This window comes from Mastigoproctus giganteus, chromosome 8 (assembly GCF_048544385.1).
Source record: "Mastigoproctus giganteus isolate SK-2022 chromosome 8, ASM4854438v1, whole genome shotgun sequence".
NCBI lineage: Eukaryota > Metazoa > Arthropoda > Arachnida > Uropygi > Thelyphonidae > Mastigoproctus > Mastigoproctus giganteus.
This window is the reverse complement of record NC_143582.1, coordinates 199126649-199258722: the sequence shown is the minus strand read 5'-3', so window position 1 is coordinate 199258722 and position 132074 is coordinate 199126649. Positions and strand designations below refer to the sequence as shown.

The following is a 132074-nucleotide window of genomic DNA, read 5'->3' as shown; positions in this document are numbered from 1 at the left end:
TAAACTTATTTTATGTGCTCTGACTTCCGTCCAGATAGCTACGAAAAGGCGAACGAGAAGTGCTGGATTTCCCACCCCGACTGCGAAGCGAACACCCCTTCCCCATTTGTCACGGTCATGATTTAGGATCGCAATCTGTTGTTTTGTGCGTGTCAGGGTTTCTGGAATGCGAAAGACCCTATGGGGCGATGTAGGCAATGATCACGTGCGTTTTAGTGAGGCGATAACTGTAAAAGTGAGGTAAATCATAAAACTATCTCTTGAGAACCAACTGGGTTTGTAAGCAGGGATTCGTGGTGTGGGGAGAAAGGGAATTATGTTGTAGAATCCTTTTCATGAATCAAATATGTAATATTACATTTCATCATTATTTATTTATTTATTTATGAGTGTCCTTGGATTCAGGGGAGGTCCCTGTTCCTTGCAGATGTGCGAATGTATCCCCAATTTACAAAGAAGGATCAAAAGGTGATGTGAGTGTTTACAGACCTGCTAGCTTAACTTCTGGTCCAGGGAAAATGATCGAGTTACTGGTTAAAGAAGTAATGTAGGGCTATCTAGACAGGAATGCAATTATACTGAAGTCACTGCTTGGATTTATTAAGGGGAGATCTTGTCTGGTCAAACTGGTTGGATACTATGATGAAGTAACAAAGGAACTGGATGCAAAAAAATAATTCTGATATCATATATTTGGATTTCAGAAAGGCTTTTGATGTTGCGCATAAAAGACTGCTGTACAAACTGGAGCAATGTGGCATTAAGGGAGTTTCCTCTGTTTAAAGGGATGGTTTAATAGGCGCAGATAGAGGGAGTGGTTATTAATGGCACTGCTCTTTTTTAAATAATGTTATTAGTGGAGTCCTCCAGGGTCCAATGCTGGGCTCATTGTCGTTTTCTATATTTATTAACGATATTTATGAAGGTATATCACGTTTCATGTCTAAGTTTGCAGATGACGAAGGTTGACAGGGTGGTTAATGACAGTAATCAGAGTACGCTACTGCAGCGAGATCTAAAAACATTAGGCAGATGGGCTGAGAAATAGCAAATGAAGTCGAACATTGACAAATGCGAAGTACTGCATATCGGTAGCAGTAATCACAGATTAACATACCAACTTTCTGGTATTACACTCAGCCTAGTGGAAGAAAAATGAGCTGGGGGTAATTATGCAGTCAGACAGGAAGTTCTATGAGCTGTGCAGACAGGCTTCTACAACAGCTCATGGTGATTTTTGGACGATATACAGGAAGTTTGCAAGCGCGAATTGTGCGAGGGGTCACGTGGAACACAACAACGATTCTGATTTAGCAGAAGTGGCTGACCTTTTGGCCAACAATATCTGTCAGATACACCGATCCTGTCTTTCGTCGGTGATTCTGGCAGGTCCTGTGCCTGGTCTTCGAACACGCGTGCCTTCCGCTTCCCACCGTGTCCAACATGAATCAATGTACAGTGGTCCAATAATAACTTACGATATGTACCCTTGTAGGTCGACAACCAGTCCTCTCTAGTATTCGTCAGTTGGACATACGGAGTAATTTGTCTTTTGCGCATTGTTCTAAGTACATAAAATGAATTTTAATCCCACCTTCGAATTGTAAGTGTTAAGCGCAAAAGAAATTAAGGCTGCGAGGCATCAGTGTGTTGTGTCTGTTATTTGGTAAAAAATAAAACGGTAATTTCAACTATAGAATTCCTCTACCCACAACGGGTAGAGAAGACCCGAGTTCGAGTCCCGTTTATGACGTGAGGAATTTTTATGGGTATTTTTCACAACGTAGCTGAGTTAGTCGGTCTCAGGCGAGGTAGCGTGGTTTTTACTCCTGGAAACTTATGATTTTCGTCCAGCAAACAGAAAATCGACCGCAAAAAAATACATAAACAACAGGTTTCCGTTTCCTTTAGTGTTTATTGAAGTAAATTATACTACGAATCGATTCATAAAGCACGATTTTTGTTGTTTTCCCACTTTGGTGGAGCTCTCCTTCTCACCCGAGTCTCTGACTGAAAAGAGGTACCAAATCCAAGCAAAAGGAAACTCCTCAGTCCTGGAAAAGACTTCTGATTAGCCTGAATATTAACTCTTGCATCTGGATTCCCTGAACTTTTGGTGTGGCCCTGTCCCTCTCTCCCCTTTACAATATGAAATACTCTAATTCGTCAGTTTTTTTATGTGCCCGCAGGTAGAGGAGTAGTTTCCTGACCTCAGAAAACTACTTCCCCTCTCTAGTAGTGAAATCAAAATACCTCCTCCAGGGCCTTAGTCAAAAAGTAGAGTTCCTTCCATGCATAACCGATCAAGGGACACTCCTCTCCATGTTAAGAATAACATGGAGAGGAGTCCCCCGTAGATGTGCAGGATGTGTAGATGCATTATTAATAAACTTTTCTTTTTGTTCCAAAATAAAAGTCATTGCCAAGAATGTAATCTTAGAATAAATGTTCGTGTCAACAGGAACGTCTCTGTTAACGTCAAGGAAGAAGTTAATGCTTCTTCCACTGTCTACAACTACTAAGATTTCTCATAAATATAACGAACTGCTTGGCGTTCAGTTTTATTTACATAAGAGAGAAAAATAATTCTATCCAAATGTCGTGAGGAGAAAAAAAAATAGATAATGAATCTTTGGTTGGTTTCTAAGAAACTCCAGAGAGATTAAAACCAAAACACCATCGAGTGCCAAAAATCTATTGAGTCTTTTCATTTCAAAATACCTTATGGTCATCATAAAAAATCTTGTTCTTGTGAACGCAAAGAATAGTCCGCCTCCTTTTAGAAAACAAAGCAATAAATACCGTACGAAGTTTTGAATTAAATTAAATTTATTTATTGTGATAATTATTAAACGAAAGCTGGATTGCAATTTTTTTAAATGAAACCCTTAAATACGAAAGATATTAGAACTTATAGTATGTAGTATGCGTGGGTTGAAAGTTGAGAAGACGAAAGGATATACGTTTTGACAATAGACTTGAATTTCTGTAGATTGTAAAGCGGGAATTATAGAAGCCAATTCAGAAGTGTCCATGGAAGTATCTATAGAAAAGGCATGCAGCTAAAGCAGAATGTCTATGAGACAGAGATTGGAGAGACTTCGTAAGAGACTCGTCATTAATTAACCCGAATGCTCTAATTTGAATGGAGTTTAGAAGCCTGAGAGAGATTATGGGGGCGTCGCCCCAGATGTGGAAACAATATTCCATGGTAAAGCGGATTTCCGGTTTCAACAGTAGCTGTGTGGAAGTAAAGTAACGTCGAAAGCGAAAGAGAAAACCCAGATTTTTAGATGCACTGGAGACATTTATTTCTAATGTGCCTATGCCAAGAGAGAGTAGAAGTCAGGATAATCCCTAATAGAGTTATGTAATATTGTCTAGAAATCCTAGAATCGTCCAATATAAGCATAGAAGCAGGAGAAATTTAATGCGAGTTTTAAGACGGAAATGAGTTTTAGAAGGATTGAAATCAGCCAAGTTATTTCTGCCCCACTGGAGAATTACCTGGAGATCAGCATTTAAAGAATTAGTAGTGGATATTCGAGAAATTGAAGCTGTTTGTGTAGGGCAAAGTTTCTCAAACTGGAAGGTGGAATGCAATGTGCTATCATCAGCAGAACTATGGATAGCATTTCCAGTTAATGGAAGAAGGTCATTAATATGTAAGAGGAAAAGAGTGGGAGAAACAACTGAACCTTGACGAAACCTGTATTAATGGAGAAATTAGAAGACAGACCCGTCTACCATCACCGACAGTGAGCGGTCAGAAAGAAAACTGGATACTCAATTAAAAAAATGTTGCCAAATCATAAGGTAGAAGCTAATTTAGAAGATCTTTATGCCAAACATGATCAAAAGGCTTTGACATGTAACGGGCAACTGCTTGAGTTCCGCCAAAAGTTTTCTTTGAATTTGTCTATAAATGGGTAATATCAGCCAGAATAATACCAGTGGATCGACAACGACGGAATCCATACTGGTGATCTTTGATGGAAGATTTCTGGATAGTTTAAGACTTGGCGATTAATTGATTTCTCCATTACTTTAGAAGGTCTGGAAATAGTAATAGTAACAATAATCGAGGCATGTGATGCAAAAAAGCAAGCGTATGAGCTTATGTAGCATCAGCCAAAAAAAAAAAAAAGAAATCACACAACCATTCCCTGCAAATGTTTATCCAGTTCCTCCTTGAATTTATTTAAGCTATCAATTTCCACAACAACAGATGGAAGTTTCTTCCAGCAATTAACCACTCGATGGCTAAAGGCAAATTTCCGTACATCTATTCTACAACTGTCTTTCCTCCATTTGAATTTGTGCCCCCTTAGGTTCGTAATCTGAGCAAGTGGAAGAATCCCATCATTATTCAGCGTGCTCAACCCATTCAAGGCCCTATACACCTCAATCAGGCCACCTCACAGGTGCCTAGTCTCCAGCCGCTGCAATTTGCAGAACTTAAGCTTCTCTTGGTAAGAGGATCCCTTCATTCCCCTCACCAATCTTGTTGCCCTTCTCTGTACACGCTCAAGCAAATCTACATCCTTCCTAAAATGAGGCCTCCAGACCTGTACGCAGTACTCAAGGCGTGGCCTGACCATTGCCTTATACAAAGGCATAATCACATTCTTTTCCCTGCAAGCAAAATTCCTGTATTTCACTGACAAAACCCCATGACCTGCTATTGCAGCCTGTTTGTATTGCTCAGAAAACTTCATATCTGACTGCACAATTACTCCCAGTCCCTTTCATTTTCCACCACCCTAAGTGTAGTACTACACATTTGGTACGTTCCTCCGGGGTTACTTCCACCCATATGCAGTACTTTATATTTGTCAATGTTAAACTTCAGTTGCCACTTCTCAGCCCATCTGCCCAAATTTTCTAGATCCTGTGCAATGGGATGATAAATCTATGGGAGGAACTTGTCACCCTTTTTTCGGAACTGGCTGATATGAGCAAATTTCCATACAGAAAGGAAAACGCCAGTGGAATAGGAAAGTGTAAAAAGGCGATAGAGAACAGGAGCACTGGATTTCAGAACAAGTGGTGAAATAACATTAAGACCAGAAGATTTGTTGGTATCAAAATTGGTCAAAATCCTTATGACATCATTTTGATGGAAGACCACGGGAAGCATTGAGTGAAGTGTACTGGGAATGGTAGATAGTTTACCAAGATCGTCAATGCCAGAGTTAGAAGAAAAGTGCGATGCTAGCAGGTCAGTTTCATCTTTGGCTGAAGTGGCAATAGAACCAATCGGTTTTAACAGAGGTGGGAGCACAGATGGGCAAAAGTTGCAGCCAATAGCATTGGAAAGAGACCACAATGCTTGACTACCGGTTGGGCAAGATACAAATAATTTCTACTCTTAGCTTGCTCAAAATCTAGTTTGGATTGATCAATAACTGCTTTACAGTTGTTGCGAGCTTCGTGTAAGCAGAAAATGAAGCTGGAGATTTTGCTGCAAGCCAATTACGATATTCAGCATTCTTATCTTGAACAACCTTAGCACATTTATTGGAAAACTAAGGTTTAGATAAAGGATGTGATCGAGCAAACCTTAACATCAGAATATTTAAAACAGTATCCAAACAAGGAAAAGAAGAATATAAATCTTGAAGATTATCTCAGTTTGCATTCTTGCAATGCCAAACAACGCGAGGACGGAACGGCTATGGGAGAAAGGCGCCACTAGTGAAGAGGCCGTCATTAAGTTGTGACCTGAGGTGTCTAGAGGGCCACTCACCTCGACCGTAAACTTAGAAGATTGTTTATGAGAAAAAAATCAACAGCGAAGTAAGTTGGGCTAGGCAGAATGTAAGTGGAAATGGACATCATTGAGATCCGAACTGAGACCAGTACATTTGAGAAACGAACGAAGAAGTGAAGTTTGCGATTTAGATCTTTTCGGAGATAAATTTTTTTCTATTAGTTTGATTATTCATGATGTTTTCAGTAGTAAGAAACGGTGGGGAGTGGGAGATGTATGAAGTAATGAAATATTTGGATATGGCATACACATAGCGCGAATATACCCAGCTCCATAACATAACATGACCTCGACAATGCCTCGCACATACGCGCTACTCGTACTTCCTCTAGTCACTATCTGGGAAAGTAGAGGCAAGGAGATTATACACTAGTTGATCCGGATGTCTCCTATAGAGTCACCACTCGGTTCGGTCAGTCTTTAAACGCCGTTTTAGAGCTGTACCCTCGAAATGTAAGGAAGATTGGATCTCGCCATGATATCCATCATAATCTCTGAAGACATCAGTTATACTGCACGATGGAAGAGATGGGGGAGGGTTGCCGGAACTTTGCTGTGGAGACCATGGTTCCACCACCTTAAGTCTCCAGTTAGCAATGTGGTGATATTGCACTGGTTGATGAAAGTCATATACCACCTAGTTTTGACTGGTAACACGAGGGATGGAATTCCTCTGCGTGGTGTATACAAGGTGCCGTATTTCAGGACTTGCACATAGGGGTATACACCCGATGTTACCACCAATCCCAACATTGTGAAGATGCAAGCAGACGATTTGGTTGTCGCAGAACAACCGGACTGAAATTCAGTCTACTTGACTGAAGTGTCACCTGAATGTCCGTTCCAGGTGTCCAGGTAGCAAGCCTTAGCTTGTCATACATGAGGGAATGTCTACAACAGCCTCAAGAAACAATAGCTTACGTTCATCAGTATTTTATGACGGTAAGCCGTATATAACATCAAGATGTGAAATAAGCGAGTGGTCAAGTGGAGAATGACCATAGCCCAAGTCCACATTACTAGTACACACGGTGATATTCTGGTATTCTCTTGTAAACTCCTTTGACCTTACTCTATTACATACGGCTTTCTGGGTAGCAAAGTTGGTATAATCACTGTCCTCCCTACACCAGGTGGACAATACAGAGATAAACAGTCCATTTATATTTAAAAAACTATTAATGTAATTTTACTGTAATGAAAACAGTTTCAAAGTTTGAAAATAATCGCTCTAACTTTAAACTGAAACAAAAATGTGCTATAATCTTTTACGTTTAACTTTCGATGCATTTTGTTTCAAAAAAAGTATGTCTGAGAGATTATAAAAAAAAAAAGGGACAAATTAAAAAAAAAAAAAAGGACACCATATGGGTTACATCACTTATTAGAATTCGCACTATTTCCCGTGTAGTGTTTAAATACACATATCTGGAAGGAGGCCAGAAGGCTTTTAACGCTACAGCTCTATTACATAGAGCTGTGGCTTTGCTAACTTAGCGTTTAGAAAATTTTAGAGCCGAAGAAATTCATTATCGAAGTTGCGGTGTCACAGTCCTTGCATGCCTTGACAGATTTAGAAGTGGCCCTTTATCCCGTTTGGCGTTCGTTCTGTGCTGTCAAAAGAATACGGCGGGTTGCACCAACGGGTCTGGAATCCTATAACGTGCGCATTTCGAAAGGAATGATAAAATTTTCATCATAAGAATGTGACAACAGAGTTCCGACTGTTGGGAAAGAGAATTGGTGCTGGTTGTGCTTGCTTTCATATTGTCCTAAGGAATCTTCCTGTCATTTGCTGGCTCTTGGAATCGTACGAAAGACGGAATGCCTTTTGCATGATTGACAGCTCTCGTTCACTAAATAAGTCTTAGATTACTGCAAAAATTCCACATGTTCGCGTTACGGGCAGGATTCATGTCTTCTCTTGGTGTTTGCAATTTGTTTCTCACGAAATTTCGATTAGTGAAATTCAAATTACTACAGCTGTCCTAATTTCATTGGAGAGAAAAAAATTAGTCTTTCAGTAATCTCCAAACGTGAAATGGTCCGATTACCACGTTATCTCCTATATAGGAGGTCGAAGAACAATGGTTCCCAATATCTGTTTTAGGATGCGATCCATGCTCATATCTCATCAGCAATTGCCACGCAATATTACCGAAATACTGTCCTCTAAAATATTAATCAAAAATGCTGTTTTGATGACTCGCATTACGATATAATTGATTACATATTGTTTTTAATTATCTTTATTTTTATTTTTTGAACTTCACATAGAATTTCACGCAACTCATATTTCAGAGATGACTGAGAGATTGTTTAATTAAGATAGACGGTTAACTTTACAGTTCATTGCTGAAACGTTACACTTAGCTAAAGAACAACCTAATTGATTTGATGGAAAATGAACCAGATTGGATTCTTCTCCATGAAAATGTGAAAGCTCACAACTGTGCGACAATTAATTTACATAAATTCGCAATTAAGAAATCCTTGTTTCTCAATTGGCGATTTAATTAGAGTGAGCTTCTGTATTTCTAGTCTTTCTCTTAAAATTATTATCATTTTTTTATCAGGTCTTTTGGAATGATTCTTCACATCAATTTTTTTAAAACTTTGTCACCATAACTAAGCCTTTTTTGTTCCTTTCTAGTAGAAATCAAGCAAAGTACATCCGTTTCCTGAAATCGATAGATAGATAGACAGACAGAAAGAGAAAGAAATCCTCCTAAATTTTCTGATAAGATTTCAAGAAACAAGAGTTCACAATATGATCACATTTTTATCAATTTTAAATCGTTTCAGTCACAAAATCCTAGTAGCCTCGGTTATAAACAAGCGGTCTGTGTTGCAACTTTGTTTCTAACTTAGAGCGGAAATTAAATCCATCTTGAAACGAGATCTTGAACATATCTTCTGGAAATAATTGTTTCCGACAAGATAAATAGATAGAATTGCACAGAACTTTGCCAGCTGTTCTTGAGAAGAGGAGCCTTAAAGAACAGTGGGAGTTTATCACTTACGATGTCTCCAATTGGGCCAAATATTATAAAATAAAAATAGTCTTAACAATGTAGGTAAAGTTCCTTTTGAAGTTTTGTCTATATAGGTGTAAGAGAGGGAAAGGCTTGATTAAGACATAAAATTTGAAAAAATCTGATAACACAATGTTTTTTAGCTTTTAGGCTCAAGATCACACATTATTATACACTGGGTGCCCAGAAGTACAGCCACCTTTTGCTCGAATTACAGCCGTACACCTCTTCGCATGAATTCAAGTATATGCCTGAGGGAGTCAAGTTCCATACTTGACCATTCTTTCACCAGGATATTTGTCAGCTGCTATATTGCAGTCGGCAAAGAACTGCGAAGCCGAACTGAGTTTTCCTAATAAGTCCTAGATATTCTCAATTGGATTCAGATCTGAGGAATCAAGCGGCCAGGACAGATGTCATAAATCTTGAGAATGTTTCTTGGGAATGTTTTCGAACCATACAGATTCTTGCATTGTGGATAGTTGCGTTGTCGTCATGAAAGAATCTATTACAATACGTGTTAATACATGTGCTGTGTTAGGTAACTAAGGAAAAATCATATACATGGATACTTGCATCTACATTAATGCAATAACTTAGTAAATAAATTTGAAAAAGGATATCGGAGACATGTGTCACTCAGACTTAAGGGAAGCAAAATTTTCTTTGCTCATGGGTAGCTCATGGATAGCCGGAATCAGTTTAGAACGACAAAAATATTGGAAAAACAAAATAAGAGTAGGAGCGTGTTATAGGCTAAATGTGATGAGTATAACAAACAACTATATGGAGAAATAGAGTGGACCAATAAATCAGAATGTCTTATAATGGGGGATTTTAACTTTTCCGATATTGACTGGAACTTGTGGGTTGGTTACTCACGCGCTAGTAAGACTAGTACAAAATCTATCATATTTTATTAAAGAGGCAGCAAAAGAGGTAAGCAAACTTTTGCCCATGATTATGAGATCATTCCTGGATTCAAAATTCAAAGTAACCATTACAGAAATCATCCGCGAATCCCCTGGGAACTGTTCGTGGATCCCTTGGGATCTGCAGAGCACAGTTTGAGAACCACTGCTTTTGTAGGATATTAGCATGCAAATATACATGCAAAGGTATGTAGCATGCAAATGTATGTGGCAATGATAAGTGAGAGTGTACTTCAGATTAGTATTATAGTTGTGAAAGAAAGAGAAAAATGACAAAATATATGGATAGAAATAAAAGCGAAAGGCTTAACTAAGTAATTGGTAAAGAGTGAAGACAAAATAATTTAATAAAGGCAGTGGTGGCTTGTGACTCTGATGTTTGGGGCTGCTGCGTCTTAAAGTTACATTAAATTGCCTTGGTTATAAGACATGTACACATGCCCAGTAATAATAATAAGCAAGTTAAAAATACTACAAAACATTAACTAGACATTTACCATTAACAGACTTGAACTTTTATTTAAAAACAAAATCCATTCTTCGGTTTTTATTTGTTGAAAATAGATTAATAACTTTTTCATTCAAGTTTGGTGCACTGTTGACCAAGCTTTTCTCTATTGAAAGCATTGCTTGAGCATTTAGCCTTTCCTGATTCATAGGGCTCCTTAAAAACGTTTTTATTCTTTTTAATGTCGAATGGCAGCGTTCGGGCTCTGAAGTAGTCATCGGAGTGGTCAAAAGAACTTTTATGAGTTTTGTAAGTTCACCAAGAACTTCAGCTAGATTATTTTCTGAGATAAATTTCAGCAGGTCAGTTAATTTGCAATAATTGTGTAGATCAAGTCTACTATAGAAAACTTGTAATTCCTTAAGAAGTTTTTCTCTTTCAATCATGGAATATGCCTCAGTAGTCTCCCGTACCTCTTCCATGGGCATATTCGTACGAAAAATAACAAAATTCTCCTTGTTAAACAATTTAGCAGCAATTAATTGCTTTGTAAAAGAATATCTCTTACCTATGTCAACATACTTCTTTCGCTTCAATCATGAGCTAGAATGCACTTCGATATTCCGTCTACTGTTTGGTTTTTCGGAGTGAACAAACCCCGAAAACGCTCAAAAATGTCTCAATTTCATATCTCAGAACAATTACCATTTGTATATATTCTGAAACATTTGTTGTGTTATCAGCCATGACAGCTACCAATGAAGCTTCTTTAATTTCTCTTTTTATTTCATCCCGGCATATTTGCAGCAAACAGTCAAGAATATCATTCTGAATAGTTTTTGAAATGCCTTTAAATTCTGCATTACTTTCCAAATGGTTCTTTAAATTGGAATGTAATGTACAGACGAAATTTATTAATCCTCTGAATACTCCTGGATTTTAAGAATCGTCTTTTTCGTCATATCCACGTAAAGGAATTTCAAACTGTCCACAGAATTTAATGCAATTTATTCTTTTAGATAATACCTCACGATTCTTGGTAACTTTTCTGTTATGTTTGTAGATCGAAAGTCTGTAGGCCTCACTAAGCTGTTCTTTAATGTTTACGCTTCCTAACAACGATAGTGAAATCACATTATTAATATGTTTCTTCGAACCCTCATGTTTTAGAGTTTTTTCTTTCATTCTCTTTATGTTTGTAAAGCCACTTTTCGTTTACGTTAAGTAACCTCCGAACAGTAAACATGGAAAACAAAACAATGCATTTTTAACTTCATAACCACAAAGCCAACTTTTCCTTTGGTACCATTCAGTTTTAACACTGCGAATGTATTTCTTATTATTACTTATTTTCCGCTGAGAAATTTGAATCTTTGGTGTGTGGCAGCCTTCTTTTTAATTGTGAAAAACTAATTTGCTGAGGTTTATTCACGGTCACGCGATTTACTTCATGGGGAAGCATGGAGGCCATGGTCGAATCGAATTTCACAAAATCGTGTGACACATCACCTCATAATATAACTTCAACTTACCAAATCCAAGTTCAATTCGCAATTAAGCTGTAATCACATAATTACACTGTTGATTAACACTGATATTATTCAGTTACTTAATGGGAATTCGGGCGAATAACAAAAAGACACCGACATTGTGTATACACCCATCGTGGTCAACGATGAAATCTGCACTGCACGCTTTCAGTGACTTTGATTCGCTTGGCTGTTCGTATGGAATCTATAGATCCATTCATTGCTGTATGCGAGGTTGCTAATAGCGTTGTCTAATGATGTAACCAAAAAGTTCTGAAACCGGTCACAGCAGTGCCTCGAGTTCTTATTGGATAACGGATTCATCTGATATTATCCGATTAAAAACGATATTAGTTACTTTAGGTCGATTACTTGGACGTCGTTTCTAAATGAGAATAAGCTCAAACACTCATCGTCACGGATTTTCTCAGTCAATGCAAATCTGTAACCTTTTAAGGGGACTTATGCTTGGGGGTTGGGAGAAATCACAGAGAGCTTTTTCCGGCCGGGTTCTCCAAAAACAATCGCGAAATCGTTGTAGAACTGTTTAACCCTGCGGGAAAAATTCATAACGAACAATGCTTTGAGAGTCAAAATTACGATAAGCATGACCTTCACATTTGATCGAGATTGTTTTGCTTTTTTTGGCTGTAAGACAAGATGGAGGCTGCTTTTGGACTAAGCCTTCGCTTTTTGGGTGATAGCTAGCTATACAATCGTGATTCTTCACTAGTAATATTAGAAAGAACAATGTGTGGACCAGAAGCACGCTGACAGAAATTTTGACATAATTATTAGTGAGAGAATGCGAGGCACAAACTTGGCTCAAATGCGTCGCATTTTCTAACGTTGTTAAAATTGACAAGCCACATAAGAAACACCAGTTTCGCTATTCACTTCACGGATAAGTAAATGTCGATTACTCCTGATCAGATCGCGAAAAGGAGGGATAGAATCATTCTTTTTGAAGTTGAAGGATGGCCAGAGCGAAAATCGCTTTCGATGGACAAGCGGTCCTCTAAACTCGAACCATTGTTTTCGACGACACATGGCATCCTCTCTGAAAGTTATTTTTAACATTTCGTGGGTTTCTGTTGCACTTTTCCTTAATTTGAAACAAAGTCTGATGCAGATTCGCCACTTAGGACCATCATTCATTTTAAAATGCGAAGCATATATGAGTTAAACACCTGTTCAACGTGCACTAATTGAGATTCATGCGTTACTGTCTAGATCGGTTAATTCATTGGAGTGTAGAGATAGACAGACAGAGAGAGAATCAACCGAAATTATTTTAACAGAGATGAGTCTTTTATTTCTTATTTCACACTAAAAGTGTTGTGATGAGGAAACTTTATTCTTATTCAATTAAATAAAAGATGTCATCCCTACACGAATAATTTCGGTATTGAGAGATATTGAACTTCTACGATGCTATCATCTTCAAGGAGGTCAAGGATTAACAATAAAAAGGTAGCCCAATAAGAAAATAAAGTAAAACAATTAAGAAATATATTCGCTGGCCAGAAAATTAGAAACCTTTTGAAATTTGTTTTAACAGATAACGCTTTGCTGGGGATTCTTAGCGGAAAGAACGAAGCAGCAGGAATTTAAACTGAATTGTGCATCAGAATAAAAGTTGTATAGCAAATGATTAACTGAAGTTAAATGCAAGATAAGCAAAGAAACACCTATTTCCAACCGAACTATGTAGTGGCAGTTGTAGAATCTGGAATTTGGTAGTGTGCCTATACGAAAGCCACTGCTTTCTGTTAAAGACATCGAAACATTCGACTGAAAAGGTGCCACCAAAACCAAGACTCGACTGTGGAACGGTGGAAAAAGATCATGTGGTCTGACGAGTCTCCATTTACGTTTTTTTAAAACTAATGCATGCTAAGGTAGAAGTGTGGCGTGAACCACATTAAGCCATGCATCCAGACTGTCTCTTGTCCACTACTCAAACGGCTGGAAGTGGTGTACCACATAGAGTACTGGGTTCACTTATACGTTAGGAAGTTGTGTTACCTCCAATGAACATCTTTGTCGTATCGGACCAACATCCCCTGCAGTGCTTCATTTTTACCTGGATTGCGAAGGATTCTTTCAAAACGACACCGCAACTATGCACAGTGAAAAAATTGGATCCGAATTGTTCGGAGGAATATTCTCAAGATTTTTATCATTTACCCTGGCTACCAGTTTATCTAGATTTGAATCCTATTGAGAATGTCTGGGATATGTTGTAAAGGGCAGTTCTGTACCGATTCCAATACAGCTGACAAATATTCCGATGAAGGATTGTCAACTGTAGAACTAGACTTCCTCAGACTCCTAATGGAATCCGACCATGACGTGTACGGGCAGTAATTCGGGCTAAAGGGGCTTTATTAAATATTGAATTAACGTTTCTAATTTTGTTTTGGCCGGTGAATGTGGTATCAAACCATTTCCTGCCAAAGACGGTGGCTGCTTCTGTACATCCATACCTCCTCCCGCTCCTGTTACCTCCATCCTTATGTAATGAACAGAGTGCTGACACCACCTGATGTGGGATGCTGACGCTGTCACAGCGTGGGATGTCTGCCAGGATATCCTGGCAGCACTGATTTGATGGGATCGCAGGGAAACTCACAGTATTTCAGGATGCAGATAACTCCCACTTAATTGGTGTTCTGGGTTTAGACCGTCAGGGACGTCATGTCATGCTCTCATCTGGAATGAATTATTTAGTTTTTCTGTGCATCTTACTGGCGTGACCCCTGCCTTATCATATATGAGATAACTGGGGCACTGCAGGCAGAAGTTGTAGAATACTCTTTAGGCCTGGGGATCTCCCTTGCTGGCCCATGTATTCCTAGGACCAGAATATTAGTTCTTCCGTGTCTGGATGCTGCTGACGCCAGACTGGGAGTGGGATGCTGACACTCCTTGAGGGTGTGGGATATCGACGTCCACGCAGCAACCTCGTGAGCTTTACCCATGACTTTTCTTTCTCTCTCCCCTGGGGAGATGGCCTTCCAGAAAACCTCATCCCTATCTACTCTCCTTTTCAAATCCCTAAGTTTGATGCTTACACCTACCTCCACCTCTTTACTTCTATTTATCTCCCCCACCCCTTCCCCTCACCTTTGCACTACTATAGGGATTCCTTTCCCTATATCTTTATCTCCCACGGGCGGAGTCCCAAATTCCATTTTCGCCTGGTGGTTTATTATTATTAGCTATATGGTGCAAGGAAGCCTGAGGCTTATGCTGCACCAGCCAAAAATAAATAAAATAATAATTGTTGAAGATAAACACAAGAAAGGCACCTGGGGTGGATGGAATCTATCCAGTTATATTAAAGGAGGTGGCAAAGGAAGTAAGCAAACCCTTAGCCATAATTATGAGAACTTCCCTGGATTCAGGGGAGGTACTCATGGACTGCAGATGTGCAAATGTGACCCCAATCCACAAAGGAGGATCAAACGGAGACACAGTAATTACAGACCTGTTAGTTTAACTTCTGTTCAAGGGAAATTAATGGAGGCACTGGTTAAAGGAGCATTGCAGAATCATCTAGACAAGACTTCAGTTATAGCTCGGACACAGAATGGGTTTGTTAAGAGGAAGTCCTGTCTGACTAATTTGATTGGTTACTATGATGTAGTCACAAAGGAACTGGATGCAAAGAATAACTTTGATATCATATATTTGGATCTTAGAAAAGGCTTTGATACTGTTGCACATGGAAGACTGCTGCACAAATTGAAGCAGTGTGGCATTGGAGACAAATTGCTCTGCTATGGATAAAGGGATGGTTGAGTGGAAGAAGACAGAAAGTGGTAATCAATGGACACTGCTCATCGTGGACTAATGTTATTAGTGGAGTCCCTCAGGGTTCAGTGTTGAGTCCATCGTTGCTTTCTGTATTTATAAATGATACTGATGATGGTATATCAGGCTTAATGTCCAAGTTTGCAGACGATACGAAGGTTGGCAGGGTTGTTAATGACACTAATGGCAGTACATTGCTGCAACAGGATCTAGAAAAGTTGAGCTAATGGGCTGAGAGGTGGCAAATGAAGTTTAACATTGAAAAATGTAAAGTACTACATATGGGAAGCAGTAATCCCAAAGTAACGTATCAACTCTGTCGTACCACACTGACAGTGGTAGAGAATGAAAAGGACCTGGGGGTGATCGTGCAGGCAGATATGAAATTTTCTGAGCAGTGCAGACGGTCTGCAACAGTAGCTCATGGCGTCTTGTCAATGATATGCAGGAATTTTTCTAGCAGGGATATGGAAGTTATTATCCCCTTGTATAAGGCAATGGTCAGACCACACCTTGAGTACTGTATACAGGTCTGGAGGCCTCATTTTAGAAGGATGTAGGGCTGTTGGAACGAGTACAGAGAAGGGCAACAAGATTAGTGAATGGAACAAAAGGTTGCTCTTACGAAGAAGGGCTTAAGTTTTGCAAATTACAGTGTCTGGAGACTAGGCACCTGCAAGGTGATCTGATTGAGGTGTATAAAGCCTTGAATGGTTTGAGCATGCTCAATGCGGATGACATTCTTCCTCTTGCTCAGAATAATTGCCTGAGAGGGCATAAATTCAAATTGAGGAGACGGTTGTAGGATAGATGTGCGGAAGTTTGCCTTTAGCTAGCGGGTGGTTGATTGGTGGAACAAACTTCCATCTGTCGTCGTAGAAGTTGATAGCCTAAATAGATTCAAGGCAGAACTTGATAAACACTTGGAGCGAGTGGGTGGGTGAAATAAGGGTTTTCTTTTCTTTTTGGCTGATAATATATCATTAGGTAACAGAGGTGGAATCTTCATTTAAAGATAAAGTCGACTTATTTTTTATTTGTCACGCCTTGATTATCTTGATAAATCTCTTCCTACCATACACATTCATTTAATGCCTGCTTTTGTTTTCCAAAAGAAAGATTACGATTAAACCGAATCTTGCTGTTAAGAAATCTTCAAGTTGTGACATCTCTCTACATCTGTCCTTAAAATCTGTGCTACAGTGCTCCTGTTTTGAATCACCTATTTAACCTCACTTATTCCACTGGCTATTTTTCTTCTACATGGAAACCTGCTCACATCTAGCAAATTCCTAAAAAGGATATCACCCCATTACAATTACCTCATCTCTTTAAAAAGAAATGGAGAAAGCTACCACCTACCATCTCTTACACTATATCAAAACCTTCCATTGGATTAATGATTGCCATTATTGAATCCAATGCTGTAAATCAATGTTACATATTGGATTATGCTACTATCTCGGAACAAATTCCACGAAAAGAAGCTAAAGCAGTACCTTTACTATTGTGCTTGCCATTTATAACTTAGCCTCCATTTTATGATTTCTGCAAGTGGTCATATTCCAACTTCTCAACTAATGCTGGTGTTACTCTTGGGCACCGTTCTTTCATCAGCCATCTTCTGTAAATTAATGACCCTTTGATTGGAATCCTATTTATAATTTTGTTACAATTTTAGCATTCCACTTTGCAGTGCTCTGCACTGAAAAGGTGCAGAGCACTGCAAAGTGGAATGCAAAACCAAGACCCAGACCAGACTGTGGAACAGCTATATCTTCCTCAATATCCACCAGTTCTTTGAATCTCCTCTGAGAAGATAATTTGATTGTCACTTCGTTCCTTCTGAAACCCAGTTATTTTTCACAAAAAGTGCTGCTTCCATGCACATCCTTAATAGTCAGGTGCCTACAGATCACCTATCTACTCAGACTATCAACTGTTATTGACATAGCATAGTCATCCATTAAATGCTGTGTCCCCAAAATTGGGGAATGTTGCCCAAAACCATTTACTAATCTTTATCCAATAGATGGCACTTGGATTAATCAATGATCCCTCACTTGCAAATTCACTTCTTTCATAATTGTTTTCTGCTGCATCCTTTTGCAAATATTTTTACAGACACTTCACCTGAATTAGCATCTAATTCCACATCTCTTCCAATCAATCTGAACACATTCAGATAATAGAAACATCCCATCAAAGTTTAACTCTAAACTCACCAAAATAATTTTTATTTATCCTTTCTACCACTGCTCTTTTTGAAGCTAAATCTTTCTTTATATATATTTCTTGTAAATTACAATCTACAGAAATTCAAGTGCAACATCTAGAAGCGCCTTCATTCTTCTCGACTTTCTACCCACTCCTGGAAATAAAGTACCATATTTCGACGTCCTTCACGTTTGAGATAATAATAAAAAGTAGGTAACTTATGAAATAAGTTCTGAAAAACAGCTGCAATTTCCATTATTTTCACAATATCATAACCATCATCCTCCCTTACTGGGTAGAAAAAGCCCAGAAAAGGAAGTGAATCGATATCATAACTAAACTCATTTCCTTGTATAAATTTTTTTGATAATTATTAGTATTTCGAAATATTAAAATATGTGACCATGGATTTGTGGTTGAAAAAGGGACTTTAAAACGAGAAGCAAGTACTTGTAGTATTGCAACTATGGTCAATGTAAACGAACACAATATTGTCACATTTCAAAGTGAGGATGAACAATCGCAGCCTTTGGTTCTCTAAAACTCCAAAGTGAAAAAAACAGGAACCGACTAATAACAGACCAAAACGAAAGTATGATTACAGTTATTTGTATTTCGGCTTTACATGTGTTGGAAATAAAGATGCTCCTGATGCACAGTGTATCATATGTAATAAAATATTAGCAAACAGTTCTTTGGCTCCCACTACACTTGTTTCGTAAGTGTTCAGTGAATATGTTGTGAGATGAAAAGTGTTCCGTGACTAAAAAAAAATTGGGACACACTGCTATAGATACTTCCAAGGGAACTGTCCTTCTCAAATATCTGTAATTTCTCCATTTTTCTAAACAGCCCAAGGATGTAACCCAACCAATCCGCATCCATCCACTGTCAAACTCCATAACTCACAAAACCAACTTTTCCTCTTCTTCATACTTCTGTTTTGTGGAACCTTTCTTCATGCACATTTCCCGAAATTTGCAATCAATAGATATTGAAGTCGAATGTCAACAAGTAGTATTTGTCTTCTCAACTTACACCCCACACACACATAGTAGCAAGTTGTATCGGTTCAAACACCTTTTGTGTTTTGGATTTTCATTAAGGAGAAAAATGAATAGTTTGGTTGTTTAGAACAAATACCACAGCTATCAAAGAACCTACATTTACTGTGGTTGGTTTCCTGTATTGTTTGATTATAAACCAGAGTCTAGAAAGAAAAAAAACCATGCAAACTTTTGTGTGCAAGCAAGTCACTAACCGCAATATGAAAAAAAAAAAAAAAAAAAACTGTAAAAAGTTTTCCTTATGAAGACAGGGATCTGATCAAGGCCTTTACCTTGTGCATATTAATAATCGATATCACTGATATTCAAAGGGAAGACAAGAGTTGTATAACCTATCATTTTGTGATGCAGAATGATATATTACAGAAGTAAAAGCCAGAAGATAGAACACATACTAGTATTTTACTTCTGCTAGAACACTGGTATGTGTAGCAACAAAAGCAAAACATGTTAAGCATTTCAAAACGCTGTAGATACTCAGGTAGAAGTCAGTTGAGTATAATGCAACCCTAGTTTTGGGCCTTTAAGTCAGCAAATGTATAAGATATTAGAAAACATGCTTTGAAGGTATAGCTGACACTAGACAATTTTGTGCATTTCAGCATATGAGAATTGGGAAAGTGTGAAAAACTACAAAGCTGGCTTTAAACTTCAGTTTAAAGCCAGCTTCATATGATTATGGTTTTCAACTTATTTCAGCTATACTTTGGTTTTTATGAAAGAATTAACAAACTGGTTTTTTAAGTAAAATTTCCAGTTGATACAACTGGAAAATAAACTAGGATACTACAATGATCCCATTTTCACCAATTTGGTGATTCATTTACATAAAAACATGATGCTATGGCACTAACCTTAGCATTAAGTGAATTTCTAGTAGGTTGAGGCTATAGCCCTTTCAAATACTTTCAGTTTACACTGTTATATAACATCTGGCATCTCTCATATTGATACTTCATAACTGGGTTGTCACTTATTGCAACACCAGGGTACCTACCCACACACCAACAATAGGCTAAACAGCCTTGAAACGATCGTCATGGTGACAATATCCACTGAGAATAAGTAACAATAGTCTTCTCCACTGGTGAAATTTTGCTTATTCGAGGTAGTGCAATATCAGGCAACTCATTCTGAAGGTATTCACAATATGAGATGATAAAGACAATATCATTTTCACCAATTCAGTGATTCATTTATGTAAAAACATGATGCTATTGCGCTAACCTTTGAGTTAAATTAAGTTAACAAATTTTTCTCCATATGCAGAAACCTAGCATGACTCACATAAGGTTTGTTTGTTTGTTTGTTATTTGGTTTTTAGGAGCATTAGCAACTAAGGCCATATTGCTCCGGGATATGCGGTGGTCATTCCCTGACCTTTCCGCATACTCCGTATTTGGTGGTGACGGGCTCGAACCCCGGTCTAATCAAGAAGCGTGTGCTAAGCACTGCTGCTCCTTCCCACCTGGCTATGGAGGTGCCCACATATAAGGTGACACCATACTTTTTTGATTTGAAAATGAAAAAATTTCTATTTATATCTGAGCAGCTATGGGGTAATTAACACTTAACACAATTTTCTTGTATTGTAGAGTGGATATTTGTAGAAAATGTGGAATTTATGTATAATTTAAAAACACAAAACAAGTACTGGTATATACTTTGTATATTAGAGTCAAAAGACATACAGATTAGACAGAGACAGAATTCACAGTGAGCATAGTTCAACCAGCAGCACAACAATTGAAGGAACTTAAATGTTTATGAATTATTTACATGAATTTAAACTTTAATACCTGGGATATTTTTAAATCAGCACTGCTTATGACAATTGAATCTACAAGAAAGATTTTCTAAACAGTAAATATTCATTATCCAATTAAATATTAGTTGCTTTTCTTCCAAACTGTTACAATACAGCAGATATTACTAGTAACGTTGACAGTACACTTGTGGCTTTCTCTAGTGTTAACAGAAATTTTCAATGCCATCAAATCCTACAAGTAGCAAAATGCATATAGTGCCATGTGACAACAGTCACTCCTTTACTATATAAATATATAAGGAATGTGTTAAAATGCATCAAAAAGTGCTATCAATACCTTAGTATATATACTTTAGTACATATAGAGATTGAAGCTTAAAAGGACTCATCACTATATGAAAATTTTACATCTAACCTGTGTAAATAAATATAAATGACATACATGATTACTTTTGTGGCTAACATCTCTTTCTTAGCATCATATTAAATTAAATTGCCTGGTGCACTCTCCTTTTGACACCCAATTTTCAACTCTCAAGTTCAACAAAAAAATGTCACAAAAAAAAAATTTAAATAATTCTTATTTAATTAGAGTACAAAGTTACAAATGCTGGAAAATTGCTGTAATATTTTCCGTTGGCCAGTTTTTTTGTGCTGCCAAACAAAAATGGGCTGTTCTTTTCAAATTCCAAATAAAAAATAAAATAATAAAATAAAATAAAAAAAATTTATAAAATTCTACCACAACTTCTAAACAAGCATTCGGAATTTGTTTCTAAGTAATGCAACATTTGAGACTAGATTGCACAGAATTCCATTTATCAGTATACTAAAACAACTGGGCTTCCTAAAATGACAACCTAATTGAAGATTTGCAAAGGAAAATATCAATTATAAATCCATTTCATTATAAATTATTTTTCAGTTTTCTAGTGATTATTTAAATAATTCTATAAATTTACATCTTTTTGAAATTTCTAGCTGGTGATTCAAAAAGGACTTTGCAACTTCATAACTGTATAGAAATTTATTCAGGAGACAATTTATTGAACTGTCATATTGTAGCAAAAAACATCAAATTTTACTCATGTAGTGCTGTAGTACCGAATTCCATCACTATGAGCATCAGCGGCTTGCATTTCAAAAATTTCTACTTTCCAATAACCCTTTCCCAGGTCAGCAGGTGGTAGATGACTCATCAACCGGTGCAATACCACCACTTTGCTTATTGGAGGCTTAAAGTGGTGAAACCCATGTTTAGTCTCTAGAGCAAAGTTTCTGGCTTCCCCCCCCCCCCCCATACTTCTCCCTCAATCCATGCACAGTACTAAGTATTATAGGTTTTGATACCTTTCGTGTTTGGGGATTTCATTAAAAAAAAAAAAAAAAAAAAGTGGATTGGTCGAGAAGGGTCGTTAACATGGCCACCTCATTCCCCAGATTTTATATCTCTAGACTTTTCTATAGGGTTTCAATAAAGATCAAGTGTTTGATCCATCCTTACCTAGCAATCGTGGAGCTCAAAACTAAAATCACTGTCGCAGTTACGGCAGATATGTTACGTCGCGTTAGAGAGGAAATCGAGTTTAGATGGGATGTCTGCCTTAAAACCAACGGCAGTCACATCGAACCAAAATTACTGTTCTAGGTAAAACTTGATGTTTTTTGCTACAATATGACAGTTCAATAAATTATACAAGTCTTCTGAATAAATTTCTATACACTTACAAAGTCATAAATTCCTTTTTGAGTCACCCTATATAGTGTCCATAATTTTGATGATGAAAAACACACTAATATTCCCCTTTTATATCAGTAATTTGAACAATAAATCCACCCCCTCCCCAGTGTTGTCCATTAAAGCAGTGGCTACCCCTCCCCAGCGTTGTCCATTAAAGCAGTGGCTACCTCTAACCCACCAAGAGGGTTAATCATTTGTCAAAACCACAAAGATTAAGGTTGTCTTAACTTCTGCACTGGAAAAATTAAAGCAAATAACTGGTTACACAGAAATAGTTAGCAGTAAATTATTTTGTATTAAGCATCAATTGGCTGTAAATTTTGCTGGCCAAAAACAACCTTTAAATTTTTAGATATAATATAGCTCGTACAACACATGCCTTAATTTCATAGGTGTTTTTCATATAAGCATTCAATTTTTAAGTGCATTTATCTTTAATGCGCAAAACAGATCTAATCTTAACTAATCCCATAAAATAAATATACACAACTGAAAATGCCTACTCCAGTTTCTCATTACTAAAAATAACCAAATGACAGCATTTTGCAGCCAATAAAGATTTCTAATCAATTAGAAAGAATCTCCAGCATTTGCCATTTTGTACAAAAGGCATTTTTTTTTAACAATCTTTACATATTAATCTACATTCTTCTGTATTTCAGCAAGAAAAATAGATGATCAAGTAAACAATGAAGGAATTTTTAAATTTATGACCTAAAAAAAAAACCAACCCAATACCAAGTAGTATAAAAAGTGATATACTAAATAAAAGATAGTCAGAAACATACTTATGGCAGCAAACACCTCCATTTAGTAAAGAAATCTAATTATTCTGTAACTAAAACTTACAGAAAATAAGTATGGAATATATGGCAGATACTTTGGTCTAACTACATTGTAGATCCTTTTGTGTTGACACTGTGCCTGGTGCATAAATGGACAGGCCAGGATAAAAATTCTGTTTTTTTTTTTTTTTTTTTATATATACAATCTACAGAATGTTAGTAGTGTAAACAAGAATGATCCACAGTAGCCCAACCAAAACCATGTTCTTTTTATTCCAGGCTATATGTATATTTTCAGATACAGAATAAATAACAATTTTCTACATAAAGCAAGTGGGCAGCATTAAAGATTATAAACTTAGTTAAAATAAACTTTTAAATTTCATAGTTATTCAAATTCTAGAATTATCAATTCAAAGTACCACAGATAAGAAAAGCAAGCACCAAATGCTTCCTGATTTGACAACCCTTTCACACTACATGGGTTTTAGTTTAGTTATTAAATTTTAATTTTTTCCAAAGATAGTTTTTGAAATGTAAAACTTATTCTCACAAATATAGTGTTTCTAAATTATACCAACAAAATTATATTGGGAGTTCTACATACCAAAACAAGTAAAAAAAGGTCAAAAAGACATGTCAGACCAGATTCCGAATAGCTACAAAAATACAGCTGTTTGAATATTAAAAAAATGCCTGTAGAGTTATATTTAAATATTTTTTACTTCTGGTGTGTAGAACCAAATCAAATTTAGTCAATGTAATTTAGGAACACCCTATATATGAAAAAGGACTTCTAACCCAGTGTATTCTAATGCAACAGTTAATATGCTTCATAAGTTTTAATCATGTGATCCTCCCACATTTTTGCTGCTGAAATACAGGTGAATGTGGATGACAAAAATACCATTAAGTTATTTCATCTGCATAAAGATTTAATATTCATTCACACGTCAGGCTAAACAGAACACATTTTATTAACCGGATGACATAATTATGAGTATAATAATATCAAATGGCTCAGTTAACACTTTATAAAATGAAAATTAAATTAGTTCTTTGGTACCATTAAAAGCAATTAACTGGAACTTTGAGGAAGCAGCAGTTTACATCTTCAGATACGATACATCATATATAAAAAATAAAAAATAAATGCTAGTCTCAATAAGACCAATTATTTGTACCTAAAGATGAACCTGCCATTCCTGATTTTAAAGAGCACATTAAATTATTAATTCTTAAAAAGAATTATGTCATTTTATTACAACCTAGTTAACTGTTCTTATTCGAGCAGCCTGCAGAACTGAAGAGAATAATAAAAACAAGAATATACATAAGTAAATATCAATTAAAGTGATATTTAGACCAATAAATTAAAAAGTCCATTATCTTAATTAGACATACTAATTTAAAAAAAAAACTATTTTCATTATAATTCAAGATGAAAAAAAAAAAAAAAAAAACTTGCCATACTACCTGCAACCTAACTAGAAGCAAACATCTAATATGCAAAAAAGAACATTACAGCTGATAACAGCTATAAACTACTCCTAAAAGAGCATAAAGGAATATGATTGAGAATTTGTACCTTGTTACAAGGTAATAAACAAAGATCAGATAAAGTAAACTCAAGAAAGATCTCATTAGATTTCTCTTTTATATCAAAACATGCTAAAATTTGCATTGGCCTTCCAAGATATATAAACAAAAATTAATTATGAATGGATGGAGGGGTGGCAGCATAACAATACAACAGCAGCCATATAAACAATATGAATAACTAACCAGTATTTTAAAAAACATCACATCACCCATATGAAGTTTGTAAATAATGTCATGTATGGATCAGTTCTTTTACAAGGCTAATTGAATAGCCAAAATGATTTTTCCCCCCTTATCCTGAGGTACAGATTTATTTTCTAAAAATTTAATTTGTGCTACATTTTCAATGAAAAGACCAGAGATCTTCCATCTGGTATCAGAATTCAAAATATTTAACTCCTCCTCCCTAGAAATGCCAGTGAGAATTAAGAGGAAGTACTCCTAACCTTGACAAGTATGAAAGACTAAAATTGATAAACCCTGGTTAAGTATACCATAGGGTCTTCCCTCCTCATCAAACATATACGCACAAATGAATAAGAAATATTATTTCTATTATTTAGGATGTTGCAAAAGCTCAGCATAACTACTAACAGTACTTTGGTTACTATCAACATAAGGAGAAAGGCTTTCTTGAGAAGAAGTCGGCTCATAAGGTGACAATGGTTTCTGCTCCACTGGTGACATAGGTGGGTCTTGCTGCTCTTTTTCCACTGCTCCAGTTATTCCACATTCTTTAGAAACCTCAGAATTGGCAACTACATTATCTGCTCTTTTAATAACATCTTCAATATTAACAGGAGTTGCTGGTGTATTATTGCAAAGGGTGCTATAATCTGGTGGATTACTTTCCACTTGGAATTCAAACATTAAAGACTGGCGATCATCTGCAAGAATATCACCCTTATCTTGTTGTGAGACCACAACTTCTTGAAGGAGATGTTCATCTTCTTTCCTTCCTTCCAAAGCATGGTTGTTAAGACTTTCTGTGATAGAACTTGTACGTGACCTGCGGTTAGGGGTCTTTAGAATAAATGTAGGAAGAAAGTTTGTATCCTTCTTTGGAGTACAAGCGACGTTTTCAGAACTTGATCCAATAATCATATTAAGTAGTTTTGTACCAGGAAACTCTGAAAATAATTTTAAGCCAGATTGTGAAGTTGTTTCATGCCCTTCACTGCCTAAATTGGTCTTACTTCCACTAACAGATCTAGGAAAGCCTGGTGAAAGCAGATCATTAGTTGGACTGGTAGGGGGACTATTGTAATTATTATCATCGTTATCTTCTTCCATAATAGTTTCCATTGGTACAAATTCAGATTCTTCAGGATCAATACTAAAAAAAAAAAATAAATAATAATAAATAAAATGCTAATCTCCAATAATGTGTCCATATAACTTCAATTATCAAACAGTCACTTTAATAATAAATTGTTAATTAATTGCTACACAAATGCTGAACTACTTTATTATCTGCAAGTTTCATAACTTTTCTGAAACTGGTAAACAGGAAATCTATCAATTGCTTGTACTGCTGAGATTAAATTTAAATGAGTAGAGCATAGTTCTTAAATGACAACTATACTCTATTCACATTTATTGACTGCAAGCCTCCCATACCCATATTTTTACTGACAAAATGCATGCAGCCAACTACCAACAGAGCAGGCTACAGATATGGTCTGCTTACTTCTGCATGGATCCTGTCGAGCTACTGAGAGAAAAATGGCTGCTTAGCCCCACGATACTATACTGGTTTTAGAAATAAACCCAGTATAGTATCAGTGGGTTGATATTATTAGTACATGCTGATATAGATGAATAAAGAAGTGCCTATTAACTGAGGCAGTGAAAAAACTAGTTATCTGAACTGTTTATAATTTATTTCTGATGTATAATCATTTGGTTATTAAGAATAAAAAAATTTAATTAATGTTAACTTGCCATATCTCATTATTATGCACAAATATGTAATTAAAGCACAAGATAGAACAAAAATTCAGCAAATGGAATATATTTTTGGCAACAAATGGGAGGACTCAGATATCGGCAGGCACAACTGCCCATGATGTTACATTTCATCAAAAAAAATACTATATAATAAACTCCTCCTATTATAACTCTCATTTTGGAGATTATAGTGTCTCCAGCTTCTAGCGTTCTTTTCTTCGGGCCCATGGTCAATTCTGCAAAGTGCCACACATTTTTTTTTTTTAACACCTATAGCATTCCCAATTAAAATGCTTTTCTGCTTATATCACTTTTGTTTAAGGTTCCAATAAAAAATAAAGCTGGATGTAACCCCCCTTCTCTTGATTTCTGCTTTTGCAAAAAGGTATTAGAGACTAAATTCTAGGAATTAAGGGGACAGTTTACTTCAAAATAATCATCTCTGTGCAGGGAACATTTATTTTGTACTTAACTTGATACTCTGAAGGTAGTAAAGGTAGCTCTTTACAACTCAGTGTGTCTAGCCATTTATCACTGCATTGCACGCTCTCTTCACCATTTTTAAATTCATCATTATCTATCCACTTTTTTTTTGCTGGTACAGTAATCAAATTCATTCTTTAATAGTATTAAAAAAAAAAAAAAAGAAGCATAATACATTTAAGTAAATTTTCAACTTACATATAAACCACTGCTTTGTAGACATTATGAGGGAAAAGAAACTGAATTATATTACTAAAATATTGATGAAATATGAAAAAGTCCCCAAAAAAAAAAAAAGGGTTCTGTTTATATAAAGCTAGTCCTGTAAAGGAAGTTTACTATATATATAATTTTATAAACAAACAGAAGAAATGGATGCGAAGTGGGACTGTAAACTAGATGCGATATAGGTTTAATTATACAAAGCAGCAATAACTATTTAAGCAACAGTGAAGTAATGACATGCACAGATAAGATGCCAAAAGAAAAAACAATCATTGACAAGTTGTTCTATTAATTAGAGAGGTGAGAGAACACAATAGTTGCAATGAGATGGCAACATTCTATAAAAGGACTCAGAAGTGGATCATGTTCTTGATCTGCTGACTAGGCACTTGTCCACCAACCTGAAACAACAGTAGATTTGGATTACCTGAGAAGCAGAATGCTCCAGACTCCAGGAATGAGTGTTTATTGGGTACTGTAGGTAACTGATTAGCTGGCAGCAAGCAGTCAACATGGAAAAGTGAGTGCACAACAAATGTGCCATATAGTAGAATCACCAGCAGTACAATGCATAAGATTCGTGGATTGTTCTTCATTTGTACCCCTATAAAAGCCAATGGCTGCATTAATTACCATCGCCAGATTTCCAGAAACAGTGAAAGTTTGTTGATTGGATGCTCTCAAAAGCTGCTAACAATGAGGACTGGGCCATCAACACTCATACCTGCTGTATACAAGCCTTTTAAAGCTTTGCACCTAAGTTCAGGTTCCCTTCTATGGCCCAAAGGTAATAACTACAGAACAGCTTCACCAGTTCATTTGTAGGTTCATATTTTATTTTATTTTTTGAATAAAACACCAGCTAAGGATACAACATGCATATAACAGGTGCATGGTATCTGCATTTTCTACAGGTCTTTTCTATAATAAAACAATAATGTCCTAAATGAAGTGATCAGCATGTATGGTGGTGCACTTTCTTACACTGTAATGCTTCTCAGGATTTTCTTCTCTCCATGTTTAGTCACACCGAATTATCAACTATGGTTATCTGTGGCCTCTTGGTTCACTGGACATTATGCCATGACGTTTTTGCTTTGAAGGTACCTGAAAGCAAGGATGTGCATTGCAACAGTCTACTTACCCTTGAAGATTTGAAAGAAGACATGCAATGAAGTTTCATGGATTATAGATAAAATTCTACACTGCATAATGCAGTGCATCACTTAAATAGATGATCCCAAATATTAAAAGATCAAATTAGACAATATGGAGTAAACACAATTTAGATTGGGAACTTCCCAACCCCTACCAATAGATGCCAAAGTATGTGAAATATCACTGAATACAGATATTCCGATACAACTTTGTCAATATAAATAATAATAAGTAAAAACAAAATTAAATTGGCCACTTAGTTTAATTTTTCAGAAGGCCAATATATACACACTGAGTTAACTTTACATTAGCAACACCTACCTAATACCTCATGGGCCACCTTTTCCCATAATACAGCCTGCAAACATTTTGGTATGGACTCCACAAGATGTTGCAGGGTGTCCTGGGTAGTGCTACCCATGCATTGCACTGTATCCAGTAATGCCTACACTGTCAGGTAGATGGCCATAGCTTCGAATGTCCTTTTCCACAAACATGATAATGAATTCTGTGAGAAAAAAAAAATTCGCTATCACATTCCTGAAACTGGTTAGCAACCTGCTAAATGCCAGAGTTGTCTGAATACACTATCATTGTGAATGGGTGTACTTGGTCACCGATGATAGAAAGGTAAGTGTTTCTGTCAAGTCACTGATTAATGGTGATCAGCAGACACATGGCATGTCACAAAAACAGTCCCCAAACCACAACACCACCACCTCCAGCCTGCCGAACACCAAACAGCACATCCAGGTGTCATGTGGGTATACTCATCAGCATGCCCCAGGGACCAATTGTATTGATCATTTGAGCTTCTGGGTCACAAACTTGTGCTGTCTATCTTGAACTGTTCTATACTGAATTGTTCTTAAAGTTATTTATTGTATTTTAAATTTGTGTTGAGTTAGAAGTTTTAAGTTTGGCTGAAAAGTCAGTTGCTCTCACCTCTGAGGTCTGGGGTTGGCACTTCTCTGGGTGGCAAAGCAGAGCATTTTGAATTTGTGGTTTGGTATTTGTTTTTTTTTTAAGGAGCATTAGCAACTAAGGCCATATTTCTCCGGGAATATGCGGTGGTCATTCCCTGACCTTTCCGCATCTTCCGTATTTGGTGGTGACGGGCTCGAACCCCGGTCGGTCTAATCAAGAAGCATGTGCTACGCACTGCTGCTCCTTCCCACCTGGCTATGGAGGCGCCCTGAATTTGTGGATTAAGAAGAGGAAATATTGTAATTTTGTGCCCTGGACCTTGAAAGTTAGACTTGTACCAGTTTCTTAATTTGTTTGTGAGAGGGCCACACTGACCTCATTTGGATTTGAATTTTGTTTGTATTTGTGATTTGTAGGTGTTTGGATTTGAGTTTTTTGAATAAGTTAAGTCTAAATTATAATAAAGTGAAGGTCAAATATTTTCAGTTGTGTATATGTGGAGAGGTCATCCCTTGCTAGACATAAGAGGAGCAAGGTTAAGTTAGTTCAAGGTACAGCTGAGGAGGATAAAGTTAGGTGATTCAAGTTGTGGATCCTCAGACACACCTCCTCAAATTAAAAGCTCTCTGTTAAAGTAGAGACTAGAGGAAATGGGAAGTGAGGGCTCATGATAAAATAATGAGTCAACAGATGAAACAGTGATTCCAGGTTTTGAAGACATACAGGAGGTAAGAATACATCATTCCTTATGTTTTGTTATGTGAATGAGCTCCATCCTCAAGATATGGGAAGTGAGGACTATAAGAAGTTTTATTGAAAAAAAAGTCTTAAGGGCCAGAATGAAAGATTGTCAGGTAGCAGCTGAAATGGAGTTGAAGAAGTGATAAAAGAGGAAACAAAGATATATTCTGTATTGATGAAGTCAGATTTGGATCATTTTATAACAAATGAAGCAGTTCCAACAGGAACTTAAAAAAGAAAGTAAAATCTGTTTTACAAAATGTTAAGATAAGATCTAAGAGATGAATTAAAGATGCAGGTGTGGTGACTGAAATGGACTCACTAAACGATTTGGACACTATTAGAAACTGGGAAAATATTTCTGAGATTGGTCTTAAAATAGAAATGCTAAGAAGACTTGGAAGAAAGCTCATAGTATATAGAGTATAGCCTGAGATTGATAGACATTCACAGAGCAGTTACATGAGTGGAATTTAAAAGAATAATGGTTATTCTTATGAGGACATTAAGGAGCAAATTGCTGTTTGTGTGGTGAATAAGGCCATGGGAAAAACAGTTAAATTGGATAGTGGAAGTGTCTTCTGGAATTGGAAAGTTGCTCACACAGAGAGAGCAGGTATATTTGAATTGGTTTGGTACCAAAACCATGATATTATCATAGTTTAAGTCAGTGGTTCCCAATCTTTTTTCACTCAAGTTACACTTTAAGTAAAAGACGAATATTAACGGCACATTAAAATAGTAATTGCCATTGAACTCAATGGAATTTTTCCTAATTTCGCAGCACACTTGAAAAGGGCAGTGGCACACTGGTTGGGAACCACTTAAGTGTCTAGGTTATGGGAATGTATCAAAGTACTGCAGGGCTCAACTCATGTGTGGTCACTGTGACAGGGCAGTACATTATTGAAAAAAGGGAATATAATAAAATGATGAGGTGTAAGCAAGAATCATAAAAGAATTTTGTAAGGGGAGTAAGAAATAAGGATGTCTGGGGACTTTCCGATAAGACAATTACAGACAAGTTAAAATTAGATAAGGTGTTTTATACTGTTAGATCATCTGATATGGTATGGAGGTGCTTAGGACTGGAAAAACTAAGTGTGATTTTGAGTGCTCTCTTTCCACAAGACAATGAAAAGTGATTATGTATATCAAAGAGAAGTGAAAAAACTGAATCAAAATGTATACTAGAGATGAAGTGGTAAATTTGGTCTGGCAGAGATAAAGGCAGCTGTTAAACATTTTGCTGAAAATGTGCCAGATATACCTCTGGATCTACATAATTCCTGCATACAAGGAGTGTTTCCCCCCCCCCCCCAAAAAAAAAGGAAGGTTGCAGAATCAAAATTTTGAAGAGCCATGATTGAGATGCTAAAGAAGTACACATAGGCCAATTTCTTACATATCTATAGTAGGTAAGTCATATGAGAAATTAGTTGTAAAGAAGATACTGGACATATGTAAGTAAGGGTATGTTATCTATCAGGCACTATCTGGAAGAGTAGATCAGCAGAGGATACCATTAAGGATATGACAGCTGGCACAAAGTATGCCTCAGAAAAATATGCGACAGAGATACTTTTTGAACTTTAAGTAAGCTTCTGATAGGATCTGGTGGGAGAGTGTCCTGTGGAGGCTTTGAACAATGGAATTACTGTAACATTATATGAAGCAATATGAAGTTATCTAAGTGAGAGAGAGTGGTGGTAGTTCAAACTCTCCATAACAAAATAAGGAAGCAGACAACTAGAAGGTCTCTGCAGGGTTCTATTGCTGGTCCCTTCCTGTAGTACACTATAATGGATGAATTGTTGGAAAAAGATTGGGGTGACTGAGCTTTATGCATATGCTGATGATCAGGCTATTGTGGTAAAGGGCAACTCTAGAAAGGAAATAGAAGAAAAAGCAAACATATAATGGAGATTGTAAGTGGACTGTAGAAAATAAACTAGAGTTGTCAATAGCAAAGTCATGGAAGAGAGACTGACCTTTCTGATGACAGACTAACTTTCTGCTCCATCTATTGTATAAATGCATCTTTGTGTTGATTATGTCTTATGCTGCTGGAGCATGGTGCTTCGGAGCTGAGTTCAGTATAATACAGAAACAATTTATCTCTGCGCAGCAATTTGCACTTCTGGTTGTGACCTGACTTTTTGGATCATTTCAAATGATGTTTAAATGTATTAGCAGGAAGAAAAACCTGCAGACTTTGTTATTATTAAGAAATACTTGGTGAATATGCAACGTGATGAAATAATGGGTATAGAGACATATCAAGATCAAAATAGTGTGTAACAAGCAAGATGTTAAACAAGACAGAAAAAGGTTCCAAGTTGAGATAGACCAGGTTTGGCAAGAGAAGTGGAGTGGCTCTGATTAGGGAAGAGTTATGGCTATCTGAGTGATGTAACAATAATGAGGAGTGTGCTAATTGACTGGAACTAGGTTTAAATGTAACTGGTTGTAACTGAACACTGATTCGGCGATAGATTAGTAGAATTCAGAATAATTATGTCAAGATTTGTTCTAGTAGAAGTGTTGAGATCTCAGATCATATTACAGGGCACTGTGTGCTATATGAGGATATATGGAAAAATGTATAATGAAATTACACATATTTCTGGAATAAAATGTAAGAAATTGGAATTAGTGTATTTCAGCCAAGTAAGGTATTTCAATCTGTTGAAATTATTTTGTGTTTTAAGGAATTTGTTAGACATATTTTTATATGAAGGCAAACCACTTTGACAACATAAGTAGTCAATCAATGAGTCATTAAAATCCCCAGGAGTGGTGAGGGGCTCCTGTAACCCAGTGACAAAGAAGTCACTATGTTTGATGTACTTTACATGTATTGTTAAGTGTTGTGCTGTGTTGTTTGATAGTAACGCACACTCCCCAATGATAGGTGTAGTAACCTAGTTATCAAATTCTTAAGTTTCTTAGATAACTGCTGGGGCTAAAGGCCAAAATAAGATTAATTTTAAATTTAGTGCAAGATGTGTTAATTTTGTTAGTCTAACGCGAATGAGCTTTTGGCTCGGGAAACACGAGAGGTAGCAACCGAAAATGAAATATTCATCAGCATAACAGAGTTGTAAACAGGATTCATCAGACCAAGTGACAGATTTCCACATGTCGCCAGTCCAATGTTGGTGCTGACATATGCATGCAAGGCACAATTCCTTGTCTTGCAGTGAGCAGGGGTAACAGTTATAGCCATTGACTGCCATAGCCTATATAAACTAAAGTTTGGTGCATAGTTCATGTGGATATTGGTCTTGTTATCCCTATGTTGTATTAGGTGGTTAGCTGGGCTACTGCATTATGAGAAAATATAAACAATGTTCACCATGGATGTCAACCACATGTGGCTACCCCACTTGTGACATTTGGCTGTTTGTTCAGCTGCTGTTGAGCCAGTAATGGTAGACTTGTGACACCACAATACAGGAGCACTTAACCACATTGATTGTCAGTTAGGTACTGGTGCCTGCACACCTTGCCCCCACAATTTTATCTTGTGGCAACCTAGATAAAACCTAGGTTGTCAGAAAAATCTTGACATCAACCCTACATCCTCACAGATACCAAAATTGATTGTGACTTGTGCAAACTACAATCTTATACTAACTGTTTTCAACTTTGAGACTTCACTAGGGTCATGTAACAGACTTCCATCCCTTGTCGTGGAAGCTGATAGCCTAAATAAGTTTAAGGCTCAGCTGGACAGGTATTTCGAACGAATAGAGGGGTGAAGTGGAAGTGGTTATTTTTTATTTATTTATTTATTTTTTGGCTGATGCTGCATAAGCTTGCTTTCTTGCATCAAATGCCTCTACTAATGCTAATGCACTAGTCCATTCATACATGGGGGGTAGGGGTTTTAATGAAAGTCAACTCAGTGTATATACTTTACATATGAATATACTTTTTGTATATAATTTATTAAACAAAAATATGTGAATAGGATGAAATGCAAGGCAAGATCCCACAAGTCTGTATATAAACCACAGAAAAGAAAAGTACTTACTCAAGATGAATAGCAGAACCAAGGTGAGGCTGTGTACGCAGCTGAACTGAAGATTTTGTATATGGTAACTGAGGCTCTAATTCATCCCAGTACATATCCCTTACCAGTCTTGGATGTTTCTGATACATTTCATCAACAATCATAAAAGAAACCTGAATGATGGAGTAAGTAAAAACAAGAAATTATAATTAAATAACATAATTACAAAGAACTTAATCTTTCTACAAACTGTACAAGGGGGAGTTCAAAAATGATTTGTATTCCCCCAGAAGTAGTGATAGAACTTAGAAACAAATGCCAGGAAAAACTTTTTCAACAATCCTAAGACAAAATGACACATTTTTGCCACCTCTTAATACACTTCCCCAGTTTTGTACAAGTCCTCTGATTGTCCTTCAAAACAATGAATTGGCAGCAGAAATCACCTCACTGGAATATTGTCACATTTCAGTTTTTCCTGGCAAGTTAACAACACTGTGTTGCATATTGTGCCCTTTCCTCCTTCTGGTAAGGGGTGAGAAGTCTTGGATGGCATCTAGCAGACACTTTACTCATATGAAACCGTTGATGGATGATATTCTCTATAGCAGTCAGTATTAGCATAAAAGACCTACAGCAGCTAGTTCTTTGATACTGGCACCTCCGTAGCCAAGTGGGATGTTGTTTTTTTTGTTGTTTTGGGTTTTATTGGCGCATCAGCAACTGAGGCTATAATGCGCGCCAAGTGGGAAGGAGCAGCAGTGCATAACACACGCTTCTTGATTAGACTGGGGTTCGATCCCGTCACCACCAAATATGGAGGATGCGAAAAGGTCAGGGAATGACCACCGCAATATGGCCTTAGTTGCTAATGCTCCTAAAAACTAAATAACAAACATCTTTGATGCTAATACAGTGATGTAGGATTGATGCCCCAATTTTTGCAACACTTCTGTTACAGCAGTTGCTGGACATCCTAGGATTTCTTTGTCATGCACCTCCATTTCACATCATGTTCTTCCACATTTGAAATGTATATACTAATGGGCAGCAACGGTGTCATTCGAGCAGTCTTCTCCATAAACATCGACAATTTCTTCATGGATTGTTTTGGGCATTTCCTCTTGCAGAAAGAGGAACCAACTCACTGATCTGTATTCTACTTTATCCATGTGACACTTCTTTCAATGCTAGAGAAAAGAAAAATGAATTCTCGGATCAAAATTTATGTTGTTGCTATAGAGATTTCCAGGTATAAAACAAACATGAAAAAATATATATATCTTTCTATCACAACTACTTGTGGGTGAATACAAATCTTTTTTGAACACCCCTTGTAAAATATTTTGTTTAATTTCATTATTCCAGTTACCAAAATAATACAAATACTAATTTATGAATGGCAATTTCCGTAAATTAGCATTTCTCACATTACACAGAGTTAAACATGCCTAATCCAGATTCACATGAGTCGGCATTTTTCTGATTCCTTGCAACCTTATAATATTATTGTGACACATTTTAGTAGTATTCATAAATTTTATTATTTATAGTTTCAATTTAATTATTTCTAATTTATTCACAATTTATCAAGATACTATTTTGCCTTCTACATTATGCAAATTAAAATGATTAAAATTAATACACAAGTGATGAAGTCCCAAAATTTGAAATCCTTATGCTTAAGTCTTGGAATTTCCGATTATTGGAGATGCTCACCTGTATATTAAAAGATTGCAATTTTGGAGATTTTTCTAGGTTAGATTTTTGGACAACACACCATTCTAACAAAGTACAACCATATGTTACATTTCATGCTTTCAGTTCAACAGAATATATTTTGCAGTAATAACAACATTCACTATAAATCTCCTATGTGTTTCTCAACAGTGTGTATACATCTGACAGCTACTAAAACTGCTGATATTTACAAAATACCTCCCATTTCTGATGTGTTTTGTATAGAACCCATATTCATTCCAGTATTTCACAAGTTTTTTGATTTCTGTTATCAGTTCTAACAACTTCCATCATCACTTTTCGATCCTTTTCTATTTCTGTACTGGTCTTCTAAATATTAAGTCAAACTAAATGCAGCAAGGCATCATATGTTCAAGAGTATAAATTATCTATATGATTTCGGTGTAAATACACCATAGATAACTCTTAAACGAAAAACTACGATAGTAGTGTAAAAAGGGCATCATAAAATAAAATGCCTTTTTTACGCTACTATCGTAGTTTTTTCTTTTAAGAGTTATCTATGGTGTATTTACACTGATATCATATAGATAATTTATACTCTTGAGCATATGATGCTTTGCTGCATTTAGTTTGACTTAAACATTATCATGTACACCTTTTGGCATCTCTCATATTGTGGGATTATCTTCACAACTGGATTGTCTTGTCTGCAATACCAGGGTACTTGCCCACCCACTGATGAGAGGCCAATGAGCCTTGAAACGGTGCAGCCTGGGTTGTGGTGCCAAATAAAAATAAGTAACAATATGGTCTTCTCTTTTAGTAAAGCGTTACTTATTCGAGGTAGTGCAATACATGGCTACTCGTTGTGAAGGAGGCGCACAATATGAGATAGAGATAAAATGATGCCCTTTTTACACTACTATCATAGTTTTTTCGTTTAAGAGTTATCTATGGTGTATTTACACCGATATTATATAGATAATTTAAATATTAAATACGATATCCACACAAAAAAAATTGTCATAACACTGCACAGCTGAACACTGGTTCAGCAAATAAGTGAGTGTTTTGTTGCACTACACTTTTTGATTGAATCTGATGAAAGTGTTTAGTTTTAAATGGGACAAGGAATCCTTACTCAGGTACCTTTAAGTTAAGTTAATTTAAAATTCTGAAGTAAGTGTTAAAATATTAACTTAATTTTAACTGGCTTAATTTGACATTTAAATAACTCACCTGTAAATTGCGATCTAAGCACCAATTAAGTTCGAAATCATCATCATCTTCCCCAAATGGGTTTATGAGTTGCTCGGCCACCTTTAATATAAATATAAATCAATTTTAACTTGAAATTTTAATGAAATAGAATCATAAATAGCATGTTATACATGCATTAACCTTAGTAACTTTTACACAGAAGAATATCCAAAACCACAGCTAGTTAGAATACTTTAAGGAGCTGAATGCTACTTTAAGTATACTCGTCAATGCTGGCTGCTCCTTTGATTCCATATCTGCACACTTATTTTCTCAATAAAATGATATCTTTATTTTATTTGTTGCTTGTGCAATATTTAAAATTTCCATATTGTACAGGTAAGGATCAGACTCCATTTGTATAGAGCAATGAGCAACCTACATATGAGGAGACACTTCTACACATAAAATTATCTTAGAAAAATCTTAGAATCACATAAAAAGCACTGCTCCAAATGGAGAAGTATAGTGCTATTTTAGTTCAGCATTTAAAACAGTTAAGATGAGTATGTGTTAAATACTAAGTTGAAAATAATCACCCAGCAAAAGGGACCAAGCTAATTTTAAAATCAATTTTTTAATTCTGTTTTGATGATGAATTGAACGAATTTTGTTCTAATGAAGCAGAAATGTACTCAATTCATTGACAAAGGAAACTACTAGTTTGCTTGCCTTCTCATCAATAAATAATGGAGTCTCTTATGGAATGTACCAATTAGAAATAAGCTCATAAAAAGAATCAATGCAATCAAACCACAACCCAATTTGTTATTGCAAAGTTTCAGGCTTCTATGAGCAGTGTCAACACCATAGCTGCATTGATTATTTTTATGCTGTTTATTGTAATACTTGTTAAAATTTCATTAATAATTTCAATAAGCTTGACCTGCATTCCTTTCTAAACCTACAGGTACTGACAATATTTGACTTAAATTTGAATTCAGCTCATCAAAATTCACAAGACTTACTACTTTCAGAAGGAAAAATATCAAAATTAATTTTTTGCCCAGTCTTATATGTATGGTAGTGTAAAGTAATAAACCAAAATAATTTACAATCCACAGAAATTATACAAACTATTAATAAAGAGCACACGTGAATGTATCCAACCATGGAGATTTCCATGTGCATTAGTGTATAAGGAGGGCAATTCAATTGGGAAAAAACGGCATTGGCCTCCTTGAATGATTGGGCACCTGATCCAGGACAGACAAGGAACAGTTAATTTTTTGTGAACGACCAAAAACACAAAGGGTAAGGCTTGTGATGTTTAAAAAAGAAAGTAACTGCTGAGATATTCTATAGATCTGTTAACATAATATAATTTAATAAAGCATTTATCTTCAATTCAAATAAAAGTGGCAAGAAAAAAAAAAAATTATGAGCGTACAGACAAAAATCAGCATAAAATTTTGTGTTAAGGGAATGAAATTACATTGTTGTTTGTAACAACTTGTTACAAACAACAAGTTTATGTGAAATATAAATAGCACTAATATTAAACCAGAGAATTGTTATCAAATGTCCACATAATAGAACTATTTAATAATTGGCTATATTGCTGGATTCCATATTGAATCCAGTTTTCTGCCTTGTATAGTTTGTCTGGCTTTTCAATCTTCACTGAAGACAGGATTCAACATGGAATGTTAATTTGTGGGAATATTCTCATTGTAATACTTCATACAAAATAAATTCACACAGTTTAATTGGCTATTTATATTTCACATTAATTCACTGTGGCATAAAATCATTTTTATGTTTAAAATGGAACTTCAAAATACAATGGGATATTGATTACCCAAACTATCTGGTTGCCCAAATGATGCTATTTAAACAACTTTTCAATTTACCAATTTATCACAACAAATTAAAGAAGCTAAACATGGTTACTGCATAGTTTTTCAAAATTTTAAATTCAATTCAAAATTTTAAAACCAATTTAAAAGAATATGAATTGTACTTTATAACTTCATTCTTCCACTTGATCACACACACACACACACACTCCAAAAAAGTATCTAGACACCACCTGCTAGCCTTATGGATCATCCTGAATAAAGAAAAGACTCAAATCAGTATATAAGGAAGATGTGAGCAACACAAATTAGCTGTCTAGTTGTCCACAGCAAGTCCACACTATCAAAAGTCAACTGTCGGGGTTATAATGATGAAAGAGTGACAGTACCACCATTCATTCAGCAATTCACAAGAAGACTACAAGACTATGAAAGTGCACTCCATGCAAGCAGAAGGTACTCAGATAGCCAGGTGGGCAGGAGCAGCAGTGCATAGCACACGCTTCTTGATTAGACTGGGGTCGAGCCCGTGACTACCAAATATGGAGGATGTGAAAGGTCGGGGAATGACCACCGCATATCCTCGGAGCAATATGGCCTTAGTTGCTAATGCTCCTAAAAACCAAATAACAACAACAACCTCAGATATCCCTGCAAATCATCAACCAGGACTTTAACATGTCAAAAAGGGATTAAGTTCTGAACAAACACCAACTGCAATGTGGGCTCATTTTGCATGAAGTAATGAATATCGTAATGCCATAGAGGAGTGGAAATCACTCCTATAGAGTAGAGATGAATTTTGCTATGCCTTATTCTGATCAGATGGCAGGTGTCAAGGATACTTGGAGAATGTCTGCTGCTAAGTTAGTGTGCCAACAATGAAGTTTGAAGGAGGTGGCGATGACTGTGTTGCTCTACTTTTTGTGGCATGGCTTAGCACCTTTGGTGGTAGTGCAGGAAGCACATAAATATTAACACCTACCTTCATGTTCTGGACAATTCTATGCTCTCCTCGATGTAGTACTTCTTTGGTACAGACTCATGTTTGTTTCAACAGGATAATGCCCCACCATACTGCTTAAGAAAGGTTTACGAACACATGAACATACAAAAGCTGAAATGATCAGCATTCTGATTTGAACCCTATGGACAGCTATAGGATGAAGTGTAACATTGGGTGAAGGCCCAACCAACACGTCCCATGTTGGCAGCTCAACCAGTCACCTATTCAGTCTATCATTCATTGGTGTAAAGACTACTCAGGCAGTTGAAGTGTGTAATAGTGGCCACACAGGAATGTATACCACTGAAGCGAGTGGAAATGATATCAATGCGAAGCTGATGTGGGTGGATACTCTTTTGGAGGGCTGCGTACATATACACTCCATAATTTTGAAAGATTATAAATAAATAAATAAATTAACTGAATAAAAAGTTGTTTACCTTAATCCAACCCATATAAAAGAAAAACTGAAGTATTGTAAAAATTGGTATATAGAGATCAACTTCGTGGCCTGGATAACCCTTACCAGGATCCAAGTACTGCCGTCCCATCACAGTAGCCAAAAAATAAGTGTATATAGCAAGAGTTACAACCTACACAGAAAAGAGGACAATTAAGTACTGAATTTTACTTCAGGTATAAAATAAACTTGGTCTAGCAAAAAACTATCCTTTAATTTAAAAAAAAAAGTAATTACTTAATTCACTAACATCACAAGAAAAGGAATCATTTAAAGAATTACAAAACCATAATGAAAACTTAACAGCATCCAAAAATTATTTATTACTGGTAAGAAAGAAAAACCTGTTGAGTGTTTTCTTTCAGTTAATGAAAGAAAACAATAAAGCCAAATCTACCTTTATCACAATGACATTTCAAATATTACTCAGTTTAAGTAAAGGAATGGGGAAACATGAAATGTTTCCAATTCCCTTATTTTAACTGGGGGTTCTTCAACTAAAAATAAACCAGTTAAATCTGTTTATTTAACCAAATGATTTTACAGTCATCCTCTGTGTGAACTAAGAATGACTGTAAAACTGAGAATGAATTAAAACACTGCATACTCTTGCACTTACAAGAGTATGCAGTGTTTTAATTCAATTTTCAATTGCTTATTTGTTCACTGCTGAAGAAGATTCCAGAGGAATTGTTACACATGGCTTCTCTCTCTTTCTGATAAAGAATTTTCAGATGCAGTAAGCATCACTATACCATTTCTTATCCAATATATTAGTTGGAGTTACATTTCAAATTTGACAAAACTAATGGGATATTTTTAAATCTACAAAATAGACACCTTAATTTTGCAGAGTTCTGCATTTTGCATACTTAATTTTTGTGTAAAAAACACTTTTGTAAAAATTACTTAAAAGATAAAACTTCGCTTTTTTTCATAGGCTTAGAATACAGAAAGGAAAACAACACTTCTACTATTCTATATGGGTTCATATGAATCATAAGGTTTTGCCTTTGAGAGAGAAGGATGCAATTTAATTGAAATGCACCCATCTCACATGATGGCCAGTCAACTTTGTGTCTTGTGACTGTTTTGCTTACTTTGTCTTATTCTTTATCAGGAAAAGAAAAGGTGTGATAATCAGATATACGAAAAAGCAGCCCTATTGGTCCCCCCCCACAATAGCTAAATCCCATAGTAAACAAACAGTCACAAAGCAGCAAGTTGATCAGCCAGTAGGCAAGATGGGTGGATTTCAATTAAATTGGATTCGTCTCTCTCAGAAGTAAAAAAAAGTTATATTACCTTGCTTTCAAGGCAGCTGCTCATTCCAATAAAAGCAGTGCAAGATCATTTTCACCTCTACCTGCATCTATTGCCAATCTGTTAGTCTGTGTACCCCCCAAACTAGAAGTTTTCTAACCCACCTAACACTGCCTCGATAGCATTGGCAAATATTCTTGCACTCTTTCTATTTAAGTGTATCAGGAGAGAAGCAGTCTCTCCTGTTAACAAGCACAGACCAGGCTGAAAAATTCTACCACATGATCCTTGCGCAATCTCTCCAGGGCTGAACTGATTGACAAAGATCTCATTATATACTCTCTCCTAGCATGTCCAGGCAGAATTGCAGCCATTTTCAAATTTAACCCTAACTTGCAGCTTTTTTTCAACATTTCCCTATACTTTTTAATAAGCCTGCAGATCTACTCTTACTGTCATTAGTACCAATGTGTTCAAAAACCTTTTTACCCTTAGAAGATGATATCTGCTCTTGACAGACATACCTTGGCCCTACTCCACCTTTTTTTTTCACAATATAGTTCTTGTTTTCCTGACAACAGAACCACAGACAACAACTTGCTTCTGTGGGACCAGTGCATTCTGTGTTGGGGGTTGCCTGATAACCAAGTGCAAGCTCTGGCATTGAGAGTTTGATGGGTGCCCAATTTAATTCCTTCAAGGGCATCCACCCTGTTCTTCAAGCTGTCAAAGGCCCATAACAATGCAGCACTGGTGCCTAATATTCTCACACTTCTTACATTGAGAACATACAAAGGCATCCCCTAGTAATATCATATCCCATTACTGATAGCTCTGCCAATATCAAACAAGTCGTACATCTCATAAGGTCATGATTTGGAGGACAACTAGGCCCCACAGTTCTTCCCAGAGCCACAGCACTCCAAACTCTTGAGCCCTTTTCTTTGCTTGGTGTGAGGCATGATTTTCATTCAAATTCAATATAATTAAAAATACTTCAATAAACAAATGTATCTAAGGTAGTAAAAACACTATGCACTGGTTATGATATGCACCAATTATTTACAGTCATGCACTGGTTATTTAGAGGAATAATAGCTGTGATTGAAAACACAAGGGTTTCCCCACACCAGAGATGTGTGTGCAGAAAAGAGTCCAAAAAGGAGTGATAGCACTTGACAAGTGAAACATCCTATAAAATAATTAGCTGAATTTGCTGGCCTTTCATATGAATCATAAGGTTTTACCTTTGAGAGAGAAGGATACAATTTAATTGAAATGCACCCATCTCACATGCTGGCCAGTCAACTTGGTGCCTTGTGACTGTTTGTTAAGGGTTTGAAGAATGATGTCAGACAAAAATCAAGCATAAACCTGCAAATTGATACAATTTTGCAAGAAGCTGCAAATGTTAACCAAGAACCTCATCAGACAATTTCTGAGAGACCCCAGTGAGCAGAACTGCATAACAATAACTGAAGTAGGCTTCCCTGAAAAAGACCAATGTTAACAGCTTAACATAAAAAGCTAATATGGGCTAAAACTAAAAAAACACTGGACTCTTGATGACAGGAAAGCTGCGATTGGCCCAACAAATGCAAATTTTACTATATACAAAGTTCCCAAGAGAAGCACGAGGCATTTCGTCCAGACTGTGTGTGTAAGATGGTATACAAGCTGGTGGTGGTGGTGGTTAAGTCAGTGATGCTTTTGGGATATTTTAGCTATTATGAAGTGGGTTCCCTATTTGAAATTCAACCAGGATGAATAGAGGCTGCCTATACAAATATTCTAGATGGGATAGTGCATTTTGTTGAACATCCAAAGGACACTCACTTCTCCTGCATTCCAGTGTAGCTGGTTTTTTCACCAGTGTCTGTATGATCTCAGCTAGAATTAGGGTTCTGTTGAAGAACAACAAGGGAGAAGGTGGGGTTTTTTTTTTTTTTTTTTGCAAGAAATAGGACAGGATCAGGTTTTAGGAGTGTTTCCTTCTTCCAATGTGGAGCAGAATTTGTTGAAAGTGGAATAGTATACTATCCTCAGCCAAACTATTGGAAGGATTTCCAGTCAATGAAAGATCATTAACACAGAGGAGAAACAGAGTAGGTGAATGAATAGCAGGTTGAAGAAATCTAGAATTACTGGTCAAGTTAAAAATGAAATTACTTTTCAGATCAGCTTGAAACATCTTGATTAAATCTAACTTTTAAACCTAATGTAGAGTAAGCTCCTTAGATTTACTTAAGGTTGCCTAGCTGCTAATGTTTGACTTTCAAAAAACCAGAATTGGGTAACTGTAAGCAGAAGGAAAAAGATTTTCTGGCCAAAACAAGAGGAAAATGAAGATTTTTAAAAAGCAGGAGTTCTTTTAAATTCAACACCGCACTGTAAATTAAATTTCACTTGCACTACACATTTTATATTAAAATACAACCATAGACATGTTTATCAGTAGAGTATGCTTTCATATAATAACTTACCTAGCCTTTTCTGTCTGTTAGACAATCTGTCTAACAGACAGAAAAGGCTAGGTAAGTCATTATATGAAATGGATTGTCTGTTAGACGGCAACCAATGACTGCTTCAAAAAAAGATACCATTGCAAATTTACCCTCTTCGGAAATGTAGAATCAAAGTTTTGTTTATAACAGTTGCACTGATGCTTGTTCTTGGCTTTCAAGAACATTTCCGAATCTTCACTAGAATGAGAAGATCGTAACTTTTCTTTTTTCTTCACCATGCTGAATAGTCTCTCACATTAAGTATTGTTGTGAGAATTATTAAAATGCCAATCATGACTTGGGATTATTTGTTATGTTGTAAGCTTCTTTTCCCATTTGTCAGTTCTCTAGCATACATCAATTCTTTCATAATAGCATTTGGTAGATTATTACACTGAAACTGACAGAACCAGTAGGGCAAAATTTGTTTCTTTATTTTCACTGACATTAAAAAGTATTTGTGTGTGTGTGTGTGTGTGTGTGTGTGTGTACGCTCTCCATTCATTTCAAGTTTGGTTCAAAAAACTTGTTTCCAAATAACACAATTTTGATTAAAAATAACCACTACTCTAAATATTATTAACAAAGTATGTCAATCTCCACAATGCACTTTAGAGAAAAAAATCCACCTAGTGACCAGTTTATTTGGTATTTCATCATCCAAGGAAACAGTACTATTTCAGAGACTGTCACACATCTATAACAGGGAATATGTGAGACATGCCAGTGCAAGAATTTTAACACTGCCAGCCTATTTTTAAAGTAGTAATACATAATACTGTGTGGAGTGTACCAAGAATGTCCAACATTAAAAAGTCACCCAAAGGCAATTTCTCCATGACTAGATATAGCTTGTTAATGTGAATGGCCAACAGAGGGTGAAGAGAATAGTATAATCTAATAGATGAGCCACAACTGGACAAATAATAGCATAGTACAATAGTGCATATTCTGTGAAAAGGTACACTGGAACATACACTGCATTGGACCCAGTCATGTATGATTGGGTATAGCAGCAGATATTACTGAGTTCCACTATTGTCAGCTAAAAATAAGCATATATAAGTAGTGGGTACAGAAACACTGACACCAGACATTAGGAATGGAAAAAGGTTCCCTAGTATGGAAGCCCTGTTCCAGTTGTTCCATTCTGAGAGCAGAAACAGGATATGGCAACAGCAGGAAAGGACCCTTATACCAGCCATCAATATTGCAGGCTGTTGAAAGTGTGATGGTATGGGATAGTAGTATTTTTGTGGCACATATTAGGTCATCCGATACCAATGATTCGATGTCTGGATATCAACAGCATACCTGAAGATTGCTGCCAATCATGCATCTTTTCACGATCAAATTTTATCCACGAGGTAAGAGTTATTACTAGCAAGATAATATGCCATGTTACAAAGCATAGACTATTTAGTAATGGTTCCAGGAGCATGAGAGTTAATTTTACTAAAATGCAACAGAACCCACATGGTCTAGCATCCCTGTGTAATACTTTTAGGCATCTAATGGAGTGCATATTCCAATGACTTTAAGCTGTTCTGTGGGTTAAATGTAATGTTATTCCTCTTAGGTCAATATCTCTAATAAACTGACCATTCACTACATATTATACTATATGAAAGTATTTTCAACATTCTTGAAAATTTATAAACCTAGTTACCTGTGTATAAACAAGGGGTATACTAATCCAATCATAGCTAAAAAGCATTCCACAGTTGCCACGAAAAACATGCATTTCCTAGAAGAAATAAATTCATAATTATGAAATAAAAAAATAATAATAATAAAACTATATAATCATTTATTTTTAAGATATTTCTCAAGAAATAGTTACTAGCTTTGCATACTATGTTTTTCAATATAAAAAAAAAAAAAAAAAAAAAAAAAATGTACAGAAGTCTTGATGATAATGTAATAATGGAATCCCATTATAACTAATTTCTAAGAAGCCTACCTTACCAAAACATTTATCATCATAAAATGTTGGTAGAATTAGAATGAAGAGGGAAAAATATATTTTGTATAATACGTCAGTGGAAATTATCATAGTAATTTAAGTTAATTATTGTCAGTTTATTAAGATTGTTACTATATTTAATACCACTCACATACCACGTAAAATTAATAATATATTAATAGTAATATATTAATAGTATATTAAGCTATTCACCTAAAACTACTATACATTAAGGTGATGTTTCAGTCATCTTACCAATACCCCTCACCAGACCTGGATGGTATTAAATTGAGTAAGTCCACTGTTCTGATGCAGTGTCTCTGGGTTGTACTGAAACCACCAACGTTCATCTCCAGTGACAATATAGTTAAGGAAATCAAGATTATATTGAGAAGTCTGGGTGAAGTCACAATGACACTGTTCGGTGCATCTGCTAATCCGTAAGGCTGTGTAGCACAAATTTTGCTCAGACCTTTCTTTTCCCTAAATCTTAATGGAAAATTTGATGAACTGTCTCCTTATTCATATCCAATTCATCAGCCCTCGTTCTGAGGGTCCAATGACAAACTCTTGCCACAATTTATCAAATGCAACTTTGTCCTCAATTCGAGAGGTTGATGGACGTAGCACTTCTTTAGTCATCACGAAAATCCTCATGTCTGTCTTTGAACCACTTATACCATCCAAGCACACTGGTACACTTCATCACTGCTGCAGGGGTCTGGTATCACTAGGCAACTATTGTCACAAATCAGAAGAAATTAGCCACCATTCAAAGAGCAATACTACTTACCATCACCAGAGCCTGCTGCACGGTGAGCACTCCTGCTCTCCAAGTCCTCCCTCCAGACCTTGAAATAATTAGATGCGGCATGTTGTATCATCTGTCCAAAGGAATCTCCACTACCATCAGTGGATTCAACACCAACCCAGCAAATCAATTGCAAGACAGAGAAAAGGCACCTTCTCGCACACCTGCAGCAGGCCTGGCAGGACAGATGGACGACATCCACTAAGGGAGCAATTACAAAGAAATTCATCCCTGAAGTAACATTCAGGTTCCCAAAAGCCCCAAGCTGGTTTTCCCCTGGCCTGTACATAACATACCTCCTCACAGGCCATGGGTCGATACAAGAAAAATTAATGTCTCTGGGCATCACAGATGATGCACGCTGCCACTGTGGCACTGACGAATCTTGGCACCATATAATGTATGACTGTCCTGACTATGAAGACTTGAGATCTATTCTGATCAAAGATTATTAATCTGCCAAAGGACGAAGAACATATACTAATTCATACCCATGACAATTATAAATATTTCACCACTTTTGTACAGGATGTCTTCAACAGACGAAGAACATTAAGGAGCCTAAACCACCAAGACCAATAACTTGAGACAGATTCTGGCACCCCTCTCCAGTAACATCAACCGCCAACCTCATCGAAGCTCAATTGAACTGAAATTCACTTCCTTCATCCAAGTTCCATCGGGCTGATATCTGCAGGCAAGATCAACCAGTACCTGATCCCACTCAAGACTCCAAACCTGGACATTGGAGACACCAGCAGCTTTTCTGCCACAAGCCACACTGGCAATCAAACTGAGCACTCTAGCCTGGTTTTCTTTTACTCTCCTCCCCGCCCGAGAGGAGGAGATTTGTTCCTGTCTCCTCCCCCTGCCACCCCCCTTCTTCCGCCTGGTTAGACATGGTCCTGCCTCACTGAATTTCTGGGGTCGCCTTCTCTATCGTCCCCATACCTCTTGTCCTTTCCCCCCCAGCCTTCAGTCTCCTTCCCTACTCTGTCTAACTTGCAGTGTACACCTCACACAACTTATCAATTAATAACGTCCAAATTTAAACCATGCTTATATTAACCTATCTTGGCCTTTTATATTCTAACATTAACCCCTTTTTTATTTGTTTATTTATTTATATATATTTTTTTTCACATAGGCCCTTGCCACTGAAATCTTTGGCGACTAGGTGGCAGGGCCTGCCAGAGTACAAAAAATCTAGTGGGTACCTGATCTGCCTCCCTGGGGCCAAGTGCGGTAACGGTGGGTCCCAATGGCTAAATGGTCAGAAGAACAACGGTACACAACACTACACATCCATCCACTCCCCTACACACTTTTTAAATCTCTGGCCTTCACAGAAATCTGTGCTACACAAACAGAGTACATAATGCAGAGATGAGAGAAAACCCCTGATGCTGTCAGACAACTAACACACTTTGCACTTGTTAACATGTTTCTTTTGTGTTGCAGATTTTCACAGCTTAAAGCAAAATTTGATATTTATGCACTACTAATGAAACTGGTTATTACTTGCAACCTGTCAGCCTACTGAACAATCTCTGTACTACTACCTGTCGGAGGAAGTTTGAACAACATACCACTTTCATTCCTTTTCAAACTCGTCAAACATGATTGCAACAGCATCAGCCTGGGAACTTTAATGCCATACCTCATAGTTGTTTGTTTGTTTGTTATTTGGCTTTTAGGAGCATTAGCAACTAAGGCCATATTGCTCCGGGAATATACGGTGGTCATTCCCTGACCTTTCCACATCCTCCGTATTTGGTGGTCACGGGCTCGAACCCTGGTCTAATCAAGAAGCGTGTGCTACGCACTGCTGCTCCTTCCCACCTGGCTACGGAGGCGCCACCTCATAGTTGATCTATGCACCTTATCACTAAGAGACATTTACAATATTAAGTGTCAAAAACCCAAAAAAGGGTTAGGGTAAATGTATTGCCCAAACAGAGGTCTTCATGGGTTGACTTTTGCCATAGGTAGACTGAAAAAAATCTCAAACTTAACAAGTTTGTTAATGTATGCAATGCATTACATTAAATGAGTGTCCAAACTTTGATAAATGATTATTTCTTTTTCTGTGATTAATAGAAATGAAGTAAATATAGTTACCTCCTTATCAATTAATTAATTAGTTTTTAGGAGCATTAGCAACTAAGGCCATATTGCTCCGGGGATATGCGGTGGTCATTCCTTGACCTTTCCGCATCCTCCGTATTTGGTGGTGACGGGCTCGAACCCCGGTCTAATCAAGAAGCGTGTGCTACGCATTGCTGCTCCTTCCCACCTGGCTATGGATCAATTAATTAATAAGATTATAACTTTATAGAATAATTAATAAAATTCCATAGTTTTACATTCTCTAAATTTTGTTTAATTACAACTGTATTATATTTATTACTCTTCTCCATATACTTTTAAGTCTCTTTATTTCTCTCCATATATTTCTCTTCACAAGTGATACCATGTTCATGAGGCTTACATAAAAATACATGCAAACATGTACAGACTGTCTAAAGCTAACATTACTACATTAAAAATCACTTAATATGTTAAATTTTTTTTCCAATACAATTTGTACGGGAAAAAAAAAAAAAGAAATAATTGTTGGATTTCTATTTGTTCAATTTTAATCAAATTTTGAATGGCATCACAAATATTTTTAAAAAGGCCCAAATATAAAACTTCATGAAAATCCATCCACTGGAAACCTGTTACATGCAGACTGACAGACAGATATAAGAAGACAATAGGTGCATATGCATATACAGGGTGTTTCAAAAATGATGGTCAATAATTTAAAAATGAAAAGTACAAACTAAAATAAGCAAAACAGTCCCACTGAACATCGGGCAGCAAATGAACTGTTTTCAAAATAATGCACATTTTCTGTTAAGATCTGCCACTGACTATAGGAGCACTAGTTTAGCAAAAAGCTGTTAATTCTTTGCTAAGGGTGGTTTTATTAAACATAAGATAATACATATTTTTAATTTTTGGTTTCAACACCACAGGATTTTACAGATGTTACATGATGTTCTTTCTAACACCCTTTCCTCAACATCAGGTGTTATGCTTCTGGGCCTACCTGCTCGTACTCCATGTGCAAAGTGCCCATGTTCTCTAAGGCGTTGACGTACCCTGATGAATGTGCACCTGTTGGGCTGCCTTTGGCAGGGAAATGCTTCTTGGTATAAACATGCAGCCTCGAGTGCACAGCCATTGGATTTACCATACATGAAGTGCATGTCCGCATACTCTTTGTTGCTGTAACCTCTTTTCATGTTGACTCTCCTTTGACAAGTACTAATATGCCTGCTATGTCTCAGAGCATTGAGAGAGGGGAAATGGAGAGAATGAGCATAATCTAACCTAAACAAACAAGTCAGTGGTGGATCCCAACTCTGTACAGTTCAACTTGTCAGTGGTGGATCCCAACTAAAAATGTGCAATATCTCGAAAACGATTCACTTAAGGCATGTTTACTAGGCTTTTTTTTGCATATTGTACTCTGTACAGTTCACCTTTAAATTATTTATCATCACTTTTGAAACACCCTGTATACACAAATGCATCTAAAAATTAATAAAATTTAACTAGATAATGTAGTAATGGTGTGCTTATTTTTATTTGAGTTAAAATACAAATTTCAAATATGTGAAACAATTAACCAAGTCATATTTCTCATATATTTAATTCAAGAAATTTTCAGTACCATTTCTGAGAACAAATAAACTTAATTTACTGCAATGCTTCTTAATTTAAAGAAGCATTGCAGGATCATCTAGACAAGACTGCAGCAATAATTCAGACACAGCATGGGTTTATATTCAACACTAACACACTTATTAAATATTTAAATCAAGGGAATGAAAAAAAAACAACACCTTTGGCCACAACTTACAATAATTAAGTTTATAACAATTAAATATTTAAAATATAGCATATATAACCTACACATCAAATAATGAATTCATTGACAATACTGTTAACAAAGGTTCAAAAGTTTGTAACACAGATACTTCCAGTATATCATATGTATAGGAATACTGCTGTACAGTCAGTCCTTGTATAGTACGATAGTTGTGTTCCTAGAAACCCTCGTGCAATGCAAAATCGTGCAATATAAACAACAGGCCCTATGGGAAAAACAGGGTTAGGTGCCGACCACCCAAGATTGAACACACATTTGTAACCAAAACATTACCAAACAATAAATAATCGTAATAAAATATGCAAGTATTTTATTACGATTATTTATTATTATACGTAATAAAATACGTAAGCATTTTAAGTAATACGTAAGTATTTTATTACGACTATTACATAATAAAATATTGCTAATGCTTTTGCTTCTATCGTAAGCAAACTTTTTTGTTTGATTTTCTATCCAAATAGATGACAACCGTTCCATCTCTTCCAATTCTTTGCATCTTAATCTAATGGATTTTAATTACACTTTGAGTTGTTCCTGCTATGAAAGTTGTTTTTATTTTCTCTGCATTCTTTGTAATTCTCGGCATTGCCTCATTTAGGTCTGTAGCACGTGTAATATCACATGGTCTTTCATTTCGCTCAAAGCGTTTCACAATTTCATATTTTTTCTCTATCGACAGAAGCGGACTGGCCATAAGCCTTACCGGGGGAAACCCCAGTGGGCCGGAGGCCGGTGTGATTTTGGCCATAAATCATTATGAGGCCACTATAAATTTTCCCGGGTAAGAATTTTTGACCCAGTCCGCCTCTGTTTATCGATATTGCTTTTGTTTTTCTCTGTGAATCTGGTGTCTTCACCAGGATGCTTCCTTTTCCCACCTTTTAAGTATTTTACTCATTTTTAAGGAATAAAGCACAATTACAAAATGAGGAGGCACGCTTGATACACATAAACAAAGCTGTGCTCATGTAGCAACTGAATAAACAACACCGTAAAGGCAGAGATACACTATTAACACCTCACATTTTACTAAAGCACATTTCTAGGGGTTACTACCATAAAACAATTTCCAGTTGCGTTTCTGCGAGTGGAATCTGTTATAAACTGGTAGTAAACTCGATCTAATTGCATTTGCGATTATACTGATAGCTGGAATTGTGTTGGTTTTTACGTTATTATGGTGAAATGTGTTTCCCCTTCACTGATATAAAAAACAAATACATTTTCAGAATCTTCTTTTCATTCCTATCATGTTGTGTTTAGTTGGGGTGATTCCGCGTTCGACTGCCATTTCTTGTAAACATAAAGGCGAATCGTGCATAAGCGAATTCGGTTCGTGTTATATAAGATATCGTTCCCCTATTTATAAATTGTGTATGATCGAATTCGTGTAGTGTAAACACGTGTTATACGAGGACTGACTGTACTTAAATAATAATCCATTTTTAAGCTCTCTGAGGCTGCATTAATTTGTAATGAGGCTGCATTAATTTGTAAACAAAGACCTAACATAATGACTGATATAATTAACTGTCATAATAAAATTTAAACCTCAAAAAAGTAACCTGAATAATTTCCTTAACTGATAAGCTGCATTACAAATAAAATTCTAATTATGGTTAAAATTCTCATACAAAAGTTGATTCCAAAAATACTTACATCCATAAGCGCTTTAAGTAAAACATCATCCTTTATCCTTCCTTCCTTTCTTGCTCTTGCAGCTAGTGCAGAAAACCACTGAGCAGGTACCCACCACTTCCCATGTGCAACTGGGATTTCATCATACACACAGCGCTCTTCTTTGGTCATTAAACCTGAATATCAACACCAAAAACTTAAATCTTTTTTTTTTTCTTTTTAATTTACAAAAAAAATTCATTCAAATCAAACCTAGTCTGTATACACTGAGTGATCACTGAATTATGACCACCCCTACGAAAACTGAATGCAACCCGTTGACCATGTGAGGTACGAGTGTGCACAGTTAGTTGACCTATGTAGCATAGATAAGGTGTCAGTGGTTCAGTAGGTAGTAAAATTCTGAGCGTGATGGGTAAAAGGAAAGATTTATCGGACTTTGATAAAGGACGGATTGTGGGAGCTCGATGCACTGGTGCCACGATTTCCCAAATGGCTGAATTGGTGGGGTGTTCGAGAGCCACTGTTGTTAAAGTGTACCAGGACTGGCGTCAAAATGGTCAAACAATGACCCGATGGCAAAACTGCAAGGTCAGCGAAAGGTTGATGTTAGAGGTGTGTGCCGGGTCCGACAACTCGTACAGGCACAGCACTGTTGAAGAGTTGACTACCCAATACAACATGGGCTAACCCAGAACAATATCTGGCATGACCATGCTTTGCACGCTTGCACGTATGGGCTATACCAGCAGACGACCCCTATGGTATCCTCTCCTAACTAAAATTCATTGGCGTAAAAGACTCGCCTGGCGCAAAGAGCATGCAAGTTGGACATTGGAAGACTGGAAGAAGGTGTGCTGGTCGGATGAGTCACGTTATTTACTCCACACTGTGGATGGTCATGTACGGACTTGGCAGCAACAACATGATCCATTATGCATGATGTATCAAAGTGCAGGCAGTTGTATGGTGTAGGGCACATTTCACTGACAGGAACTTGGACCCCTGGTGCATGTGGAACAACGTATCACTGGTCTCCACTATCGTCAACTGCTTACTGACTGTGTACACCCCACTATGTTACACTTTTTCCCGAATGGCAATGGTATCTTCCAAGATGACAATATGCCGAGCCATGGGCACTTGATGTGCAGGAATGGTTTCCGGAACACAGTTCTGACTTCCAGCATATCGAATGGCCTCTGAACTACTCCGATATCAATCTCATAGAGCACTTGTGGGACACTATGGAAAGGCATATCAGGCATCTGGATACAGCAATCACCTCCATACCGGCATTGCTAGCCGCATTACAGAGAGCTTGGTTGGCTATACCTCCCGAACGCTTCCGTCATCTTGTTAAATCAATGCCATGTTGGATAGCTGCAAAAGGAGGACCTATGAAATATTAGGTAGGTGATCATAATTCAGTGATCACTCAGTGTATGAGGTATGGCAATAAAGTCCCCAGACTGGTGCTGTGAATGTAGTCAATAAGGTGGTGATTACTTTGAATAAAAATAAAACTATATTTGATCTCCTTCACATTGCGTTCTTATTATTGCATCAGTCTGGGAACTTGACACACCTTGAGAAAGAGAGCGCGCACACCAAGTGGGAACAAAAAAAAAAAAAAAAAAAACAACCAGATTACACTGAGAGTTACCACAAAAATACAAGGTAACCAACAGTTTTAATTAAAACAATTAAAGAATGCCATAAGCAAGTTCCATTCTACCATAAACGAGATATAAATACATTTTCAGATTATCATATCACGTGGAAAGGAAAGGCCTGTCGCAGGAATATTAATGGATGAATTCACTATGCTGATTATTAGTTTATGCAAACAATTAAAACAGTTGCCAAATTTTAAGCCACAAGATCTTCAGCTGTATTGTCTAAATGAGTTTATAAACTCACACATATTATTAATGAATTCTGTCACAGTACACAATTCAAAAGGCTTGGGGCACATTGATGTGTCTGATTTTTGAGTCTTGTCAAAAATTTACAAAAGACAAAGATCAGCCTCAAATTGAAAATAATGGATATCAGAAATATTTTCTCTAGATTATCTAGACCAGGAAAGCAAACCCAAACTAACTGGTCTCATATGGTAAGCACACAAGTTTTAGTTTGCTTCTATTAAAGAGTTAGTACCTTCATATTAAATTCATTCATATTAAATTATCATTTCCAACATTAAGTTTCCTTCAAATCTTTTCAACCCTAAAAAAAAAAAATAGTAGGAAAGGTATCAAATATGTGCAAATTAATTTCTGAATTTAGCTATTTTATTCAGTGTGCTATTTATAAACATAATTATATTTATCATAACTGAAACATTTCAAATCATGTAACTGGTTGATTCTCCACACATGCTTGAAGAGGAAGAGTTTAATTTAGGCTACCTTAGAAACAACATATTAAAAAATCCCTTTTATTTAGAAATGTGTAAAAGTTTCTTAAGAGAAACTCTCACTCTCATAAACACACAAGAATGCTGTATAAAAACATTTTGTTGATAGTTAAACACTAAGCCCTATCAGAACCTTTGCCTAAAACCATGTAGACAATTCTCTAAATAGGCCTCTGGGGTTGGGTATATTCATAATATAATTTTAAGTATTTTTCACTAACCGTATGTTGAAATGACGAAATAACACGCAAGTCAAAATTTTGATAACATTATGATTAAGCTTACAATAAATTACTATTTACAATGAATATAAAAACAAACAATTAAAATATCATAAAATACACTAAAATATACCAGGTTAAAAGCGATAAAATATCTGTAAAACAAATTAAAATACAGTAAAATATACCAGGTTAAAAGCGATAAAATATCTGAAGCTTTCAAAGGCTCAGCCTTCTGTCTCAACAGTACGCTTTTTTACATTACAGTGCAACTTTAAATACCCACAGGTTCACGGCACATGTCACGTGATTTGATGGCATGTGCACTGTTCTCGTGCATGTTGGAATCGGAAGTGGCTCGGGAGCGTGTCAAGTGGAAACGTTCATCCCCTCTAAGGATCACTGCCTCAAAGAGGGGATGGATATGCATACCCCTGTCTCTATTAATATTGTTCTCAATGGAACTAATCCCAAAACCTATGCACCCAGTCAATGATAACAGCTTCGTCCGGGGAGATATAGTGCTGCTTCTCCCAAAAGTGTTCGGCCACGGCGGATTTTCCGCAGTTCGCATTCCTTATTGCCTTAGTGTGCTCCCCTACGGTCAATTGGAATGCTGTTTACACGCATTCCAATTGACCATGGTGTGCGATGCGCACATGGCCCTACAGAGAAATACCACCTTAAGCAGTAGGACACAACTAAGTTTGGAAGATATTTGTAAGGGCATAGAATTATGTCTCTCAAGCACCACTATGGTATTCTGTGATACTATGTGTAAGCAGGTTCCGGGGCAGCCATGGGCTCCCCCATTGGCACGATTATAGCTAATCTGGCTATAACATTCCCCACAATCCGGGCACTTAATGCTATAAATGACCCCACTTTTATTTTCGTTTGAAATGGGATCTTTCACTTGTTACATGACTGTGTACAGCTTCCGACCTGGAAGCTGCACACAGCGCGTCTGGTATTAGCTCGGGTTTCGTAAAACCCGAGCTATACGCTTGGTTAAACCCGGATAATAGGGAATGTATGCGGTGGTTATCGGCATAAAAGACTCACCTCTCTAATATATTTCTCTATGATCCTCTGGGAGTAGCCACACTTCGGGAGATCTGCCGTGATGCGCTCATACTCTTTCTTTCTATCCTCGGAGGTACTACAACGTGACTTTACCCTGTCTGTTAGTGCTCTAATTACACTATTCTTGTGATGGTTGGCCTGAGCTGAATTATAATGTGAATATTGGCCTTTACACATGGGTTTTCTATAAACTTTGGTCTTTAGACACGGGCCTTCTCTGTAGACCAACACATCCAAGAATGGCAAAGCCCTTCCTTCTACCTCCGAGGTGAATTGTATGAACGGGGAGAAGCCATTAAGAAAATTTAACACCTCATCTTCCCTCCCCTTTCGAATAATTGAGAACGTATCATCCAAGGACGCATAGGGAGAACCATGTCACTAAATAATCTAGCCTCGAGCTCCTCCATAGCCAGATTAGCTATAATCGCGCTAATGGGGGAGCCCATGGCTTCGCCATGAACCTGCTTATACATAGTGTCACAGAATACCATAGTGGTGCTTGAGAGACATAATTCTATGCCCTTACAAATATCTTCCAAACTTAGTTGTGTCCTACTGCTTAAGGTGGTATCTCTCTGTAGGGCCATGTGTGCGCATCGCACACCATGATCAATTGGAATGCATGTAAACAGAGATGTCACATCAAAAGATGTCATAATTTCATTATCTTCTATATGCTGCTCTCTTCTTATAAAGTGTACAAAATCCTTGTTGTAGTACCTGGATTGTGGGGAATGTTATGTGGGGGAAACAAAGCGGCATCTCAAAGATCGTCTGGGGGAGCACACAAAGGCGATAAGGAATGCGGACTATGGAAAATCCGCCATGGCCGAACACTTTTGGGAAAAGCAGCACCATGTCTCCCCGGACGAAGCTGTTATCATTGACCAGGCGCATAGGTTTTGGGACCACAAGTGGCTCGAGAGCTTGCAGATTAGTTCCATTGAGAACAATATTAATAGAGACAGGGGTATACGTATCCATCCTCTTTGAGGCAGTGATCCTTAGAGGGGATGAACGTTTCCACCTGACGCGCTAGGCACCTCCGTAGCCAGGTGGGAAGGAGCAGCATTACGTAGCACGTGCTTCTTGATTAGACTGGGGTTCGGGCCCGTCACCACCAAAATACGGAGGATGCGGAAAGGTCAGAAAATGACTACCGCATATTCCCGGAGCAATATGGCCTTAGTTGCTAATGCTCCTAAAAAAACCAAATAACAAACACGCGCTCCCGAGCCACTTCTGGTTCCGACATGCAAGAGAACAGTGCACGTGCCATCAAATCACGTGACATGTGCCGTGAACCTGCGGGTATTTAAAGTTGCACTGTAAAGTAAAAAAGCGTACTGTTGAGAAAGAAGGCTGAGCCTTTGAAAGTTTCAGATATTTTATCACTTTTAACCTGGTATATTTTACTGTATTTTATGATATTTTAATTGTTCGTTTTATATTCACTGTAAATAGTAATTTATTGTAAGCTTAATTATAAAGTTATCAAAATTTTGGCTTTCGTTTTATTTCGTCATTTCAACATACGGTTGGTGAAAAATACTTAAAATTATATCATGTAGACAATATTTGTTATATTTCATGCTTGAAACTATTAATATGATATAACAGTAAAGCTACTTAAATATCTACTTACCAGCTTCTTCTACATGATCAAGGGTGGGAAACCGCTTCTTTACTGAGGTACTAACAGCCTGGAATGTCAAAACACACAGCAAATTGAGGTAGCGAGCCAGTGTTCTTCTCATTATTCTTCCCCTTTCATCATGACCATGTACATATGCGGCAATCATCATACATGTCCTGAAAGTTGCAAAGAGCATGTCAATAAAATGAAAAAGAACTAACCTAAATTAAATATTATTAACTTAGTGGATTGAAAACGTACAGGTAGCCCTCATTTTGCGCCGGTCCAATTTGCGCCAATTTGCAATAGTGCCAATCACTAACCACAACGCCATTTTTATATTTTTGCAATTTTTTTATAAATTGAAAGTTTAAACTCGTCAGACAAAATTTATCGGCATCATACTGTGCTATGTATCGTGCGTGCACTGTTCACATGATTTAGGACAGTCTGAGCCAATCAGCAATTAGCGCATTCATATCAGAGACGAAAAAGATTCCAGCCCTCAAAGTAACCATTCGTGGATGCAGGTAGCAAAGGTCCATGCAGTGAAGCATTCAGTTGGTTGTTGTTTACGCTATTTACACGTGTTGGAAATTTATTACGCTAACCTTTTTTTTATTAATTGTCCTATTAATAAATCGTGTTATCAAGTGTTTAATTTAATAGAATAAAGACACACCATGTCTGGTAAAAGTAGTTAATTGAATCCTAGGGCAATATTCGGAGGATAGAATCTGATGAAAGCCGCCCTGATGTGTGTAGGGCTATGAATATACCTCCATAGACTATTACTACAACTATGAAGAAAGCTAATAAAAAAAAAACAAATCGATGCAAAATGGTAGGTAAAATTTTTGGTGCCCGGAACCTAACCCTGTGATTTCTGATTGACTCCATCATATAAAGGGCTCCATTTGCATCTGTCCCCACAGGAACCTAACCCCGATGTAAATCGTGGGTTACCTGTATTCTCTTCAACAACCTTTGTTTAAAGAAAAATGTTAATAAAAGTTCAGGTATGATTTCGATACAAGCATTGAAATAATACAATAATAGACACTACTACGTTTTATTTTTTTCTCATTCTGCCTGCATTAAAATAAATGCCCCAAACTTTTATTAATATAATGCAATGGACAGATCTAGCCCAGCACACCCAGTTCATGATTAACATTATAGTTGCATCCTAAAAAAAAAAAAAAAAAAAAACACCTTTATGTAAGGTGAAATTGTGTTAGTTTAAAATTGAATAATTTAAAGAATTACCCATAACAAATATTCCAACATCCTAACCTGACTGAAATTTTTAATTTTATCCTTTATTACAACTATATTTTGGAGTCAATGCTTTGTTTTTTATTTTATGTATATTTCTTATACGAAACTCATTATCAGAGAAAATGAAACAATGACAAAAGTGGAAACAAATACATATTTATGTGGTACTCTGTTTACTTACATTGAAAGAACTTTAATATTAAATTTTAACTATTGCCGGGTGACATATGTTTGAATAATGGTTGCATGACAGGAGGATGTCCTGGAGTATTATACAATACTAACAAAATGTTGAAACCCCTATTTCCAACCTTGCAGTGTTGTTTAAGTTCACTGTTCATAATGAACATCAACTTTTGTCACTGTTTGAATTTTCTTCCCATCTCTGTACATGATCTTTTGCTTTCTTAAAGCCTGGCATCTTTCGTTTCATTACTCAAGATGTGTTCTTGTACGCATCCCTTACCAAACAAACCTGTCTTACTTACAAACATTTTCTTTGATGTATAACTACCTTTCTTCGATCATCTTTTTAAAAAATTCCTGAAATTGTTCTGCAAGCACTTATCTGAACTAACCACTTCTTCCATACACTGTATGCTATGAAACTGTTAGCAAGCTTTAAGGTGATTAAATCAGTACAATGCCGAATTCATGGCAAACCTTTTACTGTGAATTAAGTCAGTTTCCTTGGGGAAACTTTTTTTTTAAAAAAGACAGCCCTTGTTCCTACAGTCATGAGGTTGGCTGATAAATTTCTCCTTCATTGGGCTTTTCATTAAGATCACAATCATTCTTTCTACAATCACTGACCCTGCCTATCGTGACTGGCTTGTACCTGTAGAAATTGCATTTCTTCTAGTGTTAGCACGGATAGTTCATAATGCTGCTTACTAAGCCCTATATCACAAATGATATTGAATGCTCATTCATTGTTTTAATAGAACTTAAGTACAAATTTTTGTTCTAGTATTATAAAAAACTTTTCTGGATTTCTTATTTCCATCACTGCACTTCTAATCCTTACCATTCATAATTTCACTTCAGGATCAGTCATAGGCAAATGGAGGTACAGAAAATGGTATAAAAACAGAGCATGGTTAATATAAGGAAGTTCAGCAATACACGAATAGAAACAAAACTAGACTATTTCATAACAAAGTCAATACTACTATACTGATCAGAAACATGGCTCGTGACCTAAAGGACTGCTAACAAATTACAAGTGTTCATAAACAAATGCATAATAAGAATACTAAGGATATATTGGCCAGACAAAATAGCAACAAAGCACTATGGTGAAGAATGGAACAGATGCCAATTAGAATGAAATTTATAAAAGAAAAAATGGAAATGGATTGATTGTGTATTAAGAAACCTAGATTAAGGGACTGTAGGGGAAGCACTGGAGTGGAACCCAGAAGGCACCTGTAAAAGGGAGAGGCCTGGAGAAGAAAACTGACAAGAGAAATATTGAAATGGAAATAGTCTTAAACAGAAATAATGAGAGAAGCATGGAGCTGAGAGATAGAGAACTGCTGTGGAATCCCTACGTTCTAATCAAGGAAAAGTCGATTTAGTATATAAAGTTAACTTTGCTATTACCAAGAGAATGTCTAACATACGGTGTGTTTAAAAACAGAGCTACAAAAGATAGCATAATGCTATATGTAAACTAAGCATTCATATTTTTAATTTTTGTTTTTTTACTGAGTGGCAGACTGAAAGATGATAACATGCCTATCCTATCACACCTGACCCTTCTGTGGACTAAACATCAAAATTTTAATTTTTATATTTTATAATATTTAAAAATACAAAACAAATCATGGGTTATAAACTTAAAAAATGTAAATATAAGACTGCAAAACTTACTTGTCTGGCCATGGAATAGCCATATACTGCTGCCACCAGCGACCAACAACAATGGAAACATAAAAGCCAAGAACAAAAGACAGAGGGATGAGGTTGGTGAATGCTTCACAGTAGATTGCAAGCTTCTCAAATACTCTGCAATATACAAAAAAAGATAAATTCTATGCATCAGTCCATACATAAAAATATTATAAGAAAATTAATATGTTAACTGCCACACTCTGGCATGACCAACCTAGAGACCTACATGCTGTGTCGTACATTTGTTTGAGATCTGCAAGACAATACACTTCCCACTGTAACATATAAACAGTTCAAGTTCCAGTAAGTGGCCTAGGGAACTAAAATATAAAATATTACCCAGCAGATATGTAAAACTATCTATTAATGGCAGCTTTAAAAAAAAAAAAAAAAATACTGTAATACAAATACAAAGTGGCAATCCCCAAGGCAGAATGTGCTGGTCCCAAAGGAACTAGGTGTTTTAGGTGACTATTGTCAGGAAATGGGGAACATATTGTGCAAAAAGGATAGATGGAACAGGACCAGGGTATGTCTGCCAGGGGCAAAGGTTGATGACATTGTAGGGCATATATCAACCTTTAAGGGCACGAAGGGTGATATTGTTGTATACGTTGGCACTAAGAGTAGGAGACCGGCAGAATTACTTAACAAGTACAAGACAATGCTGAAAAAAAGCCGTCAGTTAGGGTTGAATTTGGAAGTGTCTCAATTCTGCCCAGACACGATAGGAAGGAGTATATGATAAAAGCCTTGTCAATCAATTCAGCCCTGGAGAGATTGTGCAAGGCTCAAGGGGTAGAATTTTTCTCAGCCTGGTCTGTGCTTGTTAACAGGAGAGACTGCTTCTACAGGGATGGAATACACTTAAATAGAAAGGGTGCAAGAATATTTGCTGATGCTATCAGGGCAGAGTTAGGTAGGTTGGAAAACTGCCAGCTTGGGGAGATACACGGACTAATAGATTAACAGTAGACGCTGGCAGAGGTAAAAGTGATTCTTGCACTACTTCTATTGAAATGCAATTGAGCAGCAGCCTGGAAAGCAAGGCAATGAGAATTTCCAGGACTGCTGGGAGTCATAGTGGAACAAGTAAATACAAGGGCTGTGTTAGGGTAACTAAGAGTAGAAACAGGTGCATGTATACTTGCATGTACACCTGGCACCTCCGTAGCCAGGTGGGCAGGAGCAGCAGTGCGTAGCACATGCTTCTTGATTAGACCGGGGTTCAAGCCCGTGACCACCAAATACGGAGGATGCGGAAAGGTCAGGGAATGACCACCGCATATCTCCGGAGCAATATGGCCTTAGCTGCTAATGCTCCTAAAAACCAAATAACAGCATGTACACCAATGCTAGGAGTATAGTTAATAAATTCAATGAGCTTGAAGTGCTAGTCAAGACATCAAAGGCAGATACTGTTGGGATATCAGAGACATGGTGTCACACAGGCATAAGCAGTGCAGAACTGGAATTTGGGGAGTACAATGTGTACAGAAAGGATAGACAGGACAGGAAGGGAGGAGGGGTTATGCTGTTAGTTAAAAAACAAAATCTAAGGAAGTGCATCCAATTGATGTAGGTGGACAATGCAATGTTGAGTCTGTTTGGTGTGACATAAGCACTGGGAAAGGAAAAATTAGAGTAGGTGTGTGTTATAGGCCTAATGAATCTGGATTTAGGCCTAAATGGATGTCAGATGAACTAATGAGACATGTGACAGAGAAGATATGAAGTTTTATATGCATGGTATACATATAAATTAACATGTGACACAGAAGCCTATGATAGACATAAGCTGGTCTGTAACCAAGTTACAGAGGAGGTTAGGCAGGCAAAGGCAGATTACGAGAAATATTTGGCAAAGGATGCAAAGAAAAACAACAAACAGTTCTTTACTTATGTAAACTCTAGAAGGAAGGGGACGAATCAGATTGGTCCACTTGATATGGATGGTTCAACTGTTGATGATCCTGCTCAGGTAGCTAACAAACTAAATGAATATTTTGCATTGACATTCACACATGTGCAGTTATTCAGGGAGTGGAATGCCAGAGGTGTATTCAACTCTGGCAGTAAGCTAGATAATCTTGTAATAACTGAGAGTAAAGTGGAGGAGAAATTGTTGAAGATAAACACAAGAAAGGCCCCTGGGGTGGATGGAATCTATCCAGTTATATTAAAGGAGGTGGCAAAGGAAGTAAGCAAATCCTTAGCCATAATTATGAGAAATTTCCTTGACTCAGGGGGAGGTAACCCATGGACTGGAGATGTGCAAATGTGACCCCAATCCACAAAGGAGGATCAAAGGGGGAGACAGGTAATTACAGACCTGTTAGTTTAACTTCTGTTCCTGGAAAATTAATGGCGGCACAGGTTAAAGAAGCACTGCAGTATCATCTAGACAAGACTTCAGTTATAGCTCGGACACAGCATAGGTTTGTTAAGGGAAAGTCTTGTCTGACTAATTTGATTGGATACTATGATGTAGTCACAAAGGAACTGGATGCAAAGAATAACTTTGATATCATATATTTGGATCTTAGAAAAGCCTTTGATACTGTTGCACATGGAAGACTACTGCACAAATCGAAGCAGTGTGGCATTGGAGACAAATTGCTCTGCTATGGATAAAGGGATGGTTGAGTGGAGGAAGACAGAGAGTGGTAATCAATGGACACTGCTCATCATGGACTAATGTTATTAGTGGAGTCCCTCAGGATTCAGTGTTGGGTCCATTGTTGTTTTCTGTATTTATAAATGATATTGATGATGGTATATCAGGCTTAATGTCCAAGTTTGCAGACAATACAAAGGTTGGCAGGGTTGTTAATGACACTAATGACAGTACACTGCTGCAACAGGATCTAGAAAAGTTGAGCAGATGGGCTGAGAGGTGGCAAATGAAGTTTAACATTGACAAATGTAAAGTACTACATATGGGAAGCAGTAATCCCAGAGTAATGTATCAACTCTGTGGTACCACACTGACAGTGGTAGAGAATGAAAATGACCTGGGGGTAATTGTGCAGGCAGATATGAAGTTTTCTGAGCAGTGCAGATGGTCTGCAAGAGTAGCTCTTGGTGTCTTGTCAATGATATACAGGAATTTTTCTAGCAGGGATAAGGAGGTGATTATCTCCTTGTATAAGGCAATGGTCAGGCCACACCTTGAGTACTGTGTACAGGTCTGGAGGCCTCATTTTAAGAAGGATGTAGGGCTGTTGGAATGAGTACAGAGATGGGCAACAAGATTAGTGAATGGAACAAAGGGTTGCTCTTACAAAGAAGGGCTTAAGTTTTGCAAATTACAGTGTCTGGAGACTAGGCACCTGCGAGGTGATCTGATTGAGGCGTATAAAGCCTTGAATGGTTTGAGCATGCTCAATGTGGATGGGATTCTTCCTGTTGCTCAGAATAATCGCCTGAGAGGGCATAAATTCAAATTGAGGAAAGATGGTTGTAGGATAGATGTGCTGAATTTTGCCTTTAGCTAGCGGGTGGTTGATTGCTGGAACGAACTTCCATTTGTCGTTGTAGAAGTTGATAGCTTAAATAGATTGAAGGCAGAACATGACGAACATTTGGAGCGAGTGGATGGGTGAAATAAGGTTTTTTTTTTTTTTTTTTGGCTGATGCTATATAAGCTTCTTTCTTGCATCATGTGCCTTTGCTAATGCTAATAAAGCATAATATTTCATATTTTTAAGAAAAAATTTGCATAACAAAGAAAAAATTGTATTTATATATCTTTCAATGTTATTTAAATAAATACTTTTCAACCTACAAAATTAATGCCAAATTTAAACACTGTTTGCTATTATAAATGAATTACAGGAATGAAACAAGTAGAATGAGTCTATCTTCCCCTACATTCAGGTGCATTTTATTACGACTGCCAAAAGGTGATGATGAATATACAATAACTTCACTAATTCAGATCCTCTATAAATTTGATTCCCCCCCCTCTTTTGTGTATATATCTTATTAAGCAGAATGGAAATTTTTTCTAAATAAGAATGACACATTCGGTAAAATCTCTTCAGAATGGTTTCACAATCACTTTTTTTTTAACTTCTTTTACAAATTAATTTCATAAAAAAAAAAATAAAGTGCAAATGAAAACATGAAAACATTTTCATTGTGGATAATGCACTTTCACATCCTTCCAATGAAACTGGATCAAAAAAGTGCCTTTTACCTTTCGCACCACAACCTTCAAATGATCTATGGATTAGGAAATCAAACTCTGCTGTAAATGTTTGTGTCAAAGGAAACACTTGAAGATAATTTTTTCCCCCTTCACAATTCTGGCAAGAGGAGAAATAACAGTGGCCAATATTAAAAATTATAACGTAAAATATGCCATTTATAACAGAGCTGCAAGTTTCAATGAAGTAGAACAAAGGACACTAATAAGTGCATTGAAAAGCTATTAAATAATGATGTTCTTACTTATTTAGACTGACCCAAAGTTGAAGATTGCTAAAGTATGTTGCACAACAGTGGTAAAACGGATATTAATTTTGGGGAGGTAAGAAGTTAAAAAAAAAAAAAAAAAATACAGTAAAGAAGAAAGTTGTTACATGAAGTTCTAAGAGAAACAAAGATTGTTTTTTTGTTTGTTAAGTAGTTTTATGGCACATCAGCACCTGAGACACTATATTGTGCCAAGTCAAGAGAAACAAAGAATGACAATACAAGACTTACTCCAAACAGTTTCAATTTCTTCAAAAGAGCGAATATGCTTCAGGGACCATATACATCTGATTAAAATTATAGTTATTCATGTCTAACACAATCAAAGTTTGCTTTTAAAAAAATGCATATCATGTGTAGCTATTTGATTAGAATTCTTTTTATTCCAATTTGTTTAGACTAAGATGCATTTAGGGCTAAAGCCTCAAGCTACAAGCAAATTTAGACTAAATTTACTCACAGCTTGAGGCTTTAGCCCTAAATGCATCTTAGTCTAAATACATCATACACCATCAGGCATCTCTCATATTGTGCAGTTATACTTCATAACTGTTTTGCCATCATTGCATCATTTGGGTACCTACCCACCCATCAAAGAAGGGCCAAATAGCCCTGAAATGGTGCTGTCTGGGTGGTGGTACCTATCTCCTTAGGTGAAGGGTTACTTATTCGAAGTAGTGCAACATCATGGCAACTCATCGTGAAGGTATTCACAATATGAGATATAACTTAAAACGATGCCGCCTTACAAATATTCTGTTTATTCAGAAATGGCTGTGTATTAATGATGCTATTGCACTTAATACATACATAGTTCCAATTTGTTTTAATTAATAAATTTCCTTTTTGTCATAAGTGTCCTAATATCATCTAAATTACTATATATTGCTAGATTGAGAATTTTTTTTATAAGCAGTTTGAAATATTTACATTATAATCTATAATCCAGAATTTTCAGTATATCAGACCATCTGATTAATGAGGTTCTACGGTGCTTTACAGTAATTATGACTGTGTAGAAAATGACCACGAAGTTGGCTGTAAACACTGAAGTTTCACAATTCAACCTTTGCCCCTCTAAAAGAGGGCCAGTATTGACATTGCTTCTTTGTAATTCTAAGAATCCCATGAATGTAATCATAGTATTAACTCTTAACATTTACCAATAAATATTCTAAAATGTCTCTGAATATAGCAGACTTTTCAAAACTATATTTTATCACCAAATTAAAGATACAAATAATTATTACTGATCAACAAAAGAAAATTTTCCCAAATGAATTCAGTAAATCACAAATTTCATCCTATATCAAATCTGTTCAAACAATAAATACAGTATAACTTCAAATAAATTAGCATCCCTGACACAGTGCATACCAAATCTTTGAAATTTTTTTGTTGAATGTTATATACAAAGGTAATTCATATAATTTTAATTTTGTCAAGGTGAATTTGGGGAGAGCTTTCAACTACCTAATAAAATAAACATGGTTTTTTGCTAACCAAATAATCTAAAAATATTGTTGGAAATCACATTTGAATACTTTTATTAGAAAACATAGTAGCCCTTATCCCTATAATATCCACAGAGTGATAGGCATCATCATTAAGCCAAAATGTAAACTGAATCTGTTGGATTGGTGGGCAACATGCATGTGCAAGAGATAAAAGCTGTAGGTTTGAATCGATGAAACTCTGATTATCCAAAATTTTTTAATGAGATAAATTATACAATATGATGAGCAATTGAACTGCTTTAAAAACTAAATAAAGTAAATACCCTTTATAATGCTTTCAAAGGGAGTGGCCCCAAAGGGCACTTTCAGTGGGATCACCCTCTTCAGTGGGCCATTTCTCTTTTTTATCAATATTTTGATAGATAACTGATTTAGTTTATGAAGAAATTGCTTAAGTTGAAAGCTTGAACACTGTACTATTACTTGCTCTTTTGGCACCTTCAAAACTCCCCGCCCACTCTATTAAAAAGAATGAAAAAAAAAAAAAAGATTTTAACCACAATATAAGCAGGAAAGTGCTTAAACAGGAGTGCTATAGCTATTAAACAATGCATGGCACTTCACAGGATTGATTATGGGACTGGGGGAAAAAAAAAGCATTAGAAGTGGGATGGTACTATAAGCAAATGTTTACTGTGTAACTGCTAAATAGTACACTGTTAACTACTATTGAATGTCTCACAAAAATTAAAGACTTTCTATGTTGCAAATATAACAGCAACATAAGTCTAGGAATTATGTAAAACAGAAAGAAATTAAATGTTTGGAAATTATTAATGGAACATAATACATAAATCCAGTACCTGTGGTGATTTTTTTAAAATAAATATCCAAAAAGTGCTGGATTTTTGAATGCCAGATTTATCAGGTTGTATTGTAGAATTTACTGAAAATGTGTTGAAGACTTCTTAGGATGACCAAAGTTAGAATGAGGTGGTAGAGCTAGATATCCATGTCTCCTCTAGTGTGTGACATATGACTGACTCTTTGGGAAACTGAGATAAACAGTTTGGCCAAATTTAATATTTCACTGATTATGATTTAATATTATTTTTATAATGCTTTAATATTATTTTAATCTGATTATTAGCAATAAAATTTTTCACTGAATGGATGGATCTATAGAATGGAACCCTCCACACTTAGGCTCATTCTGAACCTCCCAAAACTTATTTTCTGTGCAGCATGTATATTCTATGCTTGGATTGTATGCTACTGTAAAAAAAAAAAAAAAAAAACTACAAGGGACAGGGAGGAAACAGAAGAAATCAACTAACTTGCCCACTAAGTGAAAACAGCTCATAAAGAGCCTCACCATTCCTTGTGAAAAGTGTCCCTTAACTTCACCAACAATGAGAAATGAACCTAGGACATTTGAGCTGAGTGCGAGGAGAAACAATATCACACTAACCACTTCATTGACAGGGAGAGTACAAAATTAATTTTGAAATGCTAATTAAGAAACCACAGGGTTAATTTTTTTTAAAGATGAAATATATTTGCCCAAGCTAGTGTTTGCTCATGATCAAACTTTACATAGCATTTTCTAATGTAATTTTAAGAAATGGTATCAAAATTCTGACTAAAGAAATACGAGGTAAGCTGACTTCCATCAATCAAGAATACTACACCAAAAATATTGTCTACAGAGTGGTTATTAATTTAATGCATTGTTAATAATCAACAAAAATCAAAACATTATGTCCAAAGGAACTGGTACTAATATTTTTAACTAACCATTCCTATCTTTTATCAATCAATAATAATTAGTCATGTCATTAATTTTAATGATATATTTTTGAAGTTTACTATATTCAAAGATACTTTAGAATGTGAAGTGATAATTTTAAGAGTTAATACTATTATTCACAAGTTATTTTAGCACAACACACAGTTCAGTAATGTCTTACCCAATGGTACACTGATCTAGTCATTACCTTGTTAATCTTAGTTGTTTTAAGGCTATACGAGTATGTTATTATAAATCTTTAAATAAAATTTAAGTATTAAAAAAAAATCAGAATACTAGAAGCTTCGTGACATTTTCAGGTGATCTTTCACAGTATTGTGAGCACTACCATATGAATTGGACATTCTAACAGCTAATCCATGAAGTACAATTCGCTGGTCTTCATCCAAGATTTATTTCCTGGGCTTTTGCCATTTGCTCAGGGGTTTTTGAGGAGGAAAGCTGACCAGGTCTTGGGTCATCTGCAACAGACTCATGATCCTTTGCTGAATCGCTTGTGCCATTTAAATATGATCGTCCTACCAAGACACTCAATATGATATACTTTATTCATCTCTTTCTAACTGTTTCCAATGCATTTAAAACCCATATGACACAATAACGAATCACAGATCACTGTTTAATCTGTACGATGAACATTTTGGAGCAGGCTAAAATAAAATAAAAAAAAAAATCTTCATACAACACTAGCTTGACAAGTGCTGGCACATACACAGAGTCTGCTCAGTAGCAATCAGGGAGAGCATCTCTACAGGCAGCTGTGAAAAGTTCACGCAATCAACAAAATCTTGCACCAGTCTGTGAATTAAATGATCACCACTTATAGAAACTAATATAACGATATAAGCATTATTACTGAAAAGGCATTTTTTAAAATAACAGATTTTAGAATACTATAAAAATGTGATTTAGAGTATCATAAATCTCAAAGTATTTATTTTAATAAAGACCTCTCAGATCATATTTTGCTGATAAAATATATTTAACTAGAAACAGGTTTCCACTTGCAACCAATCACAACAGCAAGGCATTTAAAGTTACATACATTGCAATGTGTTTAACCTTAAAAGCCTTGAAATTAAATAAATTTTTTGCTGACTTAAAAAAAAAAAACAAAAAAAAAAAAAACAACTTATTTTTAGTATTAGTAATGGCCGCATGGTGCAAGAAAGCCTATGGCTTATGCTGCACCAGCCAAAAAAAAAAATAATAAAAATATTCCGAACAAAACAATGATAAAAACAACAACAAAAAAAAAAAATAATAATAATAATTGATAAAAAAAAAAGGAAATTAAACCTATCATCCTATGCGCTTCCCTTACCCGAAAGTACTATTCAGATGACCTTTGAATTTCCCCAAACTGTCGGCCTCTACCACCCATGAAGGCAACTTATTCCAGTAATTTCTAACTCGCTGGCTAAAATAAAACTTCCTGCAGTCCAATCTAAACATTTCCCCCCCGTAACTTGAATTTATGTCCCCTAGTTCTAGCATCATTTATAATCTTGAAAATTTCATCCTCATTCATTTTACTGATGCCTCTCAGAGCCTTAAACACCTCAATCAAATCTCCTCTAAGGTGTCTAGTTTCCAAACTCTGCAACCCACATATTCGAAGTCTTTCTTCATAAGGACACCCTTTTGCCGATCTCACCAGGCGAGTTACCCGCCTTTGCACCCTTTCAAGAAGCTCGATGTCTTTCTTTAGGTGCGGTCTCCATACTTGAACACAGTATTCCAAGTGTGGTCTAACATAAGCCTTATATAATGGGATTATCACGTCAATATCTCTACTTGCAAAAGTTCGATAGATCATCGATAGGACACCATGGGCCTTCCTTGCAACCTGTTTACAATGCTCAGAGAATTTCATGTCTGACCGTATCGTAACACCCAAGTCCCTTTCCTCCACTACTGGGTTTAGTTGAACTCCACCAAGTGAATAAGTTATTTTGGGATTACTGTTTCCCAGGTGTAATACCTTACACTTTGTTGGATTAAAGCATAGCTGCCATTTTTCTGACCATTCCTGAAGTCTATCTAGGTCTCTCTGAAGAAGCTCAGCGACAGTGATCATTAACTACTCTACCAATTTTAATATCATCTGCAAATTTAGACATCACGCCCTCTATCCCTTCATCAATGTCGTTTATGAAAATCAAAAACAACAGTGGTCCTAATACTGATCCTTGGGGAACCCCACTTCTTACATCAACCCAATCTGAGGAATAGCCATTTATCACAACCCTCTGCCTCCTGCCCTGAAGCCATCCTTCTATCCATCTAAGGATTTTCCCAGTGATTCCAACCTGTTCCAGCTTATAAAGCAACCGTTCATGTGGGACTGAACGGTTGAACAAAAGCTTTGCTGAAATCTAAATAAACAATGTCGAAATTATTCCCTAAATCCAGTTCGTGAGTGACCCTTTCGAAATAGCGAACCGGATTTGTTAAACATGATTTTCCCTTTACAAAACCATGCTGAGTATCCTTGAGAATTTCAATTCGATCCAAATGATCCTGAATTCCACCCTTGATCATTGCCTCCATGATTTTCTCTACTACCGAAGTCAGACTGACAGGTCGATAATTTCCAACTTCACTTTTAGAGCCACCCTTATGTATGGGAGATACATTTGCACTTTTCCAATCCAAGGGAATCTCCCCAGAGTCTAGTGATGCTCGCATAATTAGACTCAATGGTTCAATTTTAGAGCATGGAACCTCAAAGTTGGGTCATAGTACAGCTATACTACTAGCACCATTAAGCAGGTCCGTTTACAATCATGGCTTCATTTTAAAAAGGTTTTTTAATCTTTTCCCCTTGTAAAATTCCCATTGAATTAGAAAAAAATAAGCACTGTATGTCTGAGAAATTCATTGAAATGACTTCACTGGACACTCGAGTGTAGTTTAAAAAAAAAAAAAAAAAAAAAAAGAAAAGACAATTCTGACTTTATTATTATAATACCATAATACTAAAAATGTTTATCTTCAACTACAGATTTTTTTAAAAAATTAAAACTAAGCAATCCTTTATAAGTTATTTCTAAATATTGATTAGGTGCTTTCTTCTCAATCACAAAAACATCATTTACAGGTGACCCCCGCTTAACGCTGATGTTATGTTATTGTTTGTTATTTGGTTTTTAGGAGCATTAGCAACTAAGGCCATATTATTCCGGGGATATGCGCTGGTCATTCCCTGACCTTTCCGCATCCTCCGTATTTGGTGGTCACGGGCTCGAACCTCAGTCTAATCAAGAAGCATGTGCTATGCACTGCTGCTCCTGCCCACCTGGCTATGGAGGTGCCTTTAACACTGATAATTCGTTCCTGAAAAACAGAGCGCTAAACGAGCACTGTATTCCCGTAATGTAACATGTATTTGTGAGTCGCGGTCTATGCCATAGGATATTTCCAAATCAGAATAAAGGGTAGCGAAAAGATGCACAAATATATAATATTAAAAATTTGTACATATAAAATATTCTCCATTACATATGTATATAATTGTGTGGTAAGTAACTACATTACATATCAAAACTTAAAATCATGAATTTATTAATCTGATGGCCCTGGGCTGTCAAGTTTTCGTAACTTTGGTAAATTTTGGGTTGTACTTTGGCTGTCTTCCTAGTAAACTAAAAGGGGTTTTACTTTAAAATCCCTGCAGCATTACCACCCAACAATAAAGTCAACCGATACTTCGCTGCTTTGAAGCTTGACATGTTTTTTTTCTTTTCTTCTTTCGATATGAAACTTCTTTTAGGCATTTGTTTCCAAAAAAGTCCTGTTTCACCTATGTTAAAAACTTGTTGAGAAGTTTAACATCACTCTTCAATAATTTTTAGTTCTTTTTTGAAAGTTTTGGCTCCTTGATCTGCACTTGTGGCTTCTACCTGGATTTTAAATCTATCTTACCAGCCCTTACTAGCTTTAAATGGTTCCAGATTTTATTATCTTTTAAAGGTATACTTTCTTCTTTAGATCATCATATAGGCTAATTGATTTTTTTTTAATAATATTTAACTTAACAGAATTGTGCATTGGATATTACCTTCAATAAAATTATTTAGAAGTCTCTCCATTTCAATTATAATAGCTGGTCTAGTTGCTTGCAGTGGGACAGCTGTCTTTTCTGCTGCTAAAATTAATTCTTTATTTTTTATAATTGTTCTTAGAGTGGAATCTGCCAGTCCTAAATTATTGCACACATCCACTTGTCGCTGAACGGAATCGATTTACTTCAAAACGTATAATTTAATTTAATTTTCAAATTCAGTATTTTTCTTACCTTAGTAGGCTTCGTACCACGTCAAGACATTGTTCCTTTTTAATTCTTATCCGCCATTATTAATATTCGAAAATGTAACTGCATTGCATTAATTATGATACAATGTTCGAGTAAACTAACGATGTCTAACACTGTACCGAGTGATGACTACACTTCGGATAAATGTATATAATGCAAATATTACAAGCAATATACTTGATCTTTTTGTTTTAAATTTTGATCTTGGAACTCCGTAAAAAGTCACCATAGGTGCAATTAGACTAGCGTGGGAGAAAATTTCACTGAGCATGGGAAAATTTGGCAAGTCAGCGTGGAAAACTTTGCTATTCATTTTCAAGCTATCGACTACATCAGATGAAACATTTTCGTTAAACTGTACACTGGTAAAAGAGCATTATAGTGAGTTGTGACAGCGCTAGAGTGAGATATAGGTTATAATATAAAAACAGTGTTATAGCAAATCAGCATAGAGCAAACCACATTATAATGAGGGCCTATAATATTATATTATATATTATAATATAATATTATATTATAATATATAATACTTTTGTAATGTGAATAGAAAAAAAAAAAAAAAAACCTGAAAATTCACACAAAAACATATTCCCTTAAATTTTGAATTCTATACCCTTTGACCAGTTGAGCGAGCACAATATGCCATGACAGTCATTCCTAGTACATATGAGGTCTACTCATTGCACAGTTTTCTCAGTCTCCCTAACAGAAATTTTGAAGTATATCATTAATAAACATTTCTCTTGCACTGCCAAAAAGGAAAAATACCGCCTAAAAATATTTCCGGGTGAAGTAGTTAAAACAATAAGCAATACATCTGTGACATGAACAATACCTTTTATTGTCAGACAATTCTTATCACCAGATCCTAACTATGGGTTTGGGTCCTAGTAAAAATCCATGTTCACATCCTACAAAAGTTTTTTTTTTTTCTTTTAATTATTATTACGTTTTTATTCCAAGGGTTTTTTTATACTTCTCCAACTAAGCCTAATCACCACCACCCACTGGGGCATAGGAAAATGAACCCTTTTTCCTTCCAATATTTTGGCACCCAAAGTCATCACGACACACAAAATAGCAATAAAATTAACCCGTACTTATTATTTAAAAAAAAAAAAAAAAAAAAACTTTAAATAACTATACTTACATTCTTTGATTTCCTGAGAGAATGTATCTGTAAAGAGCACTAAGGCTGTAATACAGACCACAGAAGATCATCATTTCTCTGTACAGCAGCTTATATATGCTACCCCGCCACCTTATAAGCAGTTTTGCAAAACCACAAAGACGAGCCTTTGAAACATTTAATGAGTAGGTAACTGTCATTTTGGTGAGATATTAGCCACTGCACTATAGGAAGCACACAAGTGTACTGAGCACAAATATGAACAAGACAGTATCAACAAAGCTTGGAAAATTTTTTCCACTGAAAATTTTGTAATTCTAGTAAATAAAAATTTTGCTTGGCTATTTAAAGCAGATATATTGTATAGCAGTGCTAAATCATGATAGATCTGATTGCATTCTTGCATGAACTGAGAAGTGAACTTGACTTAAGTATCAAGCAGGACAGTCACAAGATAATAGCAAGAGCTAAAATCTTCTGAAGTAGAAATAGAACCATCATGATGTGGCACTAAACAATGACTACTAGGCACACTTTCCATTGGGTTTAGATTGATAGTGATCCACTTTTATATTCCTTCTTTTAAAGAAAATCAGCCTGAAAGAAAGAAAAAGAAAATTAGACTAATATGCAAAAACTATCAATTAAAATAATTAAGAAATTAGTCACAGGCCACATCAAAATTAAAAAGCAAACATCAAATTCCACACTTTTAGTTATAATTCTGCTTATGCATAATTTTTCATGTATCGTATTTACAAAAGAGATAAGCTAGTTATATGTGTATATGCACGGCACACTTTTTTGGAATCAAACTATTGAAAAACACTGCAGATGTCATCTGGATAAGTATTTTATTCAGCAGCATACTACTTCATCACCATGTTCTGTTTTCATCCCGCAATAGTGGTTTTCACCCTCAACTGTGATGGCATCTCCTGCCAGCCACTAAGCACTGATTTCCAGTAAGTAAATTTTCATAAGTACTTCCTCGTAACTAATCAATTTCCTCTACATTCAATTAAAAATAAAATCTAAAACTTGTGGATTATAGTATCACATTTTCATAAAAAATTCCACACAGTGTTTTATCCTGATTTTACATCAGTATTGATTTAGAATCTATATTATATTTAGGAAATACATTAGAGCTATTAACACTGAAGTGTTACAATTCAATAGACAATACTTACTAATTGGTATGATAACTGGAATAAACACTTTATTCTGCAGTCCTAACTACAGAAAAAAAAAACTCTTTTGTCTAATGCACAACCAGGCACAGACTGGTAACTAAGCAGCTGTGGAAAATGCCAATACAGGCCAGATCATCGAGGTGTTAGCATGGCATGATGTGCAAAATTTAACAATATCAGTTTAAAAGCTCTATTTTAAAAGAACAATTATATACAATGAAATTTTAAGAAATTTATAGAGGGTGTCCCAAAAGTCTTGGAGAGATTTTATTTAGCAATGAATCTGATTTGACAATCCCCTCACCCACCAACAAAGTACTGTTTGTCACTACTGAAAATGGAATCCTGGACTGTAACAAAGATTACTATTTAAGATAACAGCTGTTTCAATGCTGGCTATCAAAGAACTTTTTAGATTTCAAATGAACGCAAGTTCTGTTGTTTCTGATCGAGCTATTTGGTAACACATTACCAAATATCATTCAAGAAAGGATGTCATATAAGCATGATCTCAGAAAAAAAAAATCCCACCACACTGCTCTGATGATGCATCGAGGCAATTAAACGTTCCCAAAAGTTCTTTACTGAATCTTGAGAAGAGTTATCCATCTGTACCTATACAAAATTCAAATTTCTCAAGAAATTAAACCATAAGATCAGTCAGATATATGCTAACAAAAATTGTGGATCTGTGCAATAAAAATTAAGACACCATTATAAATTAATAACAAGTCACATTGCCAATTTTCATCTTAATAAATTAGTGATCAAACAAAATTTAAGTACAATGTATGGGGTTCTGAGAATTCACACCAAATCATTAAGAAATAGCCTGACATAGTAGTCAGGAATGAGAGTGCAATAGCACAAGCTCTGAGTGGACTGTGGTTAAAGTCCGTGTGGCTGTTAAATATGACTTACAATCGTTGCAGCAGTAGTAGCAAATGATGCAAGAAAGCAAGCTTACATAGCATCAGCAAAAAAAAAAAAAAAACTACACACATCACCCATCCATAGACTGCAAGAATTTGTCTAGTTCTTCCTTGAATTTATTCAGACCAATTACTTCCACAACAAGAGATAGGGCCCGTCACCACCAAATATGGAGGATGCAGAAAGGTCAGGAAATGACCACCGCATATTCCCGGAGCAATATGGCCTTAGTTGCTAATGCTCCTAAAAAAACCAAATAACAAACATGCACTCCCGTACATCTATCCTACAACTCCTCCCCAAACTTAAATTTATATCCCCTCATGTGTGTAGTCTCAGTAAAAGGAAGAATGTCATTAACATTCAGCTTCCCCAATCCATTCAAGGCCTTAAACACCTCAATCAGATCACCTTGCAGGTGCCTAGTCTCCAGATGCTGCAATTTACAGAACTGAAGCCTTTCTGGATAAGAGTATCCTTTTGTTCCCTTCACAAACTGGTTGCCCATTTCTACACCCATTCCAGCAGTTCTACATCCTAAAGTGAGGCCTCCAGACCTGTATATATTACTCTAGATGCAGCCTAACCATGGCATTATACAAAAGGATAATCATCCCCTTATCGCCTACTAGCAAAGTTTCTGTATATCATTGACAAAATCCCATGAGCTGTCCTAGGAGCATATCTGTACTGCTCAAAAAATTTCATGTCTGACTGACTGCACAATTACCCCTAGGTCTTTTTCATTTTCCACTACCCTGAGTGTAGTACAACACAGTTGGTAAGTTACTCTGGGGTTACTGCTACCCATGTACAATACCCTGCATTTGTGAATATTAAACTTCAATTGCCATTTCTCAGCCCATCGACCAATTTTCCTAGATCTTGTTGCAGTAGCTCACCCTGATGATTATCGTTAACTACCTTGCCAACCTTCGTATCATCTGCAAACTTAAACATTAAGCCTAAGATACCTTCATTAATATCGAAAACAACAATGGACCCAACCTGGGGAAACTCCACTAATAACATTAGTACACAAAAAAGCAGTGCCCGTTGATAACCACTGTCTTCTTCACTTAACCATCCCTTTATCCATAGCAGTAACTTGCACTTAATGCCACATTGCTCCAGTAAGTACAGCAATCTTATGTGCAACAGTATCAAAAGCCTTCCTAAAATTTGTATGTGAAAACAAAATCAGCTTAACCCCTTTCAGAAAAGGGTCACAAATTTAATAGTTAATCAGAAAAAAAAAAAAATGTTAAAAATGCTACAGCATGTTCAGTAATTACTCATTTTTTTTATTGATTCCAATTTTACTACAAAGTATACCTGGAACCAACTCTTGGCAAGCAGTTTGTAACTCACTCTCGGCTTTTTTAAAAATATTTCCATGTTATATAACACTTGAATAATCTATATAGATAAAAATAAAATATTAACTTGGCTTTACACAGTAATCAAATTTGGGTATGTCACGTACTTTCATCACCAGGCATTTTAGGCTGCTTTAATGCTTGCTTAGCTGATGAAGTCATTGGTACCTTTGCCAGCGTAAATTTTCCATTTTTTGTACATATTTGGTTATGTGTTTGTTTGTTACTGTTATATATAATCATATAATAATCAACCTTTTATAATTGTAAATAAAGTTACTTGCCTATTTTGATAATTTTAGTATACTATTTGTATGCAATAAGGGGAGAAATTCTAAATTTTACTGTTACTTTGAATAAGGATCATAAATATTCTTTTAGTGGCAGGCATGGTGCATAGGTATATAAAGAAATGGAATTTGGTGAAATAATGATCACTTCGGCCTGCATAGAGAGTAATATGGTTTTTATTTTTTTAAGAATTACAGATTATTCTCAGACATTTCATGATATTCTCGTATAACTTGTTCAGTTAATTCTTGTAATGCTAATGCACCATCAGCCTCACATACCAAACCTTGGAATGTAAGGCTGATGGTGTTATAAGGATAGCATTACATGAATTCACTGAAGAAGTGTACCACTTCTTCCAGGGTGTACCATTTTGTGGTACTTTGTGTACCACTTCTTCATGTGAAGAAGTGGTACACCAAGTACCATGAAATTACTGAAAATAATCTGTAATTCATTAGGAAATTAAAAGCAGATTACACTACATGCATGTTGAAATGATAATTATTTCACCAAATGATTGTATGGGTAAGAAAGGGGAAACAGGCAATTTTAAAAACTGGTTTGTAGGTAAGAGTATGGTGGGGAGGATTGTGTCACCTGACATACCTTGTCCACCACTTTGTGCCATTTAGTATCCATGGAACAGTGGAGTGGTGCACAATGTGCTTTCACAATCAAGTTATTTTACAAAACCAATGACAGTTACAAGGATGCTTGACATTTCTTTCACATTCACTTTACACATAAGCACCAAGATCCTGTACCATCTGCCCGTGTCACTGAAACATGTAATTAAACATAATTACATGAAATATATAATTATGTAACTAAAACATAAAATATGTAATTTTAAAGAAATTAGTTCTGTTTGCAAAAAGAAGTGTCCACGTGGAACAAGAACCATCCTTGCACCAGAAATATTGCAGCTGTCAGAACCACTCTCACACAGAGTCCAAAGCATTCTGCACGTTGGCATGCAATGTCATTGAACTTATCCAATAGGAGTGTATGACAAATACTCCTGATTTGGTTATTGGCAGTGGTTCTACATGCATTAAGAATCTTCAGGTAAAAGACCCACTGGGTGGCAGTGAACACAGTGTACTAATGTAGAATTTAATTAAAGACATAACTACTGTCAAAGGGAAAAGCTTTTGCTTTTGTAAGGGTGGCTACAATGGTCTCAGACAGTTTTAAAATTCTATGCAATGGGACAAACTGATGATGTTACCAACAACAAATTCTAAATGGGAAGCATTCAGGGAAGTAATCATAGAAGCTACTGGGCTATTCATATCAACTAAGAAATACTGCTTCAGACTTAGAATTAAATGGATGTCAGATGAAATGATGAGACCTGTGGCAGAAAAGAAAATTGCATGGGATGCATATAAATTATCAAGTGATACAGAAACCTACAGTAGATATAAAACTAGGCTGTTATCAAGTCACAAAGGAGATGACAATGATATATCTCATGATATGCCTAGGCAAGAGAAGACATATCATGAGAAATCTCTGGCAAAGAATGAAAAAAAAAAAGCAGAAAAAATATAAGCAAAGACTTCTTTACTTATATTAACAGTAGGGGTTGAATCACATTGATTTTGATGGTTTTAACTGTTGTAAATTCTTCTCAGATTGCTATAAACTGAACAGGTATTTTGCATCTACATTCACACATAAGTTCTTTAGGGACAGAAATGCCAGAGGTTCATCAAAATCTAACAGGTAGCTAAATGGTTCTGTGATAACCAAAAGGAAAGTGAAAGAGACATTGTTGAAGGTAAATATAAAAAGGTATCTGGGGTAGATGGGCTCAACCCAATTATATTAAGAGAGGCAGCAAAGGAGGTAAGAAAACTCTTAGCCGTAATTATGAGGATATCTTTGGATACAGAGGAAGTCCCTATGACTGGAGATTAGCATTAGCATTAGCATTAGTAGAGGCATTTGATGCAAGAAAGCAAGCTTATGCAGCATCAGCCAAAAAAAAAAAAAAAAAAAAAAAACCCACTTCCACTTCACCCCTCTGTTCGTTCAAAATACCTGTCCAGCTGAGCCTTAAACTTATTTAGGCTATCAACTTCCACGACAAGGGATGGAAGTCTGTTCCACCCACCAACCACCCGCTGGCTAAAGGCAAATTTCCGCACATCTATCCTACATCTGTCTTTCCTCAATTTGAATTTATGCCCTCTCAGGTGATTTTTCTGAGCTAGAGGAAGAATCCCATCAGCATTGAGCATGCTCAAACCATTCAAGGCTTTGTACACCTCTATCAGATCACCCCGCTGGTACCTAGTTTCCAGACACTGTAATTTGCAAAACTTAAGCCTTTCTTCGTAAGAGAACCCCTTTGTCCCATTCACCAATCTAGTTGCCCTTCTCTGTACTCGTTCCAGCAGCTCTACATCCTTCCTGAAATGAGGCCTCCAGGCCTGTATACAGTACTCTAGGTGTGGCCTGACCATTGCCTTATACAAGGGAATAATCACCTCCTTATCCCTGCTAGAAAAATTCCTATATATCATTGACAATACACCATGAGCTACTCTTGCAGCTCGTCTGCACTGCTCAGAGAACTTCATATCTGCCTGCACCACCACCCCCAGGTCCCTTTCATTCTCTACCACTGTCAGTGTAGTACCACAGAGTTGATACGTTGCTCTGGGGTTGCTGTTTCCCATATGTAGTACTTTACATTTGTCAATGTTAAACTTCATTTGCCACCTCGAAGCCCATCTGCTCAACCTTTCCAAATCCTGTTGCAGCAGCATAGTGTCAGTAGTGTCCTTGACAACCCTGCCAACCTTCGTATCGTCTGCAAACTTGGACATTAAGCCTGATATACCATCATCAATATCATTTATAAATACAGAAAACAATAAAGGCCCCAATACTGAACCCTGAGGGACTCCACTAATAACATTAGTCCACGATGAGCAGTGTCCATTGATTACCACTCTCTGTCTTCTCCCCCTCAACCACCCCTTTATCCATAGCAGCAACTTGCCTCCAATGCCACACTGCTCCAATTTGTGCAGCAGTCTTCCATGTGCAACAGTATCAAAAGCCTTTCTAAGATCCAAGTATATAATATCAAAGTTATTCCCTGCATCCAGTTCTTTTGTGACTGCATCATAGTATCCAATCAAATTGGTCAGGCAAGACTTCCCCTTAACAAAACCATGCTGTGTCCTAGCTATAACTGAAGTCTTGTCTAGATGATCCTGCAGTGCTTCTTTCACCAGTGCCTCCATTAATTTTCCGGGAACAGAAGTTAAACTCACAGGTCTATAATTACTTGTGTCAGCCTTTGATCCCCCTTTGTGAATTGGGGTCACATTTGCACATCTCCAGTCAATGGGTACCTCCCCTGAGTCCAAGGAAGCTCTCATAATTATGGCTAAGGGTTTGCTTACCTCCTTTGCTGCCTCCTTTAATATAACTGGATAGATCCCATCCACCCCAGGTGCCTTTCTTGTGTTTATCTTCAACATTTTCTCCTCCACTTTGCTCTCAGTTATTACAAGATTCTCTAGCTTACTGCTAGAGTTGAATACACCTCTGGCATTCCCCTCGCTGAATAACTCCTCATGTGTGAATGTCGATGCAAAATATTCATTTAGTTTGTTAGCTACCCGAGCAGGGTCATCAACAGTTGACCCATCGATCTCAAGTGGACCAATCTGATTCATCCCCTTCCTTCTAGAGTTTACATAAGTAAAGAACTCTTTGCTGTTTTTCTTCGCATCCCTTGCCAAGGATCTCTCGTAATCTGCCTTCGCCTGCCTAACCTCCTTTGTAACTTGGTTACAGATCAACTTGTATCTATCATAGGCTTCCATGTCACCCATTAATTTATATGTATCCCATGCATTTTTCTTCTCTGCCACATGTCTCATTAGTTCATCTGACAACCATTTAGGCCTAAACCTTGAACAATATTTCTTAGTTGGTATGTAAAGCCTAGTAGCTTCCACAATAAGTTCTTTGAATGCTTCCCATTTTGAATTTGCTGTTGGCAATATCATCAGTTGATCCCACTGTATAGAATTTAAATACTGTCTCAGTCCATTGTAGTCGCCTTTACGAAAGCAATACCCCTTCCCTTTACCCCTAATGGTAGTTACCTCTTTGAGTAACTCCCACTTCAGCACACTGTGATCACTGCCACCAAGTGGTTCATTTATCTGCAGATTCTTAATGCATGAAGAATCACTACTGATAATCAAATCAAGAGTATTACTCCCTCTAGTTGCCTCCCGAACATGCTGATGTAGAAAACAATCATCCAATAAATCCCCAAAAGCCTTGCTACTGTGTGAGTGACCAGCCCCCAAATTCCAGTCAATATCTGGGAAATTAAAATCCCCCATTATAAGACTCTCTGATTTACTGGCCCACTCTATTTCTCCGAACAGTTTCTTATTATACTCATCAGAGTCATTAGGCCTATAGCACACTCCTACTCTCAATTTTGATCTCCCAATGCTTATGTCACACCAAACTGACTCGACACTGCACTGTCCAGCGATGTCGACTGGCTTCACTTCCTTGGATTTTATGTGTTTTTTAACTAATAGCATAACCCCTCCTCCCTTCCTATCCTGTCTATCCTTTCTGTAGACATTGTACTCCCCAAATTCCAGTTCTGCATTTCTTATATCTGTGTGACACCACGTCTCTGAAATCCCCACAATATCTGCCTTTGATGTTTTGAGCAATACCTCAAATTCATCAAATTTATTTACTAAACTCCTAGCATTGGTGTACACACAAGTATACATGCACCTGTTCTTTTTCTTAGCTACCCTAACACAACCCATGTGTTTACTTGTACCCCAATGATTCCCAGCAGTCTCTGAAATATCCTGCATCTTATTTTCCAGGCTGCGGCTCATTCCAATAGAAGCAGTGCAAGAATCACTTTCACCTCTGCCAGTGGCTACTGTTAATCTATTAGTCCTTGTATCCCCCCAATCTAGCAGTTTTCCGACCCACCTAACATTGCCTCGATAGCATCAGCAAACATTCTTGCACCCTTTCTATTTAAGTGTATCCCATCCCTGTAGAAGCAGTCTCTCCTGTTAACAAGTACAGACCAGGCTGAAAAAAATTCTACCCCTTGAGCCCTGCACAATCTTTCCAGGGCCGAATTGATTGACAGGGCTCTCATCATATACTGTGCAAATGTATCCCCAATTCAAAAAATGGGGGGGGGGTATCAAAAGGTAACAAGTATTTACAGACTTGTTAGCTTAACCTCTATTCCAAGGAACTAGAATAATGGATAGAGAAGTAATACAGTACCACCGAGATAGGAATGCAATTCTGTTGCAGTCACAGCATGGAGTTCTTAAGAGACTATCTTAACTGAACAATCCGATTGGATACTATGATGCAGTAAACAAAGCAACTGATGCAAAAAATAATCCCGATATCAAGATTTTGGAAAAGCTTTTGATGCTGTTGCACATAAAAGACTACTATACAAATTGGGATAGTGTGGCAATAAGGGAAAATTACTGCTTTTTATAAAGAGATGGTTGAGCAAGAGAAGACAGAGCAATTATTAATGTACACTGCCCATCACGGACTAATACTGTTAGTGGTGTTCCCACACACACAGTTCAGTGCTGGGGCCCTATTTGTTATTGTTATTTGTTTAAGGAGCATTAGCAACTAAGGCCATATTGCTCCGGGGATATGAGGTGGTCATTCCCTGACCTTTCTGCATTCTCCGTATTTGGTGGGCACAGGCTCGAACCCCGGTCTAATCAAGAAATGTGTGCTATGCACTGCTGCTCCTGTCCACCTGGCTACGGAGACAACACCCTATTTGTTGTTTTTTATATTTATTAATGATACTAATAAAGGTATAGCAGGTTTAATGTCTAAGTCTGCAGGTGATACATTGGTTGGCAAGGGTGGTTAATAACAGTAATCAGGGTAAACTACTACAACAAGATCTAGAAAAATTAGGCAGAAAGGCTGAGAAATGGCAGCTGAAGTTTAACATTGAAAAATGGCACCTCCGTAGCCAGGTGGGAATGAGCAGCAGTGCATAGCACACGCTTCTTGATTAGATTGGGGTTTGAGCCTGTCACCACCAAATATGGAGGATGCAGAAGGTCAGGGAATGACCACCACATATCCCGGAGCAATATGGCCTTAGTTGCTAATGCTCCAAAAAACCAACCAAACAAACAAAACATTGAAAAATGCAAGATACTGCATATGGACAGCAGTAATCCAAGATTAATGTACCCACTGTGTTGTAACACACTCAAGGTAGTGAAAAATGAAAAAGACCAGGAGGTAACTGTGCAATCAGATATAAGGTTCACAAGCAATGCAGATGGGCCGACAGGACAGCTCATGGGGTTTTGTGAATGATATACAGGAACTTTGCTAGCAGAGATAAGGAGGTGATTATACCACTGTACACAAGGCAATGGTAATTCTAAATCTTGAATACAGGTCTACAGGTCTCATTTTTGGAAGGATGTAGATCTGCTGGAATGGATGTAGAGAAGGGCAAAGAGATTGGTGAAGGGAACAAAAGGATAGTTACCAAAAAAAGGCTTCAGTTCTGCAAATTGCACTGTCTGGAGACTAGGCACTTGTGAGGTGATCTGATTTAGGTGTTTAAGGCTTTGAACGGATTAAGCAAGCTTAATGCTGATAGCATTCTTCCTCAGACTACACATACGAAGGGACAAATTCAAATTCAAAGGATGGTTGCAAGGCAGGAATTTGGAGATTTGCCTTCAACACAGTAGATGGTTGATCATTGGAACAAATTTCCATATGCTGTTGTGGTACAGGGTAATTAATAAAGTCAAGGAAGAACTAAACAAATAACTGATAACTGGAGGGCAGGTGGTGTGGGAATTTTTTTTTTTTTTTTTACATTGATGCTTTATAAGCTTGTTTTTTGTATCATATGGTCACTACTAATAATACTTAGATACAAGTAAAGTGACTGGCACTATTCCAACCAAGACTCCAGCACAAACTGGAGCCAAGTTACTACCATAGATAAAAACATTGCCTGAATGGCAGAAGACAGAGGGTGCTTATAAATGGGCACTGCTCTTCTTGGACTAATGTTGTTTGTGGAGTCCCTCAGTGTTCAGTCCTGGGCCCCTCACTGTTCACAGTAGTAATGATATCAAAGAAGGCATATCAAGCTTATTGTCTAAGTTTGCACATGATATAAAGGTTGGCAAGGTGGTTAATGACAAAATCAAAGAATACTACTGCAGAAGGACCTAGATAAATTAGGCAGGCAGCTGATAAGTGTCAAATGAGGTTTAATTATTTGTAAATGCAAGGTACTGCACATATGGGCAGCATTAATAACATACCCAGAATAACATACAAATTTGTATAAATTAAGTGGTACCACACTCAAGGTGGAGAATGAAAGAGAGCAAGGAATAATTGTACAGCCTGACATGAAATTATCTGAGCAGATGCACTTCTAGAACAGCTCAAGCAATTATGTCAAGGGTATACAGGAACTTTGCCAGCAGAGACTAGGAGATGATTATTCCACTGTAAAAGGCAATGGTTATGCCAGATCTTGAGTTTTTTTGCTTTCAGTGAGAGGGTAATTGATTGTTGGAACAGACTACCATCTGGTATTATTGAAGTAGGCAGTCTGAATAAATTTAAGGAAAAATTAAACATATATTGTTAGAGAGGCTGGACAGATGAGGTGGGATAGTAGATTAATTTTTTTTTTTTTTTTTTTTTTTTTTGCTGATACTATATAAGCATGTTTGCTTGCATCATTTGCCACTACTACTAATGTGTCTCCATAGCCAGGTGGGCAGGAGCAGCAGTGCGTAGCACACGCTTCTTGAGTAGACAGGGGTTCGAGCCTGTGACCACCAAATACGGAGAATGCAGAAAGGTCAGGGAATGACCACCACATATCCCGGAGCAATATGGCCTTAGTTGCTAATGCTCCTAAAAACCAAATAAAAGCAACTACTACTAATAATAATAATTTTCAAAGATATTTTATTGTTGACAGTATTAAATGATAACATGATCAAAGCTTTCCAATAAAAACCAAGCAACTTTTCGAATAAGAACTTTTTTTTTCATTAAACTGAATTGAGCAGTAGTATTGCTCAATTTTGTGAAAATGGTATTCAGGTAGTTTTTTTTTTTTTCTCTCTCCCCGGAACACCTTTTTATAACTGATTACTTGAAAAAGGTATTAAGTTTTTTGAATTTTACTTCAAGTGTACCTTTCACATGTAGACTGCAATGCTTATTAATTTTATATAAATCTCTTCATTTTTTTTGATAATAATTAAATTTTGCAATTTTTTCCCCCCCACAAAAATACTTATTAGTTTTAAAGAGAAGTTTCTTAACTATGCTTTAAATTTTTTCATAAAAAATGTTGGTAACAAAATATTAACACAAAATTTCTCTGCCAAATTTAACTTTGTGAGGGCATTAATTGTAGTAAACACTTCAGCATTACTTCACTCCAAATTAAACCAATACTTGAGTACTGTATACAGTTCTGGAGGCCTCACTTTAGGAAGTGATGTAAATCTGCTGGAACAGGTGCAGAGAAGGGCAACCAGATTGGTGAAGGGAACAAAATGGTGCTCTTACCTAGAAAGGTTTCAATTCTGCAAATTGCAGCATCTTGAGACCAAGCACATGCAGGGAGATCTGATTGAGGTGTTTAAAGCTTTGTCTGGATTAAATAAGCTGAATGTTAAATGGTATTCTTCCACTTGCTGAGACTATATGCACAAGGTGGCATACATTCAAGTTGAGGAAGAATGGTTACAGGACACATGTGGAAGTTTGCCTTCAGCCTGCTGGTGGTTGACATTGGAACAGGCTCCCATCTGTTGTTGTGGAAAGGGATGAATTGAATAAATTCAAGGGAGAACTAGACAAATTCTTGGAGGGTATGGGGAGATGAACGTTTTTTTTTTTTTTTTTTTTGCTGATGCTATATAAGTTTGCTTTCTTGCATAATTTGCCATTACTACTGCTTACAAAAAACATATAAAAATTTAAATATATCAATGGGGAAAAAACAGATAATAAAATATCTGTGTATGTAACAAATATTATAAACAGGAAATAGTATCATATCCTTTTTTCCACCAAAGGTTCTTGTAACATTCACTACAGGAAAATTCTGCACAAATGAAATAAGTGGCAATGCATCACGTTGTCTGCCCATCATTATTATTATTTTTAATTGCTATTATTTCTATTTTTTGCACAAATGGCCTTCCTTACATATCACCAGCTGTACATGTATTATCGCTAAGAATGTAATCAAAATAGCATTATTGCCTTTGTTCATAATGCAGGATACTAATGCAACCTTTATTATCAGCAGTGATCATTTGTGTATTAAGAATTTGCAGATAAATGAACCTAAAGATATAATTATTATCAGGGGTAAAGGAAAGGGTTTTTTCTTCTGTAAAGGTGAGTACAGTGGTCTCAGTTTTTAAATTCTGTACAGTGGGATCAACTGACGATGTTACCAACAGTAAATTCTAAGTGGGAAGCAGTCAAGGAATTAATTGTGGAAGCAACTAAAAGTTTCATACCTATTAAGAAATATTGTTCGAGGTTTAGGCCTAAATGGTTATCAAATGAACTAATGAGACTCGTGACAGAGAAGAAAAATGCACGGGATGCACATAAATTATCAAGTGACTCAGAAGCCTATGGCAGATATAAGCTAGTCTGTAATCAGGTCACAAAGGAGGTTAAGGCAGGCAAAGGCAGATTAGAAGAAATGCTTGGCAAAGGATGCTAAGAAAAACAGCAAGGATTTCTTTACTTATATAAACTCTTAAAAGGAAGAAGGGGATGAATCTAATTGGTCCACTTGATATTGATGGTTCGCTGTTCATGATCCTGCTCAGATAGCAAACAAACTGAATGAGTATTTTGCATATACATTCACACAAGGAGTTATTAAGGTTTGAAAATGGCAGAAGGTTATCAAATTGTAGCAGGGTGCTTAATGATTTTGTAATAACTGAGAGCAAAGTGGAGCAGAAATTGTTGAAGTTAAAGATAAGAAAGGCACCTGGGGTGGATGGGATCTATCCAGTTATATTAAAGGAGGCAGCAAAGCAGCTAAGCAAACCCTTAGCCATAATTATGATAGCATCCTTGGACTTAGGGGAGGTCCCCACGGACTGGAGATGTGCAAATGTATCCCCAATTCACAAAGGGGGGGATCGAAGGGTGACACGAGTAATTACAGACCAGTTATTTTAACTTCTGTTCCGGGTAAAACAATGGAGTCACTGGTTAAAGATGCATTGCAGGATCATCTAGACAAGACTGCAGCAATAATTCAGACACAGCATGGGTTTGTTAAGGGAAAGTCTTGTCTGACAAATTTGATAGGATATTATGATGTGGTTACAAAGGAACTGGATGCAAAAAATAATTTTGATATCACATATTTGGATTTCAGGAAAGCTTTTGACACTGTTGCGCATGGAAGACTATTGTACAAATTGGAGCAGAATGGTATTAAGGTAAGTTGCTACAATGGATAAAAGGATGGTTGAGTGGGAGAAGATAGATAGATGGTGGTAATCAATGGGTGCTGCTCTTCGTGGACTAATGCTATTAGTGGAGTCTCACAGGGTTCAGTGTTGGGTCCACTGTTGTTTTGTATATTTATCAATGATATTGATGAAGGTATATCAGGCTTAGTGTTGAAGTTTGCAGATGATACAAAGGTTGGCAGGGTTGTTAATGACAGTAATGGCAACTGAAGTTTAACCTTGACAAATGCAAAGTACTGCATATGGGTAGAAGTAACCCCAGAGAAATGTACCAACTGTGTGGTACTACACTTAAGGTGGTAGAAAATGAAAAAGAACTGGCAGTAATTGTGCAGTCAGATATGAAGTTTTCTGAGCAATGCAGACAGGCTGCCAGGGCAGGTCATGGGGTTTTGTCAATGATATATAGGAATTTTGCTAGCAGGGAGAAGGAAGTGATTGTCCCTCTGTATAAGGCAATGGTCAGGCCACGCCTTGAGTACTGCGTACAGGTCTGGAGGCCTCATTTTAGGAAGGATGTAGATTTACTTGAGCGTGTACAGAGAAGGGCAACAAGATTGGTGAGGGGAATGAAGGGATCCTCTTACCAAGAGAGGCTTAAGTTCTGCAAATTGCAGTGGCTGGAAACTAGGCACCTGCACGGTGATCTGATTGAGGTGTATAAGGCCTTGAATGGGTTGAGCACGCTGAATTCTGAGGGGATCCTTCCAGTTGTTCAGATTACGAACCTAAGGGGGCATAAATTCAAATTAAGAAAAGGCAGATGTAGAATAGATGTGTGGAAATTTGCCTTTAGCCAGCGGGTGGTTAATTGCTGGAACAAACTTTCATCTGTCGTTGTGGAAGTTGATAGGTTGAATAAATTTAAGGAGGAACTGGACAGGCATTTGGAGGGAATGGTGCGATTTTTTTTTTTTTTTTTTTGGCTGATGCTGCATACGCTCATACACTTGCTTTCTTGCATCACATGCCACTACTACTACTACCTTCCTGAAATGAAAATACTGCTTAGCTAATTACCATTTGTGGTTAGCCAATTTACTATTTGTGGCTACAAACTATACCAAAATTTCTCTTATTTTTCATAATACCTATGCATGCCAGTGCTGAACTTTGAGAAGCTTTTAGTGGGAAACATGACATTATGATGAAAGTGTTTTGCTACATGAGCTCTACTTGACCAAATACAGTGGAGTAACATAAGTGTCAATGTGTGGATCCATAGATCCCCTCAACTTATACAAGGTAAACAACAACAAAAACAGGTGGGAAAAATCAGCACACATAAGGAGGCCTCCATAGCCCAATGATCAGGAGCGGGATTGCAGCAGCACACACTCTTTCAGTAGAACAGGGTTCAAGCCCCTGACTGCTAAATACAGTTGATCTCCCAACCTGCACTGGACCAGTGTGGCAGATTATGGTCCATTTTTCCCAACATGAATTGTTGAGGAGGCTTCCATCCTGCAGTGGGTTGATAATGGCTGCAGTTTTTTTTTTTTTTTTTTACAAGACTAAATGCTGGCAGCATCATTACTCTTTCTGAGATGAAGCACAATGGTATAAAAATTCAAATTTTAAAAGCTGTTGAAATAAACTTCCAACCTAGCATTGTGGAGGAGGGTAGGTTGAATAAATTTAAGGAAGATTTAGACTAATTATGGGAAGGAATAGGCAAACAAGGATTTTTTTTTTTTTAGGTGATGTTGTATCAGCCTTGCTTCATATTGCTAATACAATACTAAAGACACTATTAAAATGAGACAAAAAGGAACTACTAATCACCAACCAGTGCATCACCAGAATTATATATATATTTTCCCATCTCACAAGGCCTGTTTCTAGAAATCTATATTCTGCTGCTCTAGCAATTTAAAAATAAAAACCATTTTTATTAAAGCCTGACAATTTTGCAGACAACTTATCTATTCCATTTCTTCAGTTTGGTTACAAAATGAGGAACCATTCAAGTACGGTCAGAAACCAGAAAGTTAGATGTGATATAAGTGCAATATATTGTTGATATTTTAAAATATTTTGCAATATCAAAAGTAATTGATATGCAAAATCAAAATTGCAAAAAGTAATATCAAAAAATAATGTAATAAAAAAGGACTTTTTTTTAATTACATTATATTAGATATCTGTCCCACAGAAATTGGATATTTCTGTGGGACAGATTTTTTTTAAATTTTTTTAGCTTAATTTGGCTCCAAAGATAAGAGTTCAAGGATAAAACCTCTTAGATTTGAAGATCAGATTAAAAGATAAAAGCAACTACAAATTTTAATGGGTAAAAATCAAAAATTATCTGCCACTGCCTGGTGGGATGGCATATAATCTCATATGATGAATCATTTAAGTTGCCTAAGTGGTGGGGGAGGTAGGGGTAGAATACTATTTGGGAATAACACATCCTCCAACTCAGTAAATCCATGGTTGCCTAATCCCTCTTGCTCTCTCCCCCTCCAGGCCACTATCCTTGAACCCAGATATTACTTACAGTCAAAGACAACAGCTCTGAATGCATAATTTTTAGTTACATATTATCTCAGCATGCCATGTTATTCAAAGAGTACATCAGATCAAATAAGTTCACAAGCTAAAAAAGAGGACTGCTTCAGGTTATGTACAATTTTGGTTATGTTACAGGGCTCAACTGAATCCTATTGTCAGGTCCAAAGGTGAGTAAATATAGCAAATCATAATGAGAGTAATTTCAAATTTAAATATATAATGTTAACTTTACAATTTAAATACATTGTTAGAATATACTAAAATATTAATTACAAGGCAATTTTAGAAAATACACAAAGATAAACAGAGTATATAATGCCTACCTTGTATATAAAAAAAAAAAAAATGAAGATAATGAATAAGAAAGTCCTGGGCTGGGCTGGGCTGGGCTGAGAGACTGAATGGGAAGTCCATTATCAACTTTTATATACACACACACACTAATCCAAGTTGGTCATGTGATAGAATATGACCAATGAGAGATGACTAAGGAGGAACCAAAACACCCTGAAACCTGGAGTAGATTATCAGATAAGCTGATAGGTGGAGAACTAAACATCTCTGGAAACAAGAGTAGTGAGCACCTGAACAAATGAAAAACAAAGGACTATAGCATGACAGTGTGGAGGAAACAAGAATCTTCCAGTTCGACAAAGAACCAGGTGATATATAAAAGATTAAGCCTATATAAAATAAGTCATAATGGGAATGGAAAGAAAAATAAGGTGTGAAAAAGCTGATGTGAAAAATCCTATGTGAATTCAAATGAGATGAAATTATTTAATAAAGAAAAATAATAATCCATGAAAAAAGAAAAAGTGAAAAAGAAAACAATAGTAAGTCTGAATGCAAAATAAATGAAAAGACACTGGGAAATGAAATTGGCTGATAATATAAAAATATATATATATATTATTGTAATTTCACAGGTAATTCCTATTTCAATTATATGAACTAAATAGTTTTGTTCACACGTGCATATTACTATAATAAATGATAATATTAAAATATATAATTCAGAAATGCATCCTGAAATTGTTTGACTGGAAGTGATTTAGCTTAAATTGGTTTTCTGTAAATTTTGTCTTAGATGGTGTTTCCTCTGAGGATCTAAGATGTCATCACAAAAAAAAAATGCAATTAATATCCAATTTCTGTTTTTCTTACTAAGCTAGGCATTATTTATCCCATCTACCTTGAGAGAAGACAGAGTGGTAATCAATGGACATTGCTCTTCATGGACTAATGTTATTAGTGGGGTTCCCCAGGGTTCTGTGTTGGGCCCACTGTTGTTTTGTATATTTATAAATGATATTGATGAAGGTTTATCAGGCTTAAGGTACAAGTTTGCAGATGATACAAAGGTTGGCAGTGTACTACTGCAACAGAATCTAGAAAGGTTGGGCAGGAGGGCTGAGAAGTGGCAACTGAAGTTTAACATTAACAAATGAGTGGTACTGCATATGGATAGAAGTAACCCCAGAGAAACATGCCAACTGTGTGGTTTGACTAGGTGGTAGAAAATGAAAAAGACCTGGGAGTAATTGTGCAGTCAAATATGAAGTTTTCTGAGCAGTGCAGCCAGGCTTCCAGAGCAGGTCATGGGGTCTTGTCAATGACACAGAAATTTTGCTAATAGGGAAAAGGAGGTGATTATCCCTTTGTATAAGGCAATGGTCAGGCCACACCTTGAGTACAGTTATGGAGGACTCATTTTAGGAAGGATGTAGAGTTGCTTGAGTGAGTACAGAGAAGGGGAATGAAGGGGTTCTCTTATCAAGAAAGGCTGGAGTTCTGCAAATTGCCATGTCTGGAGACTAGGCACTTGCAAGGTGATCCTTGCAGGTGCACTGAGCAAGAGGAAGAATCCCATCAAAATTGAGCCTGCTCAATTCTGATGGATTCTTGCTCAGATTATGAACCTGAGGGGGACATAAATTCAAACTGAGGAAAGACAGTTGTAGAATAGATGTGTGGAAATTTGCCTTTAGCCAGGGGGTAGTTGATTGCTGGAACAAACTTCCATCTGTTTAGCCAGGGGGAAGTTGATAGCTTAATTCAAGGAGGAACTGGACAAAATTTTAGAGGGAATGGATGTGTACGAGTTTTTTTTTTTTTTGGCTGATGCTAATATAAGCTTGCTTTCTTGCATCACATGCCTCTACTACTACTACCTACATATTTCCTAAAATTGGTTTGTAATTAACTCATAACTGGACACACAGGGTCTTCAAGACCGCACAACATTTAATGTTTTGCCCTTTGTCTACTCAGTCCACACAGTTAACTCTCAATAGCTATCACCAAATGGTTTTTATAATTTTGCCATTGAAATTTCCAGAAATCTGAGTAATCACATAAAAAGTAAAAATTCCAGATCAAGGTAAGCCTAGACTCGATAATTACAAGCATATGCTGAAAAACATTTTAACATTAGCACTAATCTCTTGCATCCAATCATCGAGGCACATGCTCTTAATGAAAGTCTCGTGATTAAAGTGTTTGTTAAAAAAAAAAAAAAAAAAACTAAGTCCAAGATCCCAACTCAAAACTGTTCAAATTGTATTACAAAACTAAAAAAGTTATATGACGATCTACATAACTTGGGAAAGTTGGAAGGCAGAAGCAATTGATTCCATCAGTGAAAAGAAAAAGAGTTCAAGGAAGACAAACGACTTATCTGATATCACAACCTCAGATGCATTAAGTGTAATTAAAGAACAGAGAATTTTTGCCTTTGCAAAGGCAGAAAGGTCGGCCTGGCTGTATGCTAGGAGTGAATTTAAAATTACTGAAAACTAAAATGCATAAAGAAGAATGGCTGGCTGGCTGAAAAAGCAAGGAAGAACACTCTTTCCAGAATGTCAGTTGTGCTAAACAAAAATTCTCCATCTACTGGAAGACAGACAGCTCTGAAAAAACTTAACAACAAGGAAATAACATCATTTCCAATAGCTGGCCCATAAATTATTAAAAGAGCAAGAAAAGATAATGACTCCATACCTTGCAGCAATTCTGGACAGATGTAAAATTAGTGACAGAGATTCTGTTTATATTTTAACAGTCTGCGTGGATGCCATTTTGCTGAATCCCAAAAGAATATGTGATTAATCGATCATCTATTAAAAGAAGCAGAGAAACATTACAAGCAGAAAGGTATTTATCAATAAAATTGGCACAAATGAACTCCACTTTTAGTTTGTCATTGGGATTCAAAGATACTGCCTGATATTTTGGGAAAAAAGAATATCGATCAGCTACCTGTGAATGCCAGTGGTTTAGATTTGGAACAATTATTAGGAGTACCTGCTATCACATCATCTCAAGGAATAGAAGTATATGCCGCAGTATCTAACACTTCAGAAGAGTGGAATTTAACTGATACAGTTCAGACATTTTGTTTCGATACCACAGCATCAAATACCAGACGTGTCATTGGATCAGTGGTTTTGCTGCAACAAAAGTTGCATTGAGACATCTTGTGGATACCATGCCATCACCATATGCTTGAGATAGTGCTATGTTAGGTTTTTTTCATTGACAATGGCAACCGTAGCATCTGGTCTAAACATCCCTTTATTCAAAAGGTTCAAAAACAAATAGGAAACTATAGACAAGACAAAATATTCAGATTTCAAAATAAATACTCCAGTTTACAAAGCTTTAAAAAATGCCATTGCAGAGGTCAAATCGTTTATTAAGCTGAAGCTAGAAGAACAGCCATGTGATCATTACAGAGTTTCTCCAGTTAGCTCCAGTTTTTTTTTAGGAGAAAAAGCAAATGTAAAATTTCGATCACCAGGACCTTATCAGTTGGCAAATTGGATGGCAAAGTGCATCTACTGCTTGATTTTTTTTTTTATTCTTTAATTAATTTAAACGAAAGAAAAGTTAAATTAAAGCAATCGCGAAGATATGCGTGTTTCTAATACATTACTATATAAAATTTTTGGTTTCCTGCACCTAATAACTTGGAAGCTCCATTGAATGACAGTTTTTCGAAATATTTACACGAGTTAAAAAGTAGTTGCCAAAAGGACAATGAAAAAGTTTTTAAACCATTTGTGGTATCTGAATCCAGAATGTGCTGTGTTTTCATTATTTAACATGATGGATGAAATTGGAATGGATGAAAAACAACAAACAGCTAGCAAAATAATAAAAATAAAATCTGGACAATGAAAACAATGGAGAACAAGAAATTGAGAAAATGATTTTAAATCAAGAAGATGTAACAAAGTTCATTTCTAGGGATAAATCCACGGATTATCCCCAAATCATTTAATTTATTTATAAGGTTTAGAATTTCCACTGAATTTTTACATATGGATCTGTCTTCAAGGGAACTATCAGAAGCAGAGGCAAGAAAATAATTTTCTTTGAAGAGTGTGAATGACACTACTGAAAGGGGTGCCAAATTGATGGAGGAATACAATAAAAAAAGAATGAAAATCAAAAGCAATTTTTTGTTACTGGTACATTTTTATTTTTTTTTTGATAAGGACACATTTTGCTAGAAAAAAAAAAAAAAATTGCATTACTGATTTTTTTTTTTTTTTTTAACCTTCACTTAGTTCATTCAGGATTATTGCAGAAAATATCCAAGAACAAAGAAGAATGCAATGAATAAAGAGTACTAATGATAAAAATTGTTATTAATGTCACTTTGGATCATCTTATTTTAATAAACACTATAAAAAAGTTCTTACGTCTGTAAACTTTTTGATTAAATGTCTCCACAATTAGGATATGTTTATACCATTAGTCACTAAAATCCAGTTTAGCTGCAGCACATGTTAATATTATCCTACTGACTTGAAATTTTGCATGTTATTATTTTATATGCAAAAGAACAAGACTAGAAAAAATTATTTTAAAATAATGATTTCTAAAAGTAAGAGCAACCCTAACATATAAGCAGCACTGTTAGGCTTTAATCCATCCAAAATATAAATTACACAACAACACACACATATATATATGTTTTATTGATTTATAATGTTGAACATATTGAGCCTTCTTGCTCTATATTTATTAATAACACACACACACACACACACACAAAGCCAAGTTCTTAACAAGCTGCTCCTACCTTTTACTTAAACCACCAAATGCTTGTTTTCATACCTCTATCTCTGAACACGAAAAAGCTAGATTACAATCATGGATTTCCAAAAGACTGACCTCTTCATACAAAAATATACAAATTTAATTTCTCAATATTCTAACATATTTCTGATTAAGTTACAGACTTGAAATTGGTACAGTTATAGGATAGTATTCTGGTAATGAGAAAATTAATAAAATTATGACAAGTTATCTAGGGGCTGCATGCATTAAAATAACAGTATCAGTGATAGTTTTTAATTAATACAAATGATCTGTTTAGTGCATTTAAATAATCTTACATTTAAACAAATGGAGTTACACTGCAGACCATTATTTGCTTTATGTGACCCTGCATGTAACTGCCATTATTTAAAAATTGATCATTTGTTTGCACAGTCGAGTAGTATCCAGCTAATTGTTATTTGCCAATATAACATAGTGTGTTAATGTGCTGAAAGTTTAATAACAGCAAAATGAAGTGAGCCAAGTTCTTTTGCAAGCTCTGCAAAAAGCTCCACTATGAAAAGGTTTGATATCAAACAGTGATGCCTAGTTCATTAATCCTCAGCCATGAAAAGGTTTGATATCAAAGAGTTGTGCCAAGTTTATTATAGGTTCAGCCATGAAAAGCATTGAGATGAAAAAGTTATGTCAAGTTTGCAATTGGCTAACCACATTAAAAGTTTGGCATGCATTTGGTGGATTCACCACCTTGCAAACCTGGCATGAACTGCGATTTAAATATTGTAGTGAATTCGCCAAGTGTATGACAAATTTTTAATCTGGTTAGCAAACAGCAAACTTGGCACAACTTTTTGATATCAATGCTTTTTATGGCATTGATATCAAACCTTTTCACAGTCAGTGTTCTTGCAAAAGAACTTTGCTCACTTTTTTTTTTTTTATAAGTTTTTGTATTTTGTTGAGATAATTAATTTCTTTAAAGCATGTAATATGTTTATATACCTCTGCTTAATCCTTTGATATAAACTATTTTTAAGCATACCGATGATATTCAATTTCCACTTCCACCCTCCATTCAGAAAAACCATTAACTGGAAAACATTTAGAATTATCATTCCTAGACACATCAAATCATCTTCTTTAGGATGCACAAAGAAGAAGGTCTAAGCAATAAAACAGATACAAACAAAATCTCACAGCTTATCTACAATTGCAACCAAACCTCATATCTCAATGCAACCCCCTTTTCTGAATACAACTCTACCAAAAGAGATGCTTGATAACCAAGTGAACTATACAGAATCTATTATAAGTTTTGATACTAGAATTTTACACATTTAAAGAAATGCACATACTAATGAAGCATGTCAGGTTATTTCTTCTCTATGCCATATGCTAACATTACTTGCTTGACCACCCTCAGAACCCCCTTTTTATTGAAGTGGATTGGATGCAAGTCAGTCTGCATTGTGCTCCACCAGGCTGAGATATGCAATAGAAAGGTTTGTAGAGTTAAGAAATCAAGGAATTAGCAGGCTGTTCATTCAGTAATCAAAAACTAGTTCTATTCAGGGCTATCCAATCATTTTAATATTTCCAAAAGGCCTGAAAACAGAAACACAATTTCAAAGAAATCCATGCCTTTGAATTAGAAAGCTTGCTTGGGAAACTAGAATTTTGTAGACAGGCATCCAGAGAATACTCAAAATTATGGCCAAAACTTAGTGCTACACAAATGTAGAAGTCCAGGGGCTGACATTCCCAAAAGAAAGCAAAACATACAAAATACAAACTGTTGAAATGATGACTTCCCTCACAGATAGAAACAATGTGGTCATATTTTCCAAAGGTGAAGCCTGCCCCACCCATCTGTCTGTGTAGAACAGAGTTGGTTGTAAACAAACAGAGGCTGGTACAGAAAAATGTCTGATTAATTCAAATTATTTTTTGGTCATTCAACACCCAGATATGTTCTCTGATGAAATAGGCAATTTGTCTTCAAGGTGTTAAAATTAATGCTGAGATTTACCTACAAAAAACATCTTGGAGGAAAATCTTTTTTTGTCTATGGACAATGGAATGTTGTTGTTATGAAAGTTTTTCAATTTTGACTGAAAAACTTTCATAACAAGTTTCAGGTTCACTAAATATACACAACTAAGCAATAACTGGAAGAAAATATACTTGAATTCAAATGGCATTTCAGAATGACTCCACATTCACCTAAGCATCACCTGTTTGAATCTGGCATATGGGTACATCTTGAAGATCAAACTCTTGCTACTCTTCCTTGTACTTTGAAATCTCAGAAGTGAATCCATGGCAGCATATTAAATGGGATCACTTATTGAAACATGCCTAATCTCCAATTTGTGAAGAGATACATTTTATTGACAAGTCTTTACTGCACAGCAGATAAAATAAAGACTTTAAAATACTATTTCACTCCTTGTGAGTAATTAATTCCATGTGAACTATCAACTTCATTACCAAAACTCGATTTTATATATTAAAAAAGGATTCTTACTATAACCACCTCTGATATCATATCTAGTTTACTCCTGAAATTAGATTAAATAAATAGATCAAGAAATATTTACATAAATTCTATCCTATTATCAATTTTCTATGATTATCTCATGAGAAGCAAAATCAATACCTTGGGCGATTTATGGATTATCTTTTTTTTTGTATTTTCAGTGAAGCTCTGAAAGAGAAGTCTTCAGTAGAGTTCTAGAATATAAAAAAAAAAAGGGTTTGACTTTTGTTGGAATAAATAAAGTATTAAAAAAATAATAAAATAAAAAAGAAAAATACTACTATACATATGGAATAGATGACTAGAATATTATATTATTACAACATTTTGCAAAACCCACAAAGGATACAGAACCTTGCTACCTATAGTTTTCATGGTCGATTCAGCACTACACTTAATTGATAAATACTGAGTAGGTTCATATTTCTACACATCTCTTGTTAGGTGATTTTATTGGTGATACTGCAATATTATCTCTCATATTTCTGAGTTTTCAGGTGTACGAGTTAACAAGTTCAATGAGTCATCATGGAATAAGCAAATACATGGGCTGCATTAGGTTAACTAAGGGCAAGACTAGGTGCATGTTTACTTGCACATACACCACTGCTAGGAGCATAGTAAATAAATTTCATGAATCTGAGATGTGGTGTCACTCAGATATAAGGTATGGAATTTGAATGTGGGGAGTACAATAAGTATAGAAAGTGCAAAATGTCAAAATGCGTTTATGTTTCATGGCAGTCTTCAGGGTTCCCTCCCCCATTAACCACTATAGCATTTGTATAAGACATGTGCCAATGTTGGCCCTGGCATCTTTGCAGGCATGGGGCATAGAATAAGTTTGTTCACTGTCCCCTGCCTCCCATCCTTTGCCACAAGGAGGCACACCAGGGTTCACAATGCACTGACAGTACGCTAAGGGAAAGATTCCTCTAGAGAGGAGCCTCCCCCTGAGTCTCCAAAAAAAAAAAAAAAAGTGAAAGAAAGATTATATGTCAGTGGGAGAGAAGTCAGGTTTCAGGGAGGAGAGGAGTAAAGTTTTAAGCAGTAGGGGATGGAAGAGAGAGATCCCTTGAGAAAGGTAGAGTTAGGACTGTGGAACACTGGTTCTGATCAGGATTCTTCGGCTTGGCATCATGCTGTGATCTTTGTCATTATTAGTGAGCATCCAATTCGGTGTCCATCTGTGTCCGGGTTCTGTTTAGAGTAGTAAGGATTCTTCTTCTGCATTTGAAGAGGCTGTCTGCAAAGTCAGCAAACAAGGTGACTCTTTGAGGAGTCAAGATGAGATTATTGACATTTTCTTGATCATATATTTCAGTGATTTTTGTAGTTGAGCTCTTAGGTCCGGATAAATGTGGCATTGGAAGATTAGGTGATTGACTGTCTCTGGTGTTCCGCAGGGGTAGAGAGGCAAGTCTGTTAGTCCAAAACCTTTTGAGTTTATGCTGCCATGTCCGGTTAGCAAAAAAGATAGGTGAAGTTCAGGCCTGAACCATGTAGCACATTGTCTGTTGAATATTTTAGCTTCTGGTAGGAATTCATATGTGGTTCTTCCTAGCATCGAGACAGTCCACTCCCTCTTCCATTCACTTGTTATTTCTTCAATTATTCTCTCATTGTCTTCTTTAGTTGACATGTTCGGGTTTATTGCGTAGCTTCCATTTCTTGTGTGGAGGCTCTTCCTTCTGTAGTATTGAAGCTGGTGGAAGGCTACTTCATGTTGGATTGGTAGCTTGCTACATATGACCTGGAGTGTAACTGTAGACACTGTTCTGCAGGCTTTTGAGATTGGAAGCAGGAAAAATCTTTGGGCCTGCAGTAAGTATTTCTTCACAAGGCTGTTGGTGATTCTGTGGCCCCAGGCATCTGCAGAACAACAAGCAATGGGGATTAAGATGCATTTATAATACAGTCTGAAGGTCAAAGCCTTGATGCCCCAGACTGCCCTAGTTATCCTGATTCGTTTTCCTGTAACCTATTTAATCTTTTTTATTTGGAGTGGGGGATGAAGCTCAACTTGCTGTCCAGCAAAATGCTGAGGTATTTATATGTGGTCTTCATCTTGATGGCCTGATCATTGACTTTGATTGTTGGTGGTCTGTTTAGGATTCCTTTAAGTAACACTTGCTTTGTTTTGAGAATAGAGATGTGAACAGAGCACTAGCCGGAAAGATGGTCCAGGATATCTTTTGCAAGGTCCTCCAAATCCCTCGAACTACCAAGAAGCAGGACAATGTTATCAAAGTGGCCTACATGGACAGATTGTCCATGTAGGCCACTTTGATAACACTTTCCTGTCCCTCTTTCAGCCACCCGTCAAAGACCATGTTCCAGCAGAGAGGGCCTAGAATGGATCCCTGAGGGCAGCCTCTGCAGGCCCTCTTGAGACTGGGACCTTTCCTAGACGTAGCTAGTAATCAATCCATAAATCTGGGCCAAGACCCCAGCCTCCCTGAACCTCTCCAGGATGCTTTGCCACCAGAGGCTGTCAAAGGTCCCTTTGAAGTCCATGAAAAAGCCAAGGACATATTCGGTATTGGCAGTTGAGGCCATGTCCAATACCATCCTAATAGTATCTACAGTGGATCTTCCCTTTATAAAGACAAACTGATTGTTGTATCCTAGTCCCTTAGCTTTGTGTGCTGTTTGGAATCTAGCGGAAATTATTTTTTCAAGTACTTTCTCTTTTATGGGCAGCAGGGCTATGGGTCTGTATGAGGCAGGTGACTGTTCTGGCTTATCTGAATTCTTTAACAGGATTTTAAGGTTCGCATTTTTTCAAATTTTTGGGAAGCATCCATCTCGTAGACAAGTATTTGGAAGGTTTTGGATGAGCTGGGGTCACACAGACTAGACCCTCTTCAACACCTCCACCAGGTTATGTATTGAAAGGACATATATGTATAATATTGTCGTCGGTGGCACCCAGGCTTACACCTATCTCCACCTGTGTTCACTATATACAAAAAAAAAAATCCTCAACCATATTGGCCTAGCCTGTAAGGGTATTAAGACTCTCTACCACCAAATAGACAAATGTAACCTGGCACAAGGAGCTGGGCCTGGGTTCACTATCTCATTCTATGCAGTTAAACACAATCATCCTGCACCCACCAGTGAAGTGCAAGACTGGTGGGTGTCAGCACTCACACTTCCAGGTTGCCCAAACCTGGGAGTGAGAAAAACACATACAAACATAAAAAAAAAAAAAAAAAAGGAAAAAGAAAACACACATGGAGACATACACATACAGACATAAAAAAAAAATAATTAAAAAAAAAAAAAAAACACACGAAGACATACATGTACAAACATAACAAAAAAAAAAAAAACAATGTAGACATACACTTACAATATTGAAAGGACAGATAGGGTAGGAGGTGGAGGGAGAGTTATGCTCTTAGTTAAAAAGCACATAAATATAAGGTTAAAAAGCACGTAAATATAAGGCACATAGATATAAACTAGTCTGCAATCAAGTCTCAAAATAGGCAAGACAAGCCAATGCAGATTATGAGAAATTTTGGCAAAAAGAAAGGAGAGGAATCACATTGGTCCACTTCATATCGATGGTTCAACCGTTGATGATCCTGCTCAGGTTTCTCACAAACTGAATAAGTATTTTGTATCTACATTCACATATGAGGAATTCTTTAGGGAAGTGGATGTCACAAGTTTATCAAACAGAGAGAAAAATGATTTTGTAATAACGGAGAGGAAAGTGGAAGAGCAACTGAAGTTAAACATTAAGAAAGGCACTTGGGATGGATGGGATCTATCTAATTACATTAAGGGAGGCAGCAAAGAAGGTAAGCAAACCCTTAGCCACAATTATGAGAGCAACTTTGGATTTGGGAAAGACCCAGTGATTGAAGATGTGCAAATGTATCCAAAATTTATAAAGGGGAATTAAAGGGTTACATGAATAAGTACAGACCTGTTAGTTTAACTTCTGTTCCAGGGAAAATAATGGAGTCACAAATAATGGTTAAAGAAGTAATGCAGACCATCTAGACAGGACTGCAGTTATACTTTGGACACAGCATGGGTTTGTTAAGGGGAAATCTTGTCTGATCACTCTGATCGAATACTTGGATTTCATGAAGGCTTTTGATACTTATGTACATAAAAGACTGCTGTACAATCTGGAGCAATGTGGCATTAAGGGCAAGTTAGTGCTATGGATAAAGGGATGGTTATGTGGAAGAAGTCAGAGTGATTATCAATGAGCACTACTCTTTGTGGACTAATAGATCCATAAAGCTACCTACACTGATACATCCACTTCGTGGAGTTATCAGCCGAGTCCCCTAGTATTCGGTGCTAGGCCCATTGTTGTTTTCTATATTTATTATGATATTGATTTAGGCATATCAGGTTTAATGTCCAAGTCTGTAGATGATAAAAAGGTTGGAAGTGTGGTTAATGACAGTATACTAGTGCAACAGTATCTAGAAAAATTAGGCAGATGGGTTGAGAAATGACAACTGAAGTTTAACTTTGACAAACACAAAAGTACTGCATATGGGTAGCAGTAACCCCAGAGTAACATACCAACTGTGTGGTACTACACTCAGGTTAGTGGAAAATGAAAAAGAACTGGAAGTAATTGTGTAGTCAGATATGAAGTACTCTAAGCAGTGCAGACAGGCTACCAGATCATGGGGTTTTATCAACAATATACAAGAATTTTTCTAGCAGGGATAAGGAGATGATTATTCCATTGTATAAGGCAATCAGCAGGCCTCACCTTGAGTACTGCATACAGGTCTGGAAGCCTCATTTTAGGAAGGATGTAGAGCTGCTGGATGGGTACAGAGAAGAACAATGATATTGGCAAAGGAACAAAGGGATGCTTTTACTGCAAAAAGGTTTCAGTTCTGCAAACTGAAACCTTTGGAGGCTAATTGCCTGCAATTAGAGGAGGATGTTTGGAGGCTAATTGCCTGCAAGGTGATCTAATTGAGGTGTTTAAGGCTTTGAATGGATTAAGCAAGCTCATTACCAATGGGATACTTCCTTTTGCTCAGACTACATATGTAAGGGGCATAAATTCAAATCGAGAAAGGATGGTTGCAGAATAGATGTGTGGAAGTTTTTATCGAGTGTGTGGTTGATTGCTCGAAAAAAAAAAAAAAAAAAATTCCATCTGTTGTTGTAGAAGTGAATTGCTTAAATAAATTCAAGGAAGAGCTAGACAAACTATTGGAGGGAATGGATAGGTAAAATGGGAGAAAAACCAGGCATAAAATCTATTTTCAATTAATGTCACAGTTAAAATATGGAAATAAAAGGTGATAAATGAAAGTACTGTAAGGCAATCGTAATCCAGAATCCCATATTCTGGCATTTATGGTTTGTTCTGCCTTCATAATATAATCACATGGTGTATATTTTAAAAGTATTTGCAATCTTTCAGAACTTTAGATGAACCTTTTTTTGTTATTTGATCATTTTTCATTGTACAGGTAAAGAAATAGCCTCAGAACATGCATAGCCATGAGAAAGTAAGTTTGAAATTAATTAATCTATGTGAACGTGAGTTACCTTGGTAAGTCATGCTCAAGTGCTATTTTTATTTATTTGAAGTGAAAAATACTGAGGTAATGGCAATGACCTCAGTATTTCTGCCTTTGGAGAAAGCATATTTTTATTCCTTCACAATATGAAATAATATATATATATATATATATATATATATATATATATATATATATATATATATCAGAGCAAATTCAGTTTGCCCATGGCTACTTACAGGCTATTTACCCTAACTGTACAGTATTCTACAGCTTTCATAATATGAGACCTTTGCCATAAATTTACTTGCATTAATAATTATTCTTAATGCAATTTATCAAAACAATAACATTCCACTTTCCATTTGATTCAACTTGTATATAGTACAATTTTTGCATTTTTTTTTATATATTTTTATATTTACATTTCAATTAATATATAAATATTATACAATGTTTATGCCCTATAAACAGGAAAATTCTATAAATCCAGCAGTGGTTCAGTACCAAGGTGGCCAGTGCCCCTACTATGTAATAAAAGGATATGCACCTAGTATTGCATCTTGTCTCCACTACAGTTAGCACATTTGAAAGATGCAAAAATTTGTAAATTTTTTTTATGTACTTTAAATGTGCTAGCTGTAGTGGAGACAAGATAGTATCACCATGCACATGTGCTTTCCAAAAGAAATGCAATGTGTAGAATAAAATACATTCGACTATTAAGTTGAAATTTAATTTTGTGATTATAAAATATAAGAAAATGTCTTATTTAAAATTTTATTGTTTTATAATCAGTCAATGATCATTCAAATCCATTATACTCAGTATGTATACAAGTCACTGTGAAGGTACAATGCCAATTTCTCCCTTATGTCAAATGAATTTATTTTAACTGGTTTCCTATTTACTTATCCTGTTGACACATTCAAGACCGATGCATTTTCCTAGATGGAAAAAATTACCAGTCTGTTCAAATATTTGGTTGAGCACAATCAAATTTTCCTCATCTCTTTCATATTTGTTTAATTTTTCAATGCAATTGTCTACAACCTACATCTAATTTATTCAACAATTCATGAAGATTTTGCAAGCTAGTATATAACAGCGCAATATCACTGACATATAATAATGATGCAATTTCAACATCTCCCACACCAAACTTTGTCAGTAACTGAGTTTTATTAAATAGTCTATGAAAGTTATAAAAAGTACATGGGATATGTTGCTGACCTGATTTACTCCAAGTTTAACCTTAAAGCATTTTCCAATGACACCTTCAATCTATGCAGACTTGTCTTTTTTTATGCCAACTTTTTATTCCCCTTAACATTATCCTTGCTGCCACTTTTTTCTCATTTAAAAAAGCAGATTTCTAATACTTTGTATGCTTTTCCAAGGTTAGCACATCTTAAATACAGGTTCTTGTTATTTCCCATTACTTTTTTATAATTTGTTTTAATTCAAAATCCTGGCATACCTTTATTTGGCCTAAAATCTGACTGTTCCTGTCTAAGGTTATACTCAACGACACTTCTAATACTGTTATCTAAAATGCTTTCGTAGATGTTACCTGGCAATACCCTAAGGAGCAAAATTCCTTTAATATCCACAGCGCTTGGTTTTCCTTTTTATATACTGGTACAATTAACACCTTTCTCCAACCATCTGGAGCAAGAAATAACTACTAGATAATGTGATGTAACTACAGTGATATTAGTTTCCCTGCTAGCATTTAACGTCTAATTTCATCTACTGCCTTTCCATACGTCATATTCTCCATGCCTTCTATCTCAACAATAAAGATAGCATAAAAATGTTCCTTGTTTCAATTTTTACCTCTTCTTCAGTTCTCGAGCTCTTTCAATTTATCAGTTCAAAGCATTTAAAACATCTTTTACTTCTGCTGCAACTTCATGTTATCAATTTTTATTACCTAAGAGTTACGGGGTGTTTTTTTTATGAAACCCCAAGCACGAGAGCTATCAGAACTTGTAGTACTTAGTACTGTGCAAGGGTTGAGAAGATACCTGTTGTCATTAGATTTAAATTTCTGTAGATTGTAATTATCAGGAAATATGTATGAATGGAGGCTGTTCCAGGAAATGCAAGTTGAAGGAATAAATGAGCAAGAAAAATTTGGTTTTCTCCCATTGCATACATTTTAGAAATTATATATCTACAAATAGGGAAAAAAAAAATTTAATTAATTTAAAAAAAAAAAAAGTTTCTTCCCGTGGTGGGGTCTAGAACATTGCATAAATCATCATCGAACTCAGACTTCTGCCATTCACAGAGTTTTAATCATACTGCCTTACCTTTCCAGATAAAAGGTGTGGAACATTCTCATATTCTATTACCAGGCATTATACAAATAAAGAGAACTCATTACGACACTAACAAAATGAACCCCATATTTAATATTTTAAAATATGGTAATCCAACGCACTGAGGAAGCTTTAAAATAAGCTCATAACCAAAGAATAAAACAATTTAAAAATTGCTTTCTGAATATTTTGCCATATTTTAACTGTGTAATATCAAAATTCTAAATTTTTACAAATTAAAAACCATAAGCTCACTTGAGCAATTATCCTATTTAATAAACCACTTTTCTTTTTTTATACTTAGCACAGTGTCTTGAATAATACCTACACAACTTTGGCCATCTATATATCAGTGGCATGATTCTTTACACATATCCATGTTGAGAGGCATACTGACCATTTCTTCTTAATAAGGAGCTCCTTCAAGAAGAATTTCAGTTAATGGTCATCCCTGGTTAAAACAGTCTGTTACATTTTACCAAACTAATTTTTGTTTTTACAACGAGCTGCACAAGTCCCCTTCCAGTACACCAATGCTCATATTCATATGAACTTTTCAGCTGAATAACATCATAGGGTATGTGCATTTATTTGTGATTCATCATATATACTCTGCCAATCTACAAATCACCTTAATTTACAGGAAAAGTAGTAGTGTGCTGAAACCTTTAGCCTTTAGAACAGCTTCTGGTCACTGTGGAACAATCCACCAATTTTTAAATGTCTGCCATTTGACCTTCAAAATCTGTTCAGCTCTGTTTTTTGGGTAGTCTCCTTGCATAAACCCAATGATCTATTCATCCCAGAGGTTCTTTATAGATTGAGGTTAATGCTTTGGACTGACCAGTCCAACTTTTTGAAGGTCATGTCCTCAAACCAGTCCATCACAACATGAGCAGTATGACATGGAGCATTGTCCTACTGATACAGGTATGGGCCTTCCCCAAGGTGCTGCCATAACATAGGTAATGCATTATTGTCCAGGACATTGACAGACCTTGTCATTCACAGTTTAATCCAAAGCAAACCCTGAAAAACAGCCACAGGCAATCATGCTGCTGCCGCAAAACTTCATTATCGAGATAACACAATCCAGCCATCCACCACACCTAGGCACAACCATAACACTGATACATCACATACCATGACTCATCACACTATAGTGCATTAGCATTAGTAGAGGCATATGATGCAAGAAAGCAAGCTTATTCAGCATCAGCCAAAAAAAAAAAAAAAACCACCCACTCCCATTTCACCCCTCTGTTCGTTCGAAATACCTGTCCAGTTGAGCCTTAAATTTGTTTAGGCTATCAACTTCAACAACAAGTGATGGAAGTTGGTTCCACCAACCAACTACCCGCTGGCCAAAGGCAAATTTCCGCACATCTATCCGACATCTGTCCTTCCTCAATTTGAATTTATGCCCTCTGAGGCGATTATTCTGAGCAAGATGAAGAATCCCATTGGTATTGAGCATGCTCAAACCATTTAAAGCCTTATACACCTCTATCAGATCACCTCGCCGGTGCCTAGTCTCCAGACTCTGTAATTTGCAAAACTTAAGCCTTTCTTCGTAAGAGCAACCCTTTGTTCCATTCACTTTTATACACCAATAGAAAGCTGCACATTTGTGCAGCTTTCTATTGGTGTACAGCCCAAGAATGGCAGGACTTACATCAAGCTAGACAGTGTGGTGGCATTAATTGGAGTGATTAGTGGCTTCTGGATAGCTGCATGACTGTGGTAATCCATATAATGCATTGTCCTGTACTGTATTAGTTCTGACATGTCCAAATTGTCTCACTACTGAAGAGGTGGTGTGTGTGTGTGTGTGTGTGTGTGTGTGTGTGTGTGTGTGTGTGTGTGTGTGTGTGTGTGTGTGTGTGTGTGTGTGCACACACTCCAAAAACCTGCATTCTGAGAGGACAGTTCTTTGCAGGAATACGAAATGCAAATACAGTACTTCATGAGAATGGAGACTGATTAAAAAAATAAATTTATCAAAGATTAACAGACAGATAAAGTTTGAAGGAATGAAATAATTCATCCCACCACCATTATCTGACAATCTTTTGTAAGTTTATTTTATTAATTAGTCTTCATTCTCACATAGCACTACATTTAGCATTGTGCTCCTCTTATTTGGCCTTTCTTTACATTTCTGGACTGGCATCTGCCATGCAATATATTTGACTTCAAATATTGTTTTATGTTACCTGCATGTGAAAGAATGCCCTTCAACTAGCATATTATATTTATTTTTTACACTGATATGAAGTGGTACTAAAAGTAATGCACACTATGCTATTGTTAATGCAATCATTTTTTATTCCAAAGTTATCAGTCTATCAGCATAATTCCCTTGCCGATCAGTCACTGCTTGCCAATGTGGAAACTTTTCATTACCATCAAATAGGCCAAACTGCCTGACTGGTCAGATCTTGGAAGCTTCTTAAAGTACTGCAAGAGACAATCTGGATTCTGTGGAAGAATACCTTCAACATTGGAAACCACATTGGAGCACGGGGAACTTGCATCTAAACTTCATTCTGAGTAGTAGGTTTCTCCGTTGTATCTGTCTATTAAAAATGATTACCTGAGATGCATACGTGCTTCACATGGTCATGGTGGATGATCACTTCTAATTCCGAAAAGGTTCTGGCATCTGAAAGGCTCATTTCGGACAAGGACTTTGACACAATTTCTGTTGTCATTCCTGGGTTTTTTCTAAAATTGTGGCAAAAATGGTAGCTGAAGTAGCACGAATTGCAGTTCTCTATGAATGGATATCAAGTTCAGGCAGTCCCAAACTTGAGTTATCCAGAATGTTTCTAAGGTGTTTTCAAAAATGTATTTCAACATAACTTTACCCCACACCTTCAGAATGATTATGAATTTCTGGCAAGTTATTATCATGAAATGTTTTGCTTTCAACATACAAGAATTAGTCTTCATGCATTGCTTGATCTGTAATCTCTGATTTACCAATATTAAAAATGTGCAGATTTATGGTAAAAATGTGACACTGGCACCTCCTCCAACAAGATTCAAACCATTAACTCACACCAATTCCCATACAGTGCAACTACTCTAGCCATGCAGGGCACAGTGTACATTACTTTTGGTACTACTGGCATACATACATATATATAATGAATGTTTATTTTCCTTAATCAAATTAAAATTGTGAAAAAGTAATTTTAAACATTAAAACACAGCATGAAGTACAACAGAATGGCACACCAATACAAACTGTACCAAACAAGTAATTAATGAAAAATCAACAATACTGTAATTAATCAAGTAATAAAAACAATCTTTATAACTTCTATTTTTACGCTTTTGTGTATGTCTGCATAAATAATATAGTAAAGACCACAGGTAAAAATGTTTGAAAATTCTGTGGTAAAATCACAATAGCAAAATATGTCAATGTAAAGTGTACTACATTCAGAAAGTATAACAGTTATTGAATATTATAAAAAGATGCATCTTGGAGTTGTTCAAGATGAATACAATGCAGAGAATAAAAAATATAACGATTCTGATAATGCAATTATGGAACTGAAGGCAATCAACTTACAAAAGGTAGAAGTGTGTACACTTTTTTTTTTTTTTTTGATGCATTTAAAATCGTTTCAATTATAAAGGCCGTAAGTATAAGTCTGAGTAAGCTTAGCAACGTAACAAATACTTTAAAGATTATGAAATTATAATAATCTGTTCTATTTTGTTGAGGAAACTTTGCTATATACAATTTGTTTCCTTTTATACCAAAGGGAACAAAATAACTTCATTAATTAATGACGATGAATACTCGTATATGGAAGTCTTAATTCACAACAAACTCCATTCAAAACCACAAAGTTCATAACACACTTCATATCTAAGTGATTTTTGCTGTCTACCTAATGAAGCTCGTAGCAAAATACATTATTTTTAAATGATTAATCCAACTGAATAAGTTAAGTTTTTCCTATCCCACTGATACTATTTAAAAATTACGCAAATTTGATGAAAAACTAAACATTTTTTGCGTTTATTCTTTGCCTGATTATCTAAATAAAAGTGCGCCATGTGTTAGATTGCGTTTTCAAAGAAAACCTGTAAATACTATTTAAAAGTTTAATTAGAGAAAAGCATATCTTAATGTACAACAAAGAACACAGAAAAGTTTTCACTGAACAGCAACTACAAAGACTACGTATAAAAAGAACTTACCACAAATTTTCTAGCAAATGCCGCCACCGGTGAGAACCAAGCTCTTTCTGCTCCAGTCGTCCTAGCGTGACAGAACACAAGCAGCTGGACTGAAAGGTTAATTCAACGTCTTGCGCATGTGCAAATGTGTAGGACCGCATCACTCGCGTCAGAAAACACCACCAGTGAGAGAACGGAAAGGTAAACCAGACCTCAAGCTGCAATGCTGCAGTATGGAGTGGACATATTTGTTTCTGTTTGCTGTTTCCAGCAATTTCTTGCTGTTCCCTCCAATGAGACAGCATTCATTCCATGTTAAAGTAGCACCTGTACCATTTTTGGTACTCTGTACAGAGTACCAAGTTGATTGTAATAAAAGATGACATCTGGATATATAAATTACTTGATTCCACGTGGAATTTTTTACCTTAATAAGAAATTAAATGGTAATGAAGATTTGAAAGAGTAAAACTTGCATTATGAAGGATTACGTTATTATGATGGATAAAGTTATAGTAGTGACAAAACATGGGTAGATTTATATTTGATTTTATTTAAATATGGCGTAGCCGGGATTTTAAAAACATTTTCAACTTGAATTCACAATTAATTGTTTATTGCTGAAAAATTATTAGGCTTTCGATAAGCTTTTTTGCTTCTGTTTTTAGTATCAGTATTTTATTTTATGAATCTGAAAGAACTGATATTTTCGTGCTATTACACACTTAATAAAGAAATCAGTAAAATATCAAGTCGCCAAGTCATTCTACAAACTTCCGACGTAAACGTCTTAAGTGGAAAACACGGCATCGATCTCGGAAGGGTAACTATGCGCTGGTAAATGTGGCATTACGAAATAGCAGGATGTTAAACTTGTCCAGAGGTTTCAATTCGACAACTTATACTCTGTCCAGTTATGGAAATAGGATTTTGGAACTGATAATATTATCGCTTTTGGTACGGATGTATCAATCACTGTAAATCATTTTAAAATTCGCATTTTAATTATTTATTTATTTTGATCGTTGGAACTCCGAGGACATAGCATTAGCTCCCTTACCATTTCCATCCCTGAACATTATTCATTATCTAATGTAAACTTAACAGTAAAAAATATATATTTGCCCATAAAATAGGTTTCACAAAGAACCTTTGTGATCAAAAAATCTATGATAAGTTATGTTATTTTGTAATTATTATTAATTACATTAATATTTATTTCTATTACATAGACATATGGCAGTAGTTGTAAATGAAGATTTAAAAAAAATTAAATAAAATTGTTTATATTTAAATTTAAATTATATTAGTCCAATGTTACGCACCGTTTGAGGGCGGATTGCAAAAAACACGATTTGTTGTATTTGATTGATTTAAGAAATACCAAAATTATTTTTTATTTTTTATTTTTTTTTTTTTAGCTATATGGTGCAAGGAAGCCTGAGGTCTTATGCTGCACCAGCCAAAAAAAAAAAAAAAAAAAAAAAAAAATTCTCGAGTTACCCTGAGAAAAGAGAGAGCGAGAAAAGTAGAAGGGAATCACCAAAAAAGAGAAGAATGATGATATCCAGCTCAGGACCCTTGGTGTACCAAGCCCATACTCACTGGATGTGAACCCCCGTGATTAAATTTGTGGAATATTACTACAATTTTTGTTATTTCTGAACTTAAGTGCTGTTATAGGACACCGTGCACACATTTTTTTTGTTTATTTATTTATTTTTTGAAATAAGGAAACCACATTATGTTTAAGAAGAGGTTTTCTAAACGTCAGCTTACGTGAAAGTAACAGTGGAGTCGCTATCACGTCCAAAGTAAAAGCTTGACGATTTTTTTTTTTTAAATCACCACAAATTTGTACGCAAAAACAAACCAGTGTACGGTGTATTAATATGAAACTGAAGTCATGCATCAAAAATTAGGTTTATCGAATTGTAATAATAATCTAGTTCAGAGCTGTAACTAGGGCTGGGAAATTGGGAACGCTCCAGGCGCATCAAAACCAGGGCCACAAAACGTAGGATTTAAAAATAATATCATACAGTAAATTTTAAAATCGGGGTTTGAGAGCTATCAGGCTATAGACAGATATATACATAGTAGTTGGTCATTTTTGTATAAACCTATTTCAATGATTGACTAAAAGGTGTATTAGTTACAAATGTAAATAACAATTATGTACAATGTGAACAAATAACAATAAACAAGTCAAAGCAAATGTTGTCAACTACTTTAAAGTCAATCTTAAATGGATACTTTGGTATCAGAAAGAATATCAACAAATGTGCTTCTGAGAAAAAGTATTTTGCACTGGAGAATAAAAAGAAAAAAAACCTTTTCTTCTTAAGGAATGGTTATACAAGGTACTTGCAATCTTTACTAATTTTAATTCATTTTGATTTTAAAAATGTATGGAGAAATTCAATCAGATTTTTGTATTTAATAATAAAAATCGCTGTTTCGTTTTTTGCACCATTATAAGTAGTCATGCAACTGACCAGCAGCGTAACTAGTTATACTTATAGGCAAAAACCTTTGTCCTGTGGAGTTGAGTATCTGCAGTAGCAGATAGGGCTGTACATTCTCCGTCCTTATGAAAAATATTGTGGATTTTTTTTTTTTTTTTTTTTACCCCTACATGATGATTACGGTTCAGTGATTCCCCGGGGCGTTGCTTTATTTTCCCTCCCCTTCAGAAAATCTAGGAACCAGCAATGTTTGTGCGTGTCAGTAAACCGCTGTACAAAAAGATTAATCACAAATTTAATGAAGCAAGTATTTTCCAGATGTAGATGTACCCATACTGAACATTTTCTATCTCACTTCGTTTTCTGTCTCTAAAATGACGTCAAACTGGTTACCAGCTCACGCAAGTGCTGTTTGCCTACCCACATTTAACTACAACTGTAATTTTTTACAGTTATGTGGGTAGCCAAGTGATCATTCAAAAAAAGAATAAAAATGTCATCCTTTTTTGCATGGATACTTAAACATAAGCGCAATCGTAGAAATTCGAGTGCTGGATTGATTTCTTACTATTTCCGGATTACATATTTATATATACACTGTATATGTATCATTTCTAAAATACAATATGTCGGATTTTACAGTTTTCTGAATATCATACATAGTTATGGTTACTGTTTTAAACTTTAAATATCGCACGTATTATGCAGTATGTTATTGTTAATTTATAATGTTTGTTTATGGGGCTGGAGGCGCTATTTTTTTCCGAGCGCAGGAATGTCACAGCTCTGATCTAAGTAGGCAATCGCCAGTCGCATTGAGTAAAAAGCTTAACTACAGCCTCTAGGAAAAACAGTAGACTTCATTGAAAAATATAGGCCTGTGGAGTAGGTACATTGAGCCAGCGCAGCGGGTGGTAGTATGAATATGTTCAAATTGATCCAAACAGCTTGACCAGAGGTTAACTCTCCTTCTTAAAATGGAAAATTAAGTCAAAACAGTTCAGTCTGAGAATTAAATAATTTTGGAGAAAAATTAAATAAATTTTTTTCTGTAACTTACACATGAACCACGTAATGTAATTTTGTAATTTACAGAAGTTCGTTCTGGATAACTCATGCTGTATTTCCTAGAGCTAGTGGGTTTTGATTTATTCCAAAAAATAAATAAATAAATACCAATAAGTAAATTTAATATTATCAGTGAACGAGCTTTCTACAGTTGCAGTGGGAGAATTGCGAAACTGTACCAGCCTAGTGCAGAAACATTATTATTCTTGATTTTATGATCTAATTGTCTTTGTAATGTACAAGTTTGTGGTAAGAAAATGCTAAGACAGAGTGTGAAAGATGTCCAGTGTCTGAAAGAATTTGTTATTACACACTTGCCTGTTCTGCACCATCCTTTGATCAGTTACTTTTCGTCTGTTTCCACGATGGAATATGAATGGGTGATTATACTCTACCGTCCTTCCATAGATCTCTTCAAAAAAATGTACCAAGTTGCGTGGAAATGGAAAAACTTGTCGAGTTATCTGAATACAACGTTTAAAATGAAATTTCGTGATTTTTTATCTGAGTTTTGGTTACTTGTGGAAGAAAAATATCTTGCAATATTTGGAAGAGTTTTGAATATTTTTCTAACCTTCTCAACTTCCTACCAATGCGAAACAGCTTTCCTAACTCTCTCCCATGCTTGTCGAATTTTGTGACCTCTGCTACTGCTTATGCAACCGAATCTCAGCCACCGTATAAATATAACTATTGATCTTGGAAACGATATGAAATCTAAGAAAAAGTAAATACCTATACCTATAGCTACACCTAGTTTGGCAAGAAAGATTGAAATTCTGTCCCAAAAGTCTAGTGACAAAAAATCTATACTTAGTGTCAACCACTTTAATCTGAAAAAAGTAACCACCGTTCCAGTCAGGACTGTACACAACCTACTACAATACTCTACAGCCATGGATCATTTAAAGGAGAGCTGATTTCCCTGTGTTGAAGAGGATCCAGGGAAATTATTTATTTTATTCAGAAACCTTTCCAAATTAATAGAATTTGGAATGGTTTCTCAATAAAATTATAAACAGAATTTTAGCGTTTGTTTTCTTTCAGCAATGTTCTCTATTAATACTCACAATGTTTTGGAACTTTGTTGAAATTTCCAAATCTACCGAATAGTCAATAAATCTCTGCAAAATTATGATTTTTCACAGTACATACTCTGCAACAGTTAATATTGAAGCAGCTGACCAACTAATAAACGGGCCAGTGCAATTCACACACCGGATAATTAAGGTCGCTAACGCAATTCGACCATTCGTTTAACCCGGTGGATTATTCCAAAGCAATTCGCATGTATATGCTTTGAAGTTAACCGTGTTTCGGTCACATGACTGCTAAATACGATTAATGATTTTATCCTTGTCAAAGTGAGGTGGTGTTCTTGGAGTATAAACAAAAAAGGAATGAAAGTGGACATAGTGTTTTTGTAACGCGGTGCCAGTAGTTCCCCACAAAACCGTACTCAGTGGCAATGTGAAGATGCAAGACTGAAAAGCCAGATGAGTGTGAGTTGTGTTGGATACCGTGAGTGTTGGCGTGTTTGTTTTGTTCATCTGGCCACTTTGTTACTAGGAGGAGCGATCACCAAGGAAGGCACCTTCCAGCATCCGCATCCGTTCAAGGCACGAGGAGCCGGGTCCACAGAAGAGGAACATATACGAGGCTGGCTCTGCTCTTGTCAGGACAAGAGCAGAGGCGGCCTAAAGAAAGGAATAAAACACATGGGCTAGAGAACAGGTAAGGTTGAAGGGGAGATGATGACAGGGAAGGCATTACCCCTGGCGTGCGCGAAGAGTAAACCTAAAGTAGGTGGGAGCCCTGAAGAAGGGGGAGAATAGGGTACGAAGAAAAGCAAAAGGATGATAGGCAGAGAGAGAGGGACATAGTGTTTGCAGGGTGAGCATCGAACACACACAGTAAGGACTCAAGGGACCCGAACGGAGCGGAGGAACCCATGGAGGGCAATATAGTATACCGTCAGCACGAAGCAGAAGAGGTGCCAGGCACAGGAGACGAACCGAACCAGCCAAAAAAAAAAAAAAAAAAATAGAAGCAAGCCAAGAAAAGGTGGTGAGATCACGAGCGCCTGTGGTAAGAGGCATGGGATGGTAAACTGCTATTGGATTAGTGCAAGCAGGCGTTAAATGTTCAAAGTAGTTGCATTTCAGGTGGATGTAGTTTTTTCCTTTTTGAAAGGTGAGGCGTTGGAAGACAGCTTTAGTGTAGGAGGTCAAGGCTTGGAAGGGTTCTTTGGATGCAATAAGCTGATGTTCAGGTTGCAGTGTCATGATACCCAGCGCTTGCAGTACGTTCAGTTTAAAGTCAAGATAGATTTGACAAATGTTCATGACCTGGTGCCAAGTATAAGGAATGAAAGTGTGAAAAAGAGGACATGCGTTGGCATATCAGAAAGACCATTCAAATTTATTCGTAAAGAAAGTGAGACTCAGAACTCTTCGGATCGCTATATTAGAAGAAATTTATATGTAACCCGTAGGAAAACCTTTCTTTCAAAAAATATAAAGTGAAGACGTCGTCTTTATTAATAAAGAATTTTTCGATAGAGTAACTTTCTCCACCAAAACTTTTCAATAACTTTCTCCACCAAAACTTTTCAATAACTTTCTCCACCAAAAGAACAAAAAACTTGAGTTTCTGGGAGAAAAAAAAAAAAAAAACATGAGACAGAATAACTCAGTCACGTTGTGAGAATGGCCCATATTGGAACTAAGAAAATTACAGGCACGGGTATTTTTTGAATTTTCAGTGTTTCAGAATATATGTATACAAAGTTCTTTGTTTGTTTTAGGGTTTTCGACGCATCAGTAACTTAAGCCATATTGAGTCATATATAATATGTCTGTAAAGTGTGTGTGTGTGTTCGATTTTCTGGACGAAAACCCCCAGTTTCCAGGAGGAAAAACCATGTCTCCCTTGTCTGAGACCGACTAACCTAACTCAACCCACGTTGTGAAAATTATCCATAATTTTTGTGTATAATTTTATTATTTTATTGAAAAAACATTGAAAATTCTATTAACAAGTTAATTGCATTTATTTTTTTATTATAATGATAAGAAGAATACCCCAGGGACTCACATCTGGTGAGTATGGGCTTGGCACACCCAGGGCCCTGAGCTGAACATCATCATTCTTCTCTTCCTTGGTGATTCCTTTTATCTCTCTCTCTCTCTCTCGGGGTAGTTCAGAAATTTTTTTTTGGCTGGTGCAGAATAATAATAATAATAATAATAATAATAATTTAATTAAATGAAATCGGAAAGTTTTTCCTTCGGCCTTGTTTTTCAAATTGATATATTAGTCACACCATTTAATACTACTTCTATTGTAGTTGAGTGATCAGACTGAAAGCAGAGAATTTTTGTCTGTGTTCTAATTCACGTGATACCACGAACACTAGTCTTCTCTGTAGCCCTCCTCGAACATAAAATGATATTTATTTTTATTACATGTGATGACCAGTTGAATAGGCATTGACGCATTTACAAATTTTTCAGTATGTTCAGGCTTCATCAATGTAATTATCCACCGAATAATCTGAGAAGTGCTGTGCTCGATCGTTAGGTGGATGAAGTGGCTTCAAGTGCCTGATAGTATAGTAAGGGTACAGTAGTAGTAGTAGTATACGCGCTTGGTTTCACGTAGTTTTTAGCCTACATGACTGTTAAATGCGGTGATGTTCTTGTAGTCTCTCCATCTTGTATACTGTCCCTCGTGGTCGTGGTAGTATAGTGGTTTCACGACTTTTCACTCGTTTGAAGAGGTCTGGGCTTGATTCTCATCGGTGACTAGAGGTATTTCTTAAGTCCTCTTCAATCGAGGCTGTAGATAGCAGATTTTAGGCGGAGATTGGCTAACCACAATTTTTAGTTTATAGTGGTTTTAACCACGTGACTGCTAAATATGGCGATGTTCTTGTATTCTCTCTACCTTGTACTGATCTCCGTGCAGGAGGAGCTTGGGGTTTCCGAGCTCAAAATAGTCCAATGAAACGACATCTTATTTCTGCCCAGGGGTTCTACAGGCGATATAATTTTATTATTGGAAACAGTTCTGTTTCCAATGAAACGTTGTTAGTAATAGCAGGGAAGGTACCTGCAGATTTGTTAATAGAGAGAAAATATCTTGAGTATGCTACAGCTAGAAATATTCCAACTAAAATTATGGGCATAGTTGCATGTCCTGAGGTAAGTAGAGCATATAACAAAACAGATGTTAAAAGTGAAAGAAAGGGATATCTATTGGAAATACGAAAGATCTGGCAGGATAAATGGAGCAGTTCTGATAAGAGAAGGGTTATCTTTGGCATTCTGCCTCTCCTGTCGAAAATGATATGGTGTGTGGGATGGCCGGAGTTAGGCTTTGCCACAATGATTTTAACGGGGCCTGGTTTAAAGGAAAGATTGTGTCCACTTGGAATAGAGGGCTCAGGTCTGTTTTCTTGTGGAGAATTCGAAAGTAGTGAGCATATTATGAGCGAATGTGTGAGATATGCGGAGCTTAGAAGTCAATTATTTCATTTGAAGACAATTGATGTATGGCAGACAGATGAGGTTTTTAAGTCTATGGAGAATTATATAGCATTTAAGGATTGTGTGAAAAGAGTTAAAAGACCTGAGTTCGAGTCCCGTCGATGACGTGAGGAATTTTTATGGACTTTTTCACAATATGGCTCAGTTAGTTGGTCTCAGGCGAGGGTAACGTGCCTTTTTTCTGCCAGAAACTGAAACGGGTTATTCGTCCAAACAGACAATCGACCACAGAAGACGCAAATTTCAGACAGTATATACAGAGCAATACGGCCTTGGTTGCTGAAGCTTCTAAAACCCTACAAGAACAACAACAACCATATATGTATACAGTATATGTTTTTTTTTTTTATTTGTATGCTAGATAGTATCATAAACACCTTCCCAATGGTTATGGGCGGAAATTCGTCACTGTATAAATCATGCAAAATTTTACGGTGGCTGGGGCTCAGTAGGTCATACAAGTAGATGAATAATAATTTAAAATTAAGTGTTAATTTATTTAAAATAATATATTTTTATAATAAAAATAATAGTATTTTTAAATTAAGTGTTAGATACGCATATATTGCAAGCAACGTTGGCGGGGACGTAGGTATATGAAATGTGAAATATCATCCGTGACAGTATAGTGGTTTCACTACTTGTCACTCGTTTGGAGTGGTCTTCGAGCTCCATTGGAGACTGGAGAAATTTCGAAAGTCCTCTTCAATCAAGGCTGTATTTAATTGATATCAGGCGGAGGGAGTAGGGCTTTCCAAGTGAGTTATTCCGAATTTTTCAGGTTGCACTAAAGCAAACCGACAATTTGCTATACGTTTATTTGTTGTACATTTATTAGTTTAATTATTTATACATTAAATATCCATATAGCTGGGAAATATTTCCCATTGGAACAGGAAGGAATTTTATGGGCCTTTATTTTATCATGGCCAAGTTAGTGCCTGGCGAGAGTTATGCATCTTCTTCGCCACCTGTAAATTTAGATTTGTCATGCAACGAAACATTCAATCATATCATAGAATACTGTACGCCCATTCTACCAACCGGATGTACTAATAATACTTCGCGGCCTCAATTACCATAGTACAAATACTATAATGTCCAACACGGATACATATGTAGAATGCAAGATGAAATGGCTAAATAGGGTTGCTGGGCTAACACCTACAATCTCAAAATCTGTTCTGGTCACCAATCTTAATACGCTTCCTTGGAGGTATCACATCATCTTTAGGAACCTTCTTACCCTCTCTCAGCTTCTATCTGGAAAACTGAGCTCACCTGATATATGGGATATCATCGCCAGACCAACACATCCCCATACAGATCGAAGTTGCGTAGCATGTCCTCCCTGGACAACATGTTTCCACATAACTCCTTCCAAATATTGAATAGATTAGCCATAGACGTTGAGAAGCTTTGCAAGGACAGAACCTACAGATCTTCCATTCCTGCAGACATGTATGCCCTCGTCGTGCTCTAGGTGGACTCTCTGAGATGCCGCGCTATCCACGCTCTATTGTATCTATATATACTTTTATATGTTGTATCTTTATGTTTATGTATCTTCACCAGAGGCCGTTTAAGGCCATGTATTGTATCTGGGCTCTGTACACAATACATTTTCCTGTCATTTATATTTAATCTCTGTATGTAACTCGTGTCCTCTAGCTGCATAGCTGTAAAGGGACATTTCTTCGGAAATAAATTGATATTAATAATAATAATATACAGTATAATTATTGGCATGTGTGTGGTGATAGATCACAAATGCAGAATAGAAATTGTACGAAACGGGACGCTCGTTAGTAAAATACATATTATTTTAATAATCAAATATGTACATATTACTGATGCATGTGACGAGCAGGAACAGTACTCCAGTTCATTCCAAGCTCTGATGCTACTCACTTTAAGGATAGCTATGAGAAATAGTACAAAAAGCAGTGATACCACTCTGTTCAGAGAAAGGAACCACGGCAAGTAAACTTAAAAGTTAGTTTTCTTCCTTTTCATACATATACACACACACGACAATCCACTGTGGTTTCCAAATGGAACCATGCATGCTTTTCCCATCCTCCCTGCCTAGTTGAACTTTTCTTTTCGCCTAAGGGAAGTAAATATGATGAAGACGTTTACGAAGGAAAAATAAAAAGTCACGTAAGAGGAGGGGGAATGCTTCCTAGCCAAAATTCATATTTTGGTAACACGCTAAAAAAGTAATCCATCTGCACAGGCGTGAATGACCTTTTCGTGATTTTGTACCGCCGAGATTTAAATAAAGAAGGTTAAATTTTGAATGCACTGCTCTCAATATTTATTAATAAAATAATAAAATTATCTTATAATAAAAAAGAACAAAACATGAAAAATATATGAAATTAATAAATTAAAAAGAAAAATAATATAAAACCTATCATATACATAAATGTTAAATTATAATTCAATATTTATTTTGAATTAAAAAAAGTCAATGAATACACTGTTGTATATGCATTTAAAATAAATTGCTAAACACACGTTTTTAATGAATGAATGTTTCTAAGATTAAATTATTTCAATTCTCAGGGATAAATAATCATTTAACATGCAGCCACGCCAAATGAAGGGCATTATATAGATGATCACAGCGCTCCCTTACATTCTCAATTAAATATTTAATAATAAATAATATTATTTATTATATTATTGTTAATGCTGATCTGGTAAATGTTCTAATTTAGAACATATATGCTGTTTTTATTTTTTATATTTATATTTACAATATACTATATACAGTATTCGTATTTTCAATACTTTACAACATATTTGTAATAATTTTAGAACTTTTAAATGGTGGAAACGACTTGAAACCAAGCACCGCGTTCAAATTGAATATTAAAGACTTTTAAATAGATTGAGTAAGCTAAATTCTTTTATTATTAAAATCAGTTTATGTTGGCATTCTTATTCTTACTTGGACGACGCATACAAGGGGACATAAATTTCAATTGAAATAGGATACTTGCAGGGCAGATGTGTGAAAATTTGCTTTCAGCCAGAGAGTAATGATTGTTGGAATGGAGTGTGTGTGTTAAGCTCGAAAGAACTAAGGCTATAAGGCGTCGGTATACTGTATAAAACCATAAAACTCTCGGCTGAGACTCTTAATTCAGCCACATTATGAAAAAACCCTAAAACAATTCCTAGCGTCATTGACAGGATTCGAATCCATGCCTTTTTCATACTACCTACTTTCACAACACCAACTGAAATTAACTTCCAAAATTATAGGAGAAGGACAAATGATGCGGGTTTGTTGTATTTTCTTTTTTGAGTTGCTGTATCAGCTTTTTTCGTATCATTTTCCATTACTAATACTAATACCAATTTCATAAGATTCATTCGCTTTTCAGTTTCCTCCCATTAATTTTAATTTCCTCCCATTTTCTTGTTTTTATTAAAAATAAAAACAAGAAAAAGTCTTTAAAGGGTGACACTCAGAAACAAAAGTATATTTCTCAAAAGTTATAATATAAAATCATTAGTCGTTAATGTGTATAGGGAGAAAGAATCTTGTACTTTACATTACCACTAAACGATTTTCTGAATTGCGCATACATTTACAGGGGTGACTGCGGTGCTTTTTATGAAATAGGCAGTCCAGTTTGTGGGTTATTTCTTTTTTATTCTCTTCTTCTAACTACTTTTGTCATGTGAATAATTTTCAAAGTTATGCCTATTTATTATTCTTAATAGCAAAACAAACTTAACCACAGCAGGTCCTCCACGCAACTTGTAAATCATACTTAGAATACATTTATCATGACAAAACCGGATTTCTGGGTGGATGTGGATACCCACGCACCATTCTAAACTGCTTTTAATCTGAAAAAATCATCTGCCAATAAACAAATTTTATACAACCCCCAACGTTTATTGTCCGTTAACGTCCACTATAGTACCTGCAATTTCTCAATTTTTTTTTTATCAATTAGGTTCCGTTTAGTCAACGAGTATTAATATTAGTATCAGCCATATAGTGGAAGGAATCCACAGGCTTTTGTTGCACTGATTGATCAAATTATTGACCACAAAATAACTAAATAAAAAAAAATAATAAAATAATAATCAATAACGAAAATTAATAATAAAAATCGATCATAAAAAGAAAATAAACAACTTACATGTTTCCCTCATCACGTAGATACTATCCATCTTACCTTTGAATTTACCGAAGGAATCAGCCTCAAACGTCCACAAAGGTAACTTATTCCAGAGATTAACAGCTCGCTGGCTAAAATAAAACTTTCAATCCAGTCTAAATCATAATGCATTGATTTGGGACTTCCTTAGGGATATAACTACTATCAAGGGTAAACGGAAATGCTTTGGCTTTCATAAGGGTGATTAGAGTGGTTACAGACACTTTTTAAATTCTATGAAGTGAGACCAATTGATGATGATACCAAATTCTAAATGGGAAGCATTCAGGGAAGTAATCGTAAAAGCTACTAGGCTTTTTATACCAAATAACAAATACTGTTCACAGTTTAGACCTATATGGATTTCCAATGAACAAATGAGACACATGACTGAAAAGAAAATATATGAGATGTACATAAATTATCAAATGACACCGAAGCTCATAGGTGGTAGATGACTTTTCATCAACCGGTGAAATACCACCACTTTGCTTATTGGAGGCTTGAAGTGGTGAAACCCATGTTTAGTCTCTAGAGTAAAGTTTCCGGCATCCTCCTCCCCCATACTTCTCCTTCAACCCATGCACGGTACTAAGTGCTATAGGTTTTGATACCTTTCGTGTTTGGGGTTTTCATAAAAAAAAAAAAAAAGCTGTGGTAGATATTGTATAGTCCGCGATCAAGTCACAAAGGAAATTAGGCAAAGTAAGGCAGATTATGAGAAGTCTTTGGCAAAGGATTCAAAGAAAAGTAGCAGACTTCTTTATTATGTAAATACTAGAAGGAAGGTGATGAATCACGTTGACACACTCGATATCAAAGGTTTAACTGTTGATGATCCTGATTAATCTTCTGACAAACTGAATGAGTATTTTGAATCTACATTCACACATGAGGAACTCTTTAGAGAAGGAGGCGCCAGAAGTTTAGTAAAATTTAACGGGGAAGTAAATGATTTCATGATAACTGAGAGGATATTGGAAGAGAAATTGTGCAAACTAAACATATTTAAGGCATGTGGTGTGAATGGAATGTATCCAATTATATTAAGAGAAGCAGCAAAAGAGAGAAGCAAACTCTTAACCATAACTATGAGAGCGTCTTTGGATTCACGACAAGTGCCTGTAGACTGGAAATATGCTAATGTGACCTGATCAAAAAAATGACCTGAATAATTACAGACCTCTTAACTAAACTCCTGTTTCAGAGAAAATATTGAAATCACAGGTTAAAGAAGTAAATCAGGACCATCTGGACAGGAACACAATTATATTTAACAAATCCGTGTGCAGTCACACCATGGATTTATTAAAGGGCGAACTTGTCTGACCAATCTGATTGGATACTATGATGCAATAACAAAGACACTGGATGCAGAAAATAATTTTGTTATCATATACTTGGATTTCAGAAAAGCTTTTGATATGTTATACATAAAAGAATGCTGAACAAATTCGAGCAGCGGGGCATTAAGGACAAGTTTCAACCATTCCTTTATCCCTTAGATAAAGGGATGGTTGAATGGGAAAAGATAGAAAGTGAATATTAATGGACACTCCTCTTCGTGTTATCAATTGAATCCCCCAGAGCTCAGTGCTGGCCCATTGTTATTTTCTTTATTTATTAATGATATTGATGAAGGTGTATGAGGCTAAATATCTGTTTTTGCAGATGACACAATGGTTGACAGGGTGATTAACGACGGTAATAAAGGTCAGCTACTGCAACAATATCTAGAAAAATTTGGCAGATGGGCTGAGAAATGGCAATTGAAATGAACAAATCCAAGGTACTGCATATGGTACCTTGTACTATATGCAGTACCTTGTAATACTAGATTAACGTACTAATTGTGTGTTATTACAAGGATGGTGGTAAATGAAAAAGATCTGGGGCTAATTATGCAGCCAGATATGAAGTTCTTTGGCAGGCTGCTAGGAGAGCTCATTGGGTTTTGTCAATGATATACAGGAATGTTGCCAGCGGGGATAAGGAGGTGTTTATCCCATTGTATTAGGCAATGGTTAAGTCGCATCTTGATTACTGCATAGAGGTCTGGAAGCCTCATTTTATTAAGGATTTACAGGGATGGACAAAATAATGGAAACGTGTGATATGAAAGTAGTAGTTGTTTTTATAATGGCTGTGTCACGTATTTATGAACATATGATGATTTTTAGTTTATTGCTAGGAAAGTACTATTGTACTTTCCTAGTACTAAAGTACTAGGAAAGTATTGCTAAGTACTGAGTAGGAAAGACGATAAACGCTGAAGGTTATTTAGAGGTGACATAATAAGGTACATGAAGAAAATGATAGACTTGATTTCAAAGAGATCAAATTGATGGTGCGCTTTAAGGGACATCGGTGACTAAAACTGCTGATCGAAAGTGATGTCTGCATTCGCCAAATATGGAAAAACAAAATCTGATAGGAGGAATTGTGACAGAACGTATAGAAGCTGATTGAAAAAGACCGCAGGACAGTAAAAAACAAGTATAGTCTGAAAACATAAAACTACTGCCTCAAAAATAACTGCAGAACGTAATGTGAGTCGTAGCAATCCAGTTGCTAAAAAATCAGTTCGGCGAGAAATTCATAAAGCTGATATTTATGGCAGAGCAGCTAAGCGTCGGATTATTATTTTGACGCCATTCTTGCGTTAAAGCATAATTAGCATTTACAATACCACAGAAATTTTCAATATTATCATAAGACCATATTAATAAAGTATAATGGAGTTTCTCCTTTAATATACGTCCTTCTTAAATAACTAACTACTAACTCCGTAGTCATGAAATATTGGTTCGAAGATGTTTGTTATTGTGACCTTCTTTGCATATGTAAATGCGTATTCATACCTCTTTGCATAGCAAATGCGTATTCATACCTCTTTGCATAGCAAATGCGTATTCACACACTTTGATAAACATGTATTATTGTACCGAATCCATTAGAAATGACCTGCTTTTCACTGGATAACTTCTTTGTATAGTAGATATTATTAGAGAATAAGGAACTGGTTTTGCGCTTACTCTGGTGCGTTGAACTTATTGTTTATTGTTGTCAACTGAACCAGTCTCGATTTTTCCCTCTATTTTATCATAGAGAGAAAAGCGAAGAAACATTATTCCAAATTTGAGTCCCTGTTTTCTGTCCGTGTTTATTTATTGGCAGATATTAATTCACAAAGGTGTTTCAACTATTGAATACTCCTGTTTAGAAATCCATCAAAATACAGAAGTTAATTTGTCGTATTTAAGGAGCTTGCGTTGCATTGATGTGGAAGTGTCAAACTAGCCGGCTGTTAGAAAACATTTGTCTTATAGGTTTTGTTCACACTTCAGCAACATAGCTGTTTTTGGTACTACACAGAAACATGACAAGGGTATAATCAATGGTAAACCCGAGCTAGTTATTTGTAATTTGGTCATCATAAATCCAAACATTTTCCTGATGGGAAAACAGTGAGTAAAGATAATCATTTTTGTAATTCGGAATTCTCTTGCAAATAAAAAAACATCGTTGGCCAACTGAACAGATTTATCACCGTGATAATGAATCCGTTCTCGATATACTTTCTCTAAATTAGATTTTGGTTAAAAAGAGGACACAGTTTGCAGGCTTCAGTCGGTTTGCTGTTCGTTGAACGAAAAACATACAACCCTCGCCCGAGTTAGACTAATTTAGCTACTTTGGGAACTTAAAGTTCTATTTTCAAACCGAAAATGCGGAGTCAAAAAGTATTTTCAAATCGACTTTAGTTAGCATATTTTCAAGATAATCACTTATTTAGTAGAAAAATACAAGTGGTTTCATCCAGCTGGTTAGGTTCTTGTTAAGGGTAAAAGCAACTAAGGCTATGAGTAGTCAGTATACTGTGTCTGTAACTGTGGTGTTCTTTGATAGAGTTGCTATTTGCTAGACAAAAAAACTGGAGTCACCCTTAGCCTGAGAATGACCAATTTACCCATAAAAATTCATCACCTCATCGACAGGAGTTGAATTTAGGCCTTTTCCACCCGGTGATAATAACCACTCTGCAACCGCGCGGGCTTTATATACAGCACATCTGGCTGAATTATGTTTGTTGATTGGTATCACTAGAGTGGTAGTTGCCATGCGAGATCATGTTCTTGGAGAATTGGTTCGAATGCACGCCATGCTATAAAATTACAAAACATTACCAAGTATTAGCTTTTAGTTTCCCGGTTATCTTGGCAAATAGCCATCACTGCTATTCGAATTGCTAATAGTATCTGCTCACTGGCTTCCTCTTATAACGTGGTGATTTAAGGTAGCAATTGTCTCGCATCGTGCTTGATCCGTCTATTTTCATCGTTGAAAGGAGCAGAGATGTTAGAGTTTCAGCTTTTCGGAACATCAACGAAATTTTCTAAACCTTGGAATTAACTATGGTTATTCGAAAATTCGCTTTAGATTGCATAAGTTGAGAAGTCATACTTTCATGACACTGATGAATGTGGCTGTTAATTTTAATGGTATAATAATAGCACAAGATTAAAGAATATTGTTTTGCAATTTTTACCCCAACATTGTAGAACTAGAGAAGACAGTGAAAACTTGAATTGCCGGATTAGAAAATCAACTTTGTTTTCTGTAAGCGAAAGAGAAAATTTGAATAAATTATCAACCTTGATAACATTCTGAAAAATGCAACAAAACGCTTTTCATCGCATTTTTCAATACAGGGTCATTATAAACTCATTGTGCAGTTTTAAATTTTTATAACTTCCGTTTTACACATGATAAAACCAATCTGTAAAAGATGTTAAAATGTAATTTAGTGAAGTTTAGTATGTACTGATTCATTGTATTAATTTATTTTATTGTAGTTTAGCAAAAATTTTATTATTATTATTTTTTTTGCAGAATTAGGCTTGACCAAATGGCTTCAATAGAAGAGAAAGTAAATTGGCGGCTGAGGTTGGCCAAGTTAAAGTCTGTAATCGCAGTACAAAAAAAAGATTTAGAACCCATTACAACAAAGATACATCATACAAGAATTCCACAACTAACTGAATGAAAAAGTTTAAAGAAACAGGTTTCGTCAATGATAAATCACGATTCGGAAGGCTAAGTGTAAGAGAGGAAAGTGTGGCATCTGTAGAACAATCCTTTACTGAAGTCCACGGAAATCAATAAAACGGCATCTTTGAAGCTGGGTATTCCTAACTCAACAGTGCGCAAAATGCTTAGAGAGAAACTTCACATGAAACCCTACAAAATTTAAGTCCACCAAATGTAGCTGGAAGAGGATTACCACACACGATTGATTTTCTGTCACCAATTTAATGAAAAATTTGACAGTAATGCTTCATTCATGGAGCATTTAATGTGTTCTAACGAAGCAACATTTCACATTAGTGATAAGATCAACAGACATAACTGCCATATATGGGGTACTGAAAAGCCACAAGAAGTTGAGGAACATGAAAGGGGTTCCCATCTTCAATGTCTGGTGTGCATTAGGAAAAGACCGCATAATTGGGCCATTCTTTTTTGAAGGACGGGTAGTGAGAGTTATTTGAAAGTGCTGCAGAATTACTTTATTCCAGAACTAACACATTTAGGACTTATAAGTGATATGATGTTTCAGCAAGATGGTGCACCTTGTCACTTTGCTCTCAGTGTTAGGCAGTTTCTGAATGAAAATTTTTCTTAACAGATGGATTGGAAGAGGTGGACCAATCTCTTAGTCACGACGTTCACCAGATTCGAGCCCAATGGGCCGACCGGGCTAGCCGAGTGGGTAAAGTACCTGCCCGGCAACCCAAAGGTCGCGGGTTCGATTCTCGCCTCGGGCTTGGATCAAAGTACTGCAAAAACCTTGGGAGGTGCAATATGGCCACAGAAGCCGATGCGCCAACAACTACCAAATCAAAAAAAAAAAAAAAAAAAAAAAAGCCCAATGGATTTTTTTATGGGGACATGTTAAGACTATTCTTTATTCAACAAAACTTCGCTCTTTAGAAGATCCTTGGACTAGGGTAACTAATGTGATTCAGGGTATTACTGAAAATAAACGGAAAAATGTATTTGTAGAACTTCAGAATCGTATCTCAGTTTGTATACATAATGATGGTGGACAAGTTCAGAATTAACAATCTCAAGAATAAATGTATGTTAAACTGTAATAAATTCTTTTACTTATCCTTTTTACAGATTGATTTTATCATGTATAGAACGGAAGTTATGAAAATTTAAAGCTCCACAAGGACTTTATAATGATCCTGTATTTATTTAAATATACATGTGCATTTAGCTACAGAGAACAGATTCCAGCATTGAGATGAAAATAAACACGTACAGAGCGTATCATAATCGAAAACATTACAGAACAGCTAAAAATAAACATTTTTAAATAAAATAAATAAATAAATATAATTTAGAGTTCAGAAGGAATTATTTCGACAAAAGTGTCGAAGGAATCGGGTTATCCAGGACGAAGGAGAGAAAATATTTAATGGAATCTAGATTTCTATAATGACACTCTTATACCACGCAAATATTAAGATAGTTTAATTAGCTATTAACTAAAGCACTATACATTAAGGTAACGTTTCGGGAACTTTGCCGAACCCATCCTCAGATCAAACATAGACTGTTGCCAGCCTCCTACTTGCCGAACGTCTCAGTTCCGACTGCACATTCAGTCGGAATTGAGACGACTTTAATATTCATGTGGTATAAGAGTTGTCATCATAGAAATCTAGATTCCATGTAAAACCACCACGTAACATCCTTTTCCAACTATATTAGAATATATTTAAGTTTTACACAAGTGATGTAATAATGTGGAAGACAAAAACTAGCGAGTGACATTCCAGAGCGGCTGCAAAACGTAAATGTAAACGATGAAAATAAGTCACAATTTTGTGAATGATCAGGGCTTTTTGGTACGAAAACCTCGACGTTACTAAGGCACATCAAATCCGGACTATGCTTTTGAATGCTTGATTTTGGTGTGTTTTTTCAACGGACTCCGGTAGATCCCAAAATCACTTTGATGAAAGTTCAGAATGTTGCCCAGGATGAAAAGTTGGCCATCTTGTTAAATGCGTTCGTACTCAGACTTTTCTGATTAATTGTTTTTATTTCGCTTCAGAAATTTCTGCATGTTTCTGATACCGTTACACTTCCACAGAACTGCTTTTACTCTTTTCATGACTTTATATGCCTAGGACGTTGTGTACTTGTTCTCTTAACACTTCTTAGGAGATCAGTCCCACAATAGCCAACTATAATTTGAAGTCAGTCTTACAATAGTGATTTACTAATTAAGAAAAATCAGTTCGCAAATTAAATTAGGATTTAATTAGATTTTCATGCTCTACAATTGTCTGGTACTAATCATAATACAGCTAACATTTAATTCTCGGGTTGAAGTCAAACTATGTCACTTGCTCACAGTCATGAGACATGGCTCAGACATGGTCCCAGAGTTTCAATGTACACCGATTAAACTCAACGTGTTTCGGGATTTGAAATTTGGTGAACACAGCTTAGATAAATGATCTAATGACCTGACCAATGGTCTATATAAATCCAAAGATAAAGTTGCACGACTTTTCACCATTGTGCCACTACTTTTAACACATCCCTACGATGGACCATTATTTACTGTTAATACGCAGTACATTGTACCTTTTAGGGTGTAATTCCGTCAAGTCCTGTTAACAACTTAATTTTGCTTGCTTATGATATAAGTACATCCTGTTACTGGGTTTTAACTTCCCCTCCACACTTCCCATTCCACAGATTACTCTTAAAATTAATCAGGTAATACTATCGCTAACTATAATCGTTTTTCAGTTTAATAAACTAAGGAAAACGAGAATGGTGAGTTTTCTAATGTAGCAACAGTGTTTTGGTGAAGATCAAGCTTTAATGATCGAGTCATTTTCATAACACAAATATTAGCTAAAATATATTCCGTTGACCATTATGGTGTCTCTTAGTCCCTCACGTGTTAATCTATCTACACGTGCGTAACCTGTTCGTTGCAGATCTGACTGGTTTCAATATGTTTCCACAACACCAAGTGTAATTGTCTCTGTGATGGCTTTGAATTTCAGTAATGGCAGCAATCAATACAAGTCTTCTGTACACGTGCTCAGGATATTTGATATGCAGAAGGGGTACATAATATGTAACATGTTATACAAAAATAGAAGTGATGCATACGATAAAAAGAAAAAGTGTGGAATTTGCATGAGAATTATGCAAATTATAATATGGATATTATATATGCAAATTATGGATATTATATATGTTGGAGAGATCAGTGTCATACAAATATTTTATAGCTGCTCTTTATTGTGACAGCATTTACAATTTCACAGAAGCTTAAAAAACAAGGGCCAGGGACAGGCCCAGGATTTTCTGAAGGAGGATTCCAGGAAATCATTAATCTTTAATCAGTGTGGAGCAGTAAAAAAATCACAGTTATTTTGATTATATAAAGAGGCTATAGACCCTTTAGACCCCTGCTTGATCGCAGGGCCGGATAGAACCAGCTCAAAAATACCTCTTTGAATAAACACATTTTCAACGTCTTCACTTTGTGAAATTGAAATCGAATTGTGAAAGCAAAAATAATGACCCAAAATTTAGCAACCTAATGACACAAATAATACAAGTTCCTCTCGTACATACAAGTCTTTATACCCCACCCTTCTTGTTATAAAATTGCTTAACTATATTAATTTTATATAACAACAGGTTAATGTGCGATCTGGGCCCACAGGCTTTGTGTGGCCCTGAGATGGTTTAGAAGACAATTTCATTTTTACCAAGAAACATTTTCTAAAAAATAAAATTGCAAATATCAGCGACCTATTTTAGGATGAAACTTTGATTAATTCAATGAAGTAAAAATCAAAACAA

At 36.1% G+C, this 132074-nt stretch overlaps 1 protein-coding gene across 1 annotated transcript; it reads right to left on the bottom strand.

Annotated features, from left to right (window-relative positions):
- Nucleotides 1-24596: 24596 nt before the first annotated feature.
- Nucleotides 24597-111022, bottom strand: LOC150082163 (bestrophin-2a-like). Its single transcript, XM_090379149.1, has 11 exons — nt 110913-111022; nt 98960-99033; nt 74335-74910; nt 61100-61234; nt 57953-58119; nt 52597-52751; nt 45884-45961; nt 40428-40580; nt 37162-37242; nt 34240-34391; nt 24597-26052 (listed from the first exon to the last, which is right to left on the bottom strand). Exons 3-11 carry the CDS (start codon nt 74511-74513, stop codon nt 25272-25274), a joined length of 1881 nt encoding a protein of 626 aa, XP_090235275.1. The 5' UTR covers nt 74514-74910; nt 98960-99033; nt 110913-111022; the 3' UTR covers nt 24597-25271.
- Nucleotides 111023-132074: the final 21052 nt, after the last annotated feature.

Bases quoted from the DNA above. Each gene is read 5' to 3' on its own strand.
- LOC150082163 (XM_090379149.1), bottom strand. From the start codon at position 74,513: ATGACAGTTACCTACTCATTAAATGTTTCAAAGGCTCGTCTTTGTGGT. The intron at 61,235-74,334 runs GTAAGTATAGTT...TGTATATTGCAG, and splicing joins CTCTCAGGAAATCAAAGAAT to AGTATTTGAGAAGCTTGCAA. The intron at 26,053-34,239 runs GTAAGTACTTTT...TTTTTTTTTTAG, and splicing joins GGTTCTGCTATTCATCTTGA to TATTGATCCTGAAGAATCTG.